This window comes from Felis catus, chromosome B4 (assembly GCF_018350175.1).
Source record: "Felis catus isolate Fca126 chromosome B4, F.catus_Fca126_mat1.0, whole genome shotgun sequence".
Lineage (NCBI taxonomy): Eukaryota > Metazoa > Chordata > Mammalia > Carnivora > Felidae > Felis > Felis catus.
The window spans coordinates 92,529,420-92,673,598 of NC_058374.1; the positions used below are offsets into that span (position 1 = coordinate 92,529,420).

Below are 144,179 nucleotides of genomic sequence, written 5' to 3' on the forward strand. Positions count from 1 at the left end.
TGGCTTTAAAAACTGTCTCCGGTAAGCAGTGTTGGGCATTCTCGACCTAGGTTTCGGGTTCGGGTCTCTTTTGGTGTCTCTTTAGAAAGCAATAGTCTACCCAAATGTAACTTTTATCTGAATTTTTATTCTTCCCAACGCACATGCGGTGAGGCTCAGAGCTAGTAGCTGCAATCTCTTACTCTCCTCAGAAAGTGCAATTCCCTAAATGGTCAGGAGTTTTGCCTGTCGACTCTAGATTGCTCTCAGCCTAGGAACAGTGAACCCTGCGCTCGCAGAAGGTCAACTGACTTGACCTCGGCTTGGAACCTCCTTATTAGCCTCATCTGCATTTCCTCAGGTAAAACAACCGAAACTTTCCATCCTCTGAGGGATCGGTTTGGGACACTCTCGCGAGAGGAAATGGGACAAGCCAGCGCTTGAATATTTGTGTAGCTTTCTGCACATGGGGCGTGCTTAAGGATAGCCATGCTGACTGCCCAAATATGCTGCCTATAGGTCCGGACACGTACAGTAAGCATGCTAGAGCCGGCCCTGTGCACCCATCTACCTCTTGCAAACATCCTGCATTTGCCGTGTTCTTCTCTGACCACCACCCACTCCCACTCCTTCCCCGTCTCTCACGTATATGAGTGCTGGGAGGCTTCTGCCCTGCGGCCCCAGAATCCGAGGCCAGGATGATGGCGCAGGTGCTGGCTCTTGAGTGTCATTAAAGACTCCCTAACTAGCAACGCTGAGATCCAAATCTCTCCTCTCTTGGCAGCCTTTTCTGCTGGGCCTTTCCAGATCCGGGGGACTGAGGGCTGGAGGTTGTCTCCAGCAAGAGCCTGCTCCTGGAAGGCTGGAAACGATGCACATCCTTGGCTAATTCATTGTTTCCCAACCTTCTCCAAGGGGCCTATAACCCTGCAATACTGAAGAAAGGTTCTCTTTCAGCTACAGGTCTTTGTCTGTCCCCTTCCTTTCCACAGCGATTGAATGTCACGGGATCGTCTTTTTCTTCCTTCAGGTCCTGCCTTGCTCCCGGGCCTACGCTCTCCAGTGTTAGCAGTGGGATCCTCGAAGCTTTGCCGGGGACGCTGTGCTGCGTGCTCCAAAGCGTGTAGGTCGGCGGCGGGGTGAGCCATCAACACCCTAGTGGGGCCTTGTGGCTCCTATATGTTCCGGCCCTTCTTTTCCTGTTTATTTTTGCTAATGGGAAGAAACATGGGGCTATCTCTGGCCTGTCAGCCACAGTTTCTGCTGCAGCATTCTCTTCAGAAATCACTCAGGACCTGCCCTCTAGCTATGTTTTTTCTCTCTGTTTTTCTGCCGCCCTTCTAAAACAAAGTTTCCACATTCAGCTTCTAAGCAGAGGGTATTCTCCTTCAATATCTGGTTAGAAAAGCGCCCTGCACAGCCTGTGGCTGCTCTCCCTAAGGCTGGCTGGAGACTCTTCACAATTCTGCCCCTGATGGGAGGCAGCGTTTGCCCTGGGGCCGTAAGTGACCTAAGACAGCAGGCACTCAAGGCTCTCCACCGGCTTTCTTCCCCCCCCCCCCCCCCCCCCCCATCAGGCTCCCGCCATTTTGCATTCTGGCAGCATCTCAGCGGTGTGTTTCTGCCACAGTTGGAAGGTGCCCTCCACCCCACCCTATTCCACCTCCACAGGGCTGGAGCAGGGCTTCCCCGAATAGGTTCAGTTTGTAGGAAGTGACAAGTCGCTTTAACAAATGAGCGGCCCGCACCTCTGAGGCTTTTCAGCAAATGTTACGTGCACAAGAGTCGACATATAAGTATACAGCTCGACGAATCTTCAAAAGATGGATATCCCTGTGCAACCAGCGCTCAGATCAAAAAGCACAGTGCCATCAGAAGCCCAGAGTGCCGCTCACATGCCTTCCTAGTCTCTCCAGACTTCCTAGCAGAACGGATTAGTTTTACTTGCTTGTAATCTTACACAGATGGAAACACACACGAGACGCTGTTTTGTGTCTTTTTCGTTCGGCGTTCCGTCCGCGCACTTCATCCACATGATTGCACGGGGTTATAGATCATGCATTTCATGTCCGGTGTGGTATTTTCAAATCGATTTTCAAAAATCGATTTTCCTGTTTTGCTCCAGATTTCGGCCACTGCAAACAGTACTGCTGTGAACATCGTGTCGCCTGTCTTTCGCAGGGGCACTCGTCGACCTTTCAGCCCTGTGCTGCCGGTTTTTCAACACGTGTCAGAATTCTCCCCTCCCCACCCTTGCCACGGTTGGCATTTTCTGTATTTTCATTTTAGCCAGCGTGGTGGGTGGTGGTTTCAGCTTACATTTCGTCTTGCTTGGCTTTTGTGGAAGCCTCAGGTATGAAGTTCAGGTATCTAATGAAAGAAGTCACCATAGGCGCGTGCCTGTTGTAGCTTTCAAGAGACGCAGCCTTTCATCCCCACTTTAGAAATGACTTGTTTGCAGAGCAGAGGCTAGCTTGAAAATCCAGAGTCCTTCGGGCAGCTGCATTCTGAGGAAACACGTTATTGGTAGCAGACCTAGACACGTTCCAAAGTATTGTGCAAGTGACGCCGTCCGGCCGGCACACTCATTTGTTCACTCATCCACAGTCAGTGGCGAAGCCCTGTACGTGACAGGCAGTGTTCCAGGTGTTGAAAGAAATCGGGGAACAACACACAGCGAACCCTCTTAGGAAGTTCACGTTCTTGGGTGGACAGACAGACAATAAACAAGAAGTAAAATAGCGTGTTGAGCAGTGACCAGGGCTATTGAGACAAGTAAATCAGCGAGCGGGAAGGGCCGGCACGGGTTTAAATGGGATGGTGAGGGACGGCCTCACCAAGCTGACGTTTGAGCACAGCACTCACACTGACTTGGAAACAAGCAACGTGGGTATTGGGGGAAGAAACTTCCAGGGGGATCAGCACACGCGCAAATGCCCTGAGGTACGAATATGTTTGAGGAACAGTAAAGAGGCTGTTGGGAACAGGGTGAACAAGAGATAATGGGGTGCAGAGAAGAAGGCGGCTGCGTTGGGCCTTGTGGATAATTCTGAGCGCTCTGGTTTTCCCTCAGCTGTGACTGAAATGTCCTCAAAAGCTGTTCTGGTCCCACCTCTATGAAGCCTCCCAGTATCAGATCTTCCTTCCAACTGGGCCCACTTGGTTCTCCTCCCACCACCTGGGATGGATCAGGTTAGTGTCTCCTTCCTCTCACATCTTTCCTAGTAATTTAGAGGCTACGTGGCTGAGGCCACAGGAAGGAGAAAGACCAGATGGAATTTGAAGACACTAATTTTTCTGTGATAGAATGCACACAGGGTTCAAACATTCCTGAGGGAATCCAACAGGCTATAATCCCAACTAGGCCTCAGCAGAACATGAGTATTGGCAGGCACGGTAACAGTTAAAATCAAAGGCCTATCTTTCCCATCTGCATCGTAGAAAACCAAATCCTACTTTCAAGGTCCCTCACACCCTGCCCAAGTGTCTCCTGGGGCAACTCTAAGAGGGAATCCAACATGTGCTCTCGATTCTGGCCAACGTAGCTGTGACTTTTCTGAAAGGAAATAGGAAAGCAGGGGTCTTGGCATCAGAACAGACTGATCAGGAGAGAAAAATCTAGAAAAAGTAACAGTAAATGATAAAGGGAAACGTTATCAATGTATGGTGTTGGAAAAACTTACTCAACCACTGGGGGAAAAAGTAAACTCTTTGCTTTATAGCTAATACCCATATTAATTTCCATAAAAATACTAACTTCCAAAACAATACTATGAATAGTTTTTGTGTTTTTTTTTTTAACGTTTATTTATTTTTGAGACAGAGAGAGACAGAGCATGAACGGGGGAGGGTCAGAGAGAGAGGGAGACATAGAATCCGAACCAGGCTCCAGGCTCCGAGCTGTCAGCACAGAGCCCGACGCGGGGCTCGAACTCACGGACCGTGAGATCATGACCTGAGCTGAAGTCGGCCGCTTAACCAACTGAGCCACCCAGGCGCCCCTGAATAGTTTTTTTTTTTTTTTTTTTTGCAACATGTATAATGGGGAAAGACTTTCTACATCATCCAAAAAATAACCCATCATCATTATATGACACTGTGTCAAAAACAATTCTAAAGCTTTATCTGTATTAAGTGATTTAATCCTCACAAAAGCTTATAGGTACTTATATGTACTTTTCCCGTTTTCTCAATGATGCTGTTGAGCCATAGAGAGGTTAAGTAATTCTCCCAAGATCCCCACAAGTAATGGTGCCAGGATTCAAAGCAAATCATTGTGACTTCAGGGTCCATATTCTAAATTACTTAACGGCAAAGGAAAATACGGAGAGATTTCAATACATGAATTAAACAGTGTATGGAAAAAATCATGCAGAGTAAAAGACAAACGGTAATAGGGAAAAATCATGCCACATACCTAACACATAAAACATTAATATCTTACATAGAACATTTTCTCAAATGTTATTGCCCAGAACACTCGTGTCCTGAATGACGCCAGAGGGTATTCTGTGTGTGTGTGGGGGGGGGGGGGGGCGGGGAGAGAAGAAGAAGAAGAAGAAGAAGAAGAAGAAGAAGAAGAAGAAGAAGAAGAAGAAGGAGAGGGAGGGGGAGGGGGAGGGGGAGGGGGAGGGGGAGGGGGAGGAGAAAATGTTTGATGGTCAATTAAGCTTAGGAAATGATGTGTTAAATCTGACCGTGGAAGTCTTTTACATCTCAAAGTGCAATAAATTCCCTGAAATACAGTCTAGAAAATGTCATCTTTGTGTGTAATGAGTTCCTACAATCAGGAAGGAAAATATAAATATCCCAAAAGAAAAACGAGCACAAGAGAAGAGACAATGCAAAAAAGAAAAAAAAAAGTACAAACAGTTATTAGCATATGAAAACCTTGTTAATAATAATAATAAACCCCACAAACTTCTCAGGGATGATGACAGTGTAGGAGGACCCTAAGCTCACCTTGTCCCATGGTTACACCTACATAACACCTACATCAGAAATAGGTGTTGACCCAGAAAACAACCCAAACACTGGCAGAACAGACTCTCCAGAGCAAAATGTAGAGAAGAGGCCACAAAGAATGGAGATACAGTTGGGAACTAAAGGGACCCATGGGACTGTCTGCTGGAGTGAGGGATGTCACGTGCCAAGAGAAGGGGGAGGAGCATACCCCACCCCAGGCACCCCAGGCATGGGGGAACCTGCATAGGGACGATGAACCACTAACATTTGGTTTTGAAAACAGAGAGGCTTAACTTCTTGAGTTCTTATAATCCAGTGGGGCTTACCACCTGGAAGTTTAAAAATCAGCGGGCTTATCTCTGTGAGACCAGGGATGGTGAGAGGAAACTGAGTCCCTGTCCTTAAGGAGCAAAACAAACGGTCCAAGAGAGATATAGCTTAGAAGAAGCAATTTGAAAAATACCTGGGGTATACGGGAGGGAGTTTTACTTACCGATCTAAGAATTTGTGTTAGAGAGGCAGGGATCCTTGGGAGACCTAAGAACAGAGGAGCTGGCAAGTGCCATTTCCCTCCCTTACCCCCAAGCCTAGATACACAGACACCCATGGGAACCAGCTTCGCACAAAAACTCTCCACCTAGTTTGCTAACGATGTGTTCTGCCCCTGTGTTCTCCTGCAGACTGGCCTCCTCCCTCCTGGCCTCAGCAGGAGTCTTCCTGGGTGACTGCAGAACCCCCTCCATAGCAGACCAGCATGAACCTTGCTGGCATCACAGCTCTGACCCTGCCTTTTTTTCTATGGACCCGCCACGGGCAGGAGTCTATCCGAAGTGGTGCCATAAGCCTGGCAGTGTACAAGCAGCCTCGACCAGGGTCAGCGCCACTCCAGAATGGAGAGGGGAAGATAGCCACACACACCAACCCAACTGTAGCTCCAGCATTGGACTGGGAGAAGACATGTGGTCTGACTCCAGGTCATGGCCACCGATAAAAGCTTCTCGGGGGGGGGGGGGGGGATAACCCAGGGAAAGCATCTAGCTCTGGCAAATGCCTTTTCTGACTCAACTCAAGCCCAAGGGGGCGGCCTCGGACTGGCCTACTGACAGCACAGGGACCAAACCCTGCCAACAGGCGAAGAGAGCCTTTGTAGATGACTGGGCTGAGGGAAAACATGGCTCAGCCACACTAGTAGGGTGCACACAACACACACAGGAAGTGCTCCTGAAGTGCCAGGCTCTGGTGAACAGGGGACACTGTACTGCAGGGCACTACAGGAACTTCTTCTTTTCATAAGGCCGCTACTTTCAAAAGCAAGCGACATAGACACAGCCACAGAGAGTGAGACAAAATGAGGAGACTGAGGACTGTGTCCCAGATGAAATAACAGGACAACATCCCAAGAGAGCTAAGTGAAATGGAGATAACTAATATGCCTGACAGAGAATTTAAAGTCATGGTCATAAAGATACTCAATGGACTGAGAAAACAGTGGAGAGCCTCAGTGAGACATCGACAAGGAGAGAGAAGACATAAAAAGGAACCAATCAGAGGCGAAGAACTCAATAACTGAAATGTAAAATACACTAGAGGGAGTAAATAGTAGACCAGAGAAAGCAGAATGGATCAGCGACCGGGTGGAAAGCAATCAAGCTGAACAGGTGAGAGGAAAAGAATAGTAATAATAAATGAAAATAGACTAAAGGAACTCAGCAACACCATGAAGTGTAATGATAGGGATCCCAGAAGGAGAAGAGAGAGAAAAGGGGCAGAAAATTTATTTGAAGGAATAGTAGTTGAAATCTTCTAAATCTGGGGAAGGAAATAGAAATCCAGATCCAGGAAGCACAGAGAGCCCCCGACAAAATCAATTCAAGGAGGTCCACACCAAGGCACATAATAATTGTGGGGCGCCTGGGTGGCGCAGTCGGTTAAGCGTCCGACTTCAGCTCAGGTCACGATCTGGTGGTCCGTGAGTTGGAGCCCCGCGTCATGCTCTGGGGCTGATGGCTCGGAGCCTGGAGCCTGCTTCCGATTCTGTGTCTCCCTCTCTCTCTGCCCCTCCCCCATCCATGCTCTGTCGCTCTCTGTCTCAAAAATCAATAAACGTTAAAAAAAATAATTAAATGACAAAAGGTAGCGATAAAAAGAGAATGTTAAAAGCAGCGAAAGAAAACAGTTACGTGGAAAGGGAATTCTCCAAGGCGATCATCTGGTTTTTCAGTAGAAACTTTGCAGATCAGAAGGGAGTGGCATGATATATTCAAAGTGCTGAGAGAAAAAAAAAAAAATCTGCAACCAAGAATACTCTATCTGTCGAGGCTATCATTTAGAAATCCAAGTATATCACTAAAGAAAGCCAAGAAACCATGGGAGAAGAGAGCGAGAGAAGAAAGAAACAGAGAAGAACTACAAAAACAACCATACGAGTAACAAAATGGCAATAACTATGTAGCTATCCATAATTACTGTGAATGTAAAGGGACTAAGTGCTTCAATCGAAAGACATAGGGTGACAGGATGTATAAAAAAGCAAGACCCCTCTACATGCTGCCTACAAGAGGCTCATTTCAGACCTAAAGACACATGCAGATGAAAAGGGAACAGACAGAAAAGCATTTACCATGCGAATGGAAGTGCAAAAGCCAGAGTAGCAATACTTACATCAGATAAAATAGACTTTAAAACAGACTGTAACAAGAGTCTTTAGTCTTTCTTTAGAAAGACAGTACGTAATAATAAATGGAACGATCCAATAGGAAGATATAAACGATTATCAACATTTATGCACCCAAGATGGAGGAACCCAAATAAATAAAGCAGCCAATAACAAACAAACAGAATATTATCGATAGTAATAAAATAATAGGGGACTTTAACACTCTACTTACATCAATGGATGGCTCATCCAAACAGAAAATCAACAAGGACACAGTGACTTAGGTTGAGAGGGAATAATACACCTCAACATGATAAAAAAAAAAATATATATATATAAAACTCATAGCTAACATACTCAATATATATATATATATATACACACATATATATATATAAATATATAAATATATGTATATATATATATATATATATATATATATATATATATATAACTCAATAGCTAACATAATGGCGAAAAACTGATCAGGAACAAGATAAGGGTGTCTACTCTGACCACTTTCATTCAGTATAGTACTGGAAGTCCTAGGCACAGCACTCAGACAAGAAAAAGCAAAAAAGGCATCCAAGTTGGTAAGGAAGAAGTAAAGCCTTTACTATTTGCAGATGATATGGTACTATACATAGAAAACCCTAATGACTCCACCAAAAAAAAACCTTCCAAAACCGATAAATGAATTCAATAAAGTCGCAAGATACAAAATCAATATATAGAAATCCATTGCATTTATAAACACTAATGATGAAATAGCAGAAAGAGAATTTAAGAAAAAAGTCCCATTTACGATGGCACCAAAAACAGTATCTAGGAATAAACTTAACCAAGGAAGGGAAAGACCTGTACTCTGAGAACTATAAAAACATTGATGACAGAAACTGAAGATGACCAAAACAAGTGGAAAGAAAGTCCATGCTCGTGGACTGGGAGAACAAATATCGTTAAAATGTCCACACAACCCAAAGCAATGCACAGACTTAATACAATCCCTATCAAAACACCAACAGCATTTTTCACAAAATTAGAACAAATAATCCTAAAATTTGTGTGGAACCACAAAAGACCCCAAATAGCCAAAGCAATCTTGGAAAAATAGAACAAAACTGGAGGTATCACAATCCCCGATCTCAAGCTATACTACAGAACTATAGTAATCAAAAATACTATGATACTAGCTAAAAATAGATCCATAGATCAATGGAGCAGAATAGAGAATCTGGAGATAAAACCATGATATTATGGTCAATTATCTTTGATAAAGGAGACATGAATGAGAAGTGGGAAAAAGACCATCTCTTTCCCAAACGGAGCTGGGAAAACTGGATAGCTACACGCAAAAAAATGAAACTGGACCACTTACACCATACACAAAAATAAACTTGTAATGGATTAAACACCTAATTGTGAGACGTGAAAAATCCGGATAAAAACCCTAGAAGAGAGCACAGACAGTAACCTCTTTGACACTGGCCATAGCAACATTTTCCTGCATATGTCTCCTGAGGCAATGCAAACAAAAGCAAAAATAAACTATTGGGACTGCATCAAGATAAAAAGTTTCTGCACCGAAAAGGAACTAATAAACAAAACTAAAAGACACCCTGCTGAATGGAAGAAGGTATCTGTAAATGACATATCAGATAAAGGGTTAGTATCAAAAATATATAAAGAATTTATACAACTTCACACACACACACACACACACACACACACACACACACACACAATTTAAAAATGGGCAGAAGACGTGAACAGACATTTCTCCAAAGAAGACATACAGATGGCCAACAGACACATGAAAAGATGCACGGTATCACTAATCAGGGAGATGCGGATCAAAACCACAGTGAGATATCACCTCACAGCAGTCCGAGTGGTTAAAATCAGCAACACAAGAAACAACAGATATTGGTATGGATATAGAGAAAGAGGAACCCTCTTGCGCTGTTGGCAGGAATGCAAAGTGGTGCAGCCACATTGGAAAACCGTATGAAGCTTCCCCCCCAAATTAAAAATAGAATGACCCTATGATCCAGTAATGCCACTACTCTTTACCCAAAGAATACAAAAACACCAGTTCGAGAAGATACATGCACTCTTACGTTTATTGCAGCATTGTTTACAACAGCCAAATTATGGAAGGAGCCTGAGTGTCCATCCATCCATAGAACTGACAAATAAGATGTGGTATATATGTAATAGAATGTTAGCCATAAAAAATGAAATCTCGCCATATGCCACAACATAGGTGGATCTAGAGAGTATAACGCCAAGTGAAATAAGTCAGAGAAAGACAAATAACGCATGATTTCACTCATGGAATTTAAGAAACAAAACAAACAAAAAAGACACAAACCAAAAAACACTCTTAACTATGGAGAAGAAACTGATGGCCACCAGAGGGGAGGCAGGTGGGCGAATGGGTGAAAGAGGTGGAGGGATTAAAAGCACAGTTGGCATGATGAGTACTGAGTAACGTATACAAGTGTTCAATTGCTGTATTGTTCACTTGAAACTAACGTAACACTGTATATTAATTATACTAGAATTAAAAATTTTTTTTTTAAAAGCATGGAGGTACCACTTTTTTTCTCTCTCAAATGAGCACAAATTTTAAAAAGACCTATTTTACTTAGTATTTGTGAGAGTTGGATTTTAAAATGCATCCTAGGGGCACCTGTGTGGCTCAGTCGGTTAAGAGTCTGACTTCAGCCAGGTCACGATCTCACGGTCCGTGAGTTCGAGCCCCGCGTCAGGCTCTGGGCTGATGGCTCAGAGCCTGGAGCCTGTTTCCGATTCTGTGTCTCCCTCTCTCTCTGCCCCTCCCCCGTTCATGCTCTGTCTCTCTCTGTCCCAAAAATAAATAAACGTTGAAAAAAAAAAAAAGAGTCTGACTTCGGCTCAGGTCATGATCTCGTGGTCTGTGAGTTCGAGCCCTGCATCGGGCTCTGTGTTGACAACTCAAAGCCTGGAGCCTGTTTCAGATTCTGTGTCTCCCTCTCTCTCTGACCCTCCCCCGTTCATGTTGTCTCTGTCTCAAAAATAAATAAACGTTGAAAAAAAAATTTTTTTAATGCACTCTAAGGAAGTCAGTGAGGTTGAAAATGAGGCCAAGTTTTCTGGGGGGGGGGGGGAGACACGATTTGGCATATGTGTCAGAGGCCTTGAAAAAAATGTATATGATCTGACCTAGCAAAGTTTGTTTATAGGAATTGTCACAAGGAATAGACTAGTGAGCAAGGAATGTATGTCCAAGTTCACTGCAGCAGTATGTGTAGTAGCAAAATATCCATTGTTATAGGTAGATTAAAGCATGTTAATATTTTCAGTATTCTGCCCCTCTTAAAAACAGTGACATTTATCTATTCTATTTTCATCTAACATCCAAAATGTAAAAAAAAAAAATCAAATTATTAAATGGCTTGTAATTTGTGGGGGAAAAAATAATGAAAATCATGGACATTAAAATGTTAATGGTGGTTAGTCTTCTCTAGTGGTGGGATTTGGGAGGATTTTTTTTATCCCAATTAATTTTCTTTTGCATTGATTACTTGTTACATTGAAAATAAGAAAGGCTAGGACCATTTTGAAACATGAAATTTTTATTATTCTGAAATGGTGACTCACAGATTAGGAAACTAAGAGGATTTCATTCTCCAACAAACATGAAGGTCTTTATTGTGCTAGTAAACTCAGCCTCAGTCTAAAAACTAACCTCGAAGTGAGGGTGAGTAGGATTCATGAGGAAGAAAAAGAAGCTTAAGAAAAAATCTGGAATCTGCAGACATAATAGATCTTTATAAACGGGGATTTGGAGAAAAAGGGGAATTAACCTTTGCTTGGTGTAACTGCTGCACTGAAGCACAGACTTGTCGGAGGAAGAACCCAGACAGCTGAACGGTCCTTTTTGTATCAGGTGGAGAGACAAGTGCACCTGCAGAGCCACCCTCCAGCAATTTCTGAAGGGAACGGCGAATCCTTGCTCCTGAACGTGTGAAACAGGATCTGGGCCAACCCCTTCCCTTTTTTGACTAACCAAAAATGAACTCCTCATGTGAAATCTGGATCAGTGCCAACACACCCAGGGCTCAAGGTTGTCAGCCAGCTGTTGGTAGCTCATACTAATTCTCTTTTCTCTTAAATGATGCAGAAATATGTTGCTTTACGCACACGGGGGGAAATGAATCAAAGGACCTAATTGGCGAATAACCTAAAACCTCCTAAAATTAGCCTTAAGACCTGGTCAGTGTTTACCCACTCATTCTGTTGCACTCATCTGTGTTGAGAGGGGAGGGGTCACATGGAGACCCGTCCTCTTTACTTCTGATATGGAAGGGGGCTTCCCCAGCAAATTTCCCTGGAAAGGACGGGGCATGAACACTAAGGAGGAACATGTCTGCTTTGCCACTTTCTTGCCATTAGCCAAACTCTCCAAAAGCTTACTGCCTCTCAGGACTTCTCAAGTGGGGGTCCAGGGAGAGGTGACAGGACCAGTTTGCTGTACGGGACAAGCTGCTAGGACCTCCATGCCCTGAAAGGGAGGTCAAGGTTCATGGCTGCTTTCACTAGTCCCTTAAAGAATCAGTTTTGATTCTTATGCCTTCATGTGGGTGACCAAGGAGACCCTTCCTCGTACACATTTGTACTAAATGAACGTATTCACCCACTTAGAAGCTGAGTCTTAAACCACCTGGTAGGCCAGATTTTATTTTACTCAGGGGGGAACCTTTCAAGTCCTAATGAAAAGTACAGCTTCCTGTATTTATTTAAAGTAGAATCTTTCATAAAAATATATTTTAGGGAGTAGAGTATTTGGGGAAAGTAGTATCTTTTATTCTCGTTAGGAGGGAGCATTGTCCGGTGGTCAAGGTCAGAAGCACTGGAGTCTTTGTTCCTCCATCCATAAGATAGTTGGGTTGTTGTGAAAACGAAATAAAACAATGTTTTGGAAGTACACACTGCAGGCTTGGCACAGACCAATTAATGGTGGCCAGTAGTAAATACCACCACCGCTGCAGGGTCACAATCCACCTTAGCCAGCACCTTCCCAGAATTCTTTGGGATTCAGAAAGGCCGGCATTGGCAACTTTTGTTGTGGTGGTGAGCTGTTTAAAAATACTCTGCCCATCCAGAAACCCTACAGCTTGTTGTGTTACGGGGTAAATTCCTCCACTCCAGCCCCATGTCCACTGACCTACGAGGCTGGGTCTTTCCCCTTCACGAACGCCTGCCAAGGGGTCAACGGGTCCAGTTTGCGAGTGCTGTTGGACTGTGGACAGAGGGCCGGCCACGTGGGGGGCAGTTCGGGCGGGCTCGGCAACTGCCCAGGTCAGGGGAAGATCACGTGGGATGATGGGGACATGTCCTGGGAGGGCGGGAGGCCCCCATGCAGACAGGAAGGGAACCGGTGCGGGGGTCTCTGCCTGGAGAGACCACCACTAATCTTTGTGGATACAAACGTTGAAAAAAAATTTTTTTTAATGCACTCTAATGAAGTCAGTGAGGTTGAAAATGAGGCCAAGTTTTCTGGGGGAGAGACGCGATTTGGGCATATGTATCAGAGGCCTTGAAAAAAATGTCTATGATCTGATCTAGCAAAGTTTGTTGATAGGAATTGTCACAAGGACTAGACTAGTGAGCAAGGAATGTATGCCCAAGTTCACTGCAGCAGTATGTGTAGTAGCAAAATATCCATTGTTATAGGTAGATCTGTGATCTGTGTTGAGGGGAAATAAAACTTCTGAAAACTAACCTTTCCTTCCAGCCTTCCAGTCACAACATTAGTTCTTCTGCAAAGTAGATACTTCTGCCCACTAGGGGAAAGGTCAGGAAGTGCTGGAAAGAAAGAAAACAACAGTGATTAATATTTCAAGGTTTTCTTAACTTCTGTGTAATTGTTGGGAAAGCAAGGAAAATAGAGATAACTGGGGGTGTGGCCTCCCTGGGAATTTCGCTGGATGTTATCTTATCTCTTTGTCTTAAAGGTTTGTCTTTTTATTTTTAAGGCATCTCTGTACCCAACATGGGGCTCTAACTTAAACCCCTGAAATCAAGAGTCACAGGCCCCACCGACTGAGCCAGCCAGACGCCCTGGAGGATGTTAAATTAGGAAGCCAAAGAATTCCTGCGAAGCTTTGAGGGGGTGGGAGAGGTAGGGGTGAGGGTGGGGTTGGAGGGGGACAGGGGCGGCCACTGTGGCTCTCTTGCTTTCTCCATGTGCTCAGTGTCCCTAGAAAATGCCACGCTTGGCACTGGGGCCTTCCTTTTCCTCCCTGAAGCCCTTTCCAAGTCCCGGGAGAGCCAGGAAAACACTGGCTGGGACAGCAGCTGTTTTAAGCAAGACTGAGTCTGTTAGCGGACTCCCCTGCCATCTCCTGCTAGATGCGAGGTGGGCATACTGAGCAGTGGTTAAGAACTGCTATACTTTAAGACTGGGCCTGTCTCCAGTGTTTCTCTGATTCACGGATTAAAGTGGAATTTTCCAGGAAGGCTTGATCTAGAAGGAATCCTTCTCTTGGGTCTACAAGTTCTCTTTGTGCAGCAGGAAAATCCTACCCCGTGACCATCTGCGGGCAGGGTCTGCTCACTCCGCCGACCGTTTCCTGAACGAAAGAGAGGAAACACCGTCCTGAGCAGAAAGGATCCCCCAGGCACAGTGTGGTTTTCACACTGTGACAAAAGTCAGAGCCACAGGCTTATTGATAAAATGTGTATCGGGCTTGGAGTTTTCAATTTCTATTAAATTTATTTGATTAAATAAGAACCTAAAAGGAATTTTGGAGTATAATTACCCTGAGCGAGTCACTTAATCTCTGTGCCTGTTTTTTTTTTTTTTTTTTAATCTGGGAAATAAAGGGTTGTAAAATTTTTTTTATAGCCATCCTCGCATTAATGCTATTCTTTTTAAAGAAATATTCTAAAGTATCAAATACATATATGGGGTGTTCTAGACAAAATTTTTCCATTAAAAAAAAAGCTCCAGGAGCGCCTGGGTGGCTCAGTTGGTTGAGCATCTGTCTTCGACTCAGGTCATGATCTCACGGCTCGGAAGTTCGAGCCCCATGTCGGGGTCTGCAGTGACAGCAAGAAGCTTGCTTTTTTGGGTTCTGTCTCCCTCCCCCCCCCCCGCACCTCCCCCACTTGCTCCCTTTTGCTCTCTTTCAAAAATAAACAAACATTAAAAAAAAAAAGCCAGCTGACAAAATTTAGCCGTTGGAGTATTCATATCTTGCTTGTTTTCTAGATAGTGGTGAGTGTATTTCTTAAAGGTTAGACTAACCTGGCTGGCTTCTTGAGTGCCTGGCAGTAGGATTTACAATTACATTTCAGAATGCTTAATCCCTAAAATGTGGTCCCTGGGACACAATACTAAGTGAGACTTGAAGGTCAGAACCCAGGAAGGATATGAAGGACTCTCCATTATTGAGGGACGGAGCAGCAGATCTTGAAGAGAACCCTGGGAGCGGGAACACTGGCCGCAAGATTTGTCGGAACTCTTGAGAAACCAAGACTTTCCCAACTGTGGGGAACGAGCGAGCACGGCCCACAGTGGCAGCTGTCATGTTCATTTCCCAGCCCCTCCCTTCAGGGTTATTTCTGTAAACAGGCAACCACTGTGGTTGGAGCAGGAATGGGAGGGATTCAAGGGAAGGATGCTTTGGTGTCTTTGAAGTGAATACCTCAACTTGCTGAAAGGGAGGTCATTATTTATTTGGTTTGACTTGTTCTTCCTATTCAGCAAAACCCGCCAGGAGGACCTACTACTCGCTGTCTTCATGTCACTCAGAGTCAAAACACTGGGGATGAAAACCTAGATCTCCACTTGCAGAGGTTTATTGACCTCTTCTGTCTGCCATACGACCAGGGTGCCTTGAGTGGCCAGATCTGAATATACCAGAGGGCAGCCCATACGTATTTAGAAGGCACATGGTCACAGGCATCACGAGCTGTGACATCAGTAGACGGTAGCAGTAACATCTATGCTCATAGGTCCCGTGCTGTTGATGGGGACCTCCTGGTCCAGTTTTGGATGCGAGGGAGTCAGTAGCTTCTTCCTCCTGCATCCGCACACCAATATTTCTTCCCTTATTCCAGAGCACCCTTAGAAAAACACAACCTTATGCTCATTCTTAACCTAGACTGACCTCATTTCAGACACCGAGAGGATTTTTATTTCCCATCCTATCGCTTCCTCACAAGACTCCACTCATGCTTTCTTCATCCCAATCTTGGGCCTTTTGCATTAATGGGCCTATAGGAATCACTTTGTACCATCCCCACGAAATATTTTCCTGTCTTTATTGCTGAGTCCAGGGCTCATTCTATTTTCTGGCTTTGATGATTTTTCTACTAACATTGTCAAAAAATTTTTTAAAAGTTATGTCCCCTAGAAACTTAAAGCCATATTATGACAACTCTTTTAATGCGTTTAAAAAAAAATTTTTTTTAATGTTTATTTTTGAGAGAGACAGAGACCGAATGCGAGCGGGTTAGGGGCAGAGAGAGGGAAAGACACAGAATCCGAAGCAGGCTCCAGGCTCTGAGCTGTCAGCCCAGAGCCCGACGCGGGGCTCGAACTCACAAGCTGTGAGATCATGACCTGAGATGAAGTCAGACGCTCAGCCGACGGAGCCACCCAGGTGCCCCTCTTTTAATGCGTTTGATAGGAGTAGCCGGTAAAATATTGAAGACACCCAACCATCATTGTCACCAAAACACTATACACCTCTAGACTGCACATTAATTATATTTTATCTGGAGGGAGTTTACAATCTAACATACAACTACTGTATTGACAACAATGTATTTAGCCTACCAAGTTAGTGCCAAATATTCAGGATTAAATATTCTCACCGGGGCACTGGGTGTAGGAATAGTAGGGTGGAATTCTATCTCTACACACAGTTCATACATGTGCATGTCAACTGAAGAGTTTCTTAAACTAAGATTACCTAGTGAGAACAGTAGAAATTTAGTCTCTAAAAATAATATTCATCACCAATTTAGAGAAATGGCAAAGCCCCTTTTTATTAACACTCAAGTTTCAGGGTATAGATTCTGGTATAATAGTTGTGTCTCTTGTGATTCACGTTCTTCCCTTTCAGTTCGATTGAGCCCCATTAAAACCAGGTTACAATGAACTGAGATCTTTTATTTTATTCCATCCTGTGAGATCAATGTGTCCAAGCAGACATCTGCATAATTTAAGGTAAGTTAGCTTTTCGGTAAGCCCACACCTACCTCCTCTGAGTGGGTAGGAGCTACATGAACCCATCTCTCAGAGATATGGTTAGCATTACATATTTATTTGCTTGTAATTTGAATAGGATATATGATTTAAGCACACTGTAAATTAATTTAAATAGGCCAGTTGTTAGAATAGGATTTTCTCAGATTATCAAATTTATGTTTGCCGCCTGCAGGTGCCTGGAATTATTGACTGGCTCTGAGGATCACACGTAGGCATTTATTCCAAGGCTTCTGTTCACTTTAAGAAACAATACGCATTCTTTTTTTTTTTTTTTTTTTTTTATTTAAAAAAAAATTTTTTTTAACGTTTATTTATTTTTGGGACAGAGAGAGACAGAGCATGAACGGGGGAGGGGCAGAGAGAGAGGGAGACACAGAATCGGAAACAGGCTCCAGGCTCTGAGCCATCAGCCCAGAGCCTGACGCGGGGCTCGAACTCACGGACCGCGAGATCGTGACCTGGCTGAAGTGGGACGCTTAACCGACTGCGCCACCCAGGCGCCCCTGCAATTCTGCATTCTTGATCCTCCTGCAGACTTTTCATCATGTAGCATGGAAAATCATGTAGAAGAGAAACTCACAGACCAAAAAAGCATAGCAAAGATTTTTTCTCTTTTTAAATATCAGGAAGGGAGAGGGGAAATTCCTGAATGTAAATGGCAGGGTCTAAAAGTCAGAGTGGAGTTTCCAAGGTCTATTTATAGTGGTGTAATCCTATCATGGGAATTCGAGACTGTGTACTTGTCGCAAGTGGCTGAAAAAATGAAAAGAAAGCAAAATGTTTTTCCCACGTGGAAGACTGGAAGGTAAATCTATCTGAGAAATAAATATACCTTAATTTTTCTCAGGATCCAATTAGTCACCCATTTCACTCTCCATTCTGACAGTTGTTTATCGATTTAATAATATTGGACAACCCGGGAGCTACTCACCCTGATATCTGCCAAGTGCACGCTTAATTTTTGCCTGGTAATCTATTTTGAACTCATTTCCATGAATTTATGCTTTTTTTTTTTTTTTTGGTGGCCATGATGGCACCATCAGATGGTTACTGTCATTTTTAAATAAGAAGACATCGGGGCGCCTGGGTGGCTCAGTAGGTTGAGCGTCCGACTTCGGCTCAGGTCATGATCTCACGGTCCGTGAGGAGTTCGAGCCCTGTGTCGGGCTCTGTGCTGACAGCTCAGAGCCTGGAGCCTGCTTCGGATTCTGTGTCTTCCTCTCTCTCTGACCCTCCCCCATTCATGCTCTCTGTCTCAAAAATAAATAAACATTAAAAAAAATAAGACATCCAGAAAGAGTCTGAAGGAGTGTACTCACGTAGCCAGATGTATATAAAGGGGCAGGTAACAGTCACAAAACTATTTTGTTTTCATTTCTCCCCCTTCAAGCTAACAAGCTCGATCTACTCTCTCCCCGTTGTGAAGAAGGGTTTCTGCCCCCTCTGGGCTGCCTCTATGCATAAGGCAGTGCGGGGTTGGTTGGCACTTGAGACAAACAGAGGCATAGCTGATGGAAAGCAAGGACAGTTTTGGCACAAGGGAAGGTATCTTTGTCACCTGTCAAATCCCTCTTCTGTTTCCTCTGCCTCCTTGCACTTGTGGCTGCCCTAAGATGGGACTGAAACTGTTGTCTGCTCCCTGCCCAAAGTTATGCAAGAGTCTGAAAAGGTCTTGAAGGTTCAAAGGACTTCTTCTGCAGAGGTAGCAGTCATTTTAATTAGGTAAGGGGACGTGTTTGAAATGGGTCAGTTTCTTAAGAACTTTTGTTGGCAGTCTGCCTAGAAGCTGGTCTTTCCTGCACCACATCATAGGGTGGCCCCTCCTGGGAAGCGGGACCTGAACAATAACACACAGAGAATTATTGATGGCCAGTATGGATCCTGTGGTTATTGGAGCCTAGGGTAAATGTTCTGTAGTCAATGAAGTCATTAACTTGGCAGTTGCTTGGGCAAGCTTGTGGTGTTAAAGGACCCAAAGACCTTAGACTTACTTTAAGGGGGCAGGTACCAAAGACAAATCACTAGCTTGAGAAATGATGCAAAAAGCACAGTGAGAGGCACAGATTCATTATCTGGTTAGGGTTGCGCAGGATAAATTGAGCCAAGTGAACCTAAATGAAAGATATCACAGACAAAGTGTGTGAGATTCAAACAAAGAGTTATCAACTTTCATAACTAGCCAGAGGTGTTTCTCAGAAGTGTAATTCAGGTGGGATTTTGCAGATACAAAGACAGACAGAGAGAGAGAGAGAGAATTAGAGCAGCAACGACACCCAACCCAGATAGGGCAGAAACTCCAAGTAATGCAAGCTTAGCGTGAGAAAATCCGAGGGGTGATACCTTTCTGGAGGTGGGGCAAGTCTGTTTGAAGAACAACCGATAACCCAAAGACCGAACATGCTGCAGAGGAGATAATTTTTAGGTGACACCAACACTACTGTTACGCACATGTGATTATTTTGGGCGTCTATTTAATACAGCTGTAGCTCGAAGAAGGCAAATGCATTCTTCGTGTCTCCCCCCTCCCCCGTTCAGAGCCCTCCGTGAACCTCCCTGATAGACCACACCGCCCCCAGACATGAATATGGCCTCAGAGCCATTCTCTACGCAGGATTCGGTGATGCGGGTTGGCGTGGGAGGGGAGATCTATTTGCAGTCTCTACAGTGTTTTCGGTCTTTTCCATATGTTTGTTTGCAAAGCGACAAATAAGAAAGCGCTATTCAGGGTTGTTAAAAGAGAAACTCCTAAACTGGGCGTCAGGTTACTACGTTCCTGGACAGAGTTTCGCAGCACCCAACCCTGCACTGCCATGTTATCTGCGTTCACAAAAATGGCACCAAGATGGAACTATCCTGGCAAGAGTGAGTGGATATCACCTTGCAGTGCGTGTGAGAGAGAAAGAGACAGAGAGGAGCTCTGAGCCTGGGGAATGGAGGCGCTACAGTTTTTTTGGTTTTGTTTTGTTTTTTCAGCCCACTGCAATTCTAACTCCTGCCCCCTTGGTTTCTGCTATTTCACCTCAACACCAGCTCCTGTTTTCTTTGGAGGATATAATGGGATCCAGTGTCAGCCCAGCCATGGGGGACTCTGGTCCCCAGGCCCACCAGCTTCTTTCGGGTGCTGAATAATAGCAGAAATCTACAAAAGTTCATCTAGGAACTTGTTTAGTTTTGTCTCACGTAACTTCGGTGAGAAGAGGGACAAGATAGCCTCACATAAGCACGTGGGTGCAAATATGGGACGCGGCCGTATCCCAGGGTCCTACGATGGGATCTTTACCTGAGGGAAGACTGTTTCCCTGTAGCTCACCCACTGCTTCCTGATGTTGCTCTTTTCTTCTTTCTCTCTCAACAGACCATAATATGGCTCTGAGAGCTACCTTATTTATTGAAAGAATTCGGGGGCTTTTTTCCTTTACTAAACTTAGACGTTGAAAGTTACAGTTTATCATTTGGTAGGCCTAATATATAACTCTGCCCATTCACCTTGGAGTCAGTAAAGAACCCAACCTCTCGCAAAATTGACAGAAAATTTAGCAAACTGTGTACTAGGAAGGTTCGTTAGTTGTTTCGGTTTGCGCCCCCTCCCCCCGCCTTTTAAGTTTCTTGGTACCTTTTCTGTTTTCAATCTAGGAAGTTGAAATACTAAGCCTCACGTAAATGCAAACAAAGTGTTCAGAGCGCAGTCCGTGAATTATTTCTTTTCATGCCCCAAACATCAGTCTCATTGGCCACAGTCTTACACACTCATAGCAATAACTGAGGTCAGGATTCAATTCTTGAGCAGAGAAGGACGCTAGCAAGTTAGGGAAGAAAGAAATATTCTATTTGTACAGTGAACACAACAGCCGTAACTTCTTCCGGGTGAACACAACAGCCATAACTTCTTCCGGGTGAACACAACAGCCATAACTTCTTCCGGGTGAACACAACAGCCATAACGACCATTTAGAAAGCCTCCACTATGTGTTAGGCATCGCAGTGCAAGAGGGTATCCTTTTAACTCTTGCCATAGCTTGGTGAGAGTGGACGTTGTCTTCTTAATAATACAGGTAAGAATATCAAGCCTTTAAGAATTTAATTAGCTTGTTAAAGTTCATACGCTAGAAAATGGCTAAGAATGCATGCTCCCAGAATCCTCTTCTTATATCTACATGAATAAACTTGGCTATTGATCAATGGATCTTCTTAATGACGGTTATTTCCCCCAGCCTGCCCCTCCCCCCCAGTTTACAAGGCTGTCATATACATCGTTTCCTCTTATTCAAGCCTCATAACAATTCTGTGAGGAAGTGATTGTAATCCCACTGCACAATGAAAAAACTAAGGCCCAAATTCAGGAAACTGTGAAAGCAAATCAATCCTAGGGCCGTTTGTGAGTATACTCCGGCTAAGCACTGATGCTCTATTTCCTAAGGGGAAGCTGATTGAACAGGCTCCTCTCCAGAGGGGATTCTGATTTATCAGATAGGAGCAAAATAAAAATAAGTTTAATAGTCTCCACAGCCTATAAATTCAGTGAGAAGGAAGGAGAGAGTCCCAGGCCAAAGGAGAGCAAAGATTGCTGTTTTCAGCAAGCTGGGCCGGTGCACACGTAAGGCTGGAGCGTGTGTGCGTGCACACATCAGTGTTATCCTGGCAGCCTGAGTGCCTGAAGAGTGCCAAGGTCTTTCTTATCCCATCAGGACAAGGAAAGGCAATCTTATCGGTGGGTTATTGCCAGGACCAGAGTGTGCTTCTTATCGTCTCAGACTCTGTGATTGAGAGAGACTCATCATCTTCTTCCGGGGCCAAATTGGACCTTGCCAAGAGCATCCAGACATTTAAGATACAGCGTTCACCTACAGATATCCACCAGATCCAATGGTCTCCCCCCAAACCTTCACACTCTCTCAATTCAAACATGGCGTCACGCTTACCTTCAAACTCTGCATTGTGACGAAATTGAAGGCTTTTTTCATAATTCAGGGCCTGTGGGCTACAGCTACGTTAGGGAACTGCCTGTGGACCAAAGAGAAAAATACTTGTTATAAGGTGGCTTTTGTCAGAGGCTTTTTCTCTAACAATTATCAATAAATCCGAACAAAGAGGCCACCCCTGAATCTGCCCATGGTGCACGTGGTCACTGCACTCTTTCCTTTTGGGTGTTATTGATTCTGGGCAATCTCTTCAAATCCCTGGGCCATAGTGTTCCTCTTTATGATATCACAAGAACTCGCCCATGGAATAGGAGATACCCACAAATCTGCATTTACGCCAAGGGTCAAAGTAGTCAAGGTAGCTTTGCATTGGGGCTGCGCTGAAATAATTAGACAAGTGTAGTAGTTTTTTCCTGGCCTCTGTCCCTTCCCTGTGACGCTGTACAGTTGTTTAAGGAATCGGCTCCGTGTGATGGTCCCGAAAGCCAGAGGTATTGTCTGTGCCGCGTCTCAGAGACATGTTTCCACTTGACACGGTCTTGGTTGGAGGGAGGGGCAGGCCTGAGTGTGGCAGCCCGGGTGTTATTGTTAGTACCGCCTGGGTCAGCACGGGCTGCGTGTCAGCTTGTTTGTCACATGTCACTGAGCCTCACCGGGCAACCACTGGGATAATAGCCCTAATCCAGCCCCACAGAGAAAGCTGGAACCCTCCAGGAGCTGAGTGCCTTTTCTCTCTCTGTCTAACTGCAACTAGGCGTTTACATCCCAAGTCAGCCTTTACCTAAACACATTCTATTTTTAGAAAAAGGAAGAAAGGCATCCTTGAAGGGTTACCACCAGTGAACGGTTAGGAACTTAAGAGATTTTCCCCCCTAACGTATTTTAGAGTTTAGGAAAACCTAGACATGAGATACCCTTAAAAAACAAAACAAAACAAAACCAAGTTTCTATGCTCCCAAATCATCTTTGTATCTTAAAAAAAAAAAGTGTGTGCAATCTTCAAGGGAAGGAGAATATATATACCACTGCTGACTTCCTTTTTCTAAAGATAGTATCCTAATATCTATAAATCAAACTCACTACTTTGACTTTATATAGCAAAAGACAGAGCTTTGAAATACTGCAGTTCTGAGCCCATCTGCAGTCCCCTCTTCTCCTCATTTTTAGCTTTCCTAAAGCATAGAGACCTTTGGAATCCTGAATTTGGGACTCGCTTTTTTTTTTGGAAGCCTGGTTAAGTTTACCTTTGCCTCATCTGTATGTAGCAAGTAGAATTTACGAAGTAAGAGGATAGTCAAAACTCATTTTGGGATGATTGCTTCATTTACTAAAGAAAGGGTGTTTTCATCACATTTTAAACAATTGTAACATCATTTGTTTGAAGGCAAACAGTGAACAGATTACAAAGCAGTATTTCAGATACGAAGGGTTTTTTTTTTTTTTTTTTTTGAGCTTCCTCGAAAATACCAAAACTTTTAAAATCCTATAATTTCTCCCTAATTCACACTAGGCTTCCCTCCATTTATTCCAAATGGGTGAGATTTTACTGAGCACTGAAAATGGGACACTCCTGGGAGAATTCCCAATTAGGGTAAAGCCTTGGCTAGCTATGTGGGTTAGCCAGATGGTATAGCAGAGGTGGACCCTACATTCATGATCTCATTCATTTGGGCCGTAAATATTTTTAGCACCTCCAGGCACTGTGGTATGTGAAGATAATAGAAAATAGAATATACACTTTGCCTGGACTTGGCTCCACAGCACTTATAGTCCAACAGAGACAAGTTCTCTTCCAATACGTGTCCGATGGGTGTTATCAACTGAACGGTGTCCCACCAATTTTCGTGCTGAAGCCTGAACCCCCAATGGACTGTTTTTGAGATCAGGCCTTTAAGGAGGTGAGGAAAGCTAAGTGAGGGCCTAAGAGTGGGGCCCTCATCCTACAGGACTGATGTCCTTATGAGAAAGAGAGACACCAGCGCATTCTCTGCATTCACGCACAGAGGAAAGGCCACGTGAGGGCACAGCAAGAAGGCAGCCGTCTGGAAGCCAAGGAGAGAGTCCTCACCTTCTGAGGTGCCTCAGAAACCAACAGTGATGGCACCTTGATGTTGGACGTCTAGCCTCCAAAACTGTGAGAAAATAAGCCTTTATTTTCCCAGTCTATAGGATTCTGTTATGGCAGCCCAGACAAATTCAACAGGAGAAGTGTGGGGTTCCTGGGGGGCATAGGGTAGGGACCCCACAACCACATCTGAAGCAGCAGTGTCTGAGTTGAGACCTGGAACAGTAGCAGGAGTTGGAGAGGGGAGACGAAGGGGGGCATGTTTCATGTGGAGGTTGCAACGTAGGTGAAGCCGGAGGTAAGGAGAGTACAGCCCGAGATGTGACGCAGAGGAAGAGGCAGTTCAGTAACCTGGAGCATAGGGGGCAAGGGTGCAGGTTCTGGAACAGAGGAAGCTCTGTAGGTCCCGAAGCGCTTAGAGCAGGATTTCTCACAAATGTTCGACGCAATCCAACTCCTCTTTCCTCTTGAGATTCCTTTTTTCCCCTTTGTTCTTCGGTAGCACCCTGTTCTGGTTTCTCTCCTACTTCATTGGTCACTCTGAGTCTCTTTGATAGCTTTTCCCCTGCTCAACTTCTAAATATCTGAGTGCCCCACGGCACCATTTTGAGGTCTCTGCTCTTTTTTTACAATCCTTCCCACGTGGTTTCGTCTAGTCACGTGACTCTAAGTAACATCTATATGCCTAGGACCTTCAAATATCTATCTCCTGCCCTTATCTCTGTTTCCAAATATAGATTCACATGTCCATTCGTTTCCTTCATATCTCCCTTTAGTTGTTCAAGAAGCAACTCAAACATAATATTCGATTAGATAGGATGTTAGTAGCTGTGAGCAACAGAAGACCCCAACTTAAATGGTTTAAATAAGCAAGGGCATTCTTAGAGTATGGTTCCTGACCTGCTGGGCCATAGAGATGGTGCTGTATGAGAGGGGAAAGCCTTTCCTGCACTCACTTAGGTGGAGTGACTGAGCCCTGCAAATTAAGTTGACAAAAAGACAGATTAACAGGAGGAAAAAAAAATGATTTACACACACAACGTGGATACACGGAGGCATGCTTGGTGAGGAGTTACTTAAAGGGGTTAGAATTGGGGCTCATACACCTTAATAGGGGAAAAAGAGGGAGAAAACGTTTCTACGGAAAAAAAGTTTTTTTTTTAGGATGACGAGGTTTTAGGAGAACAAGAGAGATTTGTGATTTGTGATGCTGGTCTATATAGGAATGATGCTGTATATACGCTCTTTCAGGGCCACAAAATGTCCCTAGAGAGAGGATTTATGGTAGGTTTACTCTTGGTCTCTGTTCCAGGAACAGACCCACCCCAATGAGGGAATTTATGGTGGCCTGATTTCCCAGGAATTTCTGCTTTTCATCAGATAAGCCCCACGAAACCACCATTCTGCATCTGTTGAATTTCAAATGTCTTCAGTTTAAAACAATTCTGATATCAAAATGGCATATTTGGGGGTGGCATATCTTGGTCTCTGGCATTACTGCATTCTTTCAGTTGGTCAGAATTACACAAAGCGGTCAATCCAGTATTCTGAAAGAGGTTTTAGGCTAATTCTAGAATTACAAGTCACCGAAGGGCCTCGGTTGGTAGGATTCTTAGCTGTAACCCAGCCACTTTTACCATTCTGTTCACCATCCGATTTAAATTCAAGTCGAGAGACTCGTTTGAGGTCTAAGAGTGCCTACCTTGGCCTTCCCCCTACAGTTGTTTCCTTTCATTCTGACCTTGAGCTCATCATGAGACTTGCGTTAGCCGGTGGACCGTTAGCAAACGTACCACAGCCAGTGGCTTCGAAACTTCTTACATGTGGGGATTTACTTTTTTCCTCTCTTCAACCCACATCATCACCATGAGAATGAACCCAGGCTAGCCTGGTAGAGATAGACGGGAGTTCTCCTAGCTCAGGCCATACTAGGGCAGCCCGCTTCCTGACGATTAACCAGTCAACCACAGATGCATGTGTATGCCCAGCTAAAATCAGCTAAGTCAAGCTCGAATCAGCAGAACTCCCCAGCCAATCAGATTCGTAATAAAAGACAAGTGCAAGCAATTTTAAGCCACTAGCATTAGAGGTGGCTTCTTATGTAACAAAGCCTAATTCGTATGCATGGAGAAGTCCTAACTTTTTGAATGGGGAAGATGAGGGGACACTTTAAGAGAGGGGGGAATAGGAATAGGGTTCCCCTAAACCAGGTCTTCCAAGTCTGGCCATTTTTATTCCCAGATTTCCTGAGATGGGAAATTTTCAGACTGGGCGTTCTTCCCACAGAACATATTGCCGTGGCCCTCGGGGAGTAGTTCTCTGATAGGCAGAATTATATCATTGTCAACTTCTCATCCCTAGGTGTGGAAGACTGTCGTGCAGCGTGGAAGAAGTCTGGTCACTGCTTTGAGACGTGTGGAGTCTATTAGAAGAGGCTGCACAAGGCTGTCCCATTAGCACAGGAGATAGGGTCTTTAAATGGGAGCAATCATGGCAATACACGGAATGGCCCCCGTGGAGAGGGATTTCCAGCAAGTTCTTTGGCGTTAGCTTTTCTGTCTTCTTCAGATCCTGAGGTTACGGGCAAGCCTCCAGCCAGAGCTTCACACAATGGCTGGTGACTGCTCCCAGGCCACAGTGGTGCCCTTCATTTGCCAAAGGATTGCCACCAACCCCTAGTTGCCCACTAATCTTTACCCTCTGTTTCCTCCACTGTGTCCTCGGACACGCTATCAAACTTTAACATCCAGCTTGGTGTCTTCTGTTATTTTTCTGTAGGAGGTCGGGTGCCATCATTTAGACATCTCTTGACACACACACAGAGGTCACACAGAGAGGCCCTCAGGAAGGAAACAACGCACATTTCCAGTATGCTTGATACAGCTCTCATTGGTTGAGTGGCTGCAGCATGGTGGGGAGGTGCTCACTGATAGACGGATCTGCCAGGCTGGATCTCAGGGCGTGAGAAGATAGGATAGTTCTCAGAGTATCAGGAAAGTATATATCAATGTCATGCGCTGTATTACTCCACGAGGTGACTATTTCAAAGTTCAGTAGTGCTATAACAAATGTAGCTTACTGGCTAAGCATGCAGCCTTTGGAATCAGACAGACCTGGATGCATATTAGGATTTGTGATTCACTAGTGCTGGCATTGTGCTCTGCACCACTGGACAATGAATAGCGCCCATCGCCCAGAGATGTTGAAAGGATTAAGTGAGATACAGCATGTAAAATCCCCAACAGTACTATCTAGTAAGCACTCAGTGTAGGTGAGGATAATGATGACGATTACTTAATGTTCCTCAAAATATATTCCACCTAGGAATGGTGCACTTGGGTATGTTAACAACTATAACGTGGGGGAAAAGTTTCAGAGGTCACAGAGAATATCAACGTACTCACAGCTCTGTGGGGTTGTGCAGTAAAGCGGTCAGTAGAGTTCTGTGTAACCCACCTTGTCCCACGTTTATTTGAAGACGGAATCGATTTTCCTCTTAGAACTACTAACCTCACTAGCGTGCCCCAGAGCACTGTTTCAATGATGCTCATTTGTGAAAATAATTCTTAGTTGTGTGACTAGTTAATCAGAATCTACTGTTTTAACTGCTGGCTTCACTCTGAAACAGAAGCCACCCAGGGGCGCCTGGGTGGCTCAGTCGGTTAAGCGTCCAACTTCAGCTCAGGTCATGATCTCACTGTCCGTGAGTTCGAGCCCCGCGTCGGGCTCTGTGCCGACAGCTCGGAGCCTGGAGCCTGTGCTTCAGATTCTGTGTCTCCCTCTCTGACCCTCCCCCGTTCATGCTCTCTGTCTCAAAAATAAATAAACATTAAAAAAAATTGGAACAGAAGCCACCCAGACCTCTAAGTGGCACCTCCATCCCCTGAAGAAAAGCCCTGAGCTCTGCACCAGCCTCACTAGGACCACCCAGGCCAAACACTGACTCTCTTTTTAAAGTCAGGAATGGCCACACATATTTTCGACTTTTGTTTGGGTTCGTTTTGTAGGAAACCACATGAAGTGTCAAACAAGTCAGCCTAGGCTGGTCTCAGTGTAGAAGAAGCTCCACACAGTGATGCTTTTGAAGAGGAAAGTTACATTTGTCAAAGAACATAGGATGGATTCCTAAAACAAGATGACTCATAAAGAGACCGGGGGTTTGGATGGCGACCCCTCTTGAAAAACAGCTGGCTGGCTATTCCTACAGGATTTTTTTTTTTTCCAGGGGGGAGGTTTACAGAGAGTTACAGAAAGCATGTTGGAGATCCAAAAGGCAGAAGAAGAAAGGTCATGTTGTTGTAAGGGTAAGGTACAGTTTTTAAAAATATTGGTGTTTAACGTAATATTAATTTGATATAACGTTAATACAGAGCCAATGGAAGGGAATTTGCAAGGGAAGGAAACACCAGATTACTTTCGTAATGACACCGTCTACGTATCTTGCCGCAAGAACACGTTTGGTCCCATGCTTTATGAATCGTCACACGGCACAGAAACACGGCATGCTGACCAACCCACTTTGTGACGGGCGCAAAACAGAAATACCACGTTTTAACAAAGGTCCCACAAACAGACCCTCCTGCCCAAACCATGAAAAATAAAACCCTCAGACAACTGACACCGACTTAGGAATCCAAATTAAAAACGAACCTGGAATACTAAGAAATTACATGCAGCAGCATCTTTGAAAAGACTACAATCTGACCAAGTAAGATTTACCATGGGAATGCAAGGAATAGTTTATTAATAGGAAACCTATAAATAAAACACTTCAATAAGTCAAAAGAGAAAAATTATATAATCATCTTAGCAGATGGTACCCATTTAGGATTAAAAATATACTAAAGTGGAGTTAGAGAATAGTTTCTTAACTGTAGTTAATAGAGATACCAACTGAAGACCTGGGCAGCATTCTTGTCAGAACTAGAAACAGGATACGGATCTCCAGGATTACTTTTAGGATTTTATATTTTTCTGGAAGCTTTAGCCACGGATAGAAGATAGGGAACAATTAACCATGTGATAGTTAATTTTACACATCAACATGGCGAGGCTATGGTACTGAGACGTTTGGTCAAATATCCGTTTAGATGTTGCTATGATGATTTTTTGAAGTGTAATTAATTAAAAAAAAATTTTTTTAGATTTAATTTTGAGAGACAGGGTGAGACAAAATGAGAGTGGGGAGGGCAGAGAGAGAGGGAGACACAGGATCGGAAGCAGGCTCCAGGCTCTGAGCACAGAGCCCGACGTGGGGCTTGAACCCACAGATCGTGAGATCACGCCCTGAGCCGAGGTCAGACACTCAACCAACTGAGCCACCCAGGAGTCCCTGAAGTGGAATTAATTTTTAAATCCACAGACTTTGAGGGGCACCTGGGTGGCTCAGTCGGTTAAGCGTCTGACTTCAACTCAGGTCATGATCTCACAGTTCATGAGTTCAAGCCCCACTTTGGGCTCTGTGCTGACAGCTCGGAGCCTGGAACCTGCTTTGGATTCGGTGTCTCCCTCTGTCTCTTCCCCACCCCCGTTCACACTCTGTCTCTCAAAAATAAATCAACACTGAAAAAAAATTTTTTTAAAATCCATAGACTTCAAATAAAGCAGATAACTCTCCATAATGTGGGTGGGCCTTATCCAATCAGTGGAAGGCCTTCAGAGAAAGACTCAAGTCCCCAGGGAAGGACAGATTCTGCTTTTAGACTGCCTTTGAATTCAAGACCTCATTAATTCTTCCCGAGGTCTCCAGTCAGTTGGCCTCCCCTGCAGATCTCAGATTTGCCAGACCTCACAGTTGTGTCAGTCAAACCCTTAAAGTAAATTTCTCTATGTGTATAACACACACACACACACACCCCTTATTGGTTCTGTGTCTCTGAAGAACTATGACTAATACAAATAACCGCTAACACCTACTAAAGACGTTAAAAAGTGCCCGGCAATGTTTTAAGGGCCACACCTGGCTGTATTAACTCTTAATCCTCATAGTAACTGGAAAAGGAGGCCGATGTTTGTCCCTGTTAGAAACTAATCAGAATGACATATTCTGATGACTCCTATGAATGTTTCTGGGCTAATTCAAGGAGAAGAACCAAAAGCCTCAAGTTCCTGCCCTTTTACTTTTAGGCAAAGGACTCCAGCTGGCTCTTTCCGGGTAAGATAGCAGGGTTCCGAGACCACGCAACGGTGGTGAAATCAACCCCACCGTCCTGGCAACAGCCAACTAAATTGGACCCAGGCTAGGGAACAGTGGTGTTCAGGAACCACCGCGGGGACTTGGCCTGCACTTGACTTGTACTCTGACAATCCCAGATTAGTTTCCTATTGCTGCTGTGACAAATGAAACAGACGCAGTGGCTTAAACAACACAGATTTGTTGTTTTACAGCTCTGAAGGTCAGAAGTCCTAAAACCAAGGTGTCAGCACGGCTGCATTCCTTCTGGAAGCTCTAAGGGAGAATCTATTTCCTGGACTTTTCCAGGCCCCTATAAGCCACCTGCAATTCTTGGCTCATGGCCCTTTCCTCTATCTTGAAAGTTAGCAGCATAGCATTTTCAAATTTCTTTCTTTCTCTCTGACCTCTGCTTACATTGTCCTTACCTTCTCTGATTCTGACCCTTGTTCTCCCTCTTCCAAAGGCCTTTGTGATTACTTTGGGCCCTCTGGGATAATCTCATTATCTCAAGATCATTAACCTAATCATATCTGCAAAACCCTTTGCCACAGAAGGGAACGTATTCACAAGTTTCAGGGACTAGGATATGTACATTTTTGGAGGATATTATTCCATCTACCGTACGTTAGATGAAAGACCCCATCATATCCTTCCTATGGAGAAGTACACATGCTAATGGAACAAGGAGAAGCTGGCTTCTCAACTCCTATTACAATCATGAAACATGTCGACTTTCAGCGTTTCCCTGTTCCTGGTTCTTCAGTGAGAAGCCTGTTGCACAACCAAGATTTGGACAAACCATACCGCAGGAGAGGGGAGTATCTTCGCAACCCTGCTTTCTAACCTTCCCATACGCACATAACGTTAAGAAACTTTTACAAAACTATGGGGCGCCTGGGTGGCGCAGTCGGTTAAGCGTCCGACTTCAACCAGGTCACGATCTCGCGGTCCGGGAGTTCGAGCCCCGCGTCAGGCTCTGGGCTGATGGCTCAGAGCCTGGAGCCTGTTTCCGATGCTGTGTCTCCCTCTCTCTCTGCCCCTCCCCCGTTCATGCTGTCTCTCTCTGTCCCAAAAATAAATAAACGTTGAAAAAAAAATTAAAAAAAAAAAAAGAAACTTTTACAAAACTAGAAGGAGGGGTGCCTTGGTGGCTCAGGCAGTCGAGCGTCTGACTCTTGGTTTCTGTTCGGGTCATGATCTCATGGTTCGTGCGATTGAGCCCCGTGTCTGCACTGTCAGTGCAGAGCCTGCTTGGGATTCTCTCGCTCTTTCTGTCTCCCTCTCAAAATAAATACACTTTAAACAATTAAGAAAAACCCCACCAAATTATAAAGAAACATGGACCCGTTACTTTCTCACTTTATTGAGGGCAAGGCTATCCCAAACATAAAAACAAAGACCGAATTCACAGTGGAGAAGATTAATAGCTAGCACTTACTTAAAAATGAATAACCTATACAGGCTTTTAGAGTTTACTTATTTGGAGAGAGAGTGCACACGTGTGTGTGAGCAGGGGAGGGTCAGAGAGAATCTTAAGCAGACTCCATGCTGTCAGCAGAGACCCCCCCCCCCAACACGGGGCTCAAACTCACAAACCGTGGGATCGTGACCTGTGCCAAAACCAAGAGTCCAACGCTTAACTGAGTCACCCAGGCACCCCACAATTTATATAGGCTTTTAAAAAGCAAACAAATGGGGCGCCTGGGTAGCTCAGTTGGTTAAGCGGCCGACTTCGGCTCAGGTCATGATCTCACAGTCCGTGAGTTCGAGCCCCGCGTCGGGCTCTGTGCTGACAGCTCAGAGCCTGGAGCCTGTTTCGGATTCTGTGTCTCCCTCTCTCTCTGACCCTCCCCCATTCATGCTCTGTCTCTCCCTGTCTCAAAAATAAATAAAAACGTTAAAAAAAAAATTAAAAAAAAAAAAAAGCAAACAAATGTCCAGTTTCTCGTCCCACATGTAAATAGCTTGGAGGTTGCCACTCCATCCAAACCAGCACAAATCTGAACTGAAAAACCAACAACTCTTCTTGGATTCATAAGAGAGGGGAGGACACAGGTCAGACTACTGCCCCCAGGATGAGAGAAGCAGGGAGTCGCTGCTTACCAGGGCAGAGAATCACGGGTGGAAAAGCCAGGCTGGGAACACCTGATGAATGTTGGATGCCCCAAGTGGATGACTCTGGGAGCCAAAAACCCCAGGGAGATCCAGTCATAGAAGGGACCCCACGGTTTTGTGGGATTTACCTCCAGGAGCTCCAGTAGGTTCTCATGGTAAATAGCAGAGAAAAAGTTCACGTGTCCCCAGGAGGCTGAGACGAAGAGGATCCATCTTGAAATCTGCCGGCGCCCTCCGTTCTCCTTAATAAGGCCTTCCATCAGCAGAAACGAGTTAACCGGCACCTAGCCTGCCGGGATAGCATCAGAGCCTAATTAACCCCAGGGGAAGAGAAATACCAAATTCCAGCTGGCTCCAGCCTTCCGCCTGGGAGAAGGAAATACCCAGATTCAGCCCACATTGGCCATCCTGTCCCACCTGATGAGGAAAAAAAAACCTGAGGAACACTTGTGAAGTTCACGGTCCAGAGGCATGGGGTCCCTAAGAGTGAGATCTAATCACAGGACTATAGAACGCTTCTCTCCCCATCCGTGCCATCTCCATACAGCAGTTCAGTTTACCCAGTCCATCATGCCCAGCTACCAACAAAAGATGACAAGGCATACCAAAAGGCAAAACACACAATTTGAAGGGACAGAGCAGGCATCAGAACCAGACATGCAAGAGATGTTGGAATTATCAGAGAGGGAATTTAAAACAATAATGATCAATATGCCAGGAGCGCTAGTGGATAAAGGAGACAGCATGCCGGAACGGACGGGCAGCGTAAGCAGAGAGATGGAAATTTTAAAGAAGAACCAGAAAGAAATGCTAGAGATCAAAAACACTCTTAACAGAAATAAAGAATGCCTTTGATGGGCTTATAAGTAGATTGGACACAGCTGAGGGAAGAATCTCGGTGCTCAAGGAGATCTCGATAGAAACCTCCAGAACTGAAAAGTAAAGAGAACAGCCCCCACCAAAAACACTAGAATATTCAAGGACTGTGGGACAGCTACAAATGATATAACATATGCACAATAGGAAGACCACAAGGCAAAGAAAGAGAGAAAGGAACAGAAAAAATCTTTGAAACAATGATGACTTAAAAATTACTCCTCAATTGAAGTCAGATAGCAAAGCACAGAAGCTCAGAGAATGCCAAACAATATAAATGCCAAGAAAAAAAAAAAACCCACGCAACACAAAACAAAATAACCCAACACGTAGGCATATCATTTTCAAAGTACAGAAAAAGAAGATATAGAAAAAAATCTTGAAAGAATCAGGAGAAAACCAACACCTTACCTACAGAGGAACAAGAGTTATGCGGACTTCTGCTCAGAAGCTATGCAAGCAAGGAGAGAACGGAGTGAAAATTTAAAATGTTAAAGAGAAAAAACCCCCGAAAACCTAGAATTCTGTACCCTGTGAAATCCTCCTTCAAAATGAGAATAACAAAGGCTTTCTCAGACAAAAATTGAGGGAATTTGTTACTACTGGACCTGCCTTGCAATAAATGTTAAAAGAAGTTTAGACTGAAGGAAAACAATATAGGTCAAACACTCAGATCTACCTAAAGAAAGAAAAAGCTAAGAAGGAATAAGTGAATGTAGAATAAAAATGCTTGTTTTCCTTATTCTTAAAATTTTGAAGTTTATTTACTTATTTGGAGAGAGAAACAGAGCACACAAGTGGGGAAGGGGCAGAGAGGGGGGCGGTGAGAGAGAGAATCCCAAGCAGGCTCTGTGCTGTTAGTGCAGAGCCTGATGAGGGGCTCAAACTCACAAACTGTGAGATCATGACCTGAGCCGAAGTCAAGAGCTGGACACTTAACTGACTGAGCCACCCAAGAGCCCCTATTCTTCTTATTCTTAATTGATCTAACAGTTAACAGTTTATTTGAAATAATAACAACAATGTGTTCTATTATGAATGTTCATATATAAGCATGCATATATGTACAGAGTGAATGAATGACAACAAAGATACAAGGGATAGGAGGGAGGAATTAGGATTATTTTGTTATTTTAAGGTATTTCTACTATCTGTGGAGTGGCATAGTGTTATTTGAAAGTGCACTTGGATTAGCTGTAGTGTATATTGCAAATTCTAAAGCCACCACTAAAAGAGGTAAAAATATAACCGATATCCTAAGAGAGAAAATGGAATCTTATGAAATGCTCAGTTAAAACAGAAAAAGGCAAAAAAAGAATGGAAGACAAAATAAGGACAAAGAACGAAGTAGAAAACAGTAACAAGTATGGTGGACATTAATCCAACTATATCAGTAACCCATCTGAACATTAATGGTCCAAATGCACCAATTAAAAGACAAGATTGTCAGAGTGAATTAAAAAACAAGTCAACTATGGGGGCGCCTGGGTGGCTCAGTCGGTTAAGCGTCCGACTTCAGCTCAGGTCATGATCTCACGGTTGGTGGGTTCGAGCCCCATGTCGGGGTCTGTGCTGACAGCTCGGAGCCTGGAGCTGCTTCAGATTCTGTGTCTCCCTCTCTCTCTGCCCTTCCCGCACTCATGCTCTCTCTCTCTCTCTCTCTCTCTCTCTCTCTCTCTCTCTCTCTCTTTCTCAAAAATAAATAAACATTAAAAAAAAACCAAGTCAACCGTGTATTTTTTTTACAAGAAACCCACTTTAAATATAAAGGCACTTAATCTATATAAGTACATGGATGGAGAAAACCATATCATGCTAATAAGAGGAAAACAAAAGTAGCTGTATTAATTTCGTAGAAGAAAACAAGGAAAGTTATCAGGGACAAAGAAGGGAATTACATAATAATTAAGGGGCCACTTATCCAAGAAGACATCAATCCTTAATGTGTATGTGCCTAACAAATGAGAGGCAAAACCTGATAGAACCGCAAGGAGAGATATGTGAATCCTCCAGCACAGTTAAAGACTTCAACAACCCTCTATCAGAAATGGACAGATCCAGGGGCGCCTGGGTGGCGCAGTCGGTTAAGCGTCCGACTTCAGCCAGGTCATGATCTCGCGGTCCGGGAGGTCGGGCCCCACGTCAGGCTCTGGGCTGATGGCTCGGAGCCTGGAGCCTGTTTCCGATTCTGTGTCTCCCTCTCTCTCTGCCCCTCCCCCGTTCATGCTCTGTCTCTCTCTGTCCCAAAAATAAATAAACGTTGAAAAAAAAAATTTTTAAAAAAAGAAATGGACAGATCCAGCAGGCAGAAAATCAGTAAGGACTTAGTTGAACTCAACAGCACCATCAATCAATTGGATATAATGGACATTTATAGACTACTTCATCCAACAACAGCAAAATACACATTTTTCCTGAGTTCACATGGAACACTCACCGACATAGACGACATTCTGGGCCATAAAATACACCTTGACAAATCTAAAAGAATATAAGTCATGCAATGCCGGCTCTCAGACCACAGGATTAAACTAGAAATCAATAACAGAAAGGTAACTGGAAAATCCTAAAACCTGTGGAGATTAAACAACATACTTCGAAATAATATGTTTTTCCAAAAAAAAAATAAATAAATAAACCAAAAACAAAACCCAGACACAAAGTTAAAAGATAAACAATAAATTAGAAAAATATTTACAAAATGTATAACAAAGGGTTAATATCTTTAATATATAAAGAGCAGTTACAAATTAATAAGGAGAAAAGGCAAACACGTCAAAGGCAAAATGGGCAGAGGAAATGGACACTTGACAAAAGAAGGTATCAAATGGCTTATGCACCTGTCAAAATGTTTCAGCTCATGGGTATAAAGGGAATTCAAATAAAAATAACTTGACAAATGTGAAAATAAATGACAACTAATGCTGGAAAACATGTGATAAAGCTTTTGGGGCGCCCTCCCGATTGCAGGTAGGAGTGTGTATGGCACGGCATTGCTGGGCATCCGCTTGGCAATATGTATTAAAAACTTAAAAATTGTGTACACTCAATGACTCAGATATTCCATTTAAAAGAAATTTATCTGAAGGAAATCAGGAGTACATGCAAAAATTGATATATACATATATGACAGCAGGATACATATATATGTATATGTACATGTATATATATAGCACAAATATATAACATCAAAAGAAAGGAAATTAGATATCTGAAGGAAAGATGGGGTAACTATACTGTGATCAGCTGTAAAATAAAATACGCTTCAGTCATTTAAGATCCATTTGATCTCATTTATTATCAGATTGAATATCAGATTGTTTCCCCTCACTGCAAAGTGAGGGCAGGGACTCTTTAACTGATGTCCCCTTAGAAACTGCCATGTACTCTTCTAAATGTTTGCTGATTGGCTTAGTAAAAAATATATTTTCAAATAATATAATAGCATGTGAAGCGCCCACAATTTAAAAGGAAAATAAAATCAAGATTAAAAAATTTATGGAGGGCGTGATGTAAAAACAAACAAAAAAAAAAGATGAAAAGGAAACACATCAAAATGTTTATACAGATTCTCTCTGGATGATGAGATTGAAGGTGATTTGATTTTTCCCCTTGGACATTTTACAGTTTCCAGCTTCGCCACAATGATTGTGTGTTAACTCCATAATTAGAAAAATTTCAATAAATAGTAAAGACGTGAAAGACGAGTAATAGCGTCTTTTGTCAAAATCGCGACGTGTCCCCCCTGATCTTTTCGAAACCATTCATTCAACGTGAGCTCTGCGGGCCAACCGAACCCAAAACTTATTTGACATACAGAATCTTCTGCCTTGCCTGACTGCTATGTCAGAATCTGAACGTCACCAAGATACTCAGCTAACATACGCACTGGTGCTTGAGAAGCACTGTTTCTGGGCCCTCTCAGCTGAGGGCCCTCACTGAAACCTCCCTGCCGTTTCATTACTGCATTCGCTTGGCTAATTACTACCGAGAGGTAGCATTTGGCATTCTGTGCCAGGAGGTTAATAAGATTTCAAGTGCCTTTCTGGCATTGAAATAACTTTCACGCGTCTTTAGTAGTTAGGATGTGAATGATTCAGAAATACCTGTGTGAAACTTGCCATTAGATTGGCCTCTGTCTTAGCCCTTGCTGCCAGCCGATTTACCCTCTGAGTCAGCAGCCGCTCTGAGCACTCACTGCTCTCTTTCCCTCACCTCATTGTCTCCATTTACTCACCCCTGCACTCACTGCCTAATTCAGCTTTGGTTCACCTGCTCAGTCACGCTCATCTACATGCTTCCGTTCAAAACGGGAAAATACGCTGTCACTTCTGAGATTGCCCCAGCCAAGATTTGAAGTGTATTGATCGCACCTGGGTAGAGATTTCTTTCCTTCGTTCCCTGAACATTTCCGAGGGGACTGATTGAGATGATCCGTGACCTTCAAGCCCCCTCGGCGAAATGGCAGGGATGGCAGGAGCGGGGGAGGCGTCATCTAGAAATTCCATGCAGTAACCCGACGGGATGATACTTGCCTTTGAGTAGACATGAGAATGAAAGAGCGACGGTGGCCTCAGGAAAGCCAGGAAGGATTTGGAGAGGAGGCGGCATCCTTCTGTGACCCCCAACCCCACCCAGATGAGGTCACTGCCATAACAGATACATCCTCCGGAAGTGCATATGACACTCTTTACTTGTCATCTTTCTTGGTAGACCGATAGCTCAGTGATGGCTCCAAAGTGGGTGCTTACGCCATATTTGTTGAATGAAGGGATATGATCTGAATCTTGGAGGGAGGGTTGAGCTGGGCCTTGGGGCCAGGTAGACGTGCTCAGGGGGCAGAGGAGATACAAGGCAAGAGGGAGAAAACATAGCTGGCTATAACTATCGTTAGCATGCCTTCCCCAAACCATGTCTCGGTCGATCAGGGAGACATCTCCACTCTGAAGCCGACTTTTGTGGATCTACCCTGGGTGGAGGCTACGGAGGTTAAAGCCTTCTGGCCGATCAGCTGTGGCAGACCGAAAGGTGACCCGCCAGCCACAAGCGCGTGTCAGAAGGTGGTCCCCTCTTTCAGAGTGGGCTGAAGTCTGCCCACGACGCCCCCTGTCGCTTTGCTTATGGCTGCCCCCTTCAAAGCAGAGTGCAAATGTGCTCCGGATGAGCAGGCAGCACAGTGCAGGGTCTGGGCACCTAGAACTTTCCGAAAAGAAAGCAGAGCTGGAGGGCTGCCAAGGCAGTAAGCTGTCTGCTGCACGACCAGGAAAAGAAAAGCTGAGCTTCTGCCTCCAGCTCCTCCCCACCAATTTCTCGATATCCTTCGGCACTTGAACAGGCTGCTGTTGCTTTGGGGGAGAGTGACGTGCACAGTGACATTTGTCTTAATACCTTCCTGACGACTGCCTTCTGTTTACCAACCCATAGTACGAAAGTGGAATCTGTTCCAGAAAACTTAAAGTACATGCGTGCTAAGGGCAAAGAACGCGCCAGATGGGTCCTACGGCTGCTGGAAAGGGACCTATCACAGGGCCCCTGGTCTCATCAACCATTTGCCCTGTTATTGGGGGCACTGGGCAGGCGTGATGGGACCGTCCAGGCCAAGAGGAGGCTCTCCCGGTGAGTGAGTACTGTGGCGCCAGAGCCACAAGCTGGAGGTGAGCGGGCTGAAGGGGAGCCTGCGGGATCCTAAATTGCTGGTTTCAGAACCCTGCTCCCTCATGGAGGCAGCCACCCCCCGCGACCATGCCACCCTGCTTCGGGCTCACGGGGCTTTGCCAGGCATGAACTCCAAGTCACCCAAGAGAAATCACACCCTCAGCTTCGGGAGGGGGTCACTGCCTCTGCACGCTCCGGCAGGAGGGTAGGAAAAGGACACCCGGGTTGTAGGAATCTGTGTGCTGAGCCCGAGGACACTGCACAGCTGTTTGCCTCAGTCCCAAACCAGCTTCGTTCAAACCTCTAGCGAAAGCGGTTCCATGTTTTCAAGGTAAACATGCCGGCAAAGTCTGACCGGCACCCGGATGTACGGAAACCACGGTAGGGAGCAAGAGCTTTCTCCCTTATTCTTCACCCAGAGCATAGACTACATTTTCTTGCTTCTCTTCAGTACACCTGAGCGCTTATACTGTTCAACTATTTGGGGGGCATGCCTCCAAGAACTGGGTCCTGGACCGCAGGGAGCTGAACAGAAAAGCTCCCTTTTATAGCAAAAGTTTTACGTGCTCCTGAACGTTTTTACGCACTTGCGGGCTCCTCGGAAAGACACAAGCCGTCCTGTGAGGTGCCCGGGATCCACGTTGTGTTCTTTTGATGTACGTGGAACAAAGAGAGCTGTGATGGACCCGGGACTCCAGATTCTGGTGCCTCCCCCCTGCACCACAGAGGACTTGTCTTCACCCCTTCATCAGAGGCCTGGAAGGGTGCTGCCTTCTGAAGAAGGTGCAGACAGCATGGTTTGGCAAATTCACTTCCTTCTACATCTGGGACTCACATCGCAAGCTTTTTGTGGGATCTCGGGTGCAGTATCTTTCTTCGTTTGGTTTAAATATAATCTTCAGTAGGCAAAAGAGGAATGCTTAGAAAGCACCCAACTTGCTGATGTCAAGGGGAAAGAGATCTAATTTCTATAGCATATAATTCCGCTTTTATACCACTCATATTTGTTTATTCAGCTGCCATTGTCCTAATTCTCATCTGCATACCGCCTAAAATAATTAATCTTTGGGTCTGCAGTAGCTTCCCCTTTGGTAATCTTGCCAACATATTCCTGGAAGAATCCTATTTCACTGGCTTGCAGTGGAGGATGGCAAGGCTCTGAACAGAGCTCAATACAAAAGTAACGTCTGCGTTCTAGGGAAGGTTTTTTTTGACAGGGGCTGTTGTTCCTAATTTGCACAAAAGCCCCCAGTGGGATAATAGTGTCTCTGGGAGGAGAACTCTGGCCCATGCTTTATAGATATTATTCCTTGTCTCTGAGCGTGGGGTTTTGAGGAGAGAAAGCCCGTTCTCTCTGCAAATCCCAGCCCCTTTTAATCGTTAAAATATTATAACAAACAGGGGCGCCTGGGTGGCTCAGTTGGTTAGGCAACCGACTTTGGCTCAGGTCACGATCTTGCAGATTGTGAGTTCGAGCCCCGTGTCGGGCTCTGTGCTGACAGCTCAGAGCCTGGAGCCTGCTTCGGATTCTGTGTTTCCCCCTGTCTCTACTCCTCCCCTGCTCACGCTCTGTGTCTCTCTGTCTCTCAATAATAAATAAACGTTAAAAAAATTAAAAAAAATATATTATAACAAACATTCTAAACAGTTTTGGAAAAACTGCCACAGATATTCTTGCATATTCTGTTGCTTCTATCCATATGTAATTTGCATGTTATATCAGAATATAGTCACAATTTTTATGCTACCTTTTTTGGCTGACCATTATACCGTAAGCACCTCACGTTTTCTATGGGTTTTTGATTTTCATAATTATGATTTTGATGCTACATAATTTCCACTGAAGGTAGGAATGACAATGAATTTAACTACTCCTCTCTTGTCGGACTTCAGCGTTGCTTGCGGTGTTTGCCTTACACCTCTGTAAGCATCAGTGGATCTATAACTTATTCTTCTTTTGTATTTGAATAAATTCCCAGGAGTGGGGTAAAGCATAACTAGTTTCATGGCCTTTCATGTGTGTTACCACGTTGATTTCTTAACGGGTAGTAAAGGTTTACATGCCGTGGGTTCTTTGTGATTGAATAACGCACAAGCCGAGGCAGGGATGAGATTCAAAATGTATCAGCTAGTTGAAGCACTGGTACTGACTGACCTAAACTGAAACCAACTGGTCGGCCTGCCTGGGCACACTGCCCGAATATTGGCCCTACTTGAGGCTAGCTTAGTTACCTCCAAGGTATCCTTCTCATGGGTTCTCTTTTCTGTCAGCCTGTGTCTAGTTCTCTAGTTCTTTTCGGCTCTTTTAGCAAGGTAGTGATCATAACGGCAATAGCTGATACTTTGTCGAGTATTTACTCTGTAGTCACACGAATTAGCCCAGTTAACGCTTGGAACAACCCCGACGCCGTGAGTTTCGTTCCATTTTCCAGACATGAACCCTAAGGCTTGGGAGGTTAAGTTACTGGCCGGGGCACACAGAAATGAAACAGGACGCGGCTGAGATTCAAACCCAGTCTGGCTGGCTGGCTCCAAAGTTCTCAGCCAGGAGGCTGCCCAACCTGTAGGGTGTTGGGGTGGCTGGGTGGCAAAGCAGAAGAGAGAGAGAAGTTGAAATCATGGGGGGACTGAAGGTGGGTTATTTCCGTTTCCTCTTTGCTCTTTTGTTTCCTGCCTCCTTAAACTATTTGATTAGCTTCTCCTGGTGTCATATTTATTTGCAGCTGTTAAACATTAGAAGACTTCAGAGGGGGGATTTATTTAAAGCATAGTTATTAAAATGTCTATTTTGATTTAAGGATTTCTTCTGCTTTGTATTACTCAGTTGTCTCATCTCGCTTTAATCTATAGTCATTTCTAATAAAGAATGTTCAGAACCTACCAGCCAAAGCCCTTTAAGTGATTCTTGCCAAGTCTCATTTAAACATATTATCTCTCAGCCGAATTATCACTCAGCCATATCCCTGTCCTTTTATCATTTATAAACTTGGCAATGTGTCCATTCAGGTCCATTACAAAGTCATTTATGTATTTCGAGACTATGTCTTCCTTACAGTATCCCATGTTCTCTTGACTGGAAGAGATCCCTGATAATTTTTAATTTTTCCCTATAATGTGCGATTGTTTTCAGTTAAATTCCCATGAGTTGGGCTAGATATCAACCTTTGAAGCAGGGATGGATGATAGATGTCTTGAAGGAGTTAAGGAAAAGCTCCGTTTCCTGTTGCAAACTTCATAGATCTTGGGAAAAAATTAGAAACTGGAACATGAGGGTGGCATCTCCTGGGTGTTCTCTTCAAGAGCCTTGAGCCAGGACAGGGAACTGTATGTGTGTGGTAGGGGCAGAGCTTGCTGGTAAATGAGAAACAGGTAGAGTAGGCAAATTCCCTTAGTTTGAGTTCCCCCAAAGCAGAGGCCGAAACAAGGAATTGAGTGAAGGCAGCGTATTTGGGAGGTGATCCTAGGAGGCAGGAGTGAGAAGGCGGGAAGAGCAGGGGAAGAAGGACGAGTTAAGATAAGGGTATGTGCCCCAGGCCACTGACACAGGCCTTGAACTGACGTATACTCTGAGAAGTATATAGAATGCCTTTTAGAACCTTCCACCTGAAAGGAAGCTGGAGCATTTGTATGACTCCAGTCTCCTATTGGTTGAGGGTTGCCCCGGTGTCTAATACCTCCAGCCTGCACTCCCCGTGAGCCTGTCTGTAGGCCAAGAGGACTCCTTTGGTACTGGAGAAGTAGCTCCAGGCGAGTGAGCTTCTGGGAACTGTCCACCACAGTCACAACTGAAATCAGAGGTGAGTCAAAGGCAAGTAACACAGGCATCTGAGCTTTCCACCACATACCCACAAAGTGAGATTTAAGTGTCTGATTTCAAAATATAACTGGAGCTTTAGCCCTTCTCCCCACCTTCACCATGACTTCATCTTAACTGGCTATATGCGCAATGACCCTTTCTCCAACGTGGTCACGTTCTGAGATCCTGGGGGTTGGGACTTCGCCATAAGAATTTTCAGGAGACGCCGAGACCAATTAAAAGCGCATCTATGAAACTATTGCTACATTCTCGTAAGGGGTTACAAAGTGTAAGATTCTGTGTTTGTCACAAATGATCACATCTTACAGCATCTAGTAACCTATTCGTTGCACCACACGGCAAGATCTTAGCTTGGCACAGATTAGACAGTTTGGGGGAACGATGCTAACAGAGCTTGTCCAGGGACTCTTTAAAGCAAGCGCTCTGTTGGGTTCTAAATCTGTCCTCGGTAATTGATTGCTTTAGCTCAGCTAACAGAGAAAAATCCATTCTGTAAAGAGTTACTAGATACATGGGGTTTGTCCAGGCCACCTTCGTCTCTCACTTGAACCTCCGTAAAGCCTCCCGACTGGTCTTCCTGCTTCCTTACTTGTCTTCTTACATTCTTTTTGCCTTATGCGCCCCTGAAAGCACATCATCTCGTTCTTCTGGGAAAATTCTTCCGCTGGCTTCCTATTACCCTAAGAATGTCTGGTCCATGGCTCCTCAAGCTTCATTCTGAACGACTGTTCCACTTGCTCTCTGTGCTCCAGCCACACAGACCTTCTTATCCTCAACAGTGATTGTCCCTCCTTCCTTTCTTTCAGCCTAGCGTGATCTTCCTTCTGATTTTCACTTGGCCCATGGCCTCAGTGCTGTCTCCTCAGTGTGGACTTCCCTTAAAACTCTTCCTAAATCAAAATCTCATACTAACTATTCTTTTTTTTTTTTTTTTTTAATGTTTCTTTATTTTTGAGAGAGAGAGCACAAACAGGGGAGGAGCAGAGGGCGGGGGGACAGAGGATCTGAAGTAGGCTCTATGCTTACGGCAGAGATCCTGATGCGGGGCTCCAACCTACGAACCATGAGACCATGACCTGAGCTCGAAGTCGGACACTTAACTGACTGAGCCACCCAGGCACCCTTCTAGCTATTCGTAGTGATATTTCTTTGTCTTCATAGCACTTCTCACCACCTGAAATGAGCTCGTATGTTTACAAGAATAAAATTCCACAAAAATTCAACACTCTATCTCCAGTATCAAGAATATTCCCTGGTGTATTATAGGTTCTCAATAAAGATTTGCTTAATGGGTGAATAAACAAGTGACTCCAGAAGCATGACGTCTCCTCTAAATTCTCCCCGCAGATGCTCTCAGTAATGTGATCACCCCAGTGATACAGGAGGGCACTACTTCTGTGCATACGTCATCATTTATATCAATGCGGTGAGAATGTATTAAGAGCCCCTACGAGAACAGATAGCCTGAGGTGGGCAGGAAGTGGGTGGTACTTCCTGCCCAGGAATGTGGGCAGGCAGGGAAGCATGGGCAGAGGGCCAAGCTTCAACCACTTACCAACCCATGGTCTGTTTCAAACCTGGCCCACTGGGTAGATTGTGTGAGAGCCAGGGCTGATACTGGCAAATCGATGCTTCTTGCCTCTTTTCTAACTCTTTCCTCTCTCCCACCCCCTCAGGAAATGACAAAGAAGGAGAAGCTAGACCATCTGGGGCCGTGGGAAGGTCTGGCAGAGAGAAAGTACTTGACAGCGAAAGTACTTGGGAGGCCTGACTTCATCTCCTCGTATCCAGGGACTGACTGAAACAACACAGACAAGGGCCATTTATGGAAGTGAGTATAACATTGCAAGAATGTGCTTTTGGGAATTTTGACCAAAAAAAATCTGCATTTTGAAGGGGATAGGGGATTTTTGTTAGGACACAGAGTCTCTCTTTGTTCCCCCGCTTCTTTGCCCACCTGCACACCAGATGCTCCTCTTGCCAATACAAGGGGAAACTGGCATTTCCTCAAATAGTGCCCCAACATCCACATTTTTATGTTCAAAGCTTACCTGTCCCCCTTAAGGCTCTGTTCTTCTAATGTGCAGGCCAGCACCCTATTCTCCTACTCAGGTGACAATGTAACTGGAGCATTCTAGAAGCAACACCTCCAACTTCATCTTCTAGGTCAAAGAAGTGATTCTCAATATGGACTTCCAGGCTATTGGGAGGAAAGGATGGGCCACTGGGGAGGATAGTTTGTCACCTCCAAGACATTATGGTGTTGGCAGTTGTCTACTTTGAAGACAGGCCCTGAGACCTGACTCCCAAAGTCCAACCTGCCATTTGGTTAGTTGTGGGACCTTGGAGGTTTGTTCCATCTTCTGCAAAATGGGGATAAGCTGGACCTTCCTTACAGGGTTGGTGTGTTAAATGATAATAACTGGACCTTTCTCATAAGGTTAGGGTGAGCATCAAGTGGGTTTATGGGTGTGCAAGTGCTTAGAAAAATACCAGTGCACATTGAGCTTCAGAAATGAAGGCGATGATGATTCCGTGGAACTCACAAAGAGCCAACAATTCTCACCATTGGCTTTGCCTCTGCAGAAGTCACTTCCTTGGTTTCCCTATCTCCAGCAGTGCCTCCAAACTGTTTTGGGCATGGAATTCAAATTCCATCACTTTCCTAAAACATCCTGTGGCTTTTTGTTGACTAGAGAATGAATTCCCATGAATTCATGAATCCATGAAGGCCCTTTCTAATCTGTCTTCAGCTCTGCATTATAGGAAAAAATTCAAACTGGCTAAACACGTGGGGAATGTGTCATCTCCTGTATCTGAAAAGCCAAGGGGCAGATTGTTTTAGACATGACAGGATCCCGGTGTATAAATGTGTCGGCCTTTCTCCATGTCAGGCACTCTCCTCAGAGAGACCACGATTCCAGATTTTCCAGAAAATTCCAGATTTTCATTATTCTTTAGAGCTACTAATCTCATGGAAGGAGAATGTTCCTTTCCAAACTTCCAACAAAATTCCTAAGATTTCACCTTGGGACATTGGATAACTTGAGTTGTGTACCCAACTCTGAAGCAGTTGCTATATCCAGGGAGATAGAAGGCAGTGATTGGTCAAGTGATGATCACTCTGGCCCTGCCTTGACTCCAGGAGTAAGGTCAACTCCACTTGTTAGATACCGAGAGTAGATGGGTTCCCCCAAAGGAACCATTTACCACTAGGAAGAGAATAGAGAGTGGATATTGAGTAGGCAAAAGTAACAGATGTCCACCACAACCTACTCTTCTTGTGTCTCCTATCATTCTTTGAACACATGTTGCAATTTTCCATTTCCTGCCCTTGTACGTGATGTTTTCTTTGCTTGAAATGCCTGTCTCACACCTCTACCTATCAGAAGTTCAAAGTACATTTTAAATTATGCTTCCTTTCTGTAGCCTAGCCCTTGAAAATCATAATTTATTACCTGTATTATAGCTTTTAGCATCATCCAGCTTGTATTATATTACACTGTGTTCATGTCTTTCTTTTGTGGCTGCACCGTAAGCTTTTGAGGGGCGAAAGTCATGCCTCAAAACAGATTGCACACGTGCATATTATTTGGACACCGATGAGCATCCTCCCCCACGTAAAAAGCTTGGTGTCAACTCTAAAGTACCATAATAAAGATTAGGTGTTGTCATCACCATCGTTTGTCAGTACTATGTCTTCTACATTGCAATTTTCTAATAAATATTTGGTTGCATTACTAGAATACCTAATAGTTATCAGAAGTGATTTTTAGCAGTCTCAAAACTCTCCATATTCACTCCAACGCTTTCTAAGCCCAAGATGAACATTATTCAGGTGCAGAAATGTGCCTTCTTTCAAGATGCTTCAGGCATCTGGGCCAAGCAAACAGAATTATGATTTTGTTACGTGTCTGCGTTTAGATTAAATTCTTTGGCATCGCTTTGGTTGTACTCCTTAGCAGACTTTTGCATTTCAATACTCTGCCTTGTAGCTTATGCACCTCAATCACCCGCAAAGCTTCGAGTTTTTAAAGAGCTTTCCTAGGGCCAATGCGCGTATCTTTCCTTGCCCCTGGATGGTCTGACAGCCTATAAGGTTGCCTGGCACTAACAGGCACTGGTCCAGTGGTACCAAGGCCTGCAAGCTTGATCCAACTTGGGTGTCACTGGCTTCCCTCAGAGCCTGCAGCCCATTCACCAGCCTAGCGGGTGAGTGTTGGGTGTCGCTAGGCACAGGAAGCCTGATCCCTGGGCTACCACTCCTCCCTTGTCTCCCCTTCTTCCCCATCGTGTACACTCCTCTTCTTTCCTAAGAGATGCCCACAGTCTACCACCCTCTTGCTGCTCGGGGCCACATTTTGGGAGTGCCGTTTAAATCTCTGTCTTCTCATGATGCTTCCTCCTCATCTGTTCATAACAATTCCACTTTCTTTGCGGGGGAGTGGGGGGGGGTCAACAATCTTTTATTAAATTACTTATAGTTACTGGTCGTAACCAGCGAGTCATGGCTGTTAGTGACTTGATCACGTCAGTCCTCCCAGATCACAAATTGAATTCACGCTTTTAGTCAGACTGGCTAGAGACAACGCTCCATTCGGAGAAAAGACAAAAATGAGATGGATCGCTGTGGAAAAGGCTTGGAGATGGGCTGGCGTTGGACAGGACAGGGTGGGGTATGCATTTAGCAGCTCTGTTAAATGAGCATCTGTGATAAGAGTGAGCAAAAAATAGAGTACATCCATCAATACTAATATCAGAGCCTCACTGAAAACAGGGGTTGCTCAGTCCTCCTGGTAAGCTAATGCTACACCCTCATTTATATTTTAAGAGGTGAAAACCTAGGATCTGCTGACAAAAATCCAGTGGGGGACAACACTTTGGGCCAGCCTGACTTTCCAGCATCTTTTTTTGCTAGTCTTAATAGCTGCCACCAATCCCATCCAAACAGGCAATTTAAAGAGTTTCTAACTTCACGTACATACACAGGTCTGTCCATAACTGACTTATTCATCTGTAATGCGCAGTTACTGGTTTTTGAGCATTTCTGAGCATCTATGACGGACAATCACTGTTGGATGTTGAGGATACCAAGATGTAGCAAGTACCCTGGGAACAGCGAGGATGGAGCAGTGAGCCGCTACGCCTGGGGGTTGGTGCATCTGAGAGGAGTATTGAAGGAGGAGGGAGTTTGCCAGACACAGAACGGGAGCAACGATGCTTTCGAAAGTGTCATATGACTTCCCTTTTGGATTCTGAGAATATGCCCAGCATAAGAAGGCAAGCATAAAGTGTGCCGAATGGGCCTAACCTTGTAGTCCCCATACTTGATGCCCCCAGAAGTGGACTGCGAGCTCGAGGAAGTGGGGGAGGGCAGTGAGTGTATCTGGGACATGACACAGCAAGGAACAGTGTGGAGAGCCTGGAATCTGCAGAGGGAAACTAAGAAACAGTAATGGAGATTCGGCTTTTGTAAATAGAGTTTGGGGAACATTGGGGAGTAGATTATAAGGAACATAATTTAGGTCAAAACAATATGGAGGAGGATGTAAGTGAAGCAAAAGCCCTTAGACAGAGGGGTAAGGGAGATGGTCCTGGCTGATTTATCTTCAAAAAATTTTTTTAAACGTTTATTCTTTTTTAAGAGACAGAGAGAGACAGAGCACGAGTGGGGGAGGGCAGAGAGAGAGAGGGAGACACAGAATCCGAAGCAGGCTCCAGGCTCTGGGCTTGAACCCACAAACCGTGAGATCATGACCTGAGCTGAAGTCAGACGCTTAACCAACTGAGCCACCCAGACGCCTCCTGGTTGCTTTATCTTAATGAGAAAAAATATATTGGTTTCTACAAAGTGATATTAGTCAGTGGTACCCAGAGCCACAAAACCAAAAAATTCCAAATATTTAATTTTTTTTTAAAGTTTATTTATTTTTGAGACAGGGAGAGACAGAGCATGAACAGGGGAGGGTCAGAGAGAGGGAGACACAGAATCTGAAACAGGCTCCAGGCTCTGAGCTGTCAGCACAGAGCCCGACGCGGGGCTAGACCTCACGAACGGCGAGATCATGGCCTGAGCCGAAGTCGGACGCTTCACCGACTGAGCCACCCAGGCGCCCCATCCAAATATTTAACCATAAGAAGAACGTTAGGTAAAGTTTGATGTATCAATTCAATGGAATCTTATACAGCCGTTTGGAACTGAGTTCCTGTGTAGGAACATGGAAGCTGCTTACATTTAAGCAGCACAATACAAAATGATATCTCACTCTAAGTATCCTAGGAACCATACGATGCTATACAAAAATGAAAGTGGTTGTGTTGGTTGGTATCATTCTTTTTCCTTTTCACAATTTAAAAGGGAAAGATTATCTCAAAGTGATTTCTCCGAGGTTCTGTCGTTACAGAGAGTAATTGTAACCATCAATCGTTAAACACAGTCTATGTTCCAGAGAGGGTTCTGTTTCACGGATTATCGGGTTTAATCCTCATAGCAGCCCTACCAGGTGAGTATGATTATTTGCTAAAGGTCACGGAAATCTCTTGTCTAAGACCTCACAGTGAAACCCAGAACATACAGCCAGGCAGCTGAACTTCAGGATCCCTGCTTTTGACCACCAGGATATGCTGCTTCCCCTTAACGACAAGGTCATTTTGGCCTGAATGGCCCTGCTAGGTAAGAGGTGGCCTAAGGTCATTCTGAATTCCCGCTCAGGGCAAATGATGTTATAAAAGTCACCCATTAAGAAAGTACACGCATTTGGGGTCAGCGGGCATAGCACAAGCCTGCACATTAGAAAAGTTGGATTCTCTCTTTAGTTTAACCATGGAACAGCCCGGCTAATTTGGGAAATTTCTTCGAATCTCTGCCTACAAGCAATTATTTAATCTCTCGACATACTGCTGTAGTTCCTTTTATATACAAACCCCATGTATCTAGTAACTCTTTACAGAATGGATTTTTCTCTGTTAGCTGAGCTAAAGCAATCAATTACCGAGGACAGATTTAGAACCCAACAGAGCGCTTGCTTTAAAGAGTCCCTGGACAAGCTCTGTTAGCATCGTTCCCCCAAACTGTCTAATCTGTGCCAAGCTAAATTCTTGCCGTGTGGTGCAACGAATAGGTTACTAGATGCTGTAAGATGTGATCATTTGTGACAAACACAGAATCTTACACTTTGTAACCCCTTACGAGAATGTAGCAATAGTTTCATAGATGCGCTTTTAATTGGTCTCGGCGTCTCCTGAAAGTTCTTATGGCGAAGTCCCAACCCCCAGGATCTCAGAACGTGACCACGTTGGAGAAAGGGTCATTGCAAATATAGCCAGTTGAGATGGAGTCAGGCTGGAGTAGGGTGGGCCCCTCACGCGATACGCCTGGTGTCCTGATACAAAGGAGAAATCTGGGGACAGACCTGCGCACGTGGAGAGCGCTACGCGAACATGAAGACAGAGACCGGGGTGGTGCAGCGGAAGCCAAGGAACGCTGAGGACTGCCAGCAAGCCTCCAGAAGCTAAGAGGGAGGCTTGAACAGATTTCTCCTTCACAGCCCTCAGCAGCAAGGAACCAGCCCCTGCCCACAGCCTGATCTCGGACTTCTGGCCTCCAGAACTGTGAGACCATAGGTTTTGGTGGTTTAAGCCACTCACGTTGTGGCGCTGTGTTATGGCAGTCCTAGTCTCCAAAACTAGTCTCTGAAGACAGGTACATTATTATCCCCCCCCCCCCCCCCGTATAAGTAATAATCAACACTTAGTTCAAAAAAGGATCAAGCACTTTCTTTTTTTTTTCTTTCTTTCTTTTTCTTTTCTTTTCTTTTTTTTCCTTTTTAAATTTGCACCCAACTTAGCATGCAGTGCAATAATGATTTCAGGAGTAGAATCCAGTGATTCATCCCCTATGTGTGACACCCACTGCTCAGCCCAGCAAGTGTCCTCCTTAATGCCCATCACCCATTTAGCTCGTCCCCCCACAACCCCCCCAGCAACCCTCAGTTTGTTCTCTGTATTTAAGAGTCTCTTGTGTTTTGTCCCCCTCCCTGTTTTTCTATGCTTTTTGCTTCCCTTCCCTTATGTTCGTCTGTTTTGTATCTTAAATTCCACATATGAGTGACGTCATATGATATCTGTCATTCTCTGACTAATTTCACTTAGCCTAGTGCCCTCTAGTTCTATCCACATAGTCGCAAAAGGCAATATTTCATTCTTTTGGATCACCTCGCATGATCTCGCACTCCACGAGTTCGAGCCCCGCGTCGGGCTCTGGGCTGACAGCTCAGAGGGATTCTGTGTCTCCCTCTCTCTCTGTCCCAAAAATAAACATTAAAACACTTTTAAAAATTAAAAAAATAGTAAATACATAAACTTTAAAAAGATATAGGGGTGCCTAGGTGGCTCAGTTGGTTGAGCGTCTGACTCTTGATATCATCTCGGGTTGTGATTTCATGGTCATGGTATAGAGCCCGGCATTGGGTCCTTTTGCTGCGTGTGGAGCCTGCTTGGGATTCTCTCCCTCCCTCTTTCTGTGCCCTTGCCCTACTTGTGCTCTCTCTTTCTCTCTCTGTCTGTCAAAATAAATAAACTCAAAAAAAAAAGAAATTGATCTATTAAAAGATAAAAAAATAAATAATAAACATCAGACAACAAGTAGCATGTGGAGAACAATATTAGAAAAAACACTAATGTTAACATCACCCAGCTTAAGAAATGTAATATTATGGGGGCACCTGGCTGGCTCAGTCAGTGGAGTATCTGATTGTTGATCGATTGTTGAGTTTGAGCCCCATATTGGGTATGGAGATCACTTAAAAATAAAATCTAAAGAAAAAAGAAATTTAACATTATGGATACAGTTGAAACCTCATGTGTATCTTTCCTAATGACCTTTTCTTCTTTATAACTTCACCTGCTCCCCAGAAATAACTAACTACCATTACTATTCAGAATTTCTTATGTATCATTCTTATGCATATCTTTAGGCTTTTACTGTGTATGTAGGTATTCCTAAACAATATGGTGTGGTTTAATATGTCTTTAAACTTTTGGGGCGCCTGGGTGGCGCAGTCGGTTAAGCGTCCGACTTCAGCCAGGTCACGATCTCGCGGTCCATGAGTTCCAGCCCCGCGTCAGGCTCTGGGCTGATGGCTCAGAGCCTGGAGCCTGTTTCCGATTCTGTGTCTCCCTCTCTCTCTGCCCCTCCCCTGTTCATGCTCTGTCTCTCTCTGTCCCAAAAATAAAAAAAATAACAAATAAAAATAAAATAAAAAAATAAAAATAAAATAAACTTTATATAACTGTTACTATACACATTAAAAAAATTTTTTTTTGTTAATTTTTGAGAGAAAGAGACAGGGCACGAGTGGAGGAGGGGCAGAGAGAGAGGGAGATACAGAATCTGAAGCAACTCCAGGCTCTGAGCTGTCAGCACATAGCCCGATGTGGGGCTTGAACCCACAAACCGCTAGATCATGACCTGAGCTGAAGTCGGATACTCAACCAGCTGAGCCACAGGTGCCCCATAACTGTTATTATATTGTATACATCTTCCAGCGACTTGCTTTTTTGTTTGACATTACATTTGTGAGCTTTTTCCATGGTAATATATTATCCCTAGTTCATTCACTTTTGCTGTAGTTTTGTATTCCATTGGATGAATATGCCAATACATAGCTACACATACTCTCATTTATAGACGCTTAGGATGTTTCCCATTTGCCATTACAAATAAGTCTACAGTGAATATTTTCAAGCATAAGTTGAGAAAAATAGGAGAAACTTCCTGGTATATATATTTTTGGGTCACAGGTATGTGTATACTCAGTTTTACTAGCTATTGGCAAATTGCTCTCCACAGAGTCATGCCCACTGTGTAGGACAGTTCCAGTGGCTCCAGATTAACTTTTGATATAAGTGTACATCATCCTTGCCAAACTAATAGCTGTGAAATGATATTTGATTACAGTTTTAATTTGCATGTGCCCACTTACTAATTATATGCTTCTTGGCCATTCAGGTGTCTTATTCTGTGAATTGCCTCTCTTTGCATATTAATTTTCATTTATTTTTTTCTATTGACTTATCTTTTTCTCATTGATTTCATGAAGTTCTTTATTAGTTCCCAATACTATACTAGTAATCTTTTTTCCGTTATTTGCTTTATAACTATCTTCCTGAGGACTGGGGCTTTTCTTATCTCTTTTTGGAGGTTTCTTTGCAGAGAAGTTATAAATTATAATGTAATCAAATTTATCTACATTTGAAAGACTTATTTATTTTTAAATTGAAGTCTAATTACCATGCAGTATTATATCAGTTTCAGGTGCACAGTATAAAGATTCAACAATTCTATGCACTTTTCAGTGCTCATCAGTTCAAGAGGACTCTTATGCCCTTTTTCTTAATGCCCTTTTTCTTCACCCATTCTGCTACCCACCTCCCTTCTGACAACCACCAGTTTGTTTTCTGTATTTAAGAGTCTGGTTTTTGTCTCTTTTTTCTTTATTTGTTCACTTGCTTTGTTTCTTAAATTCCACATATGGGCGAAATTATATTGTATTCATCTTTATCTGATTTATTTCACTCAGCATTATACCCCCTGGATCCATCCAAGTTGTTGCAAATGTCAAGATCTCAGTATTTTTTTTATGGCTGAGTAATATTCCATTGCATATATATACACACTACATTATCTTTATCCATCCATCTATGAATGAATACTTGGGTTGCTTCCATATCTTGACTCTGGGAAGTTATGCTGCAATAAACATAGGGGGTGCATATATCATTTCAAATCAGTGTTTTTATTTTCTTTGTGTAAATAGTAGTGGAATTACTGGACCACATGGTAATTCTATTTTTAATTACTTGAGAAACCTGCATACTGTGTTCCACAGTGGCTGCACCAATTTGTATTCCCACCAATAGTGCACGAGGGTTCCTTTGCCTCTATATCTTCTCCAGCACTTGTTATTTCTTATTTTCTTGATTTTGGCCATTCTGACAGGTGTAAAGTGATATCTCATTGTGAAGTTATAAATTAAAATGCAGCCAAATTTATATACATTTTTATTATGGTTTGTACCTTTTGGGTGTTAAGAAGTCTTTCTCAACACTCAAACTACAGAGATATTTTCTTCTAAGAGTTCTAAAGCATGTTTTTTTACATTTAGATCTTTAATATACTTGGAATTGATTTTTGAGTGTGATGTGAAGGATCCATTTTCCCCTATTGAATAGCCTATTGTCATAGTGCCATTTGTTGAAAAGTCTATCATTTTCCCCATAGAGAATCTTTGATGCCTCCTCTGTCATGGTATTTTAATATCATATGAGTTTCTTTTGGATCATAATACGGTCTAATTACTCTCTTTATTGCTACACCAATATCATACTGAATTCGTTCCTATAGCTTTATAATAAGTTGACTTCTGGTATGGTAGGTTAATTGCATTGATGGGCATGATCAATGGCCTCTCTGTATTTCTATCCTTACACTACAACTTTGCAGGTCATTGCATCAAGAAGTTGACTATTGGGGCGCCTGGGTGGCGCAGTCGGTTAAGCGTCTGACTTCGGCCAGGTCACGATCTTGCGGTCCGTGAGTTCGAGCCCCGCATCAGGCTCTGGGCTGATGGCTCGGAGCCTGGAGCCTGTTTCCGATTCTGTGTCTCCCTCTCTCTCTGCCCCTCCCCCGTTCATGCTCTGTCTCTCTCTGTCCCAAAAATAAATAAACGTTGAAAAAAAAAAAATTAAAAAAAAAAAAAAAAAAAAAAAGAAGTTGACTATTTCTCCACCCTTTGAACCGGGACTGGACTTACTACTTGCTTTGGCCTAGGAAATGTGGTGGAAGTGACAGTGTGCCAAACTGAGGCCTTCAGAGACCTTGTACGCTTCCATTCCTCTTTGGGACTTTTGCCTTCACTATAGTAATAAGCTCAAGCTAGTGTGCCGAAGGATGAGAGAACACGTGGTACAGGGTGGAGTCGATCCAAGCTAAGACCAGCTTAGACCAGCCAGTGCCCAGCCAGTTCACCAGCTGCCCTTATGAATGAGCCTAAGCCAAATAGCCGAGCTTGGCTTAGATCACCAGAATGGCACAACTGACCCATGAACTTGTGAGCCAAAACGAATGCTTATTGCGTTCTGCCCCTGAGGTTTATAGCCGTGGGTTCCACAACATAATAATGCAAAAAGATAACTGACGTGTAGGGCAAGTCTCATATCTTGTTCTGTTATTTAAAACCAGCTAAGTTGATCATAGCCTTATGTGCTTCTCCGTATAGATTTTAAAATTGGTGTCAAATTCCGTGGCTCGGTTTAACCTTTTTATATATAACTCAAGTTCTAGGACAGTATCCTTTGCAACAGAGAGCCCTTTCCAAACTTTCCCCTTAGATTATCCCCCAAAGTGAAGCTAAGTAAATCATTTGTTACTCCATTTCTGATAAATTGTTAAATTATTTGTATTTGCTTTATCATATTATAATATCATTATCATAAGATGGTAATTCTGTTGCCGGGGCAACCAAATGTGATATATGAGCTTGTTGCTTTAATTGAAACCTTAACTCTGTTGGCTACATTCCATAGGCTTTCTTGGCTCCCTTCATTCCTGAGGTTGAAAGAATGGAAGCTATTCCACAATTCTGTTAGCATCTTACGTTTTATATCTGTTTCCACCTCCACACTTATTAGCATATATATCATTCTCTAAATTTACTATCTTAACTAATTTCATTTCTACTATTTGTCTCTGATAGCTCCTCCCATTCAGTGTAATAATGCACGATATTTATTCAACATATATTTAATGATCACCTACCGTGAGCCTGGCACTGGAGTTCCAACAGTGAATGAGGCAGATACGGCCTGGACCCTTCCAGAGTTTATCAAGTTAAGGAGGCAGGAGTATAATGGATTAGCTGGTGAATATTTAACCAGCATGGTAAGTGCCATGAAAAATAAGTACAGGCCGACAGGTGGGGGCCTGATCTAATTTGGATCAGTGACCATTTTTGTGAGGAATAAAATTTAAGCTGGGACTGAGAAATAACTTGGAGTTATCCAGAGACGGAGAGGGCACAGAAGGCCTGGGCACAATGCATGATAGAGCCCTGAGGTCTCGGGGAAGAAGGAGGCCAGGGTAGCCGAAGACTAGTATGTAAGAGCGACAGGAGCTTGAGATGAATCCGGAGAAGTGGGCGGGGGCAAAAATCACAGTGGGCTTCCCAGGGTACTTGTGCCATCTATTCAGAAATCGGGTTATAAAGGTCTGAAATGGTGCAGTCGTCCAAGAGGAGTTCATTTCACCCCATAGCCCCTGGTCATGTACGGAACAAACAGTTTTAGAGATGCACGGTGCGTTCCTTGTCCTCCGCGTATGTATCCCAGGCCATCTCGGGGCTGGATCCATGCCGCTTCCCTGCTGAAATGGATGCAAGACTCCCTCCACCCCCTCATGGGTTTCTCTGGTGCTGTACCCACACCAGCGAGATCAGAAATCAAGCCTAGAGGCTTGGCTTAGCACCCTTCCCTCCAGGGACCTCATTCGGCAGGTAGCAGGTCCTTCGAGACCATCCTCACGGGAACTATTTCGGATGTGGAAGCTTCACGAACTTGCGTGTCGTCCTTGCACAGGGGCCCTGCTGTCCTAGCTGCATCGTTCCAATTGTAGTATACGTGCTGCCGAAGTGAGCACGTCCCTGGAACGTTAGGTACTGCAATAGCGCCGGACCCAAGTGCACAACCAGCAGATCCCTGACTTGAGAGCCCGTGACGGGTGCAACAGTAGACGACACGTCCTGGCATGCAGATCACTTAATCAAGGATCAGGTCTGGGAAAGACTTCGTTTTACTCTTCCCAGCGTCTCTGTTTGCTTCTTGTCCCTCTTGGTATCCTCAGGCTTATTTTTTCTTCTGTCAGGTACCCCATTTTCTCTTGAACTTCCGGTCCTCTAACAACACACGTACTCTCCGGAAATGGAGTGTGTGAGAGCATGCATGTAGATGTTGGCCATAGGGTGTAGCCTAGGTAGGGGTTTCTTGGCCCCAGTTATCAGAGCTGGGGTCTAGGCCAAGGGTCCATGGCTCCCCTACTCACGTGATATTCGGATGGCTGTGTGGAGGTGTTTTTAGTGGACACCGGTAGGTTTCACCTGCCCAGCATCGTTTCCTTCTCCTTCAGTAATATCAAGACCCTAATTACCTTTTTAGGGCCTTGATCGCCTCTGAATATTGCTCTATCTTGGTGGCACTTGCAGTCAATAAACTTCACTTCTTTTAGCCATGGCGGGGGAAGAGGGAAGGGTCTAATGTAAGCCAAACAGAATTCCTCTTGGGAAATCTTTCTTGCAACAAGGGTGGGGGGGGGGTTGGTGGGGGGAATGGCTTATCGGATTCATTTTGCTGACAGCACAGAAGAAATCATGCCCACTAGGAATTAGTTCCTGCTTTCTAGATCCCAAAGCTTTCTAGACCTATTTCCTCTCCCACTCCATTTCCTTCCATTAAATCCCTCTGTTGCTTAAATTAGCCGCAGCAGGCTTCTACTGTTTGCAGTGGGAGAAAAGTCTAACTCACATGGAGTGCCTGTCTACATCTTTCTGAGCTGCAAAACTGAGGTTCTCAAAGGCATCCATCATCCAAAAAAAAAAAAAAAAAAAAGAGCTTAGAATCACTAGATTAGGTGGTCCTTTCTTTCCCTCAGAATCCAAGGAAGAATTGGAGACACCCATCCTTGCAAATTAACAGATGGTTGAGTCACTGAACTAAAACTCAAAACTGTGGATTTCCTGGCATCCTTTTGCAAAGTGGAATTATTTTTGGCAGAATGGATCTTGCTCGGGAACTCACGAAATAATTGTCGATAGTCCCCGAATCAGAAGACCAGCCCTGGCTTTGCCCACAGTTGAGTTTTATTTTCTGGTTAAAGTCATCATTCCTTTCCTACCACCCTGGCCCGTACCTGTCCTTACAACAGTTTTCCTTCTAGTCAAAGAGCTCTCTCTATGCATGGAAGAGTTAAGAGCAGCTGCGGGAGTCAGGGTGGTACGTATTAAGTTTGTCTCTAGGCCAGCATTCCTCTAAGACCCAGGTAGGATGCTGGAAGGGGTTCAAGGAGGGCTGGGGCTCCAGAAACTCTGTCAGGCGTAAAGAATTTTTTCTGTCTTTCTTTAACTCTTGAAAATTAGTAGAAGCCAAGTCCACAGTTAAGTACAAATTGGGTGGTTGCTTATTACCATTCTAAAATGAAAGGCTTTCCAGAAGAAAAAAGAAGGAAGAGACAAGTAGAACCACTTTGGGGTCCAAACCACTAAAACCAGAGACAGTTCCAAGATACATCCAATTTTTATCCATGTTCCATCCCCACTTTCCTCTTGGCCACCAGCAACTTATTTTAGCGTTATGCAAGGAACGCCATTTTAAATTTGGGGTGGCTGTTGTAGTTATTGCTATTTAATCACAAGCACATGCATACACTCACACATACACTCGCTCTACTGAGCTCCCCTTCTGTCTTTGCTTATCATTTAAAATGGGGTGAGTTCAGGAAACTGTTTGTTGGTCCTAGTCTGCTTCCCACGAGAACTGAACTGCCATTGGTTCCTTGAAGAAGATCCTACTGGATGTCACAGCAGGCATGTGGGAAACTCAGCTGGCATCATTGAAAGCTGTGTTTGAATAAGGACTTAGACCCAGGGTAAAGCGAATGCTCATTTCAACAGAACTCAGGCTGGCATCCAGTGGAGAGGGGTCAGAGCAGAGTAGCGTTCAAACACCATCATTTTACATGAATGGGACGCGAGGTCCCACTGAAAGTCTCACTGACTTTCAGAACGAGAGCATGATGGCAGAAGTCATTTCGGTTTCTTTGCCATCTGTCCTGACTCACAAGGTTAATCATCAGTGGTTCTCAAAATCTATTTCACGGGGTGCCTTGGTGGCTCAATCGGTTGAGCGTCCAACTCTTGATTCGGCGCAGGTCATGATCTCACGGTTCATGGGATAGAGCCCCGCGACAGGTTCCATGCTGAGTGTGGAGCCTATCTGGGATTCTCTCTCTCTCCTTCTCTCTTTGCCCCTCCCCTGCTCATGCTTTTCTCTCTCTCTCTCTCTCAAAATAAATAAATAAACTTAAAAAATCTATTTCACGGTTCACCAGAATATTGTCCTTCGTATAAACTTGTCATTCAAAAATCTACTGAGTACTAAGCCAGTACCCGGGCACCATATTGGATGCCATTAGAGGATAACGATGGAAAAATACCCATTCTGGTTTGATGAGCAAAAACTTAGCCAAAAAGCAATTTTATTTTATAACTTATAGTGATAGTAATACAATCAATTCTCATTTGCTTGGGCACTTGGTACATTCTCGGGACTACGCAAGGTGTTCCACATTTGTGAGAGCTGATCCTCCCAGCAATCACAGGATGCCAGCTAGGCGTTACAGAGAAAGGTTGTGCTTCTGTAGAACACTATGCATTGTTTAGTGCACACTCTTTCCAGGATCAGATTCTGATTCTGATTCTGAGAGGGGGGGCTCTGAGCCTTTCACTGCCTTTAAGCGGTTTTACTACTCTGTACGCTATAGATAACTGATAGCAATGCAAATGATTCTTGTCTGCGGATACACAAATACGTACCCGCTGGATGGAATTACATTGGCTTCTCCACCCACTCAACCCTCATTGGAAAAAGCCAGTTTCTGTCGATGTGTAAACTCATTCCAACACTTCTTAACACCATATAAATTTATGCGTCTTTTATTTCGCCTTTGAACCAATTTAACATTTATCTGTTAAATAAAATCCTTAGCATGTGTTTATTTTATATCTGTATGGGAGTCATGATTTTATCTTTTCTTAAGAAATATCCTTTCATGGGGCACCCGGGTAGCTCAGTCGGGTAAGCGTCTGACTTCCCCTCGGGTCATGATGTCACAGTCTGTGGGTTCGAGCCCCTCATCGGGCTCTGTGCTGACAGCTCGGAGCCTGGAGCCTGCTTCGGATTCTGTGTCTCCCTCTCTCTCTCGGCCCGTCCCCTACTCATGCTCTGTCTCTGTTTCTCAAAGTAAATAAACGTTAACAACAACAACAACAAAAAGAAATACCCCTTCACATTATTATTAACCCCACTCTGCAGAGGAAGCTACTGAGGCTCAGAATCAAATGACCTGGTCAGGACCACTAACGATTATGTGACCTAGCTAGGGGTTAAACCGCTACACTTTTTGACTCCACAGCTTATGTGCCTTCTTATAATTTTGCACATGCTCTGTACCTGGCCTGTGTTAGGCATGTGCAAGTATCCTTTGAAGTCATTGAGCTATTACTAGGCTCTTGTATACTGGCGCTATGGGGCTTTAAAATATTCATGATATAATCTCTGCTCGCTCACCAGATGATAATCAAGGTACACACACACACACAAAAGAAGGAAGATGCACGATAGACGAGAAAGGAAAAGAAAGGAAAGGAGTGGTAAAAATACAACGGGATTAGTCTTGAAAGCTTTTAGGAAGTGATAGTCTTCCAATCTCCATTGTGGAAATGGAAGGGGCATGAAGAAGAAGGTTGTAAGTTAAAGCCAACAACCTGTAAACCTGGGTCCTGAAGGCTCCAGTCCAGCCACCTGAACGAGCAAACCAGGAAACAGGATGGTGCCATCGCCTGCACATTTGTTATCTAACACCGGGGGGGAAATGTGGCAAATAAGACAAATTCTAATCTAATTATTTGCACATATAACCATTTTGCATGAAGTCTCTACTGGCCCAAATTTGACTGAGTTGTGCTTAAAACGGGTTGTCATAGCTCCTCCACGTTCATGGGCTGAACTCTGAGCTCCTTCATATCGTACGGCTTTAATGTGGCCTCTGCCCACTTTGAATCTCTTCTGATATCCAAAAGCATTGCTCTCTACTAGCCTTCTCCTCTCTGTCTCCCCATCTCTGTCTCTCTTTCTCACACACACAGCCCACAGTCTAGGTTTCTGACTCCCTAAAGTGCTGGCAATCCCCCACCCCACCAGGCTCTTTTGCAGCTCGCCTTTTACTAAAGCTTTGCCCATAGCAGCCCTCTTTACACCCCTCCCCACCTTGGCAAGCATCGGCGCATCACTCAACACTCAGTTTAAAGAGTCGCCCTCTTTATGAAAGACCACTCATCTGATCTGTGAAAATCACCTTTCCCCCCAAACATATGTCGCTGCCAGCATGCACCCTTGGTCATGCCTGTTTGTTTACACACTTGCTTCCAGGGATGGTGCCTGGCCTGCTCTGCCTTGCCTTCTCTCCCCTGCGTCCCGCATTGCCTGTTGTGTAGATCGTGCTCTGTAATTGAACGCATCATGCACCAGTGAATCAGTGGATTCACCAATATGCTAGGCGGGGTGAAGGGGTACTGGAAGGAATCAGAGAGGTCAGGGCATTCAAACCCTTCTCTCCATCGCAGGGGAAAAAGCAAGGCCGGGAGAGGAGAGGTGAAATCTACCAGCAGCCCCCAAGGGAGAGCAGGAAGTGCTAAGAGAACCCAGGGCTCCCTCCCCTGAGTTTCAGACAAGCCAGGCTGCTTTTCACTGCCGTGCAGTGTGGGGAAGGAAAACTGCTCTTGGAGAGAGGGATGATCTGTGCGTTGTTTTGTTTTTGTGGCGCTTTCATAATTTCGGTAAGGATATTTTTAAGCCGAAGCATGGGGCGGTTCAGTTTTCATTACCCAACTTGGCATTTTCCTCTTGTGCGCAGAGCCGCTCGGGCCCTTATCATAGCGCTGTAACCACATCCCCTGCTGGGCCTAACGCTAAATCAACACTGTCAGTTGAAAACAAACACTAACAGGTGCGCGGCACACTGAGCGTGGGAGGGTATTTATTCTGAATCGAGGGCTAGTACACTGGAGGGGGTAATAAACCCCGACCCGATAGGGCCACTCTGCCCACTGCTCCCCAGCCCGGGGCACCGGGAGAGCTGCCAAAGCCTTGCAAGGGCTGCAGCCTGGGCCCCCCCGAAAACCAGGCCCGTCGGTGAGAAATGCGATTTTATAGTTGCAGAAGTTCCCATCAGGCGCTTCTTAAAGCCCCTGTCTCAGGAGAGGCCCAGACCGGTGTGGCTGATGCACGCGGCTCCTGAGTGTCCTTCTCAGCAGCCCCTGGTAGGGGCTGGAGACCAGCAGAAGTCTGTTCAGGACAGGAGCACTCATAGGACCTCGCTCGGAGGTGAAGGAGAACCTTGCAAACTCTGCCTCGGACTTCCGTCCCGATCCCACAGAGCAGATCTAAGTCTCCTGGTAACTTTTTTTTAACTGAAGCTGCCGCCCTGGGGCCCCTCGGAGCCAGGTGACCATAGGATGCTGAGTAGTAATAGTTATCAATACGAAGAACCAGTCTGCCCAGAATCGCCGACTGTGGGCTGGACCACAGCGGACTTCACAGCGTTATCGGATCCGACCTCCCCCCCCAACAACCCCACGAGGCAGATATCACTATCAGCATCCCCTCCACTTGACAAATAAGGAGAAGACGGACAAAGGGATATAAAGTGCCCCAGGCTGTACAGCTGTCAGGTTCCTGGTGGAGACATGATTCATTTCAGGCAGTTGGTTTCAGAGTGTGTGTTCTCAGTCCTTCACCGTCCCGCCTCAGCTTTGGGTGTCCCGACCCCGGCTGGACATTGGAACCACCCATGTCAGAGCCAACCTCCAAAGCTCCCGATTGGTGTGCTTTGGGGTAGCTGGGTATTTAAAATACCAACAAGTAAATAAGTGTGTGTGCCCGCCTGTGCAACCCCATTAGCCCCAGGCGCTTGAAGGGAGCAGCTGGCAGAGGTAGGAGTTCCCACCACGCTGTTCAAAGCCAAGTATCGAGGAGGACGGGCACGCAGCGCTGGAAGGCCCGCCAAGGAAGGTCTGGCCTGGGCGCGGCTCGGTGACTAAGGCGTGGGGAAGACTGCCAGAAAGGGGGCAGAGGTGACCAAAAGGGGTGCCGGAGAGACAAGAAAACCAACAGGCCTATTTCTCTGTCTGCCAGGAGCGGGCCGCGGGGACACGCCAAGGGAGAACACCACGGAGGGTGAGCCCCTTCATGCCGCACAGACAGTTCCTGGAACTTACCAGTGCTGAAAAGAATGAAGGTTCCCGGAAAGGTGTTTTAAGAGAGAAACTTGCCTTGTAAATCACACCTGTTGGAGCTACACAGGGGAGCATTGAAGGCTCTGAAGTGCACAGTACGGGAATCGCCTCAAACCAGGGTCTGGGGGTTTGGGATGTAAATGCTGGGAAGTCAGGGGGTTCCCTCGCCCTTCCTTCAGTGGCCGATCTGGACTCAGCCTGTGTTTTAGTTACAAGCTATTCTCCTCCTGTAGGGGCTGTTTACATTTGAGACACAGGTTTTAAGGTTATAAAATTCAGGGGTGCCTGGGTGGCTCAGTCGGTGAAGCGTCCGACTTCGGCTCAGGTCATGAGCTCCCCGTTTGTGAGTTCAAGCCCCATGTGGGGCTCTGTGCTGACAGCTCAGGGCCTGGAGTCTGCTTCCGATTCTGTGTCTCCCTCTCTCTGCCCCTCCTCCGCTCACGTTCTGTCTCTCACACTCTCTCTCTCTCTCTCTCAAAAATAAACATTAAAAACTTTTTTTATTTTTATTTATTTATTTTATTTATTTTTTCAATAAAAACTTTTTTAAAAAAGATTGTAAAATTTATATCCATTAGAGACAAAAACGTTTTAAAATAGAAAATTTTAAAATAACTCATAATTTTATTACCTAAAGATAACAATTATTATTTAGGCTATTCCTTTATGTTGTTTTTCCTGGACAAAATTCTTTCAACACAATGTGAATCATAATAAATGTGCATTATTATAACCTGCTTGTTTCACCTAAAATAGCATAAAGCTGTTTATTCCTTGCATCAGGTTCTTTATTCCCTTCATAATAATTACATTAATGGTGATGAGGTATTGCTGGGATTCAGAAAACTGAATAATCTATGAATTCATTCCGTGGGGCAGAAAAATTGAATAAGAATTCTTAAGAATTGTTTCTATTTTTGCTCAAATATGTATACCCTAAAACCAGGTATCAATGTGTCTACCCCTCACAAACAGCCCTGAGCCTTAAAGTCTAATCCAAATGGGTCTTTCGGCGAATCTAGGATTTGGCCAGATTGATTTTTAAATGATGATGGAAAGGTAAACGTAAATGCGAAAACGTTTCATAGAGAACTTCCAAATAGGAAGATTTATCATCAGACCCCTGCCACTGTAATTTCCTTCTCGAAGGGGCTTTGCCAGAGAGTCTAAGCCACGTGGCATAATCCCTGAACACACATTGGCATATGCAGGAGCTCGGTTTTTGCAAATGGATTCTTGGAGCCAATCAGACTAGCTTGGTATTTCATCTTTTGGCCCAATGCTGTATACTGGCACAAATAACACTACCCCTGCCATGCACAGAATAATGTTCAGAATAATAAATCAGCCACCCTGTAATTATATGGGGAGAGCCAGCTTTATTCTCTCGGTGAGCAGATTGATGTATCTGTTTAGACGGGATGCCTAGGGCTCTCTGGGAACCTGGGCTGACTTCCTAGTGCCCAGGCAGGCCCTGCCCCACATCCCTGTATGTAGAGGTGAGTTCCCACTGGGCAGGTCTGCTGGGACTAAACTGGTTTCTAAACCTGTTTGGCTTCTCCCAAAGGTCCATAGCTGTCAAAAGTGAAACAGATCCAGGGGCTGGGGACAGCAGAAAGGCACAAACTCATCCGTCAGGCTGTGCGAGCAGAAAGGCCGTGGAGGCTGAGACAGAAAGGCTTCCTTAGCTGCGGGATCCTGGATGGCCATTAACATAGTATTTGAGGACAGTCCCAGACAGAAAATGTTGGACCAGGTAATCTGTTTGTCTGAATTCATGCCATTCCTTCCGCAGTTGGCAGAAAGGAATTGAAGCAGCACACACAAGTGGACAAAATAAACCATACAGGAAGGTCATTTCACACAGGCGAGAAAAGTGACCACTCCCTTGTCCTGCCTTGGTTCAAAGCACATACTTAAAAGATCATGTGACCGTATTAATGAGGGCATAGGTGGGTGGGTGAAAGGAGGAGGCATACTCCTAAAGCCTGCTGTAAAAATTTACAGGTCAATCACATTAGAATTCAAACGCATCTTTACATTATAGCATCAAGCCTGATCAATACTTCATCAGTACATTCTGAGACTTGCCCAGGAGTGTGAAAGTTTCCCCCGTGGATACATTCCCTGCCTGACCCTGAATGGCTTCATTTGGCCCTGCATGTCTGACTCATATGCCTTCCCCACATTTAATTAGATGGTTTATTTTCTGAGATCAAGTTGGCTATTTTGTCTTCATGGCTGTATCTTTTTGCTTTTGTGGTTTTTCTCCGCTGGGAGTCCTCTAACCCTGGCTTGTTGGCATGCCTGGTGTCTTCCATTGCTCAGGCCTTGGTTCAAATTTCTCCTCCTCAAAGAGGTCTTTCCTCCCCTCCCTCCACTCCTAGCCACTCTTGGACACAGGTCTATGTTTAATACTGCACACTCTTTATAAATATCCCATTTAGCTGTCTCCTTGTTTATTTTCTGGGCTCCGCCATCACCCACGTATGGATCTCGCACTGTTCTCCATTGCACCCCCAGCACTCACAACAATTTTTTTTTAACGTTTATTTACTATTGAGAGACAGAGAGAGACAGAGCGTGAGCAGGGGAGGGGCAGAGAGAGAGGGAGACCCAGAATCCGAAGCAGGCTCCAGGCTCAGAGCTGTCAGCACAGAGCCCGATGCGGGACTCGAACTCACGGACCGCGAGATCGCTACCTGAGCCGAAGTCGGCCTCTTCACGGACTGAGCCACCCAGGCGCCCCGCACTTACAACAATATTGAACATACAGTGGGCATGTGTGAAGCCCAGGAGGCAGGTCCGATGCTTGTCTCTATTTGATAGATGCCCAGTTAGGATTTAAGGACAGCACCGTGCTCTCAACAATAGCCTTATGTCTTGCCTCTCTAGCTTTTTTGCTGAATAAGTAAACGAGTATCTGTCATCACCATTCCCTAAAGACTCATAGGTTCCTCCTAAGCTCTAAGTCCAATAAACACAAACATCATGATCTTAAAAACAGGTCGTAAATATATGACAGATACCACACAAGGTTAAGAGTCCTGAGGTTTAGGGGGCGCCTGGGTGGCTCAGTCGGACAAGTCTGACTCTTGATCTCAGTTCAGGTCCTGATCTCAGGGTCATGAGTTCAAGCCCTGCCTTGGGCTCTGTGCTGGGTGAAGCTTACTTAAGAAAAAAAAAAAAAAAAGAGTCACTAGATTTAGGACGTCCCTGTTTTTAGGGGAAATGGGGATACAGACTCATGTTTGGTTCCTAACCCTCTGGAGCTGGCTCTGTAGCTTTTGGTAGAGAGTAGGAGGTTAAATCCTACAGTGATACTGATACCACAAAAGGCCAATATTTTTCTCTTTAAGCTGCCACTGTCACTGAAAGATTCGTCAGGTGGCTGGGGGTGCAGGGAGACTCAACAGCGTTGATGAATCTTGGTGGGTTTTACAACCTGTTGCATCTGTTTGAGTTTTTATTATTATTCCTGGAGCTTCACCTCAGAAATTTTGGTTTTAAGTTCATATATTTTAAATCAGCATAATGAGCATAGGTACACTTATTTTGAAAATAATGTTTATTTCCGAGACAAGGCATGAACAGAGGAGGGGCAGAGAGTGGGGGGGAGGGACAGAGGATCCGAAGCAGGCTCTGTGCTGACAGCAGTGAGCCCGATGCAGGGCTCGAACTCACAAACCCTGAGTCCGTGACCCGAGCCAAAGTGGGAGGCTTAATCTACTGAGTCACCCAGGCGCCCCATACACTTATTTTAAAAATAAATATATTTAATTTGCACACACACTTGGGATGTTCTTGAGGATCTTAGAGACATGGACAACAATAACTTTTTTTTTTTTTTTTTAAAGGATTTCACCTTTATCCTCTCATTGTGTTTCAAAACACCACCGAAGTAGGCAGAGCCAGACCAATGTTATTCTCTCTAGCTAGCTGACTCCCAGATCACCGGCCTGGACTCTCGGGTTTTCTTCCTGCTTCTGTGGCTGCTTTCTCGAATGCCCTGTGCTGGTTCCTCTTCATCTTCCAAACTTGGAACATTGGTGTGATCCAGGATTCAGCCTTTGGGCATCCTTCCTCTACACCCTCTTGGTGGCCTCATTCACTCCTTTGACCTTAAATACAATGTTTATGCTAATGAGGCTCAAGTGTGTATTTCCAGCTCAGTTTGATCCCTTTAGCTCAGCGCTGTTAGTCTCTGACATTTCCACTTGGTCATCTTACGGGTATTTCAAACTTACATGCCCCAAACTGGGCTTCCAAAGTGGCTCCTCTCAGTTTTTCCTGCCCGAGTCAATGACCACTCCGCGTTTCTCCTTACCAGGCCAATGATCTGGGGCCATCTCCGCCCCCACTGTCTCTTATACGTCCCATCTGATCTGTCACAACTCCTATTGTTTCTACTTTTAAAGTATAGTAAATCCAGAATCTGGCCTTTTCTCTTACATTCCACCGTTGCCACGCTGGCCAGACCCCTGTCACCTTGTGCCTGATTGGTCTCAGGGGCCTCCTAACTAGCCTCCCTGCCTCTTTGCTGCCCTTGGGTCTGTTCTCAGCACAGCAGCCAGAGCAGTTCTGTGGTTGTCAGATCATCACCCTCCTCTGCTCAAAACGCTCCACGGACTTGCCCTGTCACTTAGAGTGACACTCGCCCTGTCCCTGTAGTCCTTATGTGACCGTCCATGCTCTGGCCCTCTTCTGCTGTGACAAGTCCCTGACTATTTTCCTCCTCACCTTCCCGCCTTCCCTTCAACACCCTCCCACCTCAAGTCCTCTGCACAAGCCATTCTCTGTGTCTACAGTGCCCTCCCCCAGAGAGTTCTGTGGCTTCCTCTTCACTTCCTTTCTTTCTTTATTCATATGTCACTTTCTTTTTTTTTTTTTAATTTTTTTTTTAATGTTTTATTTATTTTTGAGACAGAGAGAGACAGAGCATGAACGGGGGAGGGGCAGAGAGAGAGGGAGACACAGAACCAGAAACAGGCTCCAGGCTCCGAGCCATCAGCCCAGAGCCTGACGCGGGGCTCGAACTCACGGACCGCGAGATCGTGACCTGGCTGAAGTCGGACGCTTAACCGACTGTGCCACCCAGGCGTCCCTCATATGTCACTTTCTAAGCACCCAGCTCAGTGCCTTACTGCTGTTGTAGATGCCTGATACATTGCTTTTTTTTCCTTTCTAAGTTTATTTATTTTGAGACAGAGCATGAGTGGGGAGGGGCAGAGAGAGAGAGAGAGAGAATGCCAAGCAGGCTCCACACTGTCAGCACAGAGCCCGATGTGGGGCTCGAACTCATGAACCACGAGATGATGACCTGAGCCGAAACCAGGAGTCAGACGCTTAACCAACTGAGCCGCCCAGGCTCCCCGCTGCCCAGTACATCGCTCTTTAGCAAATACATGACTTAATTAGCAGAGTCGGTGTTTCCAGGCTTGTCTTTGTCCTGGAGAACGTGCACGAGTGAGGGACGGTGTGGCTCTGAGATGATGCCCGTGCTCGCTCCCGACCATTAGAGCTGTTCCCGTAGGTCTTGTGTTAGAAGTGATCTCAGTCAATCTGACTTCAGAAACGTTCTGAAAACTAGGATGGGTTTCCTCCAAAGAGAAAGCTGTTGCAGAGGAGCATGACCTTTAAAGCATGTTCAGCAATAATGCCGTCTGAAGCATTGGTGCAATGAGATGTGTTTCATTAATCGTGTTTTCTGAGCGGAGCAATTTGAAAGAACACGCTCCCCGTCTGCCTCACTGCCATGTTCTCGTCAGCCCTTTCACAAATTAATCTGAATAGAAGCAGCTTCCCCTCAGCGGTGAGTTAAAATAAGCCACTGTTCACATGATTATTACTTCATTGTGCTTTTACGCACATTCCTTGGTGCTTTTTAATTATATATAATTACCAGGGAACAGGGAGTAAAATCTGTTTAATCTAAAATGAAACATGCTAAATAGATAATGTTCCCAGTTCCTGCTTTTTTTTTTTTTTTTTTTTAAGGTATTACTCGAACTCAGGAAGACCAGGTTCAAGAGCGTAGACCCAGATCTTGCGGGAAGTGGAAAGCGTAGCCTACGTGATTAAACCTTATTTATTTCGTGTGCACGCTCTGGCTTTTTAAAAATTGTCACGCAACTTGGCGACTCAAGTAGTGACATCTGGGGTGCAATTATTTCAGATGCCATTTTTTTTTCCTCCTCATAAAATAATTGCAACGAGCCGCAAACAAGAGTTAAACTTGATGGTAGCATATGGTGACTTTGATATGACGACATGTTTTTCCTGCAGGTTTTGTGGGTGTGTCTGATGATGCACCGTTTTATCAATGCGTGTCACAGTGATCATATTAAAATGCATGACACCGGTCAAGAGGCAACACAGCTCAGTGCTGAAGTCTCAGGCACTGAGACAGACTTCCTATACCTGAATCTTTTGTATTAGTGATGCCGTCTTAATTTATATAACTTCTCTGTAGCTCTCTGTCTCATCTATGCCATGAGGATACAAGAGTAGTCGTCTCAGAGGGGGGTTGTTAGAATTAAATGTGTATGTATCAAGTGCTTAGACTAGAGCACTCAGTGAGAGTTTATTATTGTTACCAGTGAGGAAAATTAAGATCGGGCCGCAGCAACAGATAACTGCAAAATCCCAGGGCCTTGACATAACCAAAGTCTCTTTTTTTGCTCAAGCTACGTGCCCCTCACGGAGCAGCCATCGTCTCAAATGTTGCCCGTGGCCGTGGCAGAAGGGAAGACAATTCTGGAAGGTCTGGCACCAGCAACTAAATGCTCCAGGCTGGAAGTGGCCCTGTCACTTCTGTTGCTAACTCATCGGCCAGAATCAGTTGCATGGCCACCCTCGACCACCTGCCTAGGGGACGTGAGAGAAGACGGTGTCTAGAAGCCAGACACCAAGCATTTTTGGCAAACGGTACTTAGGACATCCACGGTTTCTGTTGCCGTTCTGCTTCTGCCGTGAAAGCATTTGGCTTTCTCAGTCTGAGTGACCTTAACCTTTTCGGTTGCTGGCTGTCACTGTTGGTTAAGGAGAATTGCAGGCTTCGGGGAAGGGCTTCAAGAGTGTCTAGGAGCCCAGCAAGCTGAACATAAGGCTCTATTTAGCTATTTCGTGGCATTCTGGGGCACCGGACCATCTGCAATAGAAATGACTTGTAAATGTGCTCCATTAAAAATAAAAAAGACCGGTTCTAACACTTTAAACCTGTCTGCTCAAAGACAACATTGGAAATACTGAAATACTGTCCATATGCCCCATGGATGTCCACCTCCTCTATTCACAGCTCTGCATGGTTTCCGAGGCCTAGTAGCTCTTGGATGTGGTTTTGTTTAGACATCCCCAGGCCAGCGTTTGTTTATTTGCCTTGAATCCCTCTGGGGCCAGCCAAGTGCCAAAAACAAATGACTTACGGTTAGTTCTTGATTATCTGTGCAAATGGTTGGTGATCTTGAGCAACGCGTATTTGCCCTTCATTGGGCTTCCTCTCCTTCTGTTCTGTGGCCAAGATCCCTGCCCCTCACCCTTCCAATCATCCTGAGGCTCCTTATACAGAGGAAGGGTAACCCACTTTATTGCTCTCGGTCTCCCTTCAATCCTCTCTCAGATGGACTGGGCTACTGCTGGGGGATGGCTGGGATGGTGGGTGAGGGCTGAGTTTTTTGTTTCCTTTTCAGCACCAAATGCCTTGATAATTTATTCTGGGCTTTCCCACTGCTGTAGCATTGATGGCAAAAAAAGCAGTGCAGTTCAGATTTTAGAAGTCAAGACTGGCTGGAAGAACAGGAGAACAAGGTGGACTCTTTTTATAGAAGAATATCACTGGGAAGGAAAAGTCCCCAAGCTATTGTCACTCCCGGAATCCCCCCAGCCTCAATGAGAACACATGCATCCATATTCCCCCACCGGCCTGCCCTGGCTGTGAAGACAGAAATACCTGTGCTCAAATTGTAGGCCTCCCATTCGTCATTGCTGTAGGACTTAGAGGAAGTACCTCAACGGCTCTGAACTTCCATTTTTTTCATCTGCAAAGTAAGGTTTAATAATACTTAACACGAAGGGCTGTTGTGACAACGAGATAATATGTGTCAGTTCTTGGGACAGTCCTTGGCACGTTAAAGTTCCAAATCAATTGTAGTTGTAATTAGGCAACACCCAGATTAGGTTTGATCTCTTCTAGGAACTCTGACTCTATTACTTGAAATCCTTCTGTACGATGTATTGGTCTTCGACTAATTAGAGTAGGCTAAACTCGAATAACAAATAGACTCAAAGTATCCGGGCTTAAGTGTAGTCAAGGTTCATTTCTCCCATTATAGTCCAGGGAAGAAGTTCCAGGTTGGGGGTGGGGGTGATGCGAGAGGGTTGTCCCTGATCTGTACGGTCAATTAGAAACTCACAGTGATGTCACTCTGCTGCCCTCAACACATGGCCTCCAAATTCACCCTAGTCATTGTCTGTCATCACACCTCCAGGCAAGGGAGAAACGCGAAGGAACGCGTGTAGAATATCGTACAACCCAGGCACCCCTACTCTGTCATAGTCCGCTGGAGAGAAGTTAATCACAGAGTCAGAGGTTGCTGAAAGGGAGGCTGGGAGTTGTGCTGCAGCCAGCCTTCCAAATGCCCCACTGCCATGAGGAGATCAGCCACCTGTCTCAGACTCAGGCCCATTTAGATGTGTTAGTAAGTTCTTTCCAATTAAACTATCAGCTTCTTGAATTAGAGACATTGTTTTAACCTTAACCTACAAAGTCATGTTCAGTGACAGACATGCAAGAATGTTTTTTGAATCAATAGTAGTCCTAAATGAATAGGGGTGCTATTCTCTGGCTGAATATTTCAGATTTGGTCTCCAATGCATCTGAATGCAACTTCTTAGTTACCGTGAAGTAGAATGAAATTAAGTGTTAACAGGTTTGGTTAGGGATTACTTGTGTTGAACAATTCATCCTTTGTAACAATTCAAACAAAGACAGTCACGACAAAAATGTTGAGGATTTTCCAGTAACAGGATGATTCCAGAGCAATTACTATATTTATATGTACTTATCGTTAATAATAACTATATAAACTTATTCATTTTAATTATTTGCTGACACATTACAGAGTCCATTAGGTTCTCAGTGTTATCTTTCAATCATTTAAAATTCTAGATTCTTATGGGGCACCTGGGTGGCTTAGTCGGTTAAGTGTCCAAGTCTTGGTTTCAGCTCAGGTCATGATCGTCCAAGTTCCTGAGTTCCAGCCCCACATCAGGCTCTCTGCTGTCAGCACAGAGCCTGCTTCATATCCTCTGTCTCCCTCTCTCTCTGCCCTTCCCCTACTCATTCTCTCTCTCTCTCTCTCTCAAAATAAATTAAAAAAAAATTTTTAAATAAATAAAATTACAGGTTCCTATATATTCTTTCCTTGAAGATAAATAGCATTTATGAAAATAAGTATAGTGGATAAATCATCATTTTGTAGGGCTTCAGAGTGAAAAATCTGGTGTTCTGCTTTTAAAAAACACCCCCAGTTTTAATCTAAAGGTCTAAAAAAACGTATTTGGATCGGTAAATCAACTTTCTTACCTCAATTATGAGTAGGAGAAAAACCCAAAAACATATGCAAATAGGAGCCAAGAAAAGTATAGGAGACAGATCACTAGCTTGGGTATAAGTAATGATAAAGCCAAACAAAATATTTTAATTTGTCCCTCCTTTAGGCACTTATGCCGGTTCAGTGATTATCTCTTAACCCTAACACACCTTTTTCTTTATTGCGATGTCAACCAGGGCAGACTCTCTGCAAAGCACTTCCTGCTTTGCCGGCTGCTTTCTGGTTCCCCTCCACCAATTGCAGGTGCTGGATGGAGACCGGAAGGAGGGAGGAGGGACTTCCTTCTTCCCATTTGTTTGCAGTTCTTGTCAGATCGCCCTTGCAAAGCGTTTTGTCATGGCAGTAGCAGCAGTGGGCTGCAGGATGTAGGTTTCCTCACGCCCAGAACCCGCCTCCTCACACCTTTCAGAGGTGTCAGCAGCAGCCTGGGGATGCCTTTCTTCACGGCATGGGTCGCAGGCCCTTGGAGCCATCCTCGAGCTTAGAGAAACCAGCACCCGCCATGCAGCGGCCCTTCTGACATGTCCCGGCTGAGCTCCACGGCGCCAACATCTTCTCTTTGTTCTTCCTCCTGGCCTGGGAGAGTAGCCGCTTCCTGCCACTGCTGCTTCCCCAACAGCATTCTCTTTTTGCCTTTTCGGTTTTTCAGTACCTCGTTAGCGATTTCTTATATTACTTTCCCTTGTTAAAAGTATTGGGGTGGTTTCTGTCTCCTGACTGGGTTCCATGTGATAAATTAACTGAAGCTCGTTCTTTCAACGGACAGGACCACCAGAATGCTAGCTGTTTGAATCTAACTGTAGATTTGGATGCTTGAAGGTTCGGTTTAATGATGACGCCCTTTAACTAAAAGCTATACTTAAAAGAAACAGCGAAATGAAATTTGCTTCTGCATTTGGTATTTGGATGACGACTTGAGAATGAAGAGATTTTTTTTTGGATAAGCTATGCAATTGATTCTATTATCTTGGAGCCGCATGTTTCTCTGTGCCTCATTTCTCTTTAGCCGTACTAAGGGAAAATAAGCAAATGACTCTTGCGCACCTCGAGACCGGTGAACTATAGATCATATTAACGAAGTGACTCATAGATGGGAAGTCTTCTGAAGTGCTGACATTTTATGGTGGTGATTTGATGGACATGTTTCTAAAATACCAAACTTACTTCCTTGAATTTTTAAGCAGATATGCTTAGCATATTTAGAAAAAAAATTTTTTTAATTAACTCAGAATCATAGTTTTTACCCAGGACTGTACTGCATCAGAATGCATTTTTCTTCTTAGGAGAAGGAGGGATGTTTCAAAACAGCCCAAAGAGCCACCGACTAATTGTAAACGAGGGAGGTAGTGACACAATAGCAACAATTTTGGTTAACGGTTATTGAACTCTTACTGAATGCCAGGTGGTCTTCTAGGTCCTTTTACACATTATCCCATTTAATCCTCCTACAACAACCCTCTACAAGGGGTATTGTGATGATCTCCTCTTTATTGATGAGGAGATGGAACACAGAATTACCGTCCAAGATCCCATAGTGAATATGGACAGGCGCAGAATTAAAGTTTTTTTTTTGATTCTAGAGCCCACCATCTACTTCGCTGTGTTTTCCGTCGTTTTTGTTTGTTTACTTGTACTTCATACGTTTATTTGTAAAACTAATTTGGGAAGCCATCCGGCTCAGAACTGGGCGAGTGACTAAAATGGGTAGCACGTAGCCTCCTCTCCCAGGAATTTATAGGCTAGTAAGGCTAGGAGGTTAAACGGAGTGCTAAAATACTAAGGACAATACTTAGGAGGCAAAAAAAAGTATCCCAAGAAGGGTAGGGTGTCTCCAGGAACACCCCAGAGAGAGGTTTACCCATCCACGGTGACTAACCGTGGAGAAGAGTCCCAATCTGCCTCCGTTTCCCTAACTCTCCTCTTCCCCAATATCGAACTGAAAAAGTGAAAAAGCATGTTGGTGTCAGACACAAAAGTACTTCTATTCAAATCGAGAACTGCAAAGTCATTTGCATTTTGCTTTGCCCATATGCTATGGTAAAAAAAAAAAAAAAAAGTGAAGGCTTTAGAGCTTATTTTGCATCTGTACAGCAACTCTAAATCTAAATCCAATTTTCCTTCGTTGAACCAAGTAAGCACTATTTTTAGTTAAAGTTAATTTAAGGCCTCTGAATAGAAGACCAATTAAGAGCACCTTTAACCGTGCTCAAGTAGACGCTGGAGGCTCATAAAAAAACGCCCTTGGTTGCCCATGCTTGGCACCACCTAGAGACGAGAAGACCTCCGTGCGAAGCCCGTTGGGCCCTCTCGTGCGATCATCCCTCTTGACTGCATCCACGCTGGATCCGCTTTACCCATAATCCTGCAGAACTCCCTGGAAAGCGCGGGAAGGCTCCAGGGCACTTCCGGTGTGGCCTCACCACTCTGTTCGTTATTTGCTAATTTATAGCTGCTGCGCTCAGCCTTACCGGATGGAAACACAGCTAAAAGGTTGTCCTTGTCGCCCTTCACTCAAGCAAAGAGGGATGAAGTTTTAAACTGATGATTTCTTTTTTTTTTTTTTTTATTTAAATAACTCCACTTTGCAAGCTTAGAGCTCATAATACTCTGCTGAGTGTTGTTTTACCTACGGGCCTGCTGATCTGGTACTATGTGAGCTGCAAACTCTACTCGAAGGGGAGGTGATTTAAGGATACTGCACTGACCTACCTTGCAATCTGAGTCAGCTCACTGGTTCTGGTGGGCCCGAGACAGACTGCTAGTGTCTTGTTAGTGTGCAGAGGAACTGAGGCAGTTTGACGGGGAGTTTATTAATTTAACAGGGATTTCGCAATCCCATTGGCTTCCTGCCAGCCCACTCATTCCTCCTGAGTACGTAAGTGGGTTTTTTCTCTCTAGCGTCTGATTTTTTTCGTGGTCATCTGAGAAGGTCAATAGTTGGTGAGTCCAAGGAAAATGTGGCCTAAAGAGAAAGTACCCCGACTTTGCCATCGTTACACAAAAGCAGAGAAAATGATCAGTGAAGAGAGAACTGCACTTGGATGAAAGCAAGAGGTGTTATGTGGAAAGACAAGTTTAAGACCCGGAAAGAGAGAGACTGGGAAAACTGTGTTGTATTAACTGTGGTTCTTTAGTTGCCAGTGGCAGAAAGTGATTAGTTCGGCAAAAGTTTAAAAAAATCAAATTTTATATATATATATATATTTTTAATGTTTATTTATTTTTGACAGAGAGAGAGAGACAGAGACAGAGCATGAGTGCGGGAGGGGCAGAGAGAGAGAGAGACACAGAATCCGAAGCAGGCTCCAGGCTCTGAGCTGTCAGCACAGAGCCCAACGCGGGGCTTGAACTCACAGACCGTGAGATCATGACCTAAGCCGAAGTCGGACGCTCAACCGACTGAGCCACCCAGGTGCCCCTAAATTATATTTTTTGAAAAGTTGAATGGAGATACTGAAGTATCTCACAGCACCCAAGAAGAATGGCTTGAGAGAGTTGCCCCTAACAGAATCTAGTTCTAATGACTCACTCTCTCTGAATTTCTCATGGTTTTCCTTCTTTGTTTGTTTGTTTTGTGACATGTTAAATGTTTGTTTGTATATTTATTTATTTTGAGAGAGAGAGAGAGAGAGAATGAATCCCAAGCAGACTCCACGCTGTCAGTGCAGAGCCTGACATGAGACTCGATCCCACAAACCGTGAGATCATGACCTGAGCTGAAATCAAGAGTTGGATGCTTAACTGAGCCACCAAGCACTGCTTTGTGACATTGTTCTAAATGGTCTACATGGGATCAAGCCTCCACCTGGATCCATCAGCCGTGGCCAGAGTGCAGGAAGGTCTCATGTGTTAGGTCTGGCTGCTGAGGGCCCACCCCTGGGCTCAGGAGAGATCTCAAAGGAGCTTGGAAGCCATCCTCAAATATGTCTAGGACACGTCTTTCTGGGTTGGCTTGAACATTGAATCTTCGCAGCGTTTTTCCGGAAGAGTTAGTTCCAATGAGAAGGCGTTGTCATTTGCCAACTTTATGACCCAGGCTTTACTGTGCCCCCGTTTCCTAATCTGTAAAATATGGACCCTACTTGCTTTACGAGGGCACCGTGAGGATCCAAGGAGCTCACAGACACGAAGCGTAAGCCTCGTTATACGGCGCAGTTCTGGAAGGAGTGCTGATTATTTGGGCTGTCCAGTCTGGGCACCGCAGTTCTGGCTTCACTTGGCAGTGGGGCCTACCTACTTCAGACATCCATCTAGAAAAAGTCTGATGAGATTATTCACCTCGGGGGTGTATGAAGAAAAACGACTCTCAATCATTCAGAATGATTGACCCTCAGCGACGGAGTAAGAACCGCGTCAAGTTTACAGCCACATCGGCATGACTGTAGCGATGCCACCATCATGTATAACCTGCTCCTTTAGCCTCCTTCTCAGGAAGGGGGTAATAACGCGAATGGGTTGGATTTGGTCCAGTTTGTGCCCTTTTCTGCTTTCCACCATCTAATTCACTGATAACACTCTTCCTGTGCCCAGTGCCGTTCTTGCCTGACCTTTTCTCAGGTAGGACTTCCCATAACAGCTGGAAAGAATTCTGTTTCATTTTACTGTGTTAGTCTGTTTAGGCTGCTACAACAAAATACCGCATACTGGGTGGCTTATAAACAGCACCGTACTGGGGGCTGGGAAGTCCAAGATCGTGGTGCTGGCAGATTCAGAGTCTGGCGAGCGCCTGCTTCCTAACCATAGACGGTTGTCGTTTTGCCGTGTCCTCACATGGCGGAAGGGGTGAAGGGTGGTCTCTGGGGCTTCTTTCATAAGGGCACTAATCCCATTCAGAAGAGATATGCTCTCATGATCCAAGGACTTCCTAAAGTCCTCACCTCCAAGTACCGTCACCTTAGGAATTAGGTCTCAACAAATGAATTTGGAGGAAACAGAAAGATTCAGTCAATAGCAAAAATGTAGCGTTCTGTTAGCATGTTTACCAGTTTTTTTTTTTTCTTCTTTTCTGTTTTTCCAGCTGCTTCTGTTCTTAGTTGCACTGAACTTGGGAGATTCCTGTTCCTGTGATGTGCTGTTTGGAATGTATGTTGCTGGTAACTAATTGTTCTGGGTATGACTTCTCTGTTTGGGTGGCGTCCAGTTCTCCTTCCTCCTCTACCCTGAGCCAACTCTGATTTATATGTCTGTGAATCTCTGCAGAGCTGTGGAGGTGGCTGTGGCAGGGGGGGGGGGGGTTGGAGTAGGAATGCTCTTTGAAATAGTACAGTTTGCCTTGACTTCCAGCTCAAAACAGAGCCAGATTTTGGCTGCCATTCAATGTCAAAATTTAGGCAGAGGCACAGAATTAGGTCTTATCGTACACCAACGTGATTCGGACTGGAATCCATCGGTTCCCACTGGCTAAGTCTGAGGCTGTGAAGAGGTTTCGAAGCTGGAAACATGCAAACCTGAACATTCTCTGGGGCCTCATTGACATCTCTCAGAGTCGGCATTCAGCCCTGTGGGGGATGGGCAAGTCACTTGGAAGCGGAGGCAGGGCACGAAAGGAACCCTTCCCCTGAAAGTGGGGTTTCTTCGCACCTGATCTTTCCAGACCCAGTGGTGTTTCAATTACAGTGGCAACTCTCAGAAAGTTCGGTGCCTTACAGGGTGACTGCCACCGCAGCGTCTCTAAACGTGCTTGCATTCATGAGGCATAAGCAGCACCCGTGGCTGGAGGAAAGGGGCTTTGGGCAAGTTTCTACCGGCTTCCCACATCCCTTACCTTTCAGCATTTCCCCAAGTAAATCCCATTCTTCACCTTCCCACACCACTTCTGGCAACCCAATGTTACCATTTCCCACGGAGCTCTGGTCGGGCCCACAGGCAGGAATTGACAGAGATGGTCACGTGTGAAATGGTAATGCGGACAACGGCACGACAACGCATTCTGTTGCCAGGACTCTTGTGTTAGTGGAGGGAAGATAACACCGAAACCCTAAAACTGAGTGGGTACAAGACAATTTGAATGCTTAGCTTCCCCCCCCCCCCCAAGGATTTATCCTCTTCCATGTTGTTTTCATCCTGGGACGTGGGCTGATGGAGGAGTATCTATCAGGAAACATTAATGGTATTGTTACAAGGGGGGGGGGGGAGGCACGATGAGCCACTCACTGACTCTTACTGCCTTTTGCATAAGTGATACTTGTCATTCCTACTTGCCTTTCATTGACTGACACAAGTTATATGGCTATGCCTGAATTCAACAAGATTTGTCTTACCTTCCTGCAGGCAGGATACCATTAGGAGGGGCTCTAAAATATTTTGCAATGTTGTGGTGCTGTGATCCATCATACTTAAGTGTATAAAATATTTAGTGTATGATGAAAATACATTTCAAATTACTGAAGAAATGCATTAAAAAAAAAGTTGTCCCGGGAAAATTAATTATGGGGGAAAATGAATTAAAATGAGATCATTATCCCATGTCATACACAAAAATAGAATAGGTTAATGCTAAAGAATTAGAATGCATATAGGGGCGCCTGGGTGGCTCAGTCGGTGAAGCGTCCGACTTCGGCTCAGGTCATGATCTTGCGGTCCGTGAGTTCGAGCCCCGCGTCGGGCTCTGTGCTGACAGCTCAGAGCCTGCAGCCTGCTTCAGATTCTGTGTCTCCCTCTCTCTCTCTACCTCTCCCCCCGTTCATGCTCTGCCTCTCTCTGTCTCAAAAAAAAAAAAAAAAGAATAAAAACATTAAAAGAAATTAAGAATTAGAATGCATATAGATGAATAATTCAAAATGTTGGATGTGGGAGCCTTGTGTATGTTTAAAGTCAAAGGTAGAAACTATAAAGACCAACACTGGTAGAGCTTACTATCTATACAAAAGGAAAATCCTTCAGTAAGTAAAAAATATTGTAAGCAGAACTAAAAGGTAACAACAAGCCAGCTAAAAGTATTTGTAATTTAAGTGGAAAAGGCGGTGTTATGACTGACAGGAGAGTTCTCACTCATGGCATCAAGGAAGAGGTGCGTTCCAGATGGTTGGTCTGGAGGCTGGTGTCACGAGACAGTGCTGTACCCAGAACTGCCCTCTGTTTCCTATTGCCCAGACCCATTGTTTTTGTTTTTGTGTTTGGTTTTTTTGTTTTGTTTTGTCTTGTTTTCACCGAGGGTCAAAGAACTAATAATCCATGCCAAAGAGGGGAAGAAAAGAAGACGCCAATTCCCTCTCCCAGAAAATACTTTAGTGAAGCCTCTGGAAACTTTGTCCCCACCTCTGTAATATGACCCAGATGAGCAATTCTAACTCAGAAGAAAGGGTGGGACCTTCACCAGAAACCTTTCCTGTTTTCCTCTTCTCGTTACCCAAGTGACTCTTTCATATGTCTGGGAGAGTGGGATGGATGAGGGAGAAGGGTAACTTTAGCCCCAGAATCCTCAAATTCCCAACGTTCATCCTTCTGCCATAGATTTGTTTCTCCCAATAAAAAAAAAATATATTGGCAAAAGATCCCTTAAGCAAATCTTGCCCACTATCTCACGAAGAGGTCTTAAGAGCGGTCAGTCAGATTTTAGCCTGGGAGCTCCCCAAGAACATATTTTCCTCCATTCCATGTGCTATTAGAGTTGTTACCCACCTCTCCTGGGCAGAATAGAAGTCATAAGCAAAATGCTTCTTGTATTAACATTAGCATCCTCCAGCAGATGGCAAGTGCTTTCAGCCTCAAAGGAGGACAATGGCCGCAGGCAGAAATACAGCCAGATGCTACCTTTTTCAGTGAAACGTCTGGAATCCTTAGACATACTCCAAATTCCTCTGCTGCGGCCTTAATAATTTCCCCCTTTCTTCTCTTAAATCCTTCTCTCCCTGCCCGCCCCAACCCACATGGATTCTGGATCCTAGTTTCTGTTCAGCTAACACATTTCTCTGGTCTGCAGTTTTCTGGTTAAATATTTACACACACATTTTGTGTGGTTAATTCTCTCCTTTTGTGAACTTTAGCCAGTCTACCTGGTTGGTATTTCTATTAACCTGTAAGAATCTTGAAGGCAGAGAGTGGTTTTGTTCTCTGTCACTGTTAGTGTCTAGGACAGTGCCTAGCATTTAGTAGGTCGATAAATAATAAATGAACTCGTTGCTAAAAGTTTCCTCACTATGAAGCTGAACAGTGCTTTGGTTAGAGCTGGACCATGACATTGGTGGACCAGCAATTTATTTTTTTATTTTTTTTATTTTTTAAATGTTTATTTATTTTTGAAAGAGAGAGAGAGAAAGAGAGACAGAGCTCGAGAGGGGAAGGGCCAGAGAGAGAGGGAGACACAGCATCTGAAGCAGGCTCTAGGCTCCGAGCTGTCAGCACAGAGCCCGACGCGGAGCTCGAACTCACGAACTGCGCTATCACGACCTGAGCCGAGGTTGGACGCTCAACCAACCGAGCCACCCAGACGCCCCATGCGTCTGATTATTGAGGGCTGGGCACCCTCTCCTTTTTTTTTAATTTTATTTTTTAAATTTACATCCAAATTAGTTAGCATATAATGCAACAATGATTTCAGGAGTAGATTCCTTAGTGCCCCTTACCCAGTTAGCCCATCCCCCCTCCCCAAACCCCTCCAGTAACCCTCTGTTCGTTCTCCATATTTAAAAGTCTCTTATGTTTTGTCCCCCTCCCTGTTTTTATATTATTTTTCTTTCCCTTCCCTTATGTTCATCGGTTTTGTCTCTTAAAGTCCTCGTATGATGAAGTCATATGATTTTTGTCTTTCTCTGACTGACTAATTTCGCTTAGCATAATACCCTCTAGTTCCATCCACGTAGTCACAAATGGCAAGATTTCATTCTTTTTGATTGCTGAGCAATACTCCATTATGTATATATATACCACATCTTCTTTATCCATTCATCCGTCGATGGACAATTGGGCTCTTTCCATACTCTGGCTATTGTCGATAGTGTTGCTATAAACATGGGGGGCATGTGTCCCTTCGAAACAGCACACCTGCCTCCCTTAGATAAATACCTCGTAGTGCAATTGCTGGGTTGGGTGCCCTCTTCTAAGGTCTTCTCTTGGGCCCTTCTGACAGCTAGGATACATTGGAAACACCTATAATGAGAAAACTCACTTCCGTGATTACTGCACCATAGCTCTATGTCTTAGAAGATGCCCCTCAGAATGCCACAGGTGCCCTTAAATGCAAGACAGCCATGGGTTACAGGGTGAGGGTCGAAGGTCCTTGGAGTCTTTGGAGCCTCACTCATATTTAGCAGAAGAGATCTGTCAAAGTGAGAGCAATCAGGTGTGATAACTTTGCCTCTCCGTGCCTCGGTTTCCTCATCCATGAAGTAGGAATGATGATCTTTCATTATAGAGTTGCTATGAGCATTAGATGAGATAGTAGGGGAAAAACACCTGGTGCCTGCTACAGTGAGCTCTGCAGAATTGTTAGCTACCGCTGGGAGCATGTGACTCACCAGTGTGCCTTGTAGTGTCTCCAGGGGTGTGCAGCCACAGGCGGTTACCAGAAGCAACGCATCTTACCAATAGCAGATCCTAAACACATGCCCCAAATCCCCCAAAATACGGTTTGATAGGTCTTTGCTTGTTGAATTGAATCTCCTTTCAACCGTGTGCAAAGTGAGACACACTTTTGACTTCCCTCTCTGTCTTTGGCTAAGACCCCCTGCCACATCCCAGCTCGACACTGCATCCTCCTGACGTCTCAGACGACATCCTATGTGGTCAGGGCTCAGAGACCATTATTTCAGCCTCCATTCTGCATAGATGAGGCGGGGTTCCTACAGGCTCGTGTGGGAGGAGGCCAAGGGCTTCCGGACCTGAACACATCTCACCATCTCCATCACCACCATGCTCTCCCTCTGGACCACTGCAGTCCCTGCCAAACAGCCACTCCACTTCTATCCTCGCCTCCCACAATGCATTTTTCCCACAGCACTAACTCAGCTCCCAACGCTCCTGTGCTTAGAACTCTCTAGCGGCTCGCGGGTGCAGTTAGAATGGAATCCAGTCTTTATCTGGATTTTACAAAGCCCTGTGTGACTCGGTCCCCAGCTAAGTCTCTGAGCCATGACACCCCCACGTACTTTGCAGGCTTTCCATTCCATCGCCTCAAATGCAGACGCGTGTGCCTGCCTCCGGGAGCTGCCCTTTCTCCCCAAGGTTCCTTCTGCCTGGCATCTTCACACAGATGGTTCCATTCTTTTTTTTTTATTTTTTTTCAACATTTATTTATTTTTGGGACAGAGAGAGACAGAGCATGAACGGGGGAGGGGCAGAGAGAGAGGGAGACACAGAATCGGAAACAGGCTCCAGGCTCTGAGCCATCAGCCCAGAGCCCGACGCGGGGCTCGAACTCAAGAACCGCGAGATCGTGACCTGGCTGAAGTCGGACGCTTAACCGACTGCGCCACCCAGGCGCCCCCAGATGGTTCCATTCTTACATGCCCATGCTCAGAAGCCATCCCTGGAGTGTTATTTAAGCAGCTCCACCTTTCCCCACTCCTTTCGAGCCTCTTCTAATGTTTTATATTCTTCATAGCGGTTACTGCTATTCCGTGTTATTTCTTTGTGGTTTCTTGCCTCCCCGCGGGAGGGAAAATTTCATACTAGGGGCTCATCTGTCCCCATACCCAATACTACATTTCCAGTGCTTGGGACATAGGAGGCATTCAGTAAATATTTGTGGAATGGACGAATTCCTCAGAGGATGGCATCTATTTAACAAACCTTCCTTTTGCGATCGTCGACAGCACAACTTTGATGGCTTGTTGTGCTACAAGACCTCCTCCTTAGCAGGAGAGAAAGAGGGGTGCGAATGTGTCAGAAAAGCCAATCTTTGTCACAGCTAGAAGTTGATGTGTCTGTTCATTGTCTTATGGCATTCACCGGAAGCAAAGATGTTTAATAGGGCAGGATGCCGTGTCTCCGACAAGAATGCAAGTTCTATTTCAGAGACGCCTGAGGTACGATGATGCCTGGTTACTTTTCAAGGGTGTCATGTTTTCTCTTGGCTCGGGCTTATACCCAGAAACCTGGATAGAATCCTACACAGGACAGCCTGATAGTTGGCAAAACTCCCCAACTCGTAAGCCAGCTGACTGCCACACGTTAAAAGGAGACCTTTAAAAAAATTTTAAATTTAACACATAAATGCAAATAACCTAAAATTCCATAATTCCACACCATCTCGAATTAAGGGATCCGCTTGGCAGAGTGAGAAAAATACGGAACACGGACCCAAAAAGCCGGGATTTGAATCACAGTTTCACCCCCAAACAAGTGAGGTGACTCAGGAAAACTGATTTTCATTCCCTAATGCCTCAGTGTGGTGACCAAGGAAATACACCGTTCAGATGTCTTGCTTCAGGGACATAATTGACAGATGCCCTGTTTCCAGCCCACTCCCCAGTCACTGGATCTACCCCCAGCCAGGGGGTCTCTTCCCAGCCTGTGACCTAGCACAGTAACACATCAAGGCAGCCCCATTCGGGACACATCTGTGACTCCTCTAGTGGGCAACCCTCCTTGGCTTGAGGACCCTCTTAAGCCTGGCTGCGCTCTTCATGTATGTGTGCTACAGGCCTAGACTCTTCCTACTTGATCCCCTTTCTTCCCTCTCTCTGCTTCACAGGAGCCAGGTCTGAAGGCTCTGCCTGCCTGCTCCTGTTTTTTCCCTTAATAAATCACTTGCGTGTCTCGCCTGTTTTGGCCTCTGCTACTTGGTGGATTCACCAACACGCTTAGTCTTCTTGTTTGTAAAACATGGTCCGCCGTTTAGGCAGGAGTTACCAAACCCTTTGATTTGTTCTCACTTGCGTGGAATGGATGGAATTGGTCCCCAAATCACCATAAAACTGTATTGCTAGGATCAGCAAAGGCGATGTGCAAATTTGCTGAGTGTGGCATCTGGCAGATAGCTGGCACTTAATAAGGGATGGATGAATCTGGATAAACGTCTTCTACTTTCAGGCAAGTTCCTATGAGGAAAACCTCTGCCTGGCGTGGCCGTGTTTCTTCGAAAACAGAATGTGTGTGTGTGTGTGTGTGTGTGTGTGTGTGTGTGTGTAGGGCGCCAGTAAGTCAGAGGAACAGTATCTTTTCTTTTCAAATTATTTGATATCAGGGGCGCCTGGGTGGCTCAGTCGGTTAAGCGTCCGACTTCGGCTCAGGTCATGATCTTGCGGTCCGTGGGTTCGAGCCCCGCGTCGGGCTCTGTGCTGACTGCTCAGAGCCTGGAGCCTGTTTCAGATTCTGTGTCTCCCTCTCTCTCTGACCCTCCCCCGTTCATGCTCTGTCTCTGTCTCAAAAATAAATAAACGTTAAAAAAAATTATTTGATATCAGAGTGGGCAAAAAAAAGGACTCTTTTATATTTATTTTATGGCTTAGCGTTTTTTATTTAAAAATTACCTCTTTGTATCCTTCTCAACACCGAGGGCCTCCACAGATCTTAATTGGTTCCTGTACCTTCTCTGCCTGGGACAGGCCCCTGGAATACAATGCTCAGCTGTAATGCAGCCTCTGCTGGGAAGACTGCCTAGCTCCTGGTGCTTTCTTACTTTGGGTACTTTTGATCATGTTGGCAGACAAGGGGGCGAATTAAAAAATTCCACCATGCTTCGAGTCATGATTGGAAGGCTTCTAAGAGAGCCCTAGCGCTGCTCTCTGAGCAGAGACCCTGCTCTTTTTGCATTTATTTTCCCTATTTTCATGTGCTTCCCCAGGCACAGAAGTCCTAGGGGGTAAGGTAGATAGGGCCTCCTCAGAAAACGGCTCCAAGTAGCCCCGGCTCTGATCATTGGTGGGACAGCAGCAGGGCTGACCATGGTCATGGGGATTATCTGGATCTTGACCTTTATGTCTCTGAACATTGCCTGGGCACACCCTTCCACAAGGGAATATTCCTTGTTTGTCCATATCTAAGAGGGTGTCGCCAACATCTTCTGATTCATTCCTTAGGCAATAGATGTAATTTGTCTCCAAGTCACTGAAATTCTCAATGACAAGGACAACAGTATTTCCTCCAGCAGGTCTCCTAAGACAAGTTAAATGCTCTCTGTATTTTTAGGCATTTTTGAGACTTTTAATTGACTTTTCATGGAATCAGAAGTACTTGTGTTAAGAATACTTATTTAAAAAGAGACAGGAGAGTCATAAGCAAGAGAGAAAAAGGGACCACAAAGAGGTAGAGATTTTGCATGGCCGTTTGGGAAAAGTAAAGGAATTGTAGGGGAAATAATTCTTTTTTTTTTTTTTCAATATATGAAATTTATTGTCAAATTGGTTTCCATACAACACCCAGTGCTCATCTAAGGGAAATAATTCTAAGTCTTACAGCCGAGGGTTCTTGGTTGACAGTGGAAAAGACACTATTTCTGCAGAGACTGAAAAGACCCCATAAGTGGGGGCAAATGGGGAGAGAGCCAACTTCCATGGAAAACTTTTGTCTTATTTTGTTTTTCTTCTAAGAGTGAGGCTTCCTTTTGTTTTTGTTTTTTTTAATTTTTTTTTCAACGTTTATTTATTTTTGGGACAGAGAGAGACAGAGCATGAACGGGGGAGGGGCAGAGAGAGAGGGAGACACAGAATCGGAAACAGGCTCCAGGCTCTGAGCCATCAGCCCAGGGCCCGACGCGGGGCTCAAACTCCCGGACCGCGAGATCGTGACCTGGCTGAAGTCGGACGCTCAACCGACTGCGCCACCCAGGCGCCCCAAGGCTTCCTTTTGTTTTATGAAGATCCTAATGCTGACATGGCGGCTATTGAGACATTAAAGAAACAGTGAGAAAGCAAGAGGACCAGGGGACATTTAGAGAAGGAAGTTGGAGGTTGCCTTTTAGTGCACTCATTTCTGCACTGGCTGACGAAGCAGGCCCTGTCTCCAGTCCAACCCCGCTTCAGGCTCAGAAGCTAGAAGTGGCTCAGCAAGACTCTGAGTGGGAATAGACAATCTGCAGTTAGGAAATCTAGAAAGCACTGAGCATGGGGATTGGGAACTGGACAGGGTGAACTGTTACTCAAGGTGCAGTCAATTATGACCGCTTTCCGTTACAAATGAGCATAGGGAACAAAAGAGAGAGAGAGTGGGGCGCCTGGGTGGCGCAGTCGGTTAAGCGTCCGACTTCAGCCAGGTCACGATCTCGCGGTCCGGGAGTTCGAGCCCCGCGTCGGGCTCTGGGCTGATGGCTCGGAGCCTGGAGCCTGTTTCCGATTCTGTGTCTCCCTGTCTCTCTGCCCCTCCCCCGTTCATGCTCTGTCTCTCTCTGTCCCAAAAATAAATAAACGTTGAAAAAAAAATTAAGAAAAAAAAAAGAGAGAGAGAGAGAGAGAGAGGCAAACCAAGAAACAGACTCTCAGTTACAGAGCACAAACTGATGGTTACCAGAGGGGAGGTGGGTCGGGGGGTGCGGCGAAATAGGTGTTGGGGATTAAGGAGGGCACTTGTGGTGAGCACAGGGTGATGTATGGAAGGGTTGAATCACTAAATTGTATGCCTTACACTATGCATGCTTACTTACTGGAATCTAAATAAAAAGTTAAAAAAAAGAATGCTTTGAATGACATAAACACATTTCCTAGCATACCACGAATCTGCAGTAGGGGTTTGGTAGCATCGTGGAAAAATCAGGGCTTTAGAGCCAAACAGACCTGAGTCCCAGCTGTCCTTGTTACCGAGAATGACCCGTCATTTGGGGACAAATTCCAGTGTCCGGTGAGAGTCAGTCAGAAAGTTATGGGCCCCCTTCAAGACCACGGGCAAATAAGGGCTCACCCTGGAGGTTGTACCGACCTTAGACAAATGTGGTTAATATAACCGTGTTGACCTCAGCGTCTTTAGCTGGGAAATGGAGAGAAATGAGATAACTTATGCATAGCACCTAGTATCAAAATCAGAACTCCTTCATGCATTCAACAAATGTTTTTCAATACCGGTTATGCGCCGCCAGATACATCAATAAACGAAATGCACAAAATCTGTGCCTTTATCGACCTACCATCCAGTGGAGGTAGATAACCAGTAAATAACATAAGACAATTAAGGGAACGCATCTGACGACGAACATGAGAGAGGACAGGGAATGAGAGCTGGGGTTCTGAAACCCTTGCAAACAGCCTGGTCAGGGAAGGCGTCCCGGAGAAGATGACACTTGACAAGGGATGGAAGGGAAGAGTGGTGAGCTGTGCAGGCGTGTAATGGAAGAGCATTCCAGGCAGGGGAAGAGCAAACGCTAAGACTCTGAGGTGTCCTGCATATCTGAGCGAGCCCAGCAGAGCTGCGCTGGCGTGAGTGGCTGGAGTGCGCAAACGACGATGTGGGACAAGGCAGTTGCACAGACTGGTCAGGCTTTTGCTGTCACTCTCGAGACATTTTTTTTTTTTTGAGTCCTTCTTGTCACGGGATCGCTCTGATGGCTGCATGGAGGGCAGACCAAAGCAGGGTACGAACAGAAGCCAGGGGACCAGTTAGGACGTGGTTGCAAGAATCCGGGAAGGCGCCTGGGTGGCGCAGTCGGTTAAGCGTCCGACTTCAGCCAGGTCACGATCTCGCGGTCCGGGAGTTCGAGCCCCGCGTCCGGCTCTGGGCTGATGGCTCGGAGCCTGGAGCCTGTTTCCGATTCTGTGTCTCCCTCTCTCTCTGCCCCTCCCCCGTTCATGCTCTGTCTCTCTCTGTCCCAAAAATAAATAAACGTTGAAAAAAAAAAAAAAAGAATCCAGGAAGGAGACAAGAGTCATTTGGGCCAGGGTGGTGGCAGTGAAGGTGAGCCTTGAAATCCCACAGTATTATTCATGGAGGGGGTATGAGTTGTGATAAAAAGAGAGGAGGGCGCCTGGGTGGCTCAGCCGGTGAAGGGTCCGACTTCGGCTCAGGTGACGATCTTGTGGTTCGAGAGTTCGAGCCCTGCCTTGGTCTCTGTGCTGACAGCTCAGAGCCTGCTTCGGAGTCTGTGTCTCCCTCTCTCTCTGCCCCTCCCCCGCTCACACGCTGTGTCTCTCTCAAACATAAACATTAAAAAACTTTTCTTAAAAAATAAAGAGAGGAGTCAAGGATGACACAAACAATTTGGGCCTACGCAATGAAAAGCATGGGGGTGCCCTTTGCCGAGACGGGGCGTGGAGCAGGACGGTGGAGGCAAGGGGCATGAGAGTTTAATTCTGTAACTGAGTCTGAGATGCCTACTCAATGGACATGTGCGTGGAATTGTTGACAAGGCGGTCAGAGGTATGAAATAGATGCGGTTCGCGTACAGTTCCAGAGAGAGAGCCAGGCTTGAGGTGGAGTATATTTGAGAGCCATTAGCGTATGGATTTTATAGGCAGTGAGGAAAGAGAATAAAGAAAAGAGGTCCCCAAGCCCAGGAGACTGCCAAGGAGTTGTCAGGGCCATAAAAGGGAAACGAGGAGAGTGAGAGAGGGGGTGTCTTGGGGGTCTGGTGAGGAAACATTTCACGGATGAGGCGTGTCAGGGAGGCCCGGACTTAGCAAAGAGCGGGTCCTGGATGATCCTGACGGGGGTAGTTCCAGGGGAAAGAAAGGGAGTAAATCCCAAATGGAGTGCGTTCAGGAGAGAATGGCCAGGGAGGGGTGGGGGACAGCAAACACCGATGATCCTTTCAAAGACTTTTGCTCAAAAGCGGCGATCCTTGAAGGGTGGTGCCCAGAGATGCAGCTCCAGCCCGGCCTGGGACTTTGTTAGGAATTCACTTTCTTGGGCCCCATCCTGCTAGGTCAGAGGTTCCAACGGTGGGACTACCGGGAGGGTTTCCCGGGGACGGAACTACCAAGGACAAAACCACGACTGCTCTAGGAGTCACCATCTCTCCTGGAGATTTCCCATAATCTTTAGACCAGGTGGTCCTTCCCATAAAGCTTCTAATTCAGCAAGCCAGGAGCTTGAGAAGATGCGTTTGTTAACAAGTGTCCCGAATGTGTGTGTGTGTTTTTTTTTTTTATTAATTTATTTATTTTCGAGAGGAAGCGGGGAGGGACAAAAAGAGAGGAAGAGAAAGAATCCCAAGCAGACTCCGCACTGTCAGCACAGAGCCCGATGAGGGGCTCGAACCCACGAACCGCGAGATCATGACCTGAGCCAAAATCAAGAGTCAGACACTCAACTGACTGAGCCACCCAGGCGCCCCCCAAAAGGGTCTTGAATGAGGAAACCTTGGGGAGCTCTGTTCATTGGACCCACAAGTGTGAAGGACCTAGCCTGAACTTGTGACCTGACACAGAGGCCAATAAACACTCAGAATCTGGAGTCCTTTGATCTAGACTAATTTAGGTGTGGAGCTGGTTTCTTACAGTGGTTTCCGGTTTCAGTGCTACGTTAAACACCTGATGTGAAACAATATAACAATCTGGGTAAGTCTGGGGCATGGAGCTCGGGAAGAATTCAATTGAAATTTATTTATCAGCACTGTAATGTAGGCTGTCCCCAAATGCAAAACCTAGGCTTGAAAATGGCCCTGTGTACAAACAGTTGAGGTCGTGTCTGTCCCATCCCCTGCCCTCATCTGGGAGTTGCTGATGCCCTGGAAATTGCAGGAGTAAAGGAAGGAGACGGGTGATAAAATGCCAGAGCGGGGCGCCTGGGTGGCGCAGTCGGTTAAGCGTCCGACTTCAGCCAGGTCACGATCTCACGGTCGGAAGTTCGAGCCCCGCGTCAGGCTCTGGGCTGATGGCTCGGAGCCTGGAGCCTGTTTCCGATTCTGTGTCTCCCTCTCCCTCTGCCCCTCCCCCGTTCATGCTCTGTCTCTCTCTGTCCCAAAAATAAATAAACGTTGAAAAAAAAATTTAAAAAAAAATGCCAGAGCAGCTGAGGACAGTTGTCTTGGGGGGACGGGGTGGGGGGGGGTAGTTAGCCCCTTGGCCATACCCTCATGTGCTACTCTGCTGAAGGGGTTCTCTTGTTGGTACTCTTCTAGAAACATCATCCCTACACCTATTTAAGGGGCTAGCCACATTCTCACTATCATGTAAATTAATTAGGTTGGATATGGATGTCCTATGCTTCAGTTGAGGTCAGCTGCCACATGGATGGGGAAGGGGCAGAAGGAAGGAGGAAGGCCGTTTTTTACTGAGACTGTCTGGATAGGCCGGGCCAGGTGAGGGGATATGCCTTGAGGCCCCAGAGCAGCGAGAAGATAGAGGGCCCTGGGGAATTGCAGAGGTGAAACAGAACATGTGAAGAGAATAAACATGAACGTCACATTTCCTAAATTTATGCTGAGAATTTGTTCCCTGTACGGGGCTGGCAGTGGGTGTGTGGGAGAGACTAGGACTAGGAAGTCTGGGACAAGATGAGGAGACTTGCATTCCAGTAGAGAATTAATAAATAATCAATCCATTACAGACTGTGCTCATGTTATGAAGGGAACGACCAGATTGTGTGACAGAGTGTAGGGGATGGGGCACAGCCACTTTCGGTAATGTGGTTAGGGGAAGCCATTGGAGTGATATTTGAGCTACAACTTGAAGGACAAAAAGGATCCAAGTGAATGGTTAGGGATTTGGCCTTTCTGCTTGCGAGAACAGCATGTGCAAAGGCCCTGTGGAATAAGGAAGCATTGTTCCTCTGAAGAAGTATAAAGGAAAGCCAGTGCGGCTGGAGCAGTGAACGCCAGGGGAAGGCTCTTACAAGCTGTGGCTAGCAGGCTAAGGTAGGGGCTAGATGACACAGAACTTTGTAGGCAAGCTTCAGGATTTTTCTCTTTTTCCTAAGAGCCATAGGAAGTTATTGCGGATTGTGACTCAGTTACATTTGGGTTTCAGAAAGTTTGCTCTACGGCATGGAGAATAAGCCAGAGAGGGCATGAGTGAAAGCAGGGAGATGGTTAGGAGGCTATTGGAGTGTTTAAGTGATAGCTTGGCCTAGGAGTTAGCAGTAGAGACGGGGGAAAGGGGAGAGGTTCGAAGTATTGGGGCAGGACCATCCACAGACTTGATGATGGACCCAATACGGAGAATGATGGCCAAGGAAGTGCCAAGGATAACTCCTGGGTGTCTGGACTGGGTAGCTGGAGAGACAGTGGCTGCACGCCTCTGTTTACTTTTAATCTCTCCCCTCAGATGTGTTCTGTCTCATTTGTTTTTATTGTCTGACGAGTTTTGCTTCAGTGGTCCGAGAGGTCCTACACCCATAATTCAGCAGTCCGGCTGAATGATGCCACGCTGTGACTGGGGTAATAAGGAGGAGGGGTTGAGGCAAGGACAGGTCAGACGTCACACATCATACGTCAGCTTCCATCAAAAGCTGTTCCATCAAAACAGCTTTATTAAGATACATTTTATCTAACATAAGATTCACCCATTTAAATTGTACAGTTGAATGGTGTTTAGTATATTCACGGATAGGTACAACCATCAACACAGTCAATTTTATTTATTTATTTTTTAAATTTTTTTTTTTCAACGTTTATTTATTTTTGGGACAGAGAGAGACAGAGCATGAACGGGGGAGGGGCAGAGAGAGAGGGAGACACAGAATCGGAAACAGGCTCCAGGCTCTGAGCCATCAGCCCAGAGCCCGACGCGGGGCTCGAACTCACGGACCGCGAGATCGTGACCTGGCCGAAGTCGGACGCTTAACCGACTGCGCCACCCAGGCGCCCCAATTTTAGAACATTTCCGTCGCCCCCCCCAAAGCAATCCGATATCCTCTGGAAACCACCTTCTATCCCCCCGACCCCGTCCTCGGCCCTAGGCAACTGTCAATTTAATTTCTATCTCATAGATATTCTCCTCTGGACATTTCAAAGGAACGGAATCATATGGTCACACGTGGTCCTTTGCGGCTGGCTTCCTTCACTTAGCATAATGCCTTCAAGATTCATCCATATGGTAGCATATATTAGTCCTTCATTTCTTTTTATAGCCTGGTAACATTCCATTGTCTGGATATACCATATTTTGTTTATCCATTAATCCGTTGATGGGTATTTGGGTTGTTTCCACCTTCTGGCTATTTTAAGTAACGCTGCTATAAACATCCACGTACAAGCCTTTGTGCGGACACATCTCTCAGCATTTTTATAATCTGCCTGAACTCTCTGATCACATCCAGGGGAGAATTAGCAGCAGGGTGTCGGACGGGGCGAGGGAGCCCCACATTTGCCGGTGGAAGGCGAGAGTTTGCAGTTTTATGCCCATGAACCACAGCCTCTTGTTTGTTTTGCTACAAAGAGTTTCTTTGTTTTACTCCCACTACCTCTGTGCCCACTCACCATTTTCTCGCAGCTGATAAGAAAAAGGAGGAAGAGAGGGCAATTCAAGACCCTGCATTATTTAGCCATTTCTAATAATAAGTCTAAACTTCCCTCTGTCCACTACCCTTCCCTCATTCCCATGGATACCCTCGTGCTGTATAAATGTTCCTGTCGCTCCTGGAAGCTTACAAGTATTTCGGATACTATGACTGTGCTCACCCTCCCTCTCCGTTTCCTCCTCCCCTCGAGGGGACTTGACCACCTGCCAGGCGCACAGCAGAGCACCTTAATTCCTTCAGCACACGTTCAAGGGGGGCTCCTGTGTGTTCAGCTCGGGGCATAACTCTGGCCAGGGCTGGAGGACCGCAGCTGCCTCTTGGCTTTCTAGGGCGTTGGGAGGGGGTGCAGCTTTGGACTTCGGATTTCACCCCAAGTGCAGCGGAGCCTTAGTGACTATCTACATTCTCATCAGACTTTTACCGCATCTTCTGCCTGAACCGCCTCCTGCAGGGCTGGGGCCTTGAACCATGTGACCTCCCAGGGTGCTCGGAGGGGTGGCCCCTTGCGGAAAAACTGGCCTGGGGCCTCCAGAAGTTAGGCCCCGACAGCTTGCTGTTCCCGGTGCTCTAGCTACCGGTTCTCGTCCCTGCCGGCCTTCTGCATTTCTGGAACTCCCACCCAGACTGCCGTGCTGGGGCCGGTTTGTACCAGCTCCTGAGAACCCACTGCGCTGTCTCGTCCCAGTTCTGGGACCAGTCGTGTCACGTGGTAGCCTGAAATCGGCCGAGATAAGGGCTTGTGCTACTGAAATTGGCACGTGCTGTGAATCAGGGCTTTTGTTTTCCTCCCGGAGAGCCGGTTGTTAAATATTTACCAACATACAACCGCACAGAGGTCCTTGCTGCTTTGGCGTGGGGGGAAAGGGGCCATCTCCCTAGTTGGGATGGGCACCTTGGAATCTGAAGTTCATAAAAACTGGGAGGAAGGTCAAGAGTGTGAGACAAGAAGGACGAAAACAAATTTAAAGGGGCGCCTGGGTGGCGCAGTCGGTTAAGCGTCCGACTTCAGCCAGGTCACGATCTCGCGGTCCGGGAGTTCGAGCCCCGCGTCGGGCTCTGGGCTGATGGCTCAGAGCCTGGAGCCTGTTTCCGATTCTGTGTCTCCCTCTCTCTCTGCCCCTCCCCCGTTCATGCTCTGTCTCTCTCTGTGCCAAAAATAAATAAACGTTGAAAAAAAAAATTTTAAAAAATCCTCCCCACGGAGTTCCTTCCTCCTTTTCTTCCTTCCTTTCTTTTTCCCTCCCCCCCTCCCTTCTTGACTTAGATGCTTTATTGGTTAGTGATAGATAAATAAATAAATATGGGCTCCATTTGCCCATAACCAGCTGGACTGTTAAATGCAGGACAGACTCCTCTCCTCTCTCCTGCTCTCTCCTTCTCTCTCCTTCCTTCCTTCACTGCTTCGTTCCTTCCCACCATGTGCCCGGTCCCGTGAACTCTGGGATACAAAGCTGTGTAAATTGAAACACTGATCACATCGCTTCTTACAGTTGTCATCTCATGCACCCACGTCTTTGCTCACGAATCTCTACCTTCTGCACTACCAGACTAGGGATAACTGGGTCTCTGAGATGCTCGTCAGATCCTCACTCTTTGCTCCTTTTCCTGAGCCACCCGAGCAGCCTGACGCGGGCCATCCCGTGAGTCACTGTGATACTGTCTCATGTGAATTAAAAAGCTACTTGGCTTTGCTTTTCTTCCATCGTATTGTCATCTCGTGGGCAGGGCCTGTTTTATTCACCCTTGTCGCCTCAACTGTGGCCAGCATGCTGTAGGGAACGCATCTTGCTGAACTGGACATTCAAGGCCCTTAAGAAAGGGAGAAGAGGGGCGCCTGGGTGGCTCAGTCAGTTAAGCGTCCGACTTCGGCTCAGGTCATGATCTCGCGGTCCGTGAGTTCGAGCCCCGCATCGGGCTCTGGGCTGACAGCTCAGAGCCTGGAGCCTGTTTCGGATTCTGTGTCTCCCTTTCTCTCTGACCCTCCCCCGTTCATGCTCTGCCTCTCCCTGTCTCAAAAATAAATAAACGTTAAAAAAATAAAAAAGAAAGGGAGAAGAGAAATTGCATCTATAGAGCATCTAGAGTGTGCCGGCCATTGGGGTAGGCACTTGGTGTTTTATTAAGCTTAACTCTTAGCAAAGCGTAAGCACCCTGGTGGGCTCTTACTGAACATGAGAGCTATGGAAGCCGAGAGAAGGCACACGTAAACCAGACACGCTCAGAGAAAGCTTCCCTAAGGAGGCAATGCTCTCCTCCCGAGTGAGCCAACCCACAAAGGACAGGAGAGAGCGGAGAGCAGACGGATGATGAGTATGAAAGCTCAGAAATGTGCAATGGGCCAGTGAGTCTTGAGAGCTGGAAGTGGCTGCAAGAAGCTGGAACAGAGTGTGGAGAGTGCGTGCGTGGCGTGTGAAGCCTGTGCCAGCACGTCCGGAGACTGGGATGGGGCCAGGTGGGGGTCTGGTACTCAGCAGAGTCTGGGCTCTATGCAGATTAACTGCCTGACTCCGCATCCCAATCCAAAGGCGATGCTCTCAACCTTCTGCGTGGGAAACTCACAGAACACAGCTAGTATGGCGTCGTCTGCCAACACGTTTCATAATTCTAAGACCCACCGTGGTTTTTATCTCCGTGCTCCGAGTCTGAGAACAGAGTGCATCTTCCGGTTGTCGGTGCAGTCCCACAATCCCTGCACCTGGACTGAAAGTGAGGTCTTCCAGGGAGGGCTTGCCTTTGCTGGGGCGGATTATTGAGGACATCACCGACCCCAAACCTGTACCTTCTCTGCCTCAGCATTTGGGGGCTACCTTGGCAGTATAAATTCAGACTGCAAAGCCGCCTGAGCAGTTTGTAGTTCAAATTCTAACCGGGGAGATTTTCTTGCTGCCCCGTCGGCAATGTCTCCCCCTCCTTTCCTAAATGAGATGTCTCATTTATGCTTGCACCGGAGATATAACTGTTTGGTCTCCCAGCTTTGTGGAGGGGCTTCCTATTGATCTCCATGGAGGGGGCATTTTTCTTTTTCTTTAATAAAAATATTTTTTTAATGCTTATTTATTTTTGAGAGAGAGGGGGACAGAGCGTGAGCGGGGGAGGGGCAGAGAGAGGGAGACACAGAGCTGAGCTGTCAACACAGAGCCTGCCTTGGGGCTCGAACTCATGAACTGCGAGATCATGACCTGAGCCGAAGTCAGAGGCCCAACCAACTGAGCCACTCAGGTGCTCCGGGGGCATTTTTCTTTCTTAATGGCGCCTGTATGTTTTTTTTTTTTTTAATTTTTTTTCAACGTTTATTTATTTTTGGGACAGAGAGAGACAGAGCATGAACGGGGGAGGGGCAGAGAGAGAGGGAGACACAGAATCGGAAACAGGCTCCAGGCTCCGAGCCATCAGCCCAGAGCCTGACGCGGGGCTTGAACTCCCGGACCGCGAGATCGTCACCTGGCTGAAGTCAGACGCTTAACCGACTGCGCCACCCAGGCGCCCCACGCCTGTATGTTTTATAATCAACTTGGCTCGTCAGTGGATGCTCTCCTTAACACCCATGCTTTTCTGAAAGGAAAGTAAATGCTAAGGTGCTGTTAACTGTATACTACCCTATCCTTCTTTACCTGTGGTAAAACAGGGCTCAGTCTGGATAAAGGGTTTAACATGGACTTAAGGGGTTTTGTGGGAAATCTGAGGGTGCAGAAATCAGCAAAGGTGCCACTAGAGGTCAAGGTTGTTGACGCTGTTGATCTCAGGCAGGAGTACCTACACAGGTGGTTGCCTGGAAGCTGCTGGAATTCTTAGAAATCCTAGAGGAGCTTCAACAGTCTCAGTCTGCTGCGGCAAAGCTGATGATTCTGGAGAACTCTCTGGAAGCCCCTGGGAATCTCCTCTCTGCCTCCACATCAGCCTACAGCCGCTTCTGGAGAATAGGCACGGCTGTGCTTCACTTCCACTTTCCAAATGTCTGCAAGTTCCTCTCGTGGGCAAGCTCTAAGCTGGGCCGTGTAGAGAAGGGAATTTGTGAAACGTGGCAACCAGACTTAGAGGGGTGGCAACGCTGAGGTGACAACAGAGCGTCCAGCACACGGGGTAACTTATGCCTTTTCCTGAGAACAATCTGTCACTGTCATCTGAAAAGAAAGAAAAAAAAAGGCTGTTGGGGAGGGGGAACGTGTGCCTTTCACAGGTCCCACCAGCCTATTTCTGTGTTTAGGTTTTCCACCACCACTGTTGGTTAATGAGGACGCATGTGATTTAATGTTACAGAATCACGAAATGTATCTGCTTATGGGCCACGAAAACAAAATTCTGAGGCTCTCCAACAAGTAAGGCGTCTCACCTTCGGGCTTAGTTCCTGTCTGGAACGGGAAGTGGTGTGCGAGGAGGTAGGGGGAAAGGTCAGTGAGCGCTGCTGAGTATTAGGACCCGAAAAGGCCCTGAACGATCAGTAGATAAATAGCAACAGGGTTGGGGGCACCTCCTTCCAACCAGCATTTCTGGAGCACCCTCTCTGCAGACAGGTCTATGTTAGCCTCTTAAAGGGTACAAGAAAGAAATATGCCGTATGACCTTGCCCTTCTAAGGGTTTATAGTTGAGTTGAGCGGGTACAGGAAGCAACCCTGCCTCTGTGTCTTGCCTCTTTCTCGAGGAGCGCCCTTCTGGTGATCTGGCCGGGAATGTGGGAGGGAGGCTGGCACATCAGGGTGGGGGAGCCAGCCAGGAGGGTCTCCATATCCGGAGCCCAGGGAAAGCCAGTAAGTTTCTCCCGCCCCAGAAAGGAAAGTCTGTGATAGAGGTTGATGCAATTGTCACAGCCACGCCCCCCAACCTTAGTCAGATTTCTCATGCAACAAAAGAAGGAGGGAGCATATGACTGACTGGAAACCTTCCTTAACAAGACACTTGCTATGACCCGCTGCAAAAGTAGAGTCCTCCCTGCCGTGGTTAGGCATCGATATATTTAGCATTGTCCTAGGACTGCGGAGGTAATCTGTACCCTGAGCCCCACTATTATTTCTATTTGGTATTTATTTTTGTTTTTGCCTGATTGGGTTGCTTTTGAAAATCACATTTGGTTTGGAGATTCGTGAGCAAGAACAGAGAAAGAAGCTGTGCTATTTTTCTATCTCCTTACCTGTTTTCCTGAGCACTTGCAGAAATAAATAACCAGAGGCTCTATACCAGGAGTCTGCAAGCTACATCCTGTGAGGGAAATCTTGCCTGCCACCTGCTTTTATAAATAAAGTTTTATTGGAACAAGCCAGGCTTATCCATTTACATACTATTTCCACACTGAGTTGAGTAGTCATAAAAGAGATCTACATGGCCCACAAAGCCTAAAATATTTACTGTATGGCCTTGGATAGAAAAAAAAATTGTCATTCCTTGATCCTTAGGAATGTAATTTCTTAATACAGTAACTCAATTGCAGTTAAACAATCTTCCCTTTTAAAGGTTACCTTCTTAACCCCTCACTCTTTTTCTTGTGAAATTCATCTTTTGACATTGATTTTGATCAGACTTGGGTCCTAATCACAAGTCTACATAGGACATCGGCCCACAGCTGAACAGAATTAAAGAACAAAAATGTATTTACAGAATCCACAGAATTCCTTCCCCTAATTCGCTTCCCCCAATATGTGCTAACGACTGAACGTTAAACATGTTGAGTTTTTAACAAGAACCCACAAGGAGGAGAATCAGAGTAATTGTAAACCAAAATCATACTAGCGCTATCACTTGTAAATCTCAAATGCATAACCTCGTCAAAGTGGAGAGAATTCATTTCACGGTAGGGAACACGGCTCCAAGTTGCAATTAAGCTAATTGATCATTTCAACTGTTTAGTCTACTCTGCTTGATGAAAACAATAATGGGAGAGATTACCTAGCAGATGCGTAAGTTAATCATAAACGTCTCCTGGCTTCCCATTTTCTAAGGGCATAGTGTGCCTTTCTGGTTGGGTACCACACAGTAGGTGACTTGAGCCTGCCATCAGAGTGTGCAGCTCTCTTCCAAGAGCACACAAGAGTATAGAATGCTTTTTCTGCTTGAAAGTCAGACTAGTGCTGTCTCATAGACACTGGCACTAAAGGGTATTGTTTGTGAACGTGGCAGGTGGACATGTTCCCCGGGTGTTCTAGCCCCTGCTAGACCTCTGGCCTCACTGCCCACCGCTCGCTCCGGTCACACTGCTCTTGATGGCGGTCCTCATGAGCGTGACAGTGTGCCCATGCCTTTGCACTTGGAGTTCTTGCACTCGTTACTCTCTTCTTAAATATCTGCCTGGCTCCCTAATGCCTCAAGTATCTGCTCAAATGTCCCCTTAATAGAGACGCTTTTCCTGACCATCCGTCATAATAGATCATCCTGCCTTCTCTCTATCACTCTATTCTCCTTAATTGCTTTTTCTTTCCTAGCATTTATTGCCATGTAGCATTTATGTGTTTGCTTCGTACTGTTTCCTCCCTTGAGAGCAGACACTTTGACACTTGGATTTATTCACTGACAGATTACTAACTTCTAGAACTTATACTTGGCACATAGTAGATACTCAGTAAAGGTTTTTGAATGAATGAACAGGTGTTTGTGTGTGTAGTGAAGCTTGCTTTTTATTCAGAGGGGGAGAACAATAGGTAGCATCTGGTCTTATGCTTACTAAGTGTTCCAAATGGAGATGTGTCAATCTCCATTCCATCAACAGCGCGCAATGAAGCTATTAACAACACACATTCGGTTCAAAGATAGACCTGAGTTCAAGTCTTCACCCTGCCTCTTCAACTCTCCATTTCTTCATCTGTAAAATGGATGTAATAGTATTAGTCATTTAGAACTGTGGGCTGAATTATTTGTTGGATTAAAGGAGACAATAAATGTAAAGCGCTTACTTGACAGATAATATGTATTTTAAAACTCTACCTTCATCATTTCACACATATTTCAATAATGCACATGCTTCAGTTCAAGGGGACTATCACCAGATTCCTCAATCTGGATCAATATTGTATAACTAAGTACTGATATGGAATCTTCACTATGGGTTATAAAGAAACGATTACAGGGATTAAATGGTAAATCACAAGTAATATTATGAGGCTAGGAGCAAACCGGGAATCAGTGCAGTGGAGGGGTCATGTGTTTGGTATTTCTGCTCTACCGAGAATTTTTAAAATATATTTAGCCAAATTAATCAGCCTTTTCCCTTATGACTTTCAATTTTTGATTCATACTTGAAAAGGCTTTTCCCACTCCAAGAGCGTAAGTACATTAATATATGATTTTCTCATAAAACTTTTATGATTACTTTTTGCATTTAAATCTTCGATCCCTCTGGAATTTATTTTGATAGATGAAGGGTTTTTTTTCTTCCCAAAATAGCTATCAGTGTATCCTTAATTAAATAGTCCAGTACTGCAGTTTTCATAATTTCATAAATTTCATAATTTCATAACAATGCCTTTCAATATCTAGTAGAGTTAACTTTTTTTTTTCAGCTGGGAACAAGCCTTTGGTGGCTTCATTAGCACCATGTTGATTTCACAGAAAAAATTTTATCATTACGCTATCAAATCCTTCTGCCTACGAACAAGAACTATTTCTTTTTATTTGGCTGCTTTTGTGCCTTTAAGAGAAGTTTTAAAAATATAATTTTTTAAAATTATAGCCAGCGTTTTGTGGTTGCCAACTAGAGAATCTAATTGCAGCTAACTTAATCAAATCATATATTTAAGTTCATGTAGTCAATAGGAAGACCAGAGAATCGGGCTGAAAAATGAGGTAAGACCACGAAAAAATTACACGACTGTTAAAGGTATCACGGCTGGAATGAATGAACCTAAAAACATTTTCTTTTGTCTTCGTATCATTCTTTTCAGCAATGTCCTAAGAGAACGTGATTGGCTAAGCTTGGGATACATGCCTTCCCCTAGGAGGCCTGAGGCGGTGAAAAGAAGGAGTGGGTAAATCAGATCTCAGGGCCCCTTTGAGAGGGCAGAGTGCCTGGATTAACCATGTCACCAAGACTGAATACAATTTTAGGGAGAAAACTTTCACAGAAGAAACAGGATTTGTAGAAAATGGAAATTGCCCACTCTCAGGAGAGAATAGACATGTATCGAGATGCTGCGTCAGGCTGGTGAAATATAATTTTGTTTAAAAAAAAAAAACCATTTAATTCTAATTGTTTTCCTTTGAAGGTATTTGAATCCCCGAGGAGATTGAGATTGTTAGGAACATTCAGTGATGTGCCCAGTTTTACCCAAGTATAAAATGGTCGCTGTGGGATTAGAAACCAGCCGTGCTTTATTCAAACCTTACCCTATTTGTCTTTCTTGCAGGGACAGGTAACCACCAAAGGCTCTACGGTGGAAATAACGCGGTGAACAAACAGTGAGCAGGAAGGAGGTTTGGCAGCAGGCAGTGAGATCCATCCAGCTAACAAACTATAGCGCAGGGTTGGTCTCCAATGCTAGAATATGTGGGTACCAACTATTGATTCACTAATATATCCATTTGCTAAACAAATGCATGCTGATTCTTGCTATGCGACGCCATTATATTGGAAGGATAGATCTAGACATTTGCTCATTTTTCGATTTGCTCAACCAGTATTATTAAACAGCTACTATGTACCACATACTGCTTTCGGTTTGGTATGGAAAGTGTATGGAAAATTGCGCGGTAATCCCAGAAATGTACCCTATCTGCTCTTTGGATGGCGCCGTAAACTGAATTCTCTCAAACGCTCAAAATTCATAGGCTGAAGCTCTAAGCCCTAATGTGATGGTATTTGGAAATGAGGCTTTGGGGAGATAATCCGGTTTAGATGAGGTCAAGAAGGTGAGGTCTTCAGGATGGGATTAGAGTCCTTAAAAGAAGATGCAGTAGAGAACTTGCTCTCTCTCTCTCTCTCTCTGCCATTAGTGAATCTATGGAGAAGGGAGCAAATCAGGGAGGGAGTTCTCAACAGACACTGACCGTGCTGATACTTTGATCTTGAATTTCCAGTCATCATAACAGAGGGAAAAGAAATTTCTGTCATTTAAGCCACCCGGTCCATGGTATTTTGTTATATAGCATCCTGAGCTGACGAATGTAGGTGTTGGTCTAGTTTTTTGCTTGAAGAAGGCATGTGTCTAAAATCAGACATTTTGCTCATTGATGACTAGCCTGAATATTTAAAACTTTGATGGTGGAGGGGCGCCTGGGTGGCGCAGTCGGTTAAGCGTCTGACTTCAGCCAGGTCACGATCTCGCGGTCCGTGAGTTCGAGCCCCGCGTCGGGCTCTGGGCTGATGGCTCAGAGCCTGGAGCCTGCTTCCGATTCTGTGTCTCCCTCTCTCTCTGCCCCTCCCCCGTTCATGCTCTGTCTCTCTCTGTCCCAAAAATAAATAAACGTTGAAAAAAAAATTAAAAAAAAAAAAAACTTTGATGGTGGAAATCTCAAGAGAAGAGAAGGTGTGTTAAGAAACTGCCACTCTCCTGAATTCTCAGGGAATTGGTCTGACAGTTCCAAGAAGATCCTCTTGGCAACCAACTTCTCCAGCTTTGGATTTGTTGAAGAAGAAAATAAACATACTGATAATAAGCCTAATACAAGGATCTTCAGTAATAAACTGAGACTAGGACAGATTAGGACTGGCAGGAAACTTGGTTGTTAAGTGGAAGATATGAATGAACGTAGTTGTATCAAAACTTGCTGACACGTTGAAAATGTTGAGGTTGTTTATTAAAGAAATGCTGTATAATATAACAGCAGGAGAAGTGAGAATGGAGAGAGATCTCTGAAAAGGAAGAATAATAAGTGACTAGAGGGAAGTGTTAGTTTCGTTCATAGGGCGGTTGGAAGCACATAAATCGTTGAAGACCTGATGTTATCTACACAGCGCTGGCTGATTCTAGGACACACAGCCAGAAGGACAGACTTTTGGAGGGATGCTTTGGTCCGCTGTCAGAAACTCACTGCCCTGTAGGCTGTCTCTCCTTCCTCAAGAGGCATGCCCTCCTGGGACTTAAACTTCTTTGACTCTGCACACAGAAACAGCCCAAGTCATATTTCTTCTGCCGTTGGATTCAGACCTTTGCTGGAGGTCCAAGGGCAGCCCAGGTATCACTTTAACATTTGGATGGACCTGGCGCGTCCACACAGTGTACCCGGAATGTGCAAAACTGCTGCAGAGGTTAATGCCTTATCTCCGACCATTGCTGTTCTTGCTTCCTGCTGCTCTGAGCCATTGTTCGTTCTTGCTTCTTTCTCTCCTTTCTAAGCTCTTTATTGGACTCTAAGCCTCAGCTTTGATCATTTGCCGTGGTTCTCCACCCCGCATGCCCATGACATTGATTGATCTGTTTGGAATATACTCCCCTGCTTTTCCTTCAGCACTTCAGGGTATCATTTGGGTATTTACTCCCTGGTCTCATGCAGCCTGGTTAGAGGCAAAAGACAATCAGCCTGCTTTCTATCCCATTCCTGCCTCTCATGGCCGAGTCTATGGGAGCACTGACTTTCCTCCTGCTCAGCCGTACCTTTGTGCCTATGGCGGCAAATCCCTTTTGGAGAGAGAGGCAAAACAAATACTCTACACACCATCAGAAATTTCAAATGGTGAAAACCTCGTCGTCTCATTGATTGTCTTTATGGAATGTGCTGCCTTTATTGTTTCATTGAAACTGATTAAAATATATTTGTCAGAATATTTTAAGGTTTACAATGCACCTTAGCTCTACCAGACCTGGTGGGCTTTTTTTTTTTCCTGTATGATATTTTATTTCTCAACTATAAATTCTACCCTGAGGATTTTCAGAAACCAAATTTCTATAGCGGATGAACTGCTATCTTGAAAATACGAACTGATTGTATTATGCGATATTTGAGCTTTTAGTTAGGTGCCATCTCCTCACACACAATGCTGATATTCATTGACTTTTCAATGCAAATCGTTTCTTAAAATAGAAGTATGGAGAAGATTTTTAGGGAAGTGCTCCCACGCAGTATAGCACAGATTAGATGCAATTTATCATTTTACTAAAGTAGAGCACCAATAGGAAAACAGATTCAGCATTAAGGGGGTTTTCACTGAGATACAAATACAAGGCTGTCAAAACAGAAATCCCAACATTGGAAGCACAGTCTTCCTCTACAATTTTGTCTACACATTGGCTGGGAGGGATCTGGAGATTTCTGACCTGCACCTAAAGAAGTTTATGGATGGCAAAGATAAAAGTCTCTGAGTAATGTGGGAGGCACGCTGATGCAGGTGATGGTGTTTCCTTGACTGAAGGTGCCCTACTAGCTACTCCCTCCTAAATGTGTCTGTGTTGTGATTAATGTCAGGAAATCAGGCAGCATTCTTGGGAATGATGAAGAGGGACCCCAGATAAGGGAGAATTGTTTGAGAGAGGCATTGCCTAGAAGCTGTCATTCTTTGGTCAGCTGCCACAAAGGACAATCAGATCCTCCTGCAGTATAATTGGCACCTTACAGTGGGGTGACCAGATTTGCAAAAGGATTGCAATGATGAAATAACGTTTACCCAGCAATTTGGACTTCACAAAGAGAATTCGAGGGCATTTCTTTACTTGATCTTGGTAAAAACTCTGCAAAGAAGATAGGGCAGGAAGCATCTCTTCTTAGAGGGAAGTTAACTTGCCTCTCATCACACAGCTCCTGTGTGAAAGAATCCAGGTCCCCTGGATGCACACTCTTGCCACCATATCTCACTCCACCAGGGAGTGAGATACATTACAGAGATCATTACAGAGTTAAAGATGCTTTTTTTTTTTCTTATGGGAGATTTCAAGCAGAGAAAGAGCAAGAGGGTAGGCATGCGAGTGGAGGGGTGGGGCTTGAGGAGAGAGAGAGTAAAAACGAGAACCGTGGGCTAAAACTGAAAACCAAAATAAATCAAAACATTTTCTGAGGAAACTAAACCGAAAGGGTGAGAACCCACAGACAGGAATGAAGTCGGTCCTGACCCCGCCCTAATCTAACATAAGCAAACACTGCCGTTAAAAAGAAAGAGGGTGCCTGGGTGGCTCCGTGGTTAAGCGTCCAGCTCTTGGTTTGGGCTCAGGTCATGATCTCAAGGTTCCTGAGTTCGAGGCGCGAGTTGGGCTCAGCGCTGACAGCTCGGAGCCTGCTTGGTATTTTCTCTCTCTCCCCCCCTCTTTCTCTGCCCCTCCCCTGCTCCTGCTCAATTTCACTCTCAAATATAAACTTAAAAAAAAAAAAGAAACACCTGAAGGAACACACAGAGATAACTCATTTATTCGAACCTTCTTATTTGGAAGGGGCATACTCTCTAAAAGGACAACGTCAGTAAAGCAGGCTGGAGATGGGCTCAAGGTGGGAGTAGGGTTTTCCAGTGTTGGCAGCTGGCTGGAAGCAAGTATGCACCACAGAGCCCCTGGGCAGCCAGCTTCTAGGGGCAGGGATCACGCTTCTGCTTCTCATCACGGAAAACCGTAGCCTCGCTATCTCCCAGGTGTTAAGTGTAACAGGATCGTTAAAGGGAGTGAGGAGGAAACGTGAATCTATGCTCTGGCCCTTCTGCGGCTCTCGCTCAGCCACTTCATTACAGACCTCTTGTTGTAGGGCTTTACTGAGGGTCCCTTTTCTGGGTCACCTTCGGAAAAGTCTTCTCTGACCTCTGAGGGTGTGGGAGTACTGAGTGCCAATGAACCTGGGAAGATAGAAAGACAGCCTGTTTCTTGCTCCTTCCGGCTGCACCTGCTCCACCAGCACGTAGAGTGTGAAGAATGCCTTCCAATTGGGAGGGAGACCAGATACCCGGTGGGCTCCTCACACGTGTCAGACATCGCTTGTCAACCACTGCGCTCTTTCCGCTAAGCCTGGACATAGCTAGCCAGACCACGGTCATCGGTGAAGCTCTCGAAATTGGCATGACCAACGACATCTCTTTGCCAACCTTCTCCTAAATAGGGCAACTCTGGGGCCTCTGATTCTTTTGTGGTAGATGCAAGGATAGGTTGCCTGGGTGGCAGAGGAGGCATACAACATTATGGGAAGCTGGGATGGGCTCACGCCCCCCGGGTGAATACACACCTGCCTCTTTCCATGGGCCCAGTGTTGTTAAAGACCCTTGGCAGGTGTGGAGGCAAGACTGGGAAGGCTAAGAAGGATCCCTTAGGTACAGAAGACCCCGCATGGTGCAGGGAGATAGTGCTCTTGGAAACCTGCTAATTACGAATAAAAATAAATGGGCCAGAACCAACCAGTCCTGGGTTAATACATCCTCCAAAGAAACAAACGAATAACAGAGTGAAAGAAAAAAGAAAAAGAAACAAAGTATCACTGGCTGCTTGGAGTTTTCAGAGAGAGGCAAGAGAGGTATTTACACGATTTTTACACGGCTGGTGTTGTTAAAGCCACAGAAGAAGTTAACAATGATTTACTGGCTTTAGAACATAATCTGTAGCTGTTTTGTATCTCAGTTTGAATCTAAATTTAGCAGTGAATTAAACTTAGCTATCCTGAAGTACAAACTTCAGCAGTGGGCTAGAGTTTCAAGTCAAAACAGCCACTTCTTTCTCAGTTCAGTCAAATCATTGGTCGATTCGGGGGAAAAAAATATAATTGAGCAACCTGGTGGAAAAGGTTGTGGCAAGATCTCAGCACAGGCGCGGCCGCTGAGCCTGGGGTCCTGCCACCATGCTTTCTCCCCACTATGGACTGAGCCCCTTCAATGGCACCAATGTTTGTGATTATCTGATGAGACCGTTTAGAAATCCTGAATGGCTGGGTTGTCTCTGCAGCCAGTCTCTTTTCCTCATAACTAAAGCTTATTATGTGTGAAAGAGAAAAAAAATACGCTAAGTGGAATAGCGATAGAATTGAAAAGACAATGAACAGCTGAATTTAAATACATCTTTTCAGGTTAGTGCTTTATTTAAGGGTTTCAACTCAGAGCTTAAAGACATTATGCTTTCTTGATCCATCCAGGAAATCATATCAGTTTCAAGAAGGCTGACTCACTTGAGCCGCTTATTTGCATGACCATTTAATGGAGAAGATAAAAGGCTGCATTAGGCTCCACTACTTTGTCTTGGTGGGATCTATCTCGATTCTCTCCAGCCATCCACACTCTCTTTTCCAAAGACCTATTGACTTCAGAGAGGGTTATTATTCCAAATGCAATCTGGTTAGATGTACAAAAGAAAAATACTTCAAAAATCAAAGCCACTATCTAAGCTAATTGCCCTTTGAGTGCAAAGCGATAAAGCTGAGAATCTATGGCAAAATTAGAAATGCTTCCAACAGGACAATTTAGCCTTGGGTTAAGGTCAAATTGCTTACACTTATTCATAAATGAAGTTTTTTTCCCTCTTGTCTCACTACCTAACGTTGTACAGCACATCAAATAATTATATAAAGATTCCTAATATATGTTTGATATAGTAATATGGGGATTGGGATAAAATGGTCCAAATTCTACCTCTGAGAATTGTATCTCCCACTACATGCACCTGCAGCCCCTTTTATATTCATTAGTATGTCCCCCATTATCCTAGTATTCCACAATTGTACATCTATCTATCTATCTATCTATCTGGTATTTGTGTATATATATACTATATATAGTATATATATAGAATATATATATATATTCATATATGTTCATTATATGTGTGTGTGTGTGTGTGTGTGTGTGTGAATAACTGGTATAACTTTTTATTTATTTATTTATCTATCTATTTATTTATTTATTTTTGGTATGACTTTTTATTTGGGTGACTTCTCTTTAGACCTGTAAGAATTGTCACCCTCTTGGGACAGCTGACCAGCTCTAAGGTAAAAACTATCATTCACAAACTTACTGTACCGACCACGCAATATTTAAAGTAAATTGCAGCTAACAGATAAATCCCTTGAGAAGTCAAAGTCAGGAAATATGGTAGGAGTCAAAGGGACTTCAGCAAACTCTGTCCTTTCATCATCTCTCTCTCTTTTTTTTTTTAATTTCCCTATTCCCTTTCAGTTGTTTCTAATCCTCCTTCAATGTTGCCATTTATAACAATCTTGAACATAACTCACTTCTCTGTAAATATGTGGAATGTTTTCTCTATTTTTCTCATGTTAGATTAGTCATGACTTCCTGAAATTTAGTGGGATAATCTGTCAACAAAAGGAGAGCACTGACAAAATAGAACCACCAGAAAATGGTGTGATGTAGGAGGTGTCTGTGTCTCTCGAGGCAGGGCTGATAATCAGGAAATAGGTGACGGTCACAGTAAGTGGGAGCAAGTAGAATGGGGGGTGGGTTCGTTCTAGAACACATTAGCAGAGGGATGAAAATGGCACCCATAGGAATTTACTTTTTTTAAAAAAAATAATGTTTTTATTTATTTTTGAGACAGAGACAGAGCATGAGCAGGGGAGGGGCAGAGAGGGAGACACAGAATCTGAAGCAGGCTCCAGGCTCTGAGCTGTCAGCACAGAGCCCGACGTGGGGCTCAAACCCGCAAATCATGAGATCATGACCTGAGCTGAAGTCAGACGCTTAACCGACTGAGCCACCCAGGCGCCCCAGGAATTTACTTTTTTTAACCTTATCATATTGGCAAAACAAAAACCAAAGACAAAACACCTGATACCAGCAGGATGTGTGGAAACTCAAATTACTGGCAAGCATGTAAATGAATATCCTCTATAGAGTGTATTTTGCCAATATCTATTAGAGTTATCCTTGCATATACAGTTTGATCCAGAAATCCCACATTTAGGAATTCATTGTATAGATAGATCCATGTGTGTGCAAAGATCTATGTAGGAAGATATGCCTTGCATCATTGCTTACAGTAACAGTGAAATTAAACAGTGGCAGGGAAATAGTAAAATAACTAAAATAAGGCCCGTATGACTGGATGCTGTATGTAACCATTTTAAAAAATAAAGCAGCTCTGTATGTACTGGATATGAGACAATGTCGCACCACCGTAATGTTACGCAACAAATTATCCAGAACTTAGTGGCTTAACACAACAAGCATATATGTAGCTCATGAGTCTGGACATTGTTGACTTACGCTGAGCAGTTCTGGTCTGAGCTGGATGTTGGCCAAAGTAATCAAGGAGAACTTCCTCACATGGCACCACCAAATGTGCCCCCATACCTGCATTGGTGCCCGTGTATTTTGCCTTCCCTCAGGTCATAGTGGGTGCACTCTCCTGTTCTGAGGCTCACCTCTGTGAGGCTACCTAGTCAGTGACTTTGACCCTGCAAATGCCTCCTCTCTACTAAGTCATCTTTTTCCACTCTATGCGTATTCATTTCTTTTAGAACATGTTGCAATGCCTTGCACCTAAAAGCAAAACACCTTCCATAAACCCACTGACCTATTTCCTTCTTCTTTTTAGTAAAAACCCAGAGCTATGTATGCTCACCGTCTCCATTTCTTCACCTTTCATTCTCTCTTGAACCCCCGCCAGTTAGGCTGTTGTCCCCACCAATCCACAGATACTGCTTCTACTTCTGTCTCCAGTGATCTCCACGTTGTCGCATTAAATGGTTCCTTCTTGGTCCTCACCTGACTTAGCCCTTTGGCAGCATTTGGAACCATTGATCACTCCACCCTTCTTGAGACATTCTTCCCTGGGCTGTTGGGGAGCTACTCCCCTTGTTCTCCATCAACCTCACTGGCCACTACTTCTCTCTCTCTCTCTCTCTCTCTCTCTTTCTGGCTGGATCCTGACCTCTTAATGCTGCAGCACTTCGGGATTCAGTCCTCACATCTCTTCTTTTCTTTCCTTCTCCACCCATGTTCTGGGCAGTTTCATTCTGCCCCAAGGTGTTAAATACCGACTATGTGTCATTGGTTCTCAAATGTATTCAGTCGCTTATCTTATGAGAGATATTTCCTTTCTTTCCATTCATTTTTAAATTTTTTTTTAACATTTATTTATTTTTGAGACAGAGAGAGAGAGAGAGAGAGAGCATGAACAGGGGAGGGTCAGAGAAAGAGGGAGACATAGAATCTGAAACAGGCTCCAGGTCAGCACAGAGCCCGACGTGGGGCTCGAACCCATGGACCGCGAGATCATGACCTGAGCCAAAGTCGGACGCTTAACCGACTGAGCCCCCCAGGCGCCCCTCTTTCCGTTCATTTTTGCCACTGTGGGAAGAAATGCAATAAATATCCCTCCACATATATTCTTAATTAATATTGATTTTACTTCTTAGATAATTAGGTTAAAAGGTATATGTATCTTTAAATGCACTAGCTATTATTAAACTGAGTTTTAAGGGGTGCCTGGGTGGCTCAGTTGATAGAACATCTGACCCTTGATCTCAAGGTCATGAGTTCAAGTCCCACATTGGACGTGGAGCCTACTTAAAAAATTGATTGTGACATGTCACATTTCTACCAATAATCTATGAAAGCATACTTTTTTGGTTGCCACTCTGCCACTAATATGCATTATCATTTCATTTTTGTGTGTCTGATGGGTGTAAGGAGATATCAACTTTTAGTAACTAGGTAGCAACAGAATGTCTAGTGTAACTGACCCACTACAGTCGGAGCGAGCCGGGCTGTGGGAGGTTATTATGGAAATAACCAGCCTCCTGTATTGCGCACTGCAGGAGAGGAAAATATGGAAGACAGGGTTTTCGGGAAAAGTCTTAGAACAGCTGACAAAGCTTCCTGATAGGAGGAAAAGAATGGCTCAGAGACTTTTGGAAATATAATAAATGTCTACTTTAGGCTATTGTATTGGTTAACATCGGGCTCAGCTGAAAGTGACAGAGACTTATGATAACAGTAGGAAAACTCCAGTATCTCATGTACTGATGTGGAGGTGGCAGTTCAGAGGTGGCAAGGCCCCGCCAGTATAAGCTTTTCCATCGATTACTCCATCGTGCGTGAGTTCAATCCCCAAGGTCACTTCATAATCAAATATGGCTGCTGGAGCTCCAGCAATTACATTCACGTCAAGCAGCAGAAAGGAGACAGAGAACAAAGGCACCCGTCCTCCCTTGAAGGACGTTTCTGCAAATAGTGCACACGAACTCTGCTTATAGCTCATTGGCAAGACCAGAATATGTCTTATTCTGGATACCCAGCTAGAAATTTGGGCTACTGTTCCAAAATGAGTAAGAAAAAGAAGAAGGAATTATTAGAGAAATTAGAAGTTTCTTTCACAGCCATTACTAGATCTCAAGCAGAAATTGGCTAAGAAAAGGCTTAATAGCAATGCTGATGACAAGTCCCCGCGTTTGGACTATTACATAGAGCCTTAGATAGGAACTGATTATCTAGAAAAAAATAGACATGATTGTGTTTATTTCTACTAAACATCCTAAACTAATGGTTCTTTTTTTAAGTTTTATTTATTAGTTTTTGAGTTAGAGCGTACATACAAGTTGGGGAGGGGCAGAGAGGCGGGGGTGGGGGAGAGAGAGAGAGAGAATCCTAAGCAGGCCCTGCACTGTCAGTAAGGAGCCTGATGCAGGGCTCAAACCCACAAACTGTGAGATCATGACCTGAGTTGAACTTGGACACTTAGCTGACTGAGCCCTAAACTAATGGTTCTTAATAGGGGGCGATTTTTGTTTCTTAATGGACATTTGGTGATTTGACACATTCTGATTTGTCCCAGTTTGGGGGCTGGAGGGAGAACGCTACAGGCATTAGTGAGTAGAGGCTGAGCATCCTATAATATAGATATAGACCCCACAACAACCAAAAATTATCCAGTCTAACATGTCAATGGTATTGACATTGATAAATGCTGCCCGAAACAATTTACAAAAGTTGTCGCCAAATTTCAGGATCTGAGCAAAGAGCTGTGTGCATTGCCCATTTTCAGTGATTAAAATAATTAAATCTCCCACTTCTTTGGCTTCTTTTGTGCCATAGAATCCTCATTTGATCCCCGAGCCCAGGAACTAAGTAACTATTTTCCACAAACACAGTGACCTCTTTTTATGTGGAACATTTTATGTTGCTATGTAACAACATGTTCTATCTTTATAACACTGGCGTGTCCATTTCAGAATCATTTTAACCCTCTAGGCCACCCTACCTTCCTATGCTGCCCTGATGTGGATAAAGGTTTCCTATTTCTCATCCCCTCCCTCTCGCTGTGCTTACTATACTGTGCAGTGATCATTTGTTAAGTGTCTAAATCTGTCACTAGATCACAGACTCCTTTAAATCAAAGACGACGTTTTATTTATCTTTGTATATCCAGCGCCCAGCGCGGAGTATACAACTTGGTAGGTGCTCAAAAGATATTTTGTGAACCGAACTGAGCTCCAATTTATCCCGGGATTGTTCTTCATGCCAGGCCTAGTGAGATACCTTCTGGTCTGGCCCCTACAGCAAAGACTGCATTTCTACCTGGGTTGAGCAAAATGCTCCCCATTTTGGAACTTTTATTTAAAATCCAGAGAATGGTGGAAGGACAAATATTGTTAAAATGTCTATCGTAGCCAAAACAATCTACATATTTAGTGAAATCCCTATCAAAATACCAACAGCATTTTTTACAGAACTAGAACAAATAATCCTAAAATTTGTATGGAACCACAGAAGCCCCTAAATAGCCAAAGCGATCCTGAAAAAGCAAAGCAAAGCTGGAGGCATCACAATTCCAGACTTCAGGTTATGTTATAAAGCTGTAGTGATCAAAACAGTATGGTACTGGCATAAAAATAGACACATAGATCTGTAGAATAGAATAGAAAATCCAGAAATACACACACAATTAAATCATCAACTAATCTTGGCCAAAGCAGGGAAGAATAACCAATGGGGGAAAAAAAAAACCCAGTCTCTTCAACACATTGTGTTGGGAGAACTGGACAGCAACATGCGAAAGAATGAAACTGGACCACTTTCTTACACCATCCACAAAAATAACTTCAAGATGAATTAAAAACCTAAATATGATACTTGAAACCATAAAAATCTTTGAAGACAACACAGGCGGTAACTTCTTTGATATCAGCCCTAGTAACTTTTTTCTAGATCGGTACCCTGAGGCAAGGGAAGTGAAAGCAAAAGGAAACTACTGGGACTACATGAAAATAAAAAAAGCTTCTGCACAGTGAAGGAAACAGTAAAACTAAAAGGCAACTCATTGAATGGGAGAGGATATTTGCAAAGGACATATCTGATAAAGAGTGTAAAACTGGGCAGAAGACATGAACAGACATTTCTCCAAAAACAGACATAGAGAAGGCCAGCAGCCACAGGGAAAGAGGCTCACTTACCATCAGGGAAATGCAAATCAAAACTATAATGAGGTGTCACCTCACACCGGTCAGAATGGCTAAAATCAACAACAGAAGAAATGGTGTTGGTGAGGATGTGGAGAAACAGGAACCCTCTTGCACTGTCGGTAGGAATGCAAACTGGTGAAGCCACTCTGGAAAACAGGGTGGAGGTTCCTCAAAAAATTAAAAATAGAACTACTCTATGATTCAGCTATACCGCTACTGGGTATTTACCCAAAAACACGAATTCTAAGGGATACATGCATCCCTATGTTTATAGAAGCCTGATTCACAACAGCCTAAATATGGAAGCAGCCCAAGTGCTCAACAACTGATGAATGGATACACACACACACACACACACACACACACACGATGGAATATTACCCAGATATAAAGAATGAAACCTTGTCATTTACAATGCCATGGATGGAGCTAGAGAGCACAATGCTAAGAGAAATAAGTCAGCCAGAGAAAGACAAATACCATATGATTTCACTCATATATGGAGTTTAAGAAACAAAACAAACAAGCAAAGGGAAAAAGAGAGAGGGAGAGAAGCCAAGAAACAGACTGATAACTATAGACAACAAACCGATGGTTACCAGAAGGGAGGTCGGGGCGAGGGGGGCGATGGGTGAAATGGGTGATGGGGATTGAGGAATGCACTTGTCATGATGAGCACCAGGTGTTGTACAGAGGTGTTGAATCACTATATTGCACACCTGAAGCTAATATAACATGGTATGTTAACTACTGGAATTAAAATAAAAATTGTTTTAAGTTTCAAAGAAAAAAAAAAGAAAATTGAGAGGATGGGAAAACTCAGAGACTAGAGGCTGAGGCATAGATAGTTCAGATTTCCTGTGCCTTCTCTAGGTAGGCTGCCTCCTTATGGTTGTGTTTGCACCCCCTTCCAGCCAGCTTCCAAACACAAATATGCACTATAGACTCACTGAGATGGTTTCTGCGGCATCCAGCAGAAATTGCCAATGTTCCATTTTGAAATTTCCTTGAGAGGAAAATGATATAACGTGGTATAAATTTGGCAGGTCGGATGCAAGGAGGTTGGGAAATAAAGATGGGGAAGGCAGGAAGCCCTGAGATGAAAATGTTGGCGGGTGTGAGAGGACGTCGCTGCAGACTGGCATATGGTACTAATTCTAAATTTTGGTTGGTGGGAAAGGTTCGCTGTCAGGGGTGTCTACTATTCACACATCCCTGAGCAGGTTCCTACGAAAGGGTTCTTCTGCCTGGAGGCTCGTTAAGGTGATTTCTTTTTCACTAGGAAGGTATTGTATCCAACGGAATTTAGCTGGTTCCATTTTGAGAGTTTCTCGAGAACAACTTATATAATCTAACATCCATTAGGTAGAGAAGAAGGATCTTCTTACAAGCACTATGAATAGTGGCTTTCTGAACGCTCATCTGTCTCCATGGTTCTTTGGGAGATGGGAGATTAGGATCTGTGTAACGAGATGAATAGCCCGTGACTCTTTGACTTTTAATAATACAGCATCTTCTGTACTGCTGTAATATCCTCTGCCAAGGCTCACTGAATGGCCATGCGTGCGATCTTAACTCACCCGGACCGTTCGTTCATGGCTGCGTGCATGCATGTGTGCATATATATATATATATATATATATATATATTTAATTAACGTTTTTTGAGCTCCTGCTGGAAGCTAGGTCCTCGTAAGGATAGTAAGACATTTAAAGCATGGCTCTGCCCTGATACAGTCAGGTGAGAAGAAAAGCATAAAAGGTGACACCATCACAAGACAAACTGTGACTAACATCTTAGGAAAGTGGTACAAAATTAGAGCGTCGGTGAGTTCAGAAGAGCAAGTGAGTCTTCAACATGGACTCCAGAGGTCAGAAAAGGGTTCTTGAGAAGTTGAAAATTGGGCTGAAACTTGCGTGATGGCCAGGATTGGGCATGCCTTTGGATTTTACACACGTGGTTCTTTCTTCATAGAATGCTCTATGCCTACATCCTCTTAAGTTTTTATATCCCATTAAAAATCACTCCTTCAGAGAAGCCTTCCCTGACCCACTGGAAGGTGACAAACCACAGTTACGCGTCATCATCATGCCTTCCACTTCTGCATGGCACTTGCCAAAGCTGGAGTTCAAAGCCCCAGAAGTAGGAACCCTGTCTGCCTTGCTTATCTCTGGATCTCCAAAACCTATTAAGGTTTCTAGAACTGACCATATGCACCATAACTATTTATCCCATAAACACATAAATGAAAAAATAGGCAGAAAGAAAGGATGGGTGTCCACCAGGTTGAGAACAGTGTAGGCAAGGTGTGGACAGGAGAGCGCGCATGGCCGTGAGGTTCCTGAGAAGAACCCACCGCAGGTCTGCATGGTGGAGCAGTGGGCAAGGTTGGCTGATATGGTGGGTTGACTCTCCAATACCGAGTGAGGACTTTCTTCTTTTCTTATTGCCCATGGGGAACCATTAAAAGTTTTGGACTGTGGGAATGACATACTGAAATTGGCATTTTAGAAAGGTTAACCTGTTCATACTGCACAGATGAATTTGATGGAGGACTGGGATTATGAAGCTCTGAGCCCTTAATTACAGAAATGGGTCTGCCTCTTACCAACATGGAATAAAAGCCAGTTTCTTGAAGAGTGCCTTAAAACTTCCAAGCCAGAAGTAATGACAAATGTCCCATCCCTACGTCAAGATACCTGGTGGTAACAATCTTCATATGGAAAACGGAAGCCTCCTCCTTCCTACCGGGTGGTACAACCCACATATAGGTTCGTTCTGTGAGAATGCTAAATGCACCGATCAGACAGCTCTCTTATTTGGGAAATTGCACAATGAAGCTTATTTCAGATTTTGAAGAATCAAGTTGTGTTCCTTCCTTTCATAGGCTGTACTGAACTGGAATGTCCTTGAGAATGTCTCAGACTGCAATGTCCTCCACCCTCCCTCCACCTCTCCCTGCCCTAATTCCCTTCCATTTTAGCTTCCTCAGTTCTGGCTCAGCTCACACGGGGGGAATTGATTGCATTGCAAGTGTTCACTCCTAAAATCACGTCCTAGAGGCAGAATGGAGTGAAGTGATCCTTCACTATCCTGCTTGCTCTTCTCCCTCCCGCCGGGTGGCCCTTCAGCCAGATGACAATAAGCTCCTTGAAGTCGGGATCCAAATGTAATTCATCCTTGCATCCCATGTCCTATGCTGTGGTTCCTGCGGAAGAACTCTTCGGTATATTTGTCAAATGACTCAAGAATGGGTCCGATATGTGGATGCGGTTTGCCAGAATGAAGGAAAGCCTCACGGGGAACCTGTAGAACCAGGATGTTTTTGGAATCAGAGTGGAGGCAGCTTACTGATTCTGGGATGAAAGTGAGAACACCTTTTTCAGTGACCTGCGAATTGCTCCTCTGTTTGTTAATAGTGGGGGAGTTTCTTTAATTTGTTTATAATTTCGCCCTCTCCTTTTGAGTTATTGATAGCCAACCCGAGAAGCTTCCGGGTTCTGGTTCCACGTTAGGCAGATTTGGCTACCCATACCTTTAATCATCTGACCAGTTTCTTACTTGGGAGCTGGCTGGGCAAATGTTAGCGATTCCCAAGTCTGAGTTGAAGAAGAGTTGAGAGAAGTAAGAAATGAAAACATCCCCTTCTGTGACCTGAAACTAATCTTGTAGCTGTATGAAAGTTTCTGAAAATGACTGTCTTATTATGCTACGTTGAAGTGAGTGGAATTTACCCGCACACGAACGTTGTGTTTCTTGTTCATTTCACCATCGTGCCTTGTAAATAACAACTGTAATCATTGGAAGAGGTGGGAGAGCGGTGGAAAGGGCACTAGCATCAGGCCCTGACTTTCCAGTAATGGACTAGGATTCACACTTCTCTGTAAAATGAGGAGTTGGGCTAGAGCGGATCTGAAAAGCACTTCTAGCACTCAAATTCCGTTCTTCGTCAGTCTGCCAGAAAATACATCATCACCTGCCAAATGTGGACTCAGCACCTACGTGCTCTTGAGGCTCCTCTGGATACCCCTCCACACCCGCCTGGCTTCAGCCTCCCACTTCCCAGGCCTCCTCTGAGGCATTCTCACCTGCTATTGCCAGCCTAGTCCTAAAAACCCACTTTCTCTTATCGATTCCTTCTTTTATCTGCCCTTCCCTCTGTGCTTCCTCTCATGAGTTAAATCATATCAGGGCCCAACATTTTTTTTCTGTCTGACTTTCATGAGGAATGTATATCAATTTCAGTCATTGCTCAGGCATACATTAAGCACGAAATGTTTCTCAGGACTTGCACTAGGTTGTAAATTTACAAAGATGGAAAAATGTGATTTTCACATGCAGGAAACTCACAGCCTAATGGTGATGGGGTGTGCTGTACCACGTTCCTGAGCCCTGGGCACTTTCACCTTCATGGGCCCCTTCCCGCTTAAAAAATATTCAAACACAACATAATTGTGTTGGTAGGATGATGAAGTTTTTGGATCTTGATATTATATACTAAAGCATTTCTTGAACCTCAAAAGTTTTCTTTGTTTTGGTCTGTTTTGTTTTGCACCTGCTATGCCTCCTGGACACACTGGCCTTAGGGAAGATAGACAAGTAAAATGATTACAGCACAGGACGGTGATTACGTACATGCCCTAGGAGCAAACAATTCTACTTTTAGACTCAAACTCAAGAAAAATCCCATTTTGTCTTCTATGGAGAAGGAGAGACACCCAGGGTGGGGGGAAAAAAACCCCAGCAAAGCTAGAAATGGTATATTAGGGCTCAGGGAAATATCCCTCTTTCCTGAACTGATCTTCTACGACCTTGAATGACCTCCCTTTGGTGACTGTAGCCTCTGTATTCTATATGGCATCGGTAATTCATTCACTCATTGAATATCCTTTATGTGCCAGGCACTGTTCTAGGTGTTGGGTATTCATCAGCAAATAGAACGAAGTTTCTTGCCCTAACCTGCCTGTCACAAAAATCTGAATCTGAAGACACAGCGTTTCCAAGTGCACTGGGAGCAAGGGACCAGTGCATCTCCCATTGGTTTGAGGGTAAGTAGACAGCAGGACTCAAAGGATTCCCTGGCAGTGCTGAAAAAGAACGCTCCAGGCTCCTGTCACTCGGTGGCAGTTCATATGATTAAAGATCATCTTCCTAAACCCTAATTGCTGTTCTGAGGCATGGTTTGGGGGAGCTCTTTGCAGGTGCTTTATGTCTCTCAGAGTTTTGGGCTAAATATACCTATTTGCTATTGATGTGACTATTGCAACAAATATTTTGCCTTAAAATAGCAATCCTGGTTCCATTTAAGCTTTTATGAGAAAATGGATGACCTAGTTTTATTTTCAAGGTAACAGGTGGAAGCTTCCAATTTTCTATGAGGGAGAAAGAAAAAGATCACCAAATGTTCTGTGCTTGCAGGGAGATCTCGGAGCAAAGCTAACTCAAGTAATGCTATTTATGAACTTATCACAAGTAGGAGATGCAAAAAAAAAAAAAAAAGAAGTTTTTAACTGAAGGCTAATAATTTCACATTAGGTGTGGTCCCTGGAGCTGGCCATTTTTCTAGACGATTTTTTTTCTTGTTATTCTTGTAAGCTTGACAGCTATTCAGACGACTCCAGTGTTGTTCTTCTATTAGCTTGGACTCTGGGCTGGATGAACTCATTGTTTCTAAGGTTCTAGAGGAAACCGTTGGCCTCTAATGGGAAAGAGCGGAGGACAGTAGGTAGATGTTACTCTGAGGAGCTGACTCCTCTCTCCGGTTGACACAAAGAAGCCAACCCCGTGGAGGGCAAACAGATGAGCTTCTGGCAAAGACAGAGGTTTCGCCAGTCTCCACGCCGAGTCTTTGCTCTCTCAAAGTGCTTGCCCTGGTCGACCATACTCCATTCCTTCTGGGTTCATTCCACAGTGTTCAATGTCTGATCAGATTTAAGGGGTAAATTGTCATTGTGTATTGGCTGCTGGTGTCATCAACTGTGACAGGACAGAGAGTCATTCTATAACAACAACAATAAAAAAACCCAAAAACACTGAAGTAAGAGTAAAGATCTCCTATTTATAGCAGGGTTCTTATGAATGCTTATGAGGCAGACTTTTAAAAACAGGAACTTTCCACTGAGGTTTTAGCTTGAACTGTAGTATGGATGGTTTGGGGCTTACACCATGAAATAATAAAGTCTGTATAATTTACTCTTAATTATGAGTTCATTTCCATGACTTTCTATTTCTCTCCAATTTCTTATTCTACAGGGTGATTAATTATAGATTGACAAGGAAAAGAAATACAGACTTACATGCCCAAGCCTGAAAGGAGTTGGTTATTACATTTAATAGGGAGCCTAAAAATGTGGGCTGTGCCTCCATTCTGATCTTTTTGTGTTTGGGTTAGTGTTAGCTAGAGTCCTGGGGGAAATGTGGCAAGGAGAACAGTATTGAATTAAAAGTTCCCTGGGTCCTTTTAGACCATTGAACTTAGGAGTGCAAAAGAAAGCAAAATTGGTTGGTATGGACAGGTAAAAGGCAGCCTTGGCTGTTTATCTTTTAGTTGCTAAGCTTCTGTCAGTTGAGAGCTTCCACGGGGTCGTGGATTTGACTTACAGGTCATAGGAACACTGTAGGCCCAGTGTAACCAGCTTTCATGAGGCAAATCAGTGAGCCAGAGGCCATCAGGAACATTAAATGCATTTGCCATTGGGTGAGTTGGTGGGAAGAGAGTTTTTATGAAGGTTTTAAAGGAAGTGGAAAAAAAAAAAAGATGATTACCACAGCTCTTCTCACACACCCCTCTCTGAGGAAATACCATGAAAGAGACAAGGAGCCTCGTTTCCAGTAATTAGAGGCACAGTGTTGTCGATAGATACGTATTGCAGATTTCAGTGCATGTAATGGGTTTGCCCTGGATATCCAGATGGAAGGGATGGAAATGAATGGCCAAATCGAATCCTGATACCAAGGAGATTTCAAAAGACAGTATAAACTGTTCTGACAACAAGAAGAGTTTTGAAGACTTTTGAAAACACATGAAACAAAGAAGAAAAAACTCCCGTCCAAAGTCTCAAGTCTCACAAAACATCCTATGTGATTAGAGCAAGAAATCACATGTTATGTGACAGAATGAGAGAGGTGCAGACGTGGACATAAAGTCCAGTCTAGGTACGTGTTATGTATGGGTTCACGTCTAAGATACCTTCCCTTTCCCCGTGGCTTTCCCTGTAGAAAGAAAAATCTAAGAATTATGACAAATGAACCTGTGCTTCTTTCCCTTACTTCTGATACACAGCTGAATTTCATTCGAGACACTGAATCTTATCTTCAAAGCTCTGAATAAATTAGATCTGGGCTATCTTTCTAGTGAAGAATAATAATGAAACCATCAAAGTTTTAGAGATTATAAACTTATTTGGCACAGCTTTTCAGGCCCCGAAAATCATGATTTTGAGTCAGGGTGGAGAACGACTGTGTTTTCACATAAGTAAATGTGCTTGCAACAACCACATCTTCTAGGCTTACAAACAAGTATGTTATTATTATTATTACGTCTACTAATCTCGTTTCTTAGAGCCCCGATGGCAGTTTGTAAATCCACAGAGACCTGGCTTCCACAGAGACATTAAACAAAACTTTCCTGGCCAAAAGCCCCGTGGTGATCACCCTGGAGAAAATGTACACGTTATCACCCTGTAGTTCAGTATAACTCAAAGAAAAATATCTTACTTCTTCATTATCAGGTCAAGCAAATCCAGCATTTCAATTGACCTTTATGGAAAGCTATTTTAAATTGTGACAATTACACCTCAGTTGTCTGGATAAAAATCTATAATGTGTAACTAGAACATTTGAATGGTGCATATATCACCTTATATTGTAATTTAAATGCATTATAGATTCCAGTATTAGGTTCTGATAAATTTATAAATGTGTTAAACAGCACTATATGTTCATTAATTCTCCAGACTTTTTTTTTAATTAAAAAAAATTTTTTTTAACGTTTATTTATCTTTGAGACAGAGAGAGACAGAGCATGAACAGGAGAGGGGCAGAGAGAGAGGGAGACACAGAATCCGAAGCAGGCTCCAGGCTCTGAGCTGTCAGCACAGAGCCCAACGCGGGGCTCGAACTCACAAACCGTGAGATCATGACCTGAGCCGAAGTCGGCCACACAACCGACCAAGCCACCCAGGCGCCCCTCCAGACTCTTAAGTCAATATTGGGAAACAGGAGATAGATAGATTTTATCCTTGACCTAATACTATAATAAATGGAGTACATTTTTATATTTATAAATATAGCATCAATCCATTAATTAGTCATAAATCTAAGATCTTACATTTTCTGAAAACTTTAGCTGGCTTGGTGGCAAAACCTAAACCAATCTGAACTCATTTGGCTGCACAGCCTGGCCTGAACTGACATAAGCCTATTTGTTGTTCTTTACCTCAATGTAAATATCAGTAAATATTTATAAAGAAACACCAGTGTGTCTGCTTACAAGTCCCTACACTGGAATTGTCATGTAATATAGAGGACATGTTCTGTAATATCTTTCATAACTCCCCAAAGTTCTGAATCGCCAAATATATCTGGCCCCCGAGTTTTGTTAAGGGATTGTGGATCTCTTATCTGTGTCTAACATATGAAGCTGAGTGCCCAAGCTACGATATGCAAAAAGTATTACTTTCTTTGCTTCCTTTAAAGCAACTCAAAGATGATTCTGAGTCCCCCAAATCACTTAGCCATGGTTGGAACACCGTCTCCCCCCATAGTTAACTACCAACTGGAGAAGACATTCATGGTACCCACAAAGCAAGAGAAGGTCTTCTTATCTCCACTTCATCAAACTAAGGTTGCCTCTTAGTTTCCCCTAGGATAACCGACTATTCCTTAGTTGCCCAGGACATTCCTAGTTTTCGCACCGTAGGTCCCAAGTTCCAGGGGACTGGCCCAAGCAACCCTAGTTGGTCACTCTAGCCTTTACTCAACAGTGCAGTGGTCCCAGAAGGTTTTCTGACCCTTCTTATTTTGCTAGAATCTTGTTCTCTTGAGGTGCACCACGCAGATTAGAGGTCCATTGCTTCCTTGGGACACAGCCAAGGAGAGGATCCAAATCTCAGGCACTCGTGGAATCCACAAATCTCTTCCCCCTTGTCACTATCTCCCCCTTTCCTTATCTTCAAAAGCATTTGCCTTCTCCCAGACTTTGCCAAGACACTCCTTATTATCATTTCCATGAGCTTATGTTTTTACAAGTGACAGGAAGAACACCAAGTTCAGGTGGTTTCTGCTTTCTTCCCAAAAAGGAAAATATAAGAACAAGCCCAAATTAACACACTCATGAACTGCTCTGCTGCATGTAGGTCTACTTTACGGAAGCTCTTTTCGTTCTCAATTGGACAGGTCTTAAAGTCTTTAGAGGAAGTGTCTTTGTTCTTGTAAATCCTTTGTTTGGACAGTGAGACACTGGCTGTACTAACATCTTACACCTCTTTAGTTATTTTATTCTTTACGATGCTCTTTCACATACATATCTCACAGGGGATCAGGTGCTATTATCTTTACATCCAGATGGAAAAAGAAAAGACTCGAATCTAAGTGATGTTAACGCCAGCACCCCTCAGGTGGTAGTTTTTGACAACTGCATGCAAATAGTTTTAAAATGTCTTGAAAGTCAAATATTGCCATCCGTACAGTGCTTTGGTTTCCTAAATTCAGGGTTTGGTTTTTTTGTTTTTTGTTTTTTTGTCTTTTAAAAAATCGTTTAAAGGATTCTCTAAGAATTAATATCCCTAAATATGTGTGTTTGCAACTATATAGTGTATGAAATTACAAAAAATAAAAATAAACACACTCTTCTTCTATTCTTGTCAGGGGACAACAAAACTCTAACTACAACTAGCCACAAATATTTTCTTTTAAATTTTTTTTTCAACGTTTATTTTTTTTTGGGGGGGGGGACAGAGAGAGACAGAGCATGAACGGGGGGAGGGGCAGAGAGAGAGGGAGACACAGAATCGGAAACAGGCTCCAGGCTCTGAGCCATCAGCCCAGAGCCCGACGCGGGGCTCGAACTCACGGACCGCGAGATCGTGACCTGGCTGAAGTCGGACGCTTAACCGACTGCGCCACCCAGGTGCCCCCAAATATTTTCAATACATAGCTCAGAGGATGGTCACCCAGATAACGGTAACCAGTATCTGAGGGGAGAATGGATTCTTTGATCTGAAAGGATGTGTGTAGGTGCTGGGATGCCAACCCAGCATCCATTTCCACTTTTTTCTTCATAACAGAATCCCAAATTTGTTCGGGTTCTTACCCTCCCCATGTGTCTCAGGAGAAGCCGAGCTCTGACTGTGAATGTAATTGGTCTAAAGTCAATATCATCCCTCTTCCCATGAATTAGTTCAAACACGGCATGTGACCCAATTCTGCTTAATAAGACATAAGGAAAGATTTTCTAGAACTTTCTGAAAAACTCACTTCACACGCTGAAAAAAGACACAGGAAATCAGTTTCTTTCTTCTACCTGGTGGGAATAAAGGAGGTTACCCCAAATACACAGGCTAAATGACCTACAACCCTAAAGGACCCCACCAGAAATTATATTGATTGTAGAATACGGAGACAGAACTACTTGAATCCTTGATAAAATCACTGAATCACTGGATTAGCTAATTCGGAAGCCTATCCAACATGGGATAGGCGATTTGTCCTTAGTGTTTGTCCTTATTATTGAAGCCAGTTGGAATTGTCTTCCTGTTCCTTGCAGCCAAAAGCATCCTATCTGATATAGAGATCTGTTCTTCCAGCAGTCTGTCTTCTTTTTACAGATGAAGAAACAAAGGCAGAGAGAGGCCACACAATGCATCAAGGTCACGTGGCCAAGATTAAACGCCAATTTATACACCTGAGATTAGCAGCAAAGAAAACTGCAGAGAGGGCTTTCGACACAGGTAGGGTAGCTGATCTTTGAAAGAGTCTAGCTGGCACTGAGCACACCGGAAAACTTTAAACAGGAGTTGACTAAATCAGGAACCACAGATAACTCCAAAAGGCCCGTTGGAGTCCTGGAGTTTCCATCTGGGTGTTCCTTATCCTTCTGCATTTACGTCTGCAGCTCAGATAACAAGAGAGGAGGCCACCGATGCTCCAGACAAGAGAACTGCCATTTAATCACCTTCCCCTTAAGCCCGGGGCCAGGCCTAAGAGGCCAGAGTATTAGAATAAAGGTGCCCACAGAATAGAAACCAATAGCCCAACCTGCAGAGAGTTTGGAGCCCAAAGAGCCCCAAATCTCCAGGGGCTCAAAACTTTCCTCAATGATAGCCGTCTTCAGGCGGCAAAGGTCCTGGAAAGCTCAAAACAGATCTGGCCAATCTTCAGGCTCCCCACCTCCGGTGTCAGAATGGCTCGGAACCCCTCGGCTTAGGCTTTTTTCCATCTCTCAGGATGGTCGCCAACACCTCCCACCGTCCCCATGTACTGGCCTTGTCATAGCTGCCATCAGGGCATGAAGAGGGGAAGGAGGAGGGAAAGGGGCTAATGGTGCAGGGGTGCGCCACCCCGTCCCCGCTTCTCAGGCCCAGGCTGGGGACCCCTTCCATGTCCTCCTCGTCACCGGCCCGCTGCGTTTCCTGCTCAAAACGCTGCGTGTCTCCCTCTCTGCCACGGTTCTTACTGAGGCCAGGGGCTCCATCTGAGAAGAGATGGGGAACCGGGCCCCGAAAACCCTCCAGCCTGGCCACAGTCACCGCGTGTCACACGCGATTCCTCTGAAGTCTCTGGGTTCGGACAGCAGCACGTGGCGTGGTTTGCCACCTGCCTTTGGGGGAGGCAGAGACCCGTCGGGAGATCCGCCGCCCCTTATCACCCCCATCTTCTTTTTTATTTCTAATGCTGATAAATTGACTCTTTTCATTAAAACTACCTTCCTGTGTTCTCTCACAACCCGCTTCTATTTTTAGTCCGTGACACTATGTTAAGAGAATGACGCGTGATAGGTGGGGAGAGGAGACTTTTCCTTTTAAGTCTTTCCCTTTGCAGGAAGCCTTTGCTGTGCAGGCCCGCACCCGGGGGGCAAGAAAGAGTGGTTGTGCTTGGCTGTGCTGAGACTTTTGAGGGACACTGGTGGCCATCGGAGGCACGTGCCTGCTCACGGGGTGTACCTAGAGCTCCTTTTAAACAGCACACACAAAATGATGCTAATGCGACTTCTTGCTTCCCTCTCAGTGTCTTTCCTGCCCTTAGGCCTTTAAAGAGAAAGTGATGGAGAATAGGAGGGAAGGAGGCTTGCCCTGGCAACCATTGCCAGGGAACAGGTTTCCCTGAAACTGTAAATTACAATGTTGGCAAATCTTCCAGTGTGGGAAACACCCCTACCTTAGTTTTAGTTAAAAAAATTTTTTTCTAGGGTTTTACGTTTTCGTTTTTGAGAGACCGAGAGCAAGCAGGGGAGGGGCAGAGAGAGAGAGAGAGAGGGACACACGGAATCCGAAGCAGGCTCCAGGCTCTGAGCTGTCAGCACAGAGCCCGATGCGGGGCTCGACCTCACGGGCTGAGAGATCATGACCTGAGCGAAGTTGAGGCTCAACGGACTGAGCCACCCAGGCGCCCCACTTTTAGTTTTGTTTTGTTTTTAAAAAACCCACCATGTATGTTTACTAATTGCAGAGAAATATAGAGAAGGGAAAAAAAGTTCATGATTTTATCATCACATAATCCCTGCTAAGTATTTTTTCTCACAGAAATGTTTTTGTATATACAAATAATAAATACATGTTAGCGCAAAAATAAAACAGAAAAATATGAAACAGAAAGTAAGTCTATTTGCATACGCTACAGAAAGCTTGCATATATATACACGCGTGTGTGCTCTTTTATTTATTTATAGAACATAGATAATGCAGCTCAAACTTTTTTACTTGCATCTGGAGTTTTCACCTTTTGGGATTCTACTTCAATATATTAATCCTACTCTAAGGCTATATGTATTTTATTGAACCAATCTCCTTTGCAAATGTATTGATGGACACTATTTTCCTTCTTTCTTTTTTAACGTTTATTTATTTTTGAGAGAGTGCAAGTGGGGGAGGGGCAGAGAGAGGAGGACAGAGGATCCGAAGAGGACAGCAGCGAGCCTTATGTGGGGCTTGAACTCACGAACCACGAGATCATGACCCGAGGCAAAGTTGGAGGTTCAACTGACTGAAACACCCGGTTCTTTTTGTTTGTTTGTTTTTTTAATGGAGGGGCACTATTTTCAATGAATGATGAAGGGATTTTAAGAATTAAAATAGGGATTTTAGAATTAAAGTAGGAATCAAAAATGGCATCACTTCAGTGATAGGAATTTATTGAGCACCTAATATAGAGCTGGGCATTGGGTAGGGTTCCAGAATATCAAGTAGGATGACTGTCCCTGTGCCAAGTGGGTCACAGTATAAATGGAATGAGACAGCTCAGCATCAGGAACTCGTGTCCCTGCTGAGATGCAGATCAGCACAGGATGCCTGCCGCTGCAGAGATCGAAAGCTGGGGTGAGCCTAACGTAAGGGCTTAGTGAAGAGAAACTCTTGGAGGAAGAGTCGGAGGGAGTAAGGTGTGGAGACATGAAGGAGCGCGGTGTATTCAGGTCACTACAAGAATTTTAAAGTGACCAGAGTGCAAGTTTCATGGGGGTGGGGGGGAGCACTGGGGACAGAGGCTGGGGTCCAAGCCATATCACAAAGGCCTTGGAGTTTGAACTTAACCCAAGGGTCATGGGGAGCCCATCGAGGTTCCGTAAGTATGAGGGGAGAGAATTGCTGAGTGACATGATACGTTTTAGATAACGGTTTAAAAAAAAAAGCAAAGTCAAAAGATAAAAACGGGAAACATGTTCCAGCTACAAAGTAGTTCTCAGCACAGAGAACGTGGATAAGGGGTAGATAAGAACAAGAAACAGACTTCAAATAACAAACAAGCATGGCAGGGCACGGAGGGTACGGACAGGCTACCAAATTGCTCTAGGGAAGTGGAGAAAGGCAAGTGACATTTTGGTATGCTAACTGAAACCATTTTGATGAAGTTTGACTCTTTCTTTTTAAGTTCATTTATTTATTTTGAGAGGGGGGAGGGGCAGGGGGAGAGGGAAAGAGAGACTCCCAAGCAGGCTCTGCATTGTCAGCGCAGAACCCGATGTGGGGCTCGAACTCACGAGCCATGAGATCATGACCTGAGCTGAGATCAAGAGTTGGATGCTTAACCAACTGAGCCACCCAGGTACCCCTAGTTCTTAACAAATACATTTATTTTCAAGCAACACCTAGATTAGAAATAAACAAATACGTACATATATACATGAATACATTTTTATGATAGCCATCAGATAAGACTGACCTTGGCAAAGGAAAACCGGGACCCCTCCTAGTGCTGTGCTCAAACCAGCCAAATTGGTCATGGTGGGAGTATTTACACCATGGAATTGGCAAACACCACAAATCAGGCTCTGTTTTTGTTTTCCTTCCCCCAAAGTGCCTGTTAAACATTTGTCAGCACAACACAAATCCTGTCCCGGCGAAAGAACCTGGAATCAATGAAAACATCCACAATTCAATTCCTTTCAGGGATACCAGACTATTCCCCCCTCTGTCCCCTCCCCAACCCCTCAGGTCTTAAAACTCAGTTTATCATCAAAAGAATCAGCGTTTCAAAAAATACACTATCAAGCACATCCCTTTACTTTTCTAAAGGGATTAAAAAAAAAAAAAAAGTAAAAATCCTCAGTATAAAGACAGGTGTTGTGACTCTTGTGCCCGGCCCTGGTGAGGACCAAGAAGCTGATGATCGATGATGGTGGCAACTCTCCATCGTGAGAGCCCGGTTCCCACAGGTGAGAGGCCTGGGGCACATGGGCCCAGCCCAGCAGAGGCCCGAGCTAATTCTGATGATTCACAGGAAAGCAGCCCAGCTCGTTTGGCCAGTTCTTGCTTTTCCTGACAGCCATTAAGAGCTTTGGAGCTCCTGGGGTTTCCTCTGGTCACTTCAAGTTTTACTTCCATGAAATTCAGAGGGAGGTGTTTTCTTCTACGACCGCCATGTTGGAATCGTTCCATCTCTTCCCTTTCCGTAAACTGCTGCCCTAGAGCCCAAGTAATGGGACTGGATGGATCGGTCCTTGTTTCTTTTCTTTTCTTTTCTTTTTTTTTTTAAGTGTCCACGATCATGCTACAGAGACCCGCACAACCTGTGAGTTCCAGAGCCGGAAGAAAACAAGAGGCCTCTGATTAGGCCGTATCTACAGCAGCACAGGAGGTCACTGCTACAGCGAGAGGGGCCTGGCCGCACCGCCTCTTTTTATTCTCCTGAGCCGGGTGGGAGTGGGGGGTCAGAATTGAAGAATTGAGTCCACTAGCCCAAGGGTGGTTGGGGGCCTAAAGTTCAGGCTGAGATCATTGCTTTACTGGCTCTGGGGGAAAAAAAAAAAAAGTGGTTACCTTACATCACCTCAGCAGGACTGACGATTTCACATGATTGGGAAAGCGCCTGAAATGCTGGGCAGACCCTTGGATGTGAGTGGGAAGAGACAGGAGGGGGTGGGGACAGCGCAGCAACCTGGAAGCGGGGTCTGGCCTCAGATAGATTCCCACTTTATCTGGAACAGAACACCAGGGCTTGCTGATGGGCACAGAAAAGTGAGGTGGGTCGGGCTCTGAGGGTGGTCTCCTGAACACCCACCCAGCAGTGCTCCGTTTCCTTATTAATATATGACAAGGTATCAGTTATACAATCTTCTCCATCCTCTTCCCATCAGTGGCCTACCAGCTTACCCCTTCTCAGAAAACCTTTTGGCTTGGGGAGGGTTTAGGAAAACACAGCCCAGACTTATGGCAACACCTTGCTGGCCTCTTTCCTGTGGAGGGAACCATAAAAGGAGATGATAGCCTTCGTCAGCCGTCTTCTTATCAAGTAACTTCACTATTGCTGGTTGGTTGGGGGCTAAAGGTCTCCGAGCGCGAGTGAGATCTTACTGTTAGAATCAGGAAAGTTTCTGGCAACCTGGGGTGAGCTGGTCGCCCTAATTATGGCAGTTTCTGATGAGATGCCAAATGACTAAGAGAGACAATAAAGACTGTTGAAGGTTGGAATCAGTAACATCACAGCAGCCTGGAAGTTTGTAGAGTGACTTTCACACACATGATCTCATTTCAGTCGTAGATGGAGGAAGACAGAGCAGGTCCTATCATTGCTTCCTCTTGATGAAAAACTGAGTCACAAAGATTAAGTGACTTGCCCGATAACATGCACAGCTGGCTGGCAATAAAAGACTCGGGTGTTGCCTCTGGGTAGGAGTGAACAGCTAGAGATGTCCTCTGTCCACAGTACTGTGTTGCCTCCCTCGTCATAGACAGAATGGAACTACTTCTCTCATCGCTTAGCATTTTGGTCATGATGCTTTGTTGTAGAGTGCCAATCTGGTCGTGAGGAAGAATTAAATGAGAATTCATGACCATTAGCCCCCCAGACGCTATCCAACAGGAAACATAGATGCTAGGTTGATAGCTATGACCTCCACTCAGAGTCATGGTAAAATGCCATCGCCAAAGGTACATTCCAATGACCTGTGATGATTTCCGGGTGCAGGGAAGAACTGAGGGCAGTGCCCTCACTCTCTCAGCCTCTGAGTGGAGAATCTCAGAAGGAGACGGTGAGCTGTGTATCTTAAGGCAAGGGGACAGGCCTTAAGATGGAGGCCTTAGACTCAAGGAGGGAATAGACTCAAGGCCTAAAGATGTGGACAAGCACTCAAGGTTCTAGGTTGAGAAACACAATTCAGCCTTTATCTTTCCTCATAAAATGTAACAGTGTGTTAAGGCCGCAATTTCACTTGAAGACCAGTGAGACTATCTCAATTATGGTCATGATGTGTATAACTTGATAACAGGTAGAAGGGAAACCCTTAAAATTAAGGAAGGTGCAATAGCCAAATTATGGAAGCAGCCCCAGTGTCCACTGAGTGATGAATGGATAAAGAAGATGTGAGATAGCTATACACATATATCTATATATGTATATGTATCTCTCTCTCTCTCTCTCTCTCTCTATATATATATATATATATATAAATGGACTATTACTCAACCATTAAAAATGAAATCTTGCCATTTGCAACAACATGGATGACCTAAAGAGTATGATGCTAAGTGAAAAAAGTCAGTCAGAGAAAGACAAATGCCATATGATTTCACTCATATGTGGAATTTAAGCAACAAAACAAATGAGCCAAGGGGAAAAAGAGAGAGAGAAAATCAAGAAATAGACTCTCAACTATAGAGAACAAACATGGTTACCAGAAGGGAGGTGGTGAGGGAATGGGTTTATTAATCCCCAGCTCATGGAGATTAAGGAAGGCTGTTGGTTGTGATGGGCACCGAGTGGAGGCTCATATTGTACACCTGAAACGAATGTTACAATGTGTGTTAACTCACTAAAATTTAAACGAAAACTTTTAAAAAAATAGGGAAGTTACAAACAAACCCAAACTTCTCAAATCTGTATATATTTTCCAATGATAGTCACCAAAGTATAAATATCTGTGAGAAAAAAACCACGAATCCATTGTTTCTTCTTCAGCCAGTTCCATGGACGTTTTCAAAACTTCAAGCAGCATTTGATATATGATAACGGCTCAGATTTTCAAGTTTAATTTTTTTTTCAACCTTTTTTTATTTATTTTTGGGACAGAGAGAGACAGAGCATGAACGGGGGAGGGGCAGAGAGAGAGGGAGACACAGAATCGGAAACAGGCTCCAGGCTCCGAGCCATCAGCCCAGAGCCCGACGCGGGGCTCGAACTCCCGGACCGCGAGATCGTGACCCGGCTGAAGTCGGACGCTTAACCGACTGCGCCACCCAGGCGCCCCGGATTTTCAAGTTTAAATTCAAGTTGGTATACTGTCTTTCAAAGCAGGAGAAACTGTCTGATATATAAGAATGTTGTAAGCACCATCTGCAATCTAGATCGAGTGGTTTATTGCTGGTGAAAGAAAGTCTCTGAGATGCAGTAGAAGCAATACGGTATATTTGTATATACGGTATAGAGAAAAAAGCCTGGGCTTCACAATCAGACAAATGCGAGCTCAACCCCCAGTGGTGCTGGGTATGTGAATTTGGCGATTTTTCAATCTGTAAATGGCAATAGCACATACACCTCATAGACTTGCTGCCGTCTTTATGTGGGATCAGGTACCCAAAGTGCCTGGCGTGCAGCCTGGTATGCAGGCGGCACTCATTCAATGTCATTTCCTGCCCCCCTTCCTCTCTTGCCGTAGCTATTGCCCCATGCATTACTCTGGGTGTCCCTCTTTCCCCAAGTCTGGATGTCAAAACATGTCGTCTCGGCATCCTCTGCCATGCTGTTCCTGAGACTTGTACCAGAAAATGGAACACAAGAAGGCTTCGAAGGACTTAAAATCTCACAGAGCTTTCCACAGGTTCATGACCAGATCCCTCGACACATCTGAGATGACACATGGTAAGCTCCTTCCACTGCTTAGTACCACCTCTCCTATGCTGGGGTTAAGCCATAATACTTGCTTTACAAATGGTAATACTTAAGTTCTTTGGACCACTTGAAATGACTGTGGAAGAGTATCTCCAGCTTACCTCAGAAAAAGCTGCGTGGACCTTTTCCTCCTTTACAGGAAGCTAATGCCACCCCCCCCTCAACACACACACACTACGGGGTACTTGAAATAGGTTGACCATTCAGATCTCCCAGCCCTTTGCCCTGGGCAATACCCACTGTAATGCCACAACTGAGGCATTTCCTCACTTACAGAGAGGCTACAAGACTAAATGGTGTAAGTTCTATAAAAGCTCTTAGAAGGGTACCTAGCCAAAGAAAATGCAATCTTCTTCCTCCTGATTTTTTTGCGGGGTTCTAAAGTTATCAAGCTATTTTATAGTTGATGTCATGCTAATTTTTCTTGCCCATTGATACAAAGAATAAATTCTGGTGGGTGTGTATGATTTTAAAAAGGGGGCCTAACGAAACAATTTCCATTCTGTTACCTAAAAGTCTCACTGCATAAAATGATACCATTATTATTTCAGTTGTCAAGAAACTACATAAATATAGATGGTAAAAGTTGAAGCACGTTGCTTCTAGTCGTCTGTCAGCTGTCTTGTAGTCCGATTTAATATCAATATTAGTTTCACGTTAATATTTTCTGTTGTAATCAGTTGTGAATCTTTTTAGGTATTAGAGATGGTCATGTTGCTGTAAAAGTGTATAAAACTGTAATTACACGTGAATGAAATTGCAGCCCCTTTAGTCGTGATGAAGGAACCCTCAGAATTTTTAGATACAAAAATGTTCAGACCTGTTGATTATAGAAATGGCTGGAAAACCCAGAACTTTTTATGTTTTTCTGTATATTCTGTTTCTAACTGCGCGAAGGTACACCGTGTATGTATGTGTGTGTATTTACACATTTTTCCATGTTGGGATATTTGCTGATTTTTCTCTAAGAAGAGAGTATGTGTATGACAATAAAAGTTAAAACAGATGAAAACTTAAGTTGAGTCAATTTGGATAGTACTATGGATTGCTTTCTGTTTAAGTTTCTGAAATATTAATGATTAATATGAAACCAATTTTGTTGGTGGTCAGTTTCACTATGGTTGAAATGATGCATCTCAGGAATAAAATAAATCTGAAATGAGGGACATTTCCTAAATGCTAGCCAAGAAAAAAAAAAATGACAATGAGGCTTATGTACTACGCTAGACTAAATGTTTGAGTCCTCTCAAAATGTTTATGCTGAAGGCCTAACCCCCAATGTAATCGTATTTGGAGATGGGCCTTTGGGAGCTAAATAGGGTCAGATGAAGTTATGAGGGTGGAGACTGGCGGGATGGATTAGTGCCCCTATTAGAAGAGACACCAGACAGCTTCCTTTCTCTCTCGGCCATGTGAGGACACAATGGGAAGGTGGCCATTTGTAAGCCAGGAATAGGGCTCTCACCAGAGCCCAAACCATGCTGACACTTTCAGCTCAGACCTTCGGCTTCCAGAAGTGTGAGAAAATAAATTTCTGTTGTTCAGCCACCCAGTCTGTAGTATTTTGCAGCCCAAGGACCTAATACATCTATACCCAGGGAGATGGACTTACAGGCTATTGCTTAGAAGGATTGATCATATATCATTGTAGTGCAATGTCTCCTCTGAAATTTAACTTGCGCTTTTATTTTTTCTTTGTTTTGTTATTGTTTTGCTCCTGGGTGATCCTTGAAAAAGCACATCACTATTGGCAGGAACATAGCTCCACCCCCAGAAAGACAGTGGAGAATGTAGACCATGGCGGGCGGGGGGCAGGAGGTAATCAAGGCCTAATGTCAGGGAGAGGTAAGGAGACCTTCACTACTGTGAGTGTTTGGGGCTCTAAGAGGCAATAAAGTCTATTGAGGATGAGGGCCTGAGGATGAGAAGCTTCCCAGCCTCACTCTTGGTGTTCAAATCCCTAGGAAGATAAAAGGGATGCGGGTGGGGGTCCTCAAGTGGTGGACTCTTGTGACACGGTGTTCCTGGAACAGTTGGTATCCTAGAGAGTAGTTAAAACTGTGACCCTGGGAACACAAGTGAGGGCACTCCCTGCCTAAGCTTCAGTCTGAGCAAGAGAGATTTGGCCTTATTCAAAAATCCAATATGGTAGAACGAGCTTCCTCAAAGGCGTGTCTTCCTGCCCCGATCTACCTGCAGGGACCTGGGCCAGAAATATTCCTTCTTGGCCTTTAGATTTTATGGGACAACCTTTTTTTTTTTCTTTTTTTCCCCCTTCTTAGTAACACAATGTGTTGGTGAGAATTATGGCAGCAAATGGCTGAGCTCTGTTTGGATATGACAGTCAGACTGGATCCCCCCATTAGACTGTGTATGATCCTTGCAGTTCTTAGATTTGAAAGGGAAGGAATAGCCTCAAAAGTAACAGACCAAACTTCCAATGTATCTGGCATTTGGGTGCTCAAGCTTATTTTAAAACTTAACTTAGAACATAAAACAAACGTGTGTATCCTTGCAGTAGACAAGATTGACTGGCTACCAGGCATGCCCTTAGCAGTGTGTGCAGATTAATTATAAGGAGATGCTCTTGGGGAAGCTTGAGGCTAAGTGGATGGTGGTCAGAAAGCGTCATGGTCTGTATATTACTTTTCAAAGGAATCAATGAAGAATTTCTTTCCCAAATGTGTAGCATACTGTTGAATATACAACTGAGACTGAAAATTGCAAACTCATTGCTGTATTTGATCTTTTGGGCAATGTTCTTTTAATTCGTCTCTCCAACTACCTTCACAGGTAAAATAAATGGGGGCGGGGGGACATGTTAAGATCTAGCTCTGCAAAGGAATAGAGCCTTAATTTGATTCTCTATTTGCGAATTTCTATGACAAGGAAATAGCTGATGAGCACAAATGTAGACAAGACAGGTTGATGACCCAGCAGGTATAAAATCTAGATATTAATGGACCATATTAATGTACCTAATTACACTTTTAAAATGAATATCAATTACGTTTTTTGGTATTAAATGATTTGAACTAGAATTAAATTTTTTCTCACTTTTATGAACACAGTAACACTTTCAGATTCTACATTTTCAAATGAAAAAGAGATTGGGTTTTAATCACAACTTCTATTAAGCTCTTTATGTTAGCATCTCTTTACTTTCCCTCATTCTACCTAAAAATCTCATCCCCACTCCCAACAATATAAAAAAGTTTTTCTATGGAATGCATCAGCATTCTGGTAATGTTCTTAAAAATTCAGTTAAAGAAAAGCATATATATTTGAATTATTATACTGTGAATGGATATTATTATACTATCCATGTATTATGCAAAACAAAGCCTAATTATATGGAAATCAATATTTAGGGAAACAGGGGCGCCTGGGTGGCTCAGTCGGTTAAGCGCCCGTCTTCGGCTCAGGTCATGATCTCACGGTTTGTGGGTTCGAGCCCCGCTCTGTGCTGACAGCTCAGAGCCTGTAGCCTGCTTCAGATTCTGTGTCTCCCTCTCTCTGTTCCTCCCCTGTTCTCACTCTGTCTCTCTGTCTCTGTCTCTCTCAAAAATAAATAAAGATTTAAAAAAATGTAAAAATACTTAGGGAAACAAAATAGTGAGTGATTGGTTGACTTTTAGATAGAAGTTTTGATTTTCCACACTTGCAATAAAAGAAGGTGTGTAAAGAAAATATTCTCACACTTGCACCCTGAATGTTTGGCACAATCCATCTCATCCCGCAAATATGAAGGATATGTATAATTTATCTTGCCATGACAAAATCCAAAAAAAAAAAAAATTATCAAAACTATCAAGGGCTTGACTATTCACAAACATTTAAGGCATCTGTAGATCAGAAGGTTAATAATCCTCAGTCTGTCATTTCTATTCAAAAATAAACTCTGGATCTTGTCTAGGATTTATTAACTTGGCTATTTTGTCTTTTCTTGTGAAATGGTTCATGCCTACACAATGAAATCTCAGCTCGTATCTGTGGTTTGCAAAGCAAATGGCAACACGGAGCTTGGCTGTGATAAGGTAGATGACCTATTAAGGAATCGGCAAGGGAATCCTAAAACGATCAAACTTTATACTCGTTCTGAAATCCACATGTTTTCTAATATGATTCAGCCCTATTTTTGTGGCTGGTGATGTGTTTTGTAGTTGTAGATTTGGGCTCAATAACCGTATTTTAGTTCAGAAAGGCCAAGTGTATGTAGTTAATTGTTGGACTGTTTACGTTAGTCTCTTTTCTCACAGGAAAATGGCCCTGGAAAATGTTTTCAGCATCCAACAGAGGCAAATTTTAACGTGAAACATTTAAAATAGAACACCGCTTTCTAATCTATCGGTTGTTTTAAAATCTTTTTTATGCTGAAGTTTACTCGGTACTTCATCACTATCGATATCTTAAATCTCTCCATTAGATATTGGAAATTTCGGTGGTCCTTGATATAGCATTATGTATTTTTGGTAATTAGGCTGGAAGTTTACTCCCGGAGTTATATTTTGCACACATTTTGCATAGAACTGCTCTCTGATCAACTACGTTGTTACTGTTTCCTTGTCTGTCTCTCCCACCAGGTCTTGAGCCCCTTAAGACCAGAAACTGTGGCTTTTATCCTATATACTCTGCCTGAGACAATTCTGTCATTACAGGCACCCATTTGCTTTTCTTTAAATGTCCATCGGATACTTGTAGGTGTGAGGCTCAGTGCCAGGCTTTTATTCTCAGAGCAACCTGAGAGCGTAGGCACGTGATGGCCCTCATTCTCCAGGGAGGAAAGGAAGGCGTAGGGAAGATAGGCCATGACAGCGTAAGTGGCCCAGCCAAGCTTCGAACCCAGGCAGCCTGATTCCGGAGGCTCTGTTCTTGCTTTTAGGAGTGTTGCTCTTCAGGAATGATCTGGGATGAAGGCAGATGAGAGAGAACAGTGGTGAAGAAGGCTCTGAAAACACAGTCAGGTAGGATAATAAAATACAATTTCCCAACTCTTCAGGTCAGATCTTTCAAAGTTGTTGATTGATTGCTGAGCCCTAGTTTTCATTCCCTTAACCGCTCTCTTAGGTTGTCTGTCATTTACAGGAAATTCATCTGTGTCCACATTGTGCATATAGCCAGACTTTTTAGAGGCAGTTAAATAAGATCGTAAGCGCCCCAGTCAGAAATCCATACTCCAAGGGTGTTTAGTTACATTGGAAGGATCCAAATAAGGGGTCTACACTCCCGTGGCAAATACTTTAAATATTACTCTCTAAATACACCCCCAGAGGATTGACTGTGTAGCTTAAAGGATATTAGAAGTTCCTTTTGATTGGTGAAATAAGTTATGCTTACGATAGATGGCTACATGGAAAGATCTGTATAGAAAACTGCCTCCGTTGCTTAAGTAGGATCTGAGAATCCAAGTAGCCCTGTAGTTCAAAGCCTTTAATACAGCGCGTTAGCTGGAACTCCAGTCGGTCCTATGCCTTGCGCCTCACAGAGGATCCTGTTGGCTGACCATCCCGGCCACGAATAGAATGTGGGTTCCATTTGTCTAAGGGAGCTACTTCTGTGCAAGGTGCCTGTCAGAACACCCAGAAGGGCAGGGAGCCATGGTTTCACCAAGCTTGGTGGACCCCTAGCAGTAGAATGTTTCATATACATGTCAGAATCTATATACAGACTTGTATACATGTCAGAATTCAAATAGACTACTGGAGAAATTGGTAATTTTTCTTTTGGTGGGGAAGGGTCTTAGGAGATATGCAGGGCTGAATGTATTTGATCTTCACATCTAAGAACTCAGAGCTAGAAAAAACGCTGAGACTCTCCTTTGTCTCTCTCTCTCTTTCTGAGTTAAAGTATAAAACATTTGAGAGCGATTGTCTTTGATACTACCCTTAAGTATCTATAAAGTGGGAGATCCCACATCATCTTTTCATACCCATAGAGACCCCATATCATATCTCTATTTCTTAGCTTCACTGTACTCCATTCAATGTAGAAGTTTAAGCTATGTCGCCATAAACCTGTTCTTACCCTCTGGCTTAAGTTAAGTTGCATCAGGTGGCGTTTTCAAAGTATCCGGAGAAATGTATTACTTAGTATTTACTAAGGAAACTTAGGCATTGTATGATTGCGATAAGCTGTTTGATCCAACATGCACTTATCAAATGCTTGCTAATTGCCACTCTGCTACAGGAGGATAAATTAAACGTGTCCCTGCCCTTCAAGAGAACACTCCAGTAAGGAATTAAAGGTTAAAGCCCGAAATAAGTGAATCCCACCAAAGGAAGTGGGATGACTGCATTTTAGCCAAAGAAATATCAAACAGGAGGTGTTCTATATACCAATGTTGCAACATACCCATGTTTCTTTGTAACTTTTTTTCTCTCTGTTTGAGAGGAGCAGGGAGATTATAGATATAGAGGTAACTAATTGACAGCAGAGAATTTAGAGTAAAAAGAGTCTTTCCTTAAGTTCTTAATAGGCTCCAGGATAGAACACTTTCCTGGGGGAAATAAAGTTATAGAAATGAAACTTAGTGTCAGTGTGCCTTCAAAAATGTGCCACAGTGTATGTGTGTTTAATATACAAGAAAAAAGGGTTCCTGGCTCTGTGTTTCAATCATGGTGTATTATTTATGTGAAAGAACAAGGTAACTCTTTACACCCTTGGTTTCCTATATCACAGACACTAGCCACATGCAGCCATTTGATTTTAAAGTTAAGTAAAATAAAAAATTCACCTCCTCTATACCACCCCCCTTTCAAGTGCTCAATAGCCACATGGGGCTCATGGCTACCATATTGGAGAATGCAGATAATGGTAAATCTTTCTTATCATGAAGAGAGCTCTGTTGGATGACCCTGCTTTATATCAATCACTTCCCAGATTTCTTGATTCGAAGAACACTGACCTCCTCATTGCTCATTTGTATGTATGAGTCTTGTAAATGAGTGACTGGGACTAATATTTCCTCTTATTGTGGATTCCAGGTATTATCTATGAAAAGGTAAGCAGGCAAAACATCGCTGGAAGCACTAATGCTGTCATTATTTCCCCCATGCCATAGTTATTGAGGAGAAGACAATTTTATATCACAGTGGCCCCCATTATTACCTTTGTCTCCAAGCTCCCAGCCAGCAGAAATCTAGATTCCCAAGTCCACTCTTTATGTGTTAAGGTGGCTCACAGGTCCAGCCTGACGGTTGCTAAAGGTGCTACTCTCACTGCTACTCCCAGTACTGCCCACCGTCTGTTTCTACAGTTCCAGGTATTAGAAGAACCATTGATGATTCCTCTTTGATGTCAAAGATTTGAGAAACTACTCAATTATTAGAACTACTGGAAGGATGACTATTAAAGATGTCCATAAACCTGGGTGACTGGAATCAAGTCTGAAGACAATTTGTGGCACCTTTTGTTCTCAGTATGATACATCCCTTTGTTCCAATTCCCCGGTGACCCTGTCCAGCATCCTAGCAATACGATGCCTTGATCTATCTATGCAATCAAACATCAGCATTTCTTCAGCAAGATCTACAAATATTCACACCAAGGACAATAAAGATTACAAGTAACCTCATGTCCATTCAGATCAGGATTTTCCACTAAATGTGTCAAGATCAGGTCAGGTTTTATTACCAAATAACTTTCAAAAAAAAAAAAAAACCCAACAACAACAACTTGGTTCTTAGAGCTTGTTGGATTTTGGAATTGCAGAGAAGAGATTGCAGCCAGTAGCTCATTCCTATTTCTACTTAAATGTGTCATTCTCTAAGACACCTCTGAGCACCCATAGTAGGTTAGAACTACATTTTTTTTTAAATTTTTTTTTCAACGTTTATTTATTTTTGGGACAGAGAGAGACAGAGCATGAACGGGGGAGGGGCAGAGAGAGAAGGAGACACAGAATCGGAAACAGGCTCCAGGCTCCGAGCCATCAGCCCAGAGCCTGACGCGGGGCTCGAACTCCCGGACCGCGAGATCGTGACCTGGCTGAAGTCGGACGCTTAACCGACTGCGCCACCCAGGCGCCCCTAGAACTACATTTTAAAAGCTTCTCAAGGCAACCTGCACTTTTGTGGGTTATCACGGTGTAAATTCTTGGAAGGCAGGAAATGTGTCTCTTTTTTCCCCCTTCTCTATCCCCAGTACCAAGTTCAATGCTCGAAAATAGTAGGTACTCACTAAATACTTGGTTTATGGATGGAACGAGGGGGCTAATGGGGGATGGGGGTTAATGGGGGATAGATGATTCCTGTCCAATCTCCTAGAAGGGGCCTTTTTCTTCCAGGATCTTTCCACTCTAAGTTGTCTGTGGCAAGGACTGCTACATGCTTATTGATGTCTGTTAATTCCAACTCAAAGACACTCAGCTGGCCCACATTCCCCAGCCTCTCCTGAAGTTAGGTTTGGCCATGGGACTGACTTCTTGCCAATGAAATGCAGACAAAAGACATGCACCTCCCCTCCATGCCCTGCCCGCATGGAATTCCTATGTGGCCCTCCATCTGTCCTCTTTTCCTTCTTCCGCTGGACAAACACCAAGGCCCCGGTAAACAACAGCCGACAACAGGCTCTGGAGGACAGCAGAACCATAAGGTAGGAAAATGGCCCCATGGGACCACGTATGGTTTGCTAGTGTTGCCACAGCAAAGTACCACAAACTGGGTGGCTTCAACAACAGAAACGTATCGTCTCACAGTTCTAGAGTTCAGAAGCCTGTGATCAGGGTTTCAGTAGGGTTAATACCTTTTGAGGGCTGTGAGGGAAGGCCCTGCTCTATGACTCCCTCTTGGCTTGTAGATGGCTGTCTCCACATTCGCGTTCTCCCAGTATGTGTGCCTGAGTCCAACTTGATGAAGACACCAGTCCTATTGGATTGGAGCCCCACCCAGTCATCTTAACTAATCATATTGGCAATAGTCCTATTTCCAAATAAGGCCATGTTCTCAGGTACGGGGTTAGGCTTTCAACATATGAATCTTCTCAAACCATACCAGGGTACATGGAAGGCCACCTGCCAAAGAGGACCACCTGCGTTAGACTTTGTGGAAGACACTTTTGGGTTAGGCCACTGAGATTTTAGGGTATGTTGTCATAGCAGCTAGTGTCTCTTCTCATAACTAACAATCCCACCATCACAATACCCTTGTGCTTGAGAATAACAAAGATAATTCTCTACATATGTACGCTTTTTGGAAATGTTAAAAAAAAAAAAAGCTTCCAAGTTCTCCCTCAGCCTCCACACTTGTAATTCGGTCTGGACTTGTAACATTTGATTGCTCTGCTAGATGGGTCATTGTCTGGAGAGGGTCACTGTCAGTCACGTGGTGGTGGGAGAAAGGGCCTTGACCTCAGAGGACCTGGACCTCGGTTCTGGCTCTGCTCCTAACCAGCAGCGTGACCTTAAGGTCAATAATGTGTTTCTCTAAGCCACTGTTTATTCATTTGCAGAAAGAAAGCAACACTTCCCTCCTGGAATTGTTAGCAGGATTAATCAAATTACCTTAATCTTCAAAATTAGCACAGCGTCTGGCATGGAGTTAGTGCATCATGTAGTTTAAAAAAAAAAAAAAAAAGTTGAGGCAGATTTCTTATCCGAGGACTAAAATCTCACCCTGCCCCACTGGTATACAATGTCTGAGGGACAAAGGATTTGGCACCCACACTAGGAAGATAAACCTAGAGGCACATATTTGAAGGAATGGCCTGGAGAAGAGGAATTATACTTTGAGGGGCATATAAGGATTTTACTTTAGTGAAAAGCTTCTATCACTCAAACCTATCCACAGCTCGGCTACCTTTTAAAGTAGTGAGTTTTCTCTCCCTGCATCTGTTCAAGCATAGGTGATGGGACCACTTGGTGGAGGTGTTGTGGGGGCATCTAGTCATAGGGTGAGAAGTTGGAGTGGCTTTACAAGATACGTATTCCATGATTATAAGAATGACCTGGTCTATTAGTATCGGATTAGACATACAACAGGTGTATTCTTATGGAGTACAGAGAGACAAAAAGTGTGCATGAAAGTGTGCCCAGGGGAGAAATTCTAGCAGGCCATGGCAGCATAGATTGTGGCACCAAGGGAGAGAGTAGAAAGGAAGCCACCAAGGTGGAAGAAAGAGTAGTTTGGAAACCCAACATTTCATAGACTTGGTCCTACCCTCCACCCGGGAAAGGCAGGATACTTCTCAAAGCTATCTTAGCTGTCAGACAGCTCATGAACCAAATGTTCTCCCCCAGTAACCACCTCCATGAACACCAAGCCCACAGCCCAATATTCCAGGGGATATCCCACTGGTGCATCAACCCAGGCCGTGCTCACCACTCACTAAGACCTGGTAGAACCAATCTGCGTGCCTTGGGCCAGGCTTCTGGGCATGAGATTCCCTCTCAGGAAGCATGGTTCTGAGCAACTGGAAAGCAGGGTGCTGACTGCGGACTTTCCAGACACAGGGCAGGGGTTGCCGGTTCAACACTTCCTGAGGGCTTAAGAGGGGGATCTTCAAAAACCTTGTGGTCAATTAAGCCCGTTGTGCTTTGAATTCTTCCCTCAATTACCAGCCGAGAGGACAGCCCGTCTGCTTTCTGCGTTCACCCCGTGGTACTTGGTTCTTTCCTCCATAACCCCCACTGCTCTTTTTCCCTCAGTAATTTTTCCTCTGAACCACACGGGACCTCTCTACCTTCTTGCCTTCAGCTCCATACCCTAACTGAAACCTGGCTCTCTCCCTGGACCCAGCCTGTCTCTTGCAATTGTTCACTCTCACATACAACACACCCCCCCACGCTGGGGATGGCGATCAGGCACCAAGGGCTCCCCCCGCACCACTTCCAGATCTTCGTTCCCCTCCCTGAGTATAGGAAACCTTGCTTCTGGGAAGGCCTCCGCCATCTGGATCTGCTTTCCATTATATCCCTTAATTGCTCCACAAATGGTAGAAAGGACTAATTTTAGCATTTCTGCCATTTGCCAAGTCATAAATGTTGCAGTGGGGATTAATCCCACTTAATCTGGCTGGAATCCTTGTGCTCCCCACCTTCCTGGCTATTTGACCTCTGCAAAGTTCTTTAACCTTTCAGAGCTTCAATATCTCCATTTAGAAAATGGGGATAAGAATGTTTACCGAAGGCAATTGTCATGAATTGTACGACAGAGTAGATGGGAGATCGTCAGAATAAGCATAAGTTATGAATTGAATCTAAATGAAAATACCTTCAACTGTGTGAATGTCATTCACCCCGAGGTAATTAAAGGTTAGCGATAGCTATTTTCTTACTGTTAGAAACTGGTAGAACTATTCTGTATGGCATGGTAATTTGTTAATTATGTATTTGTTAAACCCATAGAAGGTACAACACAATGAGTGAGCCCTTGAGTGAATTATGGACGTTAGTTAATAATAATGCATTAACAATGGCTTATCAATTGTTACAAATATACCGCGTTAATGCAAAAAGTTAATAATAGGGGAAACCAGAGAGGAAAGAATATATGGGGACTCTGTACTTTCCACTTAATTTGTTTGTAACCCTAAAACTGCTCAAAAGCAATCTATTAATGACAACAAAACAAAACAAAACAAAACCCCAAAAACCCTGCTTGTATGAAGCAGGTGTGTTCATGAGTTTATAATTATCAAAGCTGGTATGGGTACATGGGTCTGTCATACATCTTCTGTCTAAATTTTCTGTAGCAACAAAGTTTTCAAAAAAAAAAGAAAAGACTTTTGTTGAAACGGAGGCTCTTAATCAACCAGAGAAAGATATTTGACAGTATCTCCGAATATCAGGTATTCACTTTCATTCATCTCATATTTATTGATGACCTATCGATCGCCAGACTCAGTGTAGATGCAGTGAGGGGTTCAAGAAAGGCTTCAAGACATGATGGAGTCCTTCCTCGGGAAGGTGAAATCTTCTTGCACAGTTCAGAAAGCCGCGTGCCAGATGAGTGAGCAACACCGAGAACGACTCCAATCCGTGCACAAAGTGTAAGTTCCACAAGTCCGGAGGAGACCAAATACAAGTTCTGTCGCTACATCCCAAACCTTTGAAGCATCTGAATGCCAGGAGTTCTGCCGGGAGAACACCGTAGGATTTGGACTGACGTTGAAGCACAGGTTGTCACATTCTGTTCCAGCGAGGGTCTTTGTTTTAATCACAAAGGACAGCTGAGGCCGAAACCACTCAGAAAGACCGCGTTCTTGAAATGGAAAGTAAGAGAAAGATGAAAAAACATAAAAGCATGCTTTATATCGGGTGCCCCAAATTGGGTGGGATGTTATTTTCTGAGCAGGGCGCAATGCCAAGTTTTCAGTTGTTGTTGAAATGATCATTCAGGTAATTGCTGGCATTAGCCTGTCAGTGTGGGCTCTGAGAAGAGTTCAGATGAGGGAAACAGTTTTGTTTTAGACCAGTGTAAAATAAAAGTGCGTCCGTGCGCACACGTGTTTTATAGATTTATTTTGGCCTTCGAGGCCAAAGAGGCCAACCACTGAGACCTTGTGGAATACTTAGAGTAAATTTCGCCTTATTAGAGAATTAAATGATGGCTCTGCATGAGCTTCTAATGTTCTCGGAGAATGTATATATTAAGTGATTTACAAAAAAGAAAACAAGAAAGAAAAGATCATATATTCAGATTTTCATAAAGAAGCTTGAAATTAAACTCCTTGGGAACCAGGAACATTTGGGACTCCGTGCAGGACTATTTGTTATTCTAAAATTAGATTTCGAAATCAAATTTCCTGAAACACAAAGCCAAGGGGGTTGTAAATTTCAAATGTTGGCAGTTTGTGCTGCACACAGGTATCTTCTGATGACTTTTAATTTAGATCTTCGAAAGGAGAGTAGGGATTTGGATCTAATTAATCTTTCTCTTCTTTAACCTGTGGAGTCTTTTGAATAGTAAATAAACGCTTGAGGATACAGA

The 144,179-nt window shown here is 44.5% G+C and overlaps 2 long non-coding RNA genes and 1 other non-coding gene across 4 annotated transcripts; 2 read left to right on the forward strand and 1 right to left on the reverse strand.

Moving 5' to 3' along the window:
• The first annotated feature begins 20,780 nt into the window (after positions 1-20,780).
• LOC111561387 lies at positions 20,781-28,071 on the forward strand. The gene is made up of 3 exons (XR_002743935.2): positions 20,781-20,920; positions 23,791-23,921; positions 26,214-28,071. It is a non-coding gene; the product is annotated as an uncharacterized LOC111561387 (long non-coding RNA).
• Positions 28,072-43,516: 15,445 nt separating this feature from the next.
• LOC123386633 lies at positions 43,517-101,276 on the forward strand. 2 transcript variants are annotated; one of them, XR_006600842.1, is made up of 3 exons: positions 43,517-43,916; positions 44,167-44,321; positions 100,812-101,276. It is a non-coding gene; the product is annotated as an uncharacterized LOC123386633 (long non-coding RNA). The 2 variants fall into 2 exon arrangements; XR_006600843.1 differs by lacking the exon at positions 100,812-101,276 and adding an exon at positions 47,480-48,211.
• Positions 56,072-56,183, reverse strand: LOC111561551. The gene has a single exon (XR_002744198.1). It is a non-coding gene; the product is annotated as a U6 spliceosomal RNA (small nuclear RNA).
• Positions 101,277-144,179: the final 42,903 nt, after the last annotated feature.